Source organism: Cavia porcellus, unplaced genomic scaffold, assembly GCF_034190915.1.
Source record: "Cavia porcellus strain 051 isolate PalLab524CR breed Dunkin Hartley unplaced genomic scaffold, mCavPor4.1 scaffold_20, whole genome shotgun sequence".
NCBI classification, from domain to species: Eukaryota; Metazoa; Chordata; class Mammalia; order Rodentia; family Caviidae; genus Cavia; species Cavia porcellus.
This window is the reverse complement of record NW_026947503.1, coordinates 29,152,117-29,264,623: the sequence shown is the minus strand read 5'-3', so window position 1 is coordinate 29,264,623 and position 112,507 is coordinate 29,152,117. Positions and strand designations below refer to the sequence as shown.

Below are 112,507 nucleotides of genomic sequence, written 5' to 3'. Positions count from 1 at the left end.
TAGAAGGAGATTCATTTGTGGGGCACCATACTTACCAGTGGATTAATCCACTGATGAGTATGTTCCTGAACCTGCCACTAGGCAGTGGGGCCTGGTCAGAGAAGAAAAGTCACTGGGGTCTGAAAGCATATAGTCTTGTCTCTGGCTTCTTGCTCTGTTATCTGGCTGCCATCAAGTGAGCCACTGTCCTCATACAGGTCCTTCTGCCATGTCATTTCTTCCTTGGAACATGTCAACTATGGGCTAATTCCTCTGAAAATCATTAGCCAAAAATAAACATCTCCTCCTTTAAGTTACAAGTGTCAGGGATTATGCCCCAGTGATGGAAAAGTGACTAATACAGAAAATAGGTACTTTAAGAGTAGAATCATTTCTGTCACTGTACCTGATCACGTGGTTTGGAAGCCTTTTAAACTAGTTTTGAAGAAGAGTTTGGAAAGCTTTGGAGATTCAGGGTAGTGAAGTCCTAGAATGCTTTAAGCAAAGCTTGATGGGTGGCTATGAGACCAGAATAATCATAGGAATATGGACACTAAAGGCCAGGCTCAAAAGGTTTTAGATGGACATGAGCGTTCTGTTGGAAACTGAACTAGAGGAATTTGTCTATGTTTTGCTTGTGTTCTGGAAATTTTTTTATTTTAAAAACAAAACAAGAAAAGGCAAAATATGATACAGAATTTTTAAAAATAGTAGGAAATTAACAGTTCTTAATATATTGCATATTGTTATCTTAGAAGTAGTCATTCAGATTACAACATTTAGGCATGACAAAATGATCAAACAATCAAATAATGAAAGCACAGACTTCTTTTTGATGAATTAACAAAGATTAGTAGAATAGTTATCTATCACATACATATATATACATACACACAGACATATAATCTTTTCCTTTCTTTTGCCCTTCCTCCTACTCCAGTTCTTTCACTTTCATTTTCACAATACCTATTATACATTTTCAACCTTATTACTCTTTCAGGTTTCTTACACTAGGGAGACAATACACTATTTACACATGCAAGTTTGATTTGTTTCATTTATCCGTATGGTCTCAAGTTGCACCCACTTACCTCTAAAAGCCTAAAGTTTATCCTTCTTTATATCTGAGTAGTACTCCATTGTGTAAATATACCACATCTTTTTTATTCATTCATGGATTGATGGGCTTTTGGGTTGTTTCCAAGATTTAGCTATTACAACTTGTGTAGCTATCAACATGGATGCACATATATCACTGTGGCATGATGTTTTCAATTCTTCCAGGAAAATACCCAGAAGGGAAACAGCTGCATGAACTGGAACCTCCAATCCTAGTCTTCTGAGGAGTCTCCACACTGATTTCTACAGTGGGTGTACCACTCTACACTCCCACCAACAGTGGAGAAGTTTTCCTTCTCCCCACAGCCCTTGACCCCCTCCACTGGAACAAATTAAAGATGAAGATACAACTACAAAGACACTCAACCACCTTGTCTTTGACAAAGGGGCCAAATATATTTACTGGAAGAAAGATAGCCTCCTTAATACATAATGCCAGAAAACTTGCTTTCCACACACCAAAGACTAAAACTAGTCTATCACCATGCACTAAACTAAAGACAAAATGGGTCAAAGATCTAACTATTAAAACAGAAACACTAAATCTATTAGAAGAGAAAGTAGATAGAAATCTTAAAGATGTAGGGGTTGGCATCGAGTTCATGAATAAAAATGCAAACGGCATGAAGTACTTCAAAGAATCAACAAATGGCATCTCATCTTATTAAAATATTTTTTGAACCTCAAAAGAAACCACCAACATAGTAAAAAGAAAACTCATGAATTGGGAAAAAAATTTTAGTTAATTATCCCTCAGACAAAGGACTTCTATATGGAACATATCTTCATACGAAAAAATCAGGACCTCCAAATTCAAAGACTCAATCCACTAATGGGCATGTAAGATGAATATATACTTCTCAGATAAAGAAATACAAATGGCAAATAAATATATGCAAAAATGTTCCACATTATTAGTCATTCTAGAAATGCAAATTAAAACAACACTGAGATTCCATCTCATCCCATGGCTACCATCAAAAATTATCCAGTAACAAACATGCTGGTGAGGCTGTGGGGAAAAAGAAATCTTTATTCACTCTTGGTGGGAGTATAGGCTGGTACAACCACTATGGAAATCAGTGTGGAGAATTCTGAAAAAACTAAGGTTGCAGGTCCCATTCGACCCAATTATTCCCCTTCTGGGTATTTTCCCAGAAGAACTGAAAACCTTGTAGCATGGCAATATATGTGCATCCGTGTTTAAACCCAAGAATGGATACAAAAGATGTGTTATTTTTATACAATGGAGTACTATTCAGCTATAAAGAAAGATAGACACAAGGCTTTTGTAAGTAAATGGGTGCTAATAGAGATCATATTCATAAGGGAAATAAATCAGACTTGCATGTGTAAATATCATATTGTTTCCCTAGGGTAAGAAACTGAAACAGTAAATAAGGCCCAAAAGAAACAATAGATAGTGTAAAAGGAAAGAAAGTACTCAAAAGGAAAGAACTGGAATGTGGGAAAGGAGAAAAGAAGGAAAATAAATGCCCATCAGTTAAGGTTTGACTAAAATCAGATGTATATCGGAATATTAGATAGACATTAAAATTATTGATCAGTAAGTATATTTTATTGACATGAAAACATTGAGAATTTAGTAAACAATTAGGTAACAAAATAGGATTTTCCATACAGTATTAATTTTGTAAAAGTCCATACATGTAATTGTGTATACATATGAGGTATGATTGAGCACAGTGAACTTCTCAGTTTATCATAGCAAAAGATACATTGTCATTGTCCTCAGAATAATCCCCTCACTTCAAACACACTGATCCCATCATTCCTTCCAGCTTCTGAAGCAGCTCTGAAGGTCCTCTTTCATGACTCTCTGTACTTACACTGTCATAACTTCCTCCATGTCCAAAACCAATGCGAACCATTTGCTTCTCATGGTTATTTTGATGGTAGAGAAGAGGCAGAAATCACGCAGTGCCAGACCCAATAAATAAGGCAGATAAGGACACGCTGTAGTAATTTCATGAGCCCTCCTGCTCCATGGTATGGCACTTAGCAGCAGTATTTACCATATTTTTTGTCACACTTTGCGAACACATTCACCAAAAAAAAAAAAAAAAAAGACTGCCAAAACTAGAATTAGCAAGAATGACAGAATAAACATATTCAAAACAAAAGGAAGTATTCTGAAGGGGATTAATGCTGATGTCTCTTCTAATGTAATGAATTTTTTAACTTTAAAATTCAGCCTATTTTTGATCATCCCTTGTGCATTTCATACTCTCATATGGTTGGCTTCATTTACAAATGATTAAAACTATCTCCCAACTGCCACAGTTTTACTCCTCCCGGTAGATGAAAGAAAGATGTCTTTATTAAAAGAAGATCCTTGAACTAGATATGACAATGAGGCTACATTTTCCCAGGACTCATGGTCTATAAGTCTACCTTATCCTTACCTATCCCTCATAACTCTATCACGTCACCACCCCCATTCCAACACTAGTATATTTTGCTTAATAAAAATCTGTTGAAATATCTGTTGAAAGGTAAATCTATATTCATGCAATGTTTGAAAAACTGTTTTTGGTAGGATGATATGGAAAGAACACAAAGGTAGGAAAAGAATATATAAGACAGGGGGCTGGGTATTTAGCTCAGCGACATAAGCACCTGCCTTGCAAGCAGGCAGTCATGAGTTCGATCCCTGTACCGCTAAAAATGAAAAAAAGACCAAAAAAAAAAAAAAAGAATATATAAGACAGAATACTAAGCAGTCATAAAAGTCACTAATGGATATGTATGTTTTATTTATACAAAGCGATATGAAACATTATTAAGGTTTTTTAAAAAACTAGACATCCCAACCCCAGATAGAGAACATAGAAAAAAAAATTACCATTCATAGGAAACAGCCAAGGTACAAAAGTTAAACTATACCTTCCTCTCTAGTTTTCATGGATCAAACCTGTCTGGATCCTTCCTTCAAGATTACAGTTTGATTTTTCTCAAACAGATATTTTCAACAAGCACATCATGTACTTCAACCTGTTTTTTGGCTAAAAATAAACTGAAATTGAGACTAACAATTACAAGCTAATGTAATAATTTTAGATTGGCTGGTAGAGAAGCTTAGATACATCATTAGACAGCTTCTTCTTATTACTCCAGCCTGTGGCAAGAGGATCTAATCTTTGGACAATTGGGATTGATGACCCTGAGTTATTGGATAATTCCAATGGTTCTAAGTCCTTCAATGCAAAAGAAATAACAGCCAACACTCTTTGGCAGTTCAAAACGTGAACCTGAAAAATTGTTTCATGTTCACTCTTCGTTAGAACCCTCTGGAGAAAGAACCTGTCTTACCCAGAGAAGAAATGTATTTATTCTTCTAAACAAGTTCCCTGGGGACAAGCATCTGTCAATACAACTAATCCCTAACCCACCCCAAATGGAGCAAAAATCAATAACTTTGCTTCCTATCGCCTTCAAAAGAGTGCTTAGAGCATTAAAACATCCTATAAAAGATTAGAGATCAACTGTTTTATTACGTGTCAGTTGTTTGAGAGACATTTCATAATTATTTTGATCACACTTCCAAGAGTCACATAAAAAGGTCCCTAAATGTACCACATTATAAAGGTGTCTAAGGGATCAGTCGGCTTTTAAAACAGAATAGGAAAAAAAATGCCCAAGACTCAGACACCTGTCTCAACAATTCCCCTTCCCTTCTGGGTTTTAGGCTAAAACACTTATTTTCATTATCTATATAGGCATCCTCGCCCAAGTAAAAAGGGACTGACGTTCCAGTGGAGCATATTTAGTTCACTTTCGAAATGTTCGATTAGACATGGCTATAAATTCTTAAAATTATTTTTTTAAAACTCGAGTAATATAAATATTCACAGAAATATTTATATATCCAAGCATCAGTTATTTCCCAACAAGGAAGACAAAGTCTGTTTGTTGGGTAATTCCAAGAATTACTAACAAGACACCCTGAAGAATTTTTGTTTCCTTCATAAGAAATCTGGTACTTCTAGCCATTGCTTATGCCAGCTCAATTATCTTCAAAGATTTACTGCATGATACGTTATCTTCTTCTGTAATCTGCCCATTCAAAATTTTTTGCCACCAACTCTACTTTGAAACCCAATAAGATATCAGGGATGGATTTTTTTCAAAGAGAAGCTCTACTTAGTGCTGCAGGTGGGAGAGGGAGGTCTTCAATAATTTGCAGTGAAAGCACCTGGTGTCCAAATTCTCTTTAATAAAAGATCCATTTTCAGCCCTAATTCTAATCAGAAAGCTACTTTTCCTGTCAACAGTGAACATGAACATGAAGCTTACATTGTGGAAAATACAAAAGATGTCAAAGCCTTGAGAAGAGTAGAGGAGAAAAAAGCTACAGGAACAAACAGCTAGCCTCCTTGAGTTAATAATAATAAACAACAGACACCTTTCAGAGCCTGCCAGAAATGCAGACTTCATTAGAAATACAATGGATGAATGGTGTATATAAAAAATATTTGCCTTTTCGTAGACACAAAAATTGGTATTTTCTACCAACTATGGCCTTGATAAAAGCAACTAAAATCTCTAAATACAAGAGTATAAGGGTAGTATTAGCAATTCTTCAGAGCATAACTATCCTTCACATAATGAAATAAGAGATGTTCAGACCAGAGAAGAACAGAATCATTTTTCTCTACTCACAACCATAATTTTCTTTGGAAAACTTAGAAGTTTCTACTAGAACCCTGCTCTATCACCTTTGATAGAGCGAAAACATGCGTGGCTTTCATATCAAAGCATGAGTTTAATGATTATGTACTCATATACCTTCGCAAATTTCTGAATTGAAGACTATCTCCAGATGGCTTGGGAGGGAGAAATCTGAGTATGGTGGACTCAATTGACTGCAGTGGTCAGAATCCTGCTGCTTAGGGAGGAAGGCACCAACTGGGTGAAGAATATTACTGTAGAATGGCATCCAACTAATATGCTACCTGGGCAAGATTTTTTCTGTTTGAGAGGATTTTTCATTTAGTTCAGTACTTCCATGACAAAAATGTGATTCTGATTCTTCCTTCTAAGCAAAGCCTAGAAAAGATGTTCTATTTTTTTTTTAAACCTTACCTGCCTATGCAATCAAGCAAATTTCCAGCAGGGCTGAGTTCTTTGTATTGACTGAAGATTGACTCAGCTCTCAAACAGTACCACCACTGAGGTAGACAGACTGAGATGGAACTAAATGGTCTAAGCTTTTCAATACAGCAGCCAAAGTTTTCCTCCTGCTCCTTCCCCTGTCCACCTCTCCCTCATCACCTTCCTGTTTCCTCCTCCTCTTTCTCTTCATCTTCCTCCTCCTCTTATTTTGTTTTAGTTCTTCTGTGCTTCACAGCTATTAATGTTCAAATACAGACACAATTTCTCAGCCAAATACTAATGCATGCTATCTGATACTGTAGAAAACCATGCTACTGCTGCATTGTGGAAAAGAGATACCAACCTATATTTCCCCAACTTTTTGTAGCTCCTTTGCTCAGACATCCAATTCCTTCTCCCTTCTAAAGACATCAGACCTTAGCAGAGCAGATTCCTAAGTCATCCAACAAGTGTGTGTGAAGTAGTATTATTGCTAGACACTGGGCATATGAAAAAGACAAAAACACTTCCTATCCCACAGTAATGTAAGCACCATAACAGAGAAATGAACAAAGACCATGAGACTAGAGGAGTCAGTGTCTTGAGCAGCTGTTCCAATGTGGTTTATTATAGATAATATTTTGAGGACTGAGAAATATTTTGTGCTATTGTTCAAGTTTTATAGGCGTGTATTCACTGTCTCTACCATGGCATTACTAGCAGAGGATTTTGTAGGTTCAAATCAAGGATAATACCATCATTACTATTCATCAGGTTAAAGGTTCATTTCTCCTGAATTCATCTTTAGGCATCTCCTTTGTTAATTCAATCTCTGTGAAGTCTCTGATTTCATAGGTACCTGAAGCAATAGAATGATAGGGGTTGGCAGATAAATAAGAAGAAATGATTTTGTAAACATAGAATAATTAGAATAAAGTGGGAGAAAGAAATGAGGTGAGTGATTAAGAGCTCTTTAAAAAAACTTACTAATAATTTGCCCAAAACTACTATCTATGCAATCATGTCTCAATTTATGTATTATATGCCATCTTCCAAGTTAGATTGTGAGTCAAATTCTATTGCAAATTTACCCCAAGGCAATTTAAAGGAACAATGTAGAAAATTCCTTGCAGTAAACAAAAGACTCTTTTGTAATGTGAATAATCACTTTCTCCTTTATGGCTTGTAAGTTGGAATTTTATCAGGTTTGCTTAATGAAAGTAAAACTGTACCTTGTATTTTATGATTTAGTCATTAGGTTCATGAAATCACTCTTCTAGTTTTGGATACCTTGCACCAGGAACACCAGGATCCAGGAAATAACCAAACTAGACAAACCCTAGTTTGAAGAATACCTGCATCACTTCAGTCAACACTTTTCAGACTTTAATGGACACTTAACTGGATTTTGCTAAAATGCAGACTCTGACTCAGAAGACTAAGGATGAGGCACAAAATTCTGAGCTCCCAGGTAGTGACGCCCAAGCTGCTGGTCAACTGGGACCACACATTGCACAACAAGGATCTCAGATAAGTCACAAAAATAGATGTTTAGAATCATGCACTGTAGTTTGTAGTTCGCAATTTATATGTCCAGGCAAAATATCTTTGAGGTCACCAAATCTTAACAGTGTGAGTAATTGGAAAAAACAGACCTCGCTGAGGCCATATTTCTTATTCTTCCTCTTTTCTCGTATCACATTCCCATCCCCATCTTCATTTCACAGCCAGGGCTCTGTTTGGAGCAGAGAACCGGCTACCACACCATTTTCAGCAGCCTTCATATTTCATAACATCAACGAAAAAGCAGAGCATACAGGAAACAGTCCAAGGGTTTAGCTTTGATCTCATGCAATATCACTGCACTGAGCCTCCCTGTACTCGCTCTTCCAATGAAATTAATGCAGTGTCTTTTACTCTGGCCCTGCTCCTTTCTTGAGATGTCTCTGAAACAATACTGTGGTGCTGGATATGCAAGATTTTTCCTTTGAACTAGAGCAGAAGGAGTACATAAACCCCAGAATACCCTTGAGCTCTAAGCACTGTATCAACTTTGAAACTAACTAAGAGACTATACATATACAGATCTACATTTTTGGAAACATGTATTTACTGGAAAATTATAGCTATACCATGGCACTAACTTTCCTTAAAACCCCGGCCAAATAGAGGCACATAAAGAACTTCCTGTTATCTGAGCCTCAGGATAATTTGTGTATTTTGGTTTATTCAGTAGTTAATGAGAGAGCTGTAATAAGTTGTACCTCACATTGCATTATAAGGCCTCTATTTCCACATGGTTTAAAGAGCTCCTTAAGCCACAAATCAGCCCTCACATTCACCACAATTTATCTTCCAATCAATAGAAATCAGTCAACAAAAGTGATGCTCAAAAAATCAAAATATTGCCATTCAGAAATTGCAGATAGCTCTTCTCCAACCTAGAAAATAATGCTGAAGTGGAAAAAGAAATCAGTGTATCAGAATTGTTGTTTCAAAGACTCATCAGCAAAGGTAGGATATGAAAGCAAATATTATTGCAGATTAAACCTAGATTTAGTTCTTCTTAAAATCTCCTTTATTCTGATATGCATTTTATGCTTTAAAATCTAGGGTATATAAAACCATATCTACATTAAATACCTTTGCTAAACTCATAAAACCATATTTAAGGGAAAATACAAGTAAAACCACCACAAGAATATATATTTGCTTAGAATAGTTATCAATAGTATATTAACTAATATAATCTAGGTTCTTTTAAATACTGACATTCACAAAGATCTAGGAACATAATTTTTAGGTTAAATTTTTGCAACAGTCTACATAAAAGTAGTCTGTGTAAATTTCATCAGATGTGATATGCCTGCCCTCTGCTGGAAGGATGGATTTAGCTTTTCAAGCTTACTATTCTGGTTCCTGCGACAGAACTGTGCCTGCAACTACAGAGCCATCTTTACTGAACTAGGAGAAATGTAAAATTCCATCCTGATTCAAGGTTACGTTTATTCTAGTGGAAAGACACATCTCTGTATATCTTTCAGGCTTCTTGAGCAGGTTCTGCAGAGATAAGGGACCTGAGAGACCAAAGGAAAAAGAAAACTCTGGTAAGAGCTCCTTCTGCAAGAAGCAATTTGGCCTATATTCTGGGACCCACGGCCATGTCCTAAATTCACTGGGAGGGATTATTTTAGGTACTGCATGTACCTTTCTTTCAGACTGTCAGCCTTACCAAGTTGCTGTGGTCTTAGGTGAGGCTCTTGTGAAGCTAAAAGCTGCGTATAAAAGCTGGAAATTTTATTTTCAATGTTATTTTGGGAACAAAATCAATCCTGCAACAAGTAAGTGTAACATACAGCTGGAGAAAGGATGACCCAACACTTCTTTTGTCGAGATAGCATAGCACAGGCACAGCAAGGGAGCCAGGCACCAGGTTTCCTCATCAGTCTCCGTGTTTTAGTACAGTGCGGGGTCTTTCAGAGTCAGAACAACAAATTTTAGGGCCCCACGCCAAATCCTGGTACCGAGAACAAGTCAGCCAGCAGAAGCCTGAGTGCAACAAGGTGCTTGGCAGGGTCCCACATCACCAGAGTCCTAGGCTGAGTATGTGAGGATCATTGTCAAAGGGGAGGACAGTGGGGCCACCTTACAGGAGCTGATGAGAAACCACTCATGAGCAACGTGAAGATTCTCTCTAAAGACCTCTACTGTAACTGACTTTGGAAATCTTGAAATTGTAGAATAGGTAAAAGCCAGAAGACTACACTTTATATTGTTTTTGTAAACAAATGGATATAGCCTGATAAAGGAAATAACTTCAGTCTTGTGCATAATCTGGAACCTGCTTCTGACTCACCAATACTCAACATAAATATTCTTTTTAATAAAATAGCAATGGTACTGATGAATGAACATAGATCAGAGACAAGGGAAACAGAAAGAGGCTGGGAAAAGAAAAATAGCTTTGCTTAAGACCATACAACTCAGGGTATTTAGAGCATACACCAGAGATCTTCAGTGGTGTAAACCTCAAACATACAAGGGCCCTGTGAGCACATTCACAGTACTAAATTACTCCAACCAAGGGAAGTCACACTTTGTGAGTACACTTTAAGTGGGCCTTTTACTCATGGATCTGATTGGTCCCTTCTCTAAAACCCTTGCATCATTTACCTGAAACTTATATCACAAATTTTTACCTGTGAATTTTCCCTTGACACTTTCCAAAGGCTGTTTCCTCCCTGTTCCCTGAAACAGAGCAGGAGTCAATAGATTTTAAATAAATGTATTTTTATGAGTAAAATATTTTCCCAAGCAACATTTTTTGTCTTTGCAATAATTGAAATTGAATTTAGGAATGCTCTACCACCAAGATATATCCTCAGCCCTTTCATTTATTTTAAGATAGGGTTTCAGTAAGTCACCCAGGCTGAACTCACACCTATGACCCTCCTATATCAGCGTTTGATGTATCTAGTGTTGGAAGTTTGAACCAACGTGCAACTCATTTTAAAAATTCACATAGACATCAGTCTTCACTCCTTTTGTTTTTTATAGCTATTCTTGAAAACTTAATAGGACACCATAAAGTTCCCCAAGAATTAGACACATCAAAATCATCAGGTGCTAATATTTGCATCCATAATTCCTACCTTATTCAAGTTTTCTAAAATACTCATGCATTACTTTTTAAATGAAAATTTTTAAAATTCATCCTCCCAGCTTAATTATCCTCTCCCACACCATTTTCCACCTACAGTTTTATTCTCTGTTGACAGCAAGACAAAGATTTTCAGTAGAAAATCTTTATCTTTCTTCTGGGCCTAAACCAAGCTACCACTCTTCAGAGACTCTCTCTGTGAACCTTTACCACATAACAATTACTTTCTATTCTGAATCTAGAACACTTACTGTCCATATTAATACACTTCTGACAGTGTTTTAAGTGGAACCCTATATCCCAGTGTGGGACAATCTTAATTTATATCTAGTGTCTTGGTTACTTTACTCTTGTTGCTGAGACAAAATACCTGATACCCAAAACTGGAGAAGGAAAAGTTTATTTAGCTTACAGTTTTTGGAGGTCTCAGTCCATACTCAGCTGGCTCCAAGGCAGGGTGTTGTGTCTAAGGGGCAGCCATTCATGGCAGCCACAAGGACAAGAGCGAAAAGACCAGAGGGAAAAAAGCACACCTCCTTCCCTCCCTTACACTGTACGCCATCTACCTGCCCATGGGTGAGTGCAACACTCACACTACCAATCCCAGTGCTGGGCAATGAACCAATGCTAGACTCAGCCAGCCCCAAGACTGCATGAGGCTTTGGGGGGACATTTAAACCACAACATCTGGATTCCTGAAATAAAGTACTGAATAGCAGCTTCTTTAACACTCAAAAATTCTCTCTTTGAATGATAAAATATCATTACTCTGCTGTCTAACTTGCCTCTGAAAAAAACTTCAACTCCCCAGCTGAAGAGTAGACGGCTCAGTGATGAGACCATATTTCATTCCTCCAAAACTCTTTTCTGCACATTGCTCTGTGCTTTGCCCATGGGAACAGCTCAAGTTGCACTTGAAAATTAACTGGTGTTACTATCCTCAACAATAGAGAATGCTAATTGTGCCAATAAGCAGATAATCCTATGGAGAACTGCTTAGTCACCCTGACACACGCACACACATCTGGCCACAGAGAGAGAGCATCTCACCCTTTCCACAGACCCCATCTTATTTGCTCCTCACTCTACCTGGGCAAGGGTCTGATGTGGGCTTCATTTGTCCCATGCAGTGTAAGAACTATAATTCTAGATTCTGAGTGTCTTTAAGTAGAATTGACCTGAAGTATAACTATAACGAATAATTTGTCATCAATGATGATTTCCTCTTTCAGCATGTCCACTACCTCCTTCATTCACAGTACAGTTAATCACCTGCTGAGGGCTGAACATGAGGCAAGGTGTTGTGGATTTAAAAAACTAATCAGTCTGTCTTAGAGCTTAGAATTTGGTGGCAAGGATAGAAACTCAAGCAAACAGTGTATACAACTGTTGAGAGATGGACCATGTGCTAGGAGAACACAGAGGAGAAAGTACATAATTTTTATCTCTCTTCTTGGATGAGTTGGGGGAGATTTCAGAGAAGTGACATTGAGCTAACTGATCAAATGGAGAATTAGGAAGAAAAGATACACCAAACAAAAGTGCAAGAAAAATGTCTAGAAACATCAACCAATTCCCTTGGAATGCAAAATGTCAGTCATGGGAGCTGGATGCTGGGGGAAAACAGACAGTAAATATAGTTAGCAAGAAATAGTGCCAAAGTCTTGGCTAACATGCAGAGGGTTTGGGCTTCATTGTACAGGCAAAGAAAAAGAAAAAACAGTAAAGGTAGTCCAAGTTAAGGGGTGGTGTGCCAAGATTTTTGCTTTCAATTGCTTTCCCTTAGATGTACAAATGGTGAAAGACTGCTTTCCTGTAATGAGAGGTTAGAAGAGGAAGCTGTGTTTGCAGGCAAAGTGCACCATTATACTCAGAGTGTATTATTATAACATGGGGTGGCTGGGTAGGAGTGGTGATTTGATGGAGTTATTGAAGAAGCCAAAGCTCTCTCAGCTAAATAATTACCCATTTTACTCATTTTGGTACCTATCAGGTTTGTGGTGCTTCTGTTGGATGTTGAGGGAGAAGGAAGCAGTGTCAATGGTGCAAAAAGGCACAGGACTGAAGGAAAGGTAAAGAGGCTTCTCACTTATGCTACAGAATGGATGACACCACTGACAAAGCTGGAGAAGAGGGCCAGTGATTTCACTCAGCAGCATAAGCACCTGCCTGGCAAGCATGACGTCATAAGTTCAATCCGTGGTACCAAAAAAAACCTGGAGAAGACTGGAGACCCAGATTTGGGGGTGCCTGATGAAAATCCTGGGTCTGCACATGCTAAATTAGAAGCTTTTTTAGGAATTCAGATGAAGAAATTCAATTGATAATGGCACTATTAGTGTTCAGAGGAAGTGTTAGTCCTAGAAATAAAGATGAGAGTGTTTTCAGTTCCTGAGTACTAATTAGAACTGAGGGAAGGGATAATGTCATTGGGGACAGACTAACTATCATAATGAAATGAAATCAAGAGCTGAAAGAGAGGTGCAATTAAGGGAGGCTGCAAATGAGGTATCATCCATCCTGAAGTGTCTGCCTTGGGCCCCCAAGCAAGATGCCAAAACAACATCCCATTGCCAGGATGATTTCACAGAGTGCACAAGCAGTCAGGGAGCGGGAGCCTGGGAGCAGTGACACTGCGGACTAGGAGGCCAGACCAAAAAAATGAGAAGCAAAAGAGTAACCAGCACACACATGACAAAGTGTGTGCCGCAGGAGTGAGCACTTCAGAGAGATCATGGAGAATTACAGGCTGGGAAGACGATGCTGGAATGGGGACGTCTGTGTTTAATTGAGCTCTCAGTGATGCCAGAGAGAGTGCTGAGGGGATAAAGCAGTAAAGGTGAAGAGTTGAGGTGATTCAATGAGGGAAGTAGATATCCTCAAGAAATCCCCAGCGTGTGTCCAAAGACCATGCTGTGATGTTGGCCCAGGCATCTCAGGTGAATTCCTCACCTTAGACTACCATGTTAGTATGTCCTGTACTTTTATCATTCTCTTTCACATTCTTTATACCATGGCCACCAGGCCTAAAACTCATCTTTGATAACATAAAGAAAGAAATTTGAAAGACAAAAGGATGACAGGGCATAATGCATACAAAAGGATACATCTACTTCCTCAAATCAAGGGCTCTTCTAGTAAAAGAAACGGATGGGGGCAATTAAACAGAAGTGAAATGACTGCAGGTATCTGCCCATTCTGGGATGAATCTTTGAAAAGATAGTGGGAGGGGGCAACCTTCTAGGTTCAAATAGAAAAGTGAATAGTATTGTATTTGAAAACAGCACTACCTAAACTTCAAATTAGAGCTGCCTTTGATTGCAAATGTTTAAACTTATATTAAAGGAAAATGGCCATCAAGAGAATTGCTTCTGAGGCCAGGCTCAGCATGAGGTAATAGGATGGTTCCCTCATTAGAGTGAAATAGGGACTGAGCTGTGATTGAAATCAAACAATCCAAGGCCCAAGCACTGGTCATTTTTTGCACGACACTGACCCCTAGAGGTTCTCTCTTTCCTTTACAACGTGCTGGGCTCTTGGCTCACAGAGAAACAAACTGATTAACTAAACAAGAAACAGTATTGCCTCACTTTCCTACAATCAAAAGGGATATAAAGAATTGGGAAAATCAGGAAAATGCAATCTCACCGCCAAGTGCAATCAATTAAAACCAACTTAATAGCAGCAAACTTTGTGAATTTCTCATGCCTCAAGTGCTAGCAGTAAAACTTGCTGCAGTAAGAGATTGGAAACCAGCTCTTGCATTTTAAATGCGCATCTTTGACTTCCTGCCCCGTGTAAAAGCTGAGACCCTAAGCCAGCAGCCAATGTATCCAGCACGCCCCACCCCACCACAGTATACAGAAGGATATGGGAAGTCTTGGTCCTGTCTGGAACCTCAGTGGCCTGGATTGCCTTGTCACCTGTCACTTTGCTGATTTCTCACCTGAAAAAAGATAGTCCTCAGTGTTCTCATGAGTCACATTAAGTTGAAACATGACACTACGTGAACAAGCAAGCTGCATCATTTCTAGACTGGAGGAGAAAATGTCTGTCTTGTTAAGTACTCATAAGAATTTTAATGACACATTTCTGACAATGAAATGCTTGATTTTTAATTCATGGGCCACCCAGGGATCTACCCACAGAGAAAAAAGGAGAAAATAAGCATGTGGAAGAGTAGGGGAACTGAGATTCCCAGTCTGCAAGTGTGACGTAGGGACAATTTTGAGAGTATATGTCTCAGAGTTGCAATAAAGAATTCACCTTCTTAAGGCAGACAGTCCAGAGCAATAAAAGGATCTGATGTGTGTTCTAAAATTCAAGTGATGTATATTTGTTTCCAGAGAACAGTGTCACCAATAGACGTGAAGGGGAAATGTAAAGGCTTTGGAAGCAAAGCTCTGTCACTTTCTCGACATAATGTATAGAGTATTTTAACCCTGAGCGGCCCAAGTTACTGCAAGAAGTCCTGCTTTTCCAAAACAGTATGTCTAGTTTACAGTGGCTTTGGACCTGGCCACATCAGGGCTCAGAGATACCCAACTAAACCTAGCAGGAGGATGTTCTTCGAAGGGAGGCCAGGAGCCATAAAGAAATCACTGGAGTCAGTGGGAGAAGCCACCTGGTATATGGGTCCCTCGTTTCCTAGATTATTTGTGCCTGAACATGCAAGAACTTTAATGAGATTCCTAATCAATTTTCCTCTGGGTAGAAATAGTCTCACACACAAGACTAGGACTCTAAAGCCCCTTTCCTCAGCAGTGGCAATCATTAACATCTCAAACAAAGCCAGCCTCTCCAGAGCATGCACTGAGGCAGAGGTTCACTTTAATGAACACTGATGTGCCTGAGAAATATAAAAATAATCTTAGGTAAATCTCTTTATCCCTGTGAACTCTGAAAGAAGCATTTTTAAACCTCTATTCACGAGGGGAAATATTCTTATTTTTAAATGAATAACTACAAGAAAAAGGACTTATATCTAATCTAGACATTTGATTTGACACCAAAAATAAAACATGGAATGTAATTAAGCATGCCCTGTAGCTAAGCCAGTTGTCTGCTTTATGAAAATTACAGTGGTGCCTTCAACACTGTTTTAAGCACTATCTATCTGAAATTTCAGGCCATTTTTACTACTGATCATCTAGTCAGTGATTGGACAGTGGTCTGTTTTAATGAGTGAGTTCGCTGAAATAATTGGATTGACAATTTTCAAAGAAGAGAGTCCACTCATACACCATCTTTTGTCCATGAGGATGTCATGCATTACTTCAATAAATTCAAAGATTGTCATAATTATTCACAAAATATTCTAATTTCCAACTGTGACTGTCACTCAGAAAGTATGCCAAGAAGCTAAGCAGAAGAAATTCATAAATATGTAAGCCCTTACCAAATGATCAACCTCACTGTTGGCAACCTTCGCTCTGAGTGCCCCCATTTTCATTTACTTAAGAAATTCTGATACAATCCCATGGCATATACAACACTCATGCCTCACAATAAAAATTTTCCCACACATAAAAAATATCAGGACAAATTCTGGTTGCAAAAGTATAAAGTTCCATGGTTATATCTGTAATTTATGGAAAACTACTAGAATACAAATTTACAGAAATATGCTTACTTCTTACTTTCCTTTCTGTGCACCCTTTGCCCAAAGGAATAAAGAATTTCTTGCTCTCCTTGGAGATGTAAGATACACGGAAGTAGTGAGAAGGCAGCCCAGGATGGACCTAAAACTAGCGAGGACTGGCTAGCCCTACCTCTACCCGAGTTGAAGGCAAATGGACCTTCTCTTTTAATTTAGTCTTTTCATCTGGAAATGGTTCTATTTAAAGAAACCCCATGATAAGACTGTAGTCATCCTTTGGTATCAAAGTGAGATTGGTACCCGAGTATACCAAAATCCAAAGATGACTGCTTTATATAAAATGGTGTCACCATACATGCATATGACATTTGCAAATTCATAGTTGGTCAAATCCAAAATGCAGAACCACAGTTAGTGTCAATCATCCTTCTAAAGCTGAGCCAATGTTAAAATTGTATTGCGAAGCCATTTGATATACCATGGCTATGACATGGAAAACCTGATGAAGCTTTGAAAATTGTTATTTGTATTATTACAGTGATTGCTGACTGTTATTTAATTTGTGAGCAATTATCATGGTCCGTACTTTGATTTGATTTAGAAAAGCATGGTATAGAAGCACACAAAATTCTTGACCAAATGGCACTAGAGAGCACTAACCCTGATGACAAAAGTGACACGCGTCACTGCAAAACCTTTTACTTCGATTTCAAATTGTTTCTCAATGTAAGTTTTGGGTAAAGGTGTAAGTTACATCAGCAACTGAAAAGATCATTTGTTCTGTGGATTCAAATGGCACTTGGAATTCTCGTGAACAGGATGCAAAAAGAGTGTCTTCACAGGGTGGGTTAGCATTCTTAAGCCAGACTACCTAGATATAAATCCTGCCTCCACCATTTGCTAGCTCTTATTTGTTCTTTGTTTGTTGGTTTGATGTTTGCTGTAATAGGGTCTCACTGTGTAGTCCAGGCTGGCCTTGAACTCACTGTGTAACCCAGGCTGACCTCAAGCTTGAAGTTTCTGCCTCAGTTTCCCAAGTGCTGAAATTACAGGCATGCTTCATCACTCCAGGCATAATTTTCTAACTCTTTGACCAAAATTATGGAACTTCTATGTTCTTCAATTTCTTCACCTGTAAAACTTTTTTCCTTCATGGTGTCTCTGTAAGGAGCAAATGACTTTATATCTGTGAAGCACTGAAAATAATGCCTGGGTGGAGCCAGAGATACAGCTCAGCAGAACAGCACCTGCCTGACAAGCACAAGGTCCTGAGTTTGACTCCTAGTACCAAAAAAAAAAGAAAAAAAAACAGTGCCTGGTGCTCTGGAAGAGCCATGCAATGCTGTCTGTATGTATGTTGGACTCAGACAAACATTACAGTGTTTACTCAGAATTTATGGGAAAAGAATTGTGAGACACACAACAAAAGCTTTTGTATCAAATGCCTTAGGCTTGGCAGTTATAGAGAAAAGAAATTTATTTAGCTCATAAATGTACACACTGGAAGTCCAAAAGGCATGGGACTGGCTCTCAGAGAGTCCTTGGCTGCACTGCATCACATTTTCTGGCAAGGAGAGAGCACAAGCAAGGGGGTGAGAGGGGACCTTGAGTGTGAGTGTAGCCTGGTCTCGCCCTCTTCTTACAAAGCCACCAGTATCCAGTCACGGAAGCTGCATCCAGGCGACCTGACCTAAGTTTAATCACTTCCCAAAGGTCCCGTCTCTAACCACGCTCTGACTGGGTCCTCTCCCTCATAATTTCTCAAAATGATGAATCAATGCCACTGATTCTCAAAGGGAATGAACCACCCTAATGTATTAGCAATCAGCCATTAGATCTTGACTTTTTGTGTGTGTACTGAAACCCTTTAAGAACCACATGAAAAAGTGCACACCAATAGAACACAGTACATTTGGGCATAAAATTCAGCATGTTGTGGTGCCCATATAAATTATCAGCATTGAAGATGAGGTGTCAAGTATTTAAGACATTAAGAGCTAAATTGTGGTTCCCAAAAGTTCCTATGTTGAAGTTCTAACTGAAGCACCTCAGAAAGTGCCCACTCAGAGATAAGACTTGTAAAGGAGTAGTTAAGTAGAAATGAGGTCATTATGGTGGCTCTAATCTGACTGATGTCCTTGGACGGGGAGGGGCTTGGGACAAGACCAGCAGAGAGAGATGACCATATGAAAGCGCAAAGAGACAAGGCCATTTGTGAACCAAGGAGAGAGCCTCAGAAAAATACAGCCCTGCCAACCTCTTAATCTTGGGCTTCCAGCCTCCAGAATTGTGAGGTGATAAATCTCTGTCATTCAAGCCACACTGCCATGCTTTCTTATGGCACCTTAGCAAACTAATACCCAGGGTGACAGAAATGATGGGAACCATGGAGTACTCTGTGCCAAAGGGTACAAGAAGGTAGCAAGCGTGGCAAGAGAGATCACTGCTTGTTCCTTGACATGTTTATATACTGATATGGAAGAAAACAGATTTGAAGGAAAGCAGTGAATTCTAATTGCTTTTACAAAATGCTTTTGTGAATTGTACTATGATCTCATTTTGAAGTCCTTTGAAATTCCTAAAATACTACAATGTAATACTCACAAGAGTGTCCCAATGAGCCAGCAATAAATACAAAGCTTCGCATAGCCAGATAAATGCAACTGCATGGTAAGGCAGAAAGATTACACAGGCAAGTACTCACAGTATGAATGATGTGAATGTAGGTACAGTACTCATATCTGGGTGAGGGGAAATTGTGCTTGTCCTTTGTCAAAAATACTAGTTGTGCTTGGCCAGGAAGCAGAGACTGTATTTCCTGGTGTAATGTTTATGCTATCACCATACGTAATTGAGGATAATGATGGGGATGCAGCTTCATGCAGAAACAACCTGAATGTTAACGATCTGTATTGGTTCAAAGAAAATAATAGCACAGTTTGTGAGCCAACTGTGATTGTTTCTCTGCACACTGTGGTGCAGACTGAGAGAAAAGGGGAGAGGAAGAAGGAGAAGAAGAGAAGAGTAGAAATCTTATCATAGAACTGGTGCCTTTCGCTCCAGCCTGGGCAATGTTCCCATAGCAGCTCTGGAAAGGAATTAGGACAAGATGTCAAAAAGAGTGTGGAAAATTCAAATAGATCCTCACAAAGTTAGTTTAGAATCTCAGCCCTGACTTTTTACATTCGCTTCACGGAGCACATTTCATTTTTAAGTATTTTGTGGACATTGATAAATGAGCTTGCAGCTCTCGTCTTAAATTTCCTTGAATAAAAACAATCCAGAAACCACCTTGCATACATTTTTATATTATTTTTAGAAAGAATGTAACATTCGGGAAAGATATTAAATTGATAACTTATTCTCAGGAGAAGGGTTCCCATTTAGCCTGCCTGGGTCATTACCTCAGCTTGGCCCATCGGAACCAGCGCTATCCAGACAGCTAGTAAAAAATGAAGGTAATGAGGCTGCCTTTCCAACCAAAGGCTAGAAAAAGTGAAGCATTCAAAACATAAAGCAGGGCATTTAGTGGAGGTGCAAAATGCTAAAGAAGCAAACCTTTCTAAATTATCTAAGTTTGGCTTCTCTCACCATGGGACTATCGTTCCTATGAAACCTTGACACAGCCTTTTTGTTTACCATTTGTTTTAAAGAATCACTTTTTTAAAAAAAAATCTCAGGGTAAGTGGTGGCAGGAGCAAGCAGCTGTTGCACCAGGAAGTCAGTGAATCAAAGGTCATAATTCCACCCCACACCCCCACCAACCTGCCACCGCCATTCCCCCTCCACTCTGCCCCCGTTTAGCAACTAGAAGGTGTTGAGGACAGCCAGAGTTGATAGCAACTAAGGCACATAAAAGCAACTAAATGCTTGTATGGTTGGGTTGATTATGCTGACCCCAGGCGGAGGTCTGAGCATCTCTTTGGAAGATGACAGTATGCAGTGTAGCAAATCAGGGGATCTCCTATCTTCTCTTTGAAGGCCAATGTTGTTTTCACTGTTTTGCTTTGTTCTGATCAATTGTCTTGCTCTATTCAATACACTGTTTCGATAGGTTTTATAATGTTCTGTTTTTGGTTTGACTTTGCTATACCTGATTGAATGGATAACTATTGTGAAGATAACAAGATATACTATGGAACCTATTACTGTTATCCTAGTATCCTGCCCTTAAATTTTGTACCAATTTGAGTGTACTAACCTGACCCATGCACAAAGAACTGACAAGAGGTGGGTCCTGCATGCCCCTGGCACCGTGCTGCCTGGGTTCAAGCCTCTGCTGTGTTGTCCACTCCCAGCTGAGTGGATCTATCAAGTGTGCCCTCAGAGTCCCTATCTTCTTCTATAAAAATGGGGACAGCAGTTTCTCCCTTCCAGTTATTGTGAGTCTAAATTGAGCTCATGTATGCATCTGACACTGCTGTCATATGAACCAGCCTCGGGAAGTTTTCCATCTCAGAAAGAACCAGTGAGGCTGTCATGGAAATAAACTTGGAGCAGGAACTGGAGCAGGAAAGAGGAAATAGCAATGTCTACTCTAAGCGTGCTTAGTCTGTGACACGTCCCAGGCAGGAAGACCCCTGTCACTCCAGGAATCACCCACCTTCTCCAATGTGGCACCTTAATGTAATCAAAGGGACTCTGTAGGCTCTTATCTTTCTTCTCATTTGTCCCTTCATACAAAGTTTTAAAATTAGTTGTATCTTTAAAAAAAAAAAAAAAAACCAGCCCTGTGTCAAGCTGGGAGTTCTTTTCCGTTTACTAGTCCAGCTTGCCAACTTTCCATTATGTAGAATCATCATAGAGAATGCAAGCAAATTTCAACACTCTTGTCTTTAGGAATTAACCAAAAACTGTCCCATAAAACCATCCAGCAAAACAAGCCAGTCTGCCATCAAGAAAGCAAAGAAATTTAAACTGAAATTCATGTAGTAAGAAGATGCACTTATGACTTATAAATTCCATGTTTGACTACCATGAGCAAGACAGCCACAGAGTTTACTGCAAGCCACACATTAGAAATGAGAAAGGTTACTCATCATGCCCTTTGTGCCTATCCACCCTTCTCTGCCATGCCCACTGATCCAAGAGGCTGCCTCTACAGAGTTTATCACTTGCCCTCTGACTTCCTTGTGTGGCTGATGTCTGGACATTGGTTAAAATACTATCCATACTTCTGCAAATAGTCTCCTCATTGAGTCCCTTCACTGAGCAACTTTTAGCCAATCCCATTAAGAGTGATAACAATTTCCTGTGGGGTCCTGCATGCTGGGATGCAAATCACATTAGGAATGTTTTGTACCTTTATGATTATATCCAGCACAATCCTGAGCACATACAAATTAAGGTAAATAAATATAATTCTCTAAAGCAAAAGATAAAATAGCTAACTTCCTTATTTGTGTATAAGGCTTATACTCAATTTGCAAATTCAGGACCAAGGATGGACCTTAGCAACATAGCACCTTCCTGACAAGCATGAGGCCGAGTTCAATTCCCAGTACCAAAAACTACCAATAATAATAATAATAATAATAATAATAATAATAATAATAACAATAAATTTTTTGGAAACTATGTACAAAATATGAAGGGCTGGGAATATATTTCAGTAACATAAGTGCCTGCCTAGCAAGCGCAAGGTCCTGAGTTTGATTCCCAGTGCAAAAAAAAGAGAGATGAGATTAGTCTTCTTGACTCTTGTAGCAATGAGTAAATCTTTTAAGATGCGTTAAGGTTATTGAATTTTGATAGTAAAACATGAGCAGATAACAATGGATAAAGAAGTATTCATAGCAATAAAAGAATGAATTTTGATACATGAATTATTATTAGATGCAAAATGAAAGAAGCTAAACACATTGCTTGCTTCAATTTATATGACATTTGTGAAAATGTAAAATTATAGGGACAAAAAAAGCAGGTCAGTGTTTGATAATAGATCAGACTAGGGAAGGACTTGATGACAAGGGAGGAGCACGAAGGAATTTTGGATGGAAATAGGACTGTTCTTCACAGTTATGGTGGTGAATATATAACGGTTCCACTTGTCAACACCCAGAACTGCACATTAAAAAAAAAACTAAATGACAGTGTATAGAATGTAAAATGCAAATATACACTGTTTTTCTTAAATGCCAAAATGGTTGGTTGTCTTGCAAGAATGCCACAGCACATTAGAATGCTCTACCCTCTTAACCATCTCTAGAGACTGACATTTATAAACACAAAATAAAACAGACACAAAAAATGCTTAGCTATGTCTACAGAGTCTTTGTCTCTTGCTCTCACTCTTGCTCTTCTCTCTGTAGGACAGGGTTTTAGCAATGCTTATATTTGTGAAGTTTGTCCCATGTGTTGTAGGATTTTCAGCAGCATCTTGGCCTCTATCCATTTGATGTCTCCAACTGTGACTACCAAAACTATTTCAATATTGCCATATGTCCCAGTCACGCTAGTGGGTGGGTAGGAGGGCATTGCCCTAAATTAAGAATCACTATGCTAATTATTAGAGTTACTTTATAAAATTTTAAACATAACTACACAGAAACTTTTTGGGATTATAGAGTTATATAAGCCTAGTTTGCGTACTTTATTGAAGGCTTAGAGAGTTTTCTAGGATAATGTTGACCACACAGGAAGAAACAATAAGGGTGATTTTTATTCCCTATTATGCTGACTTTGGAACCTCAAGACTCCCCAGAAATAATGACTTCACTGTAAAAATGACACATTTTAAAACTTGTTCTCATGTTCTACAGCCACTGAGTTTGTTTATCCTCTTCATGATTTTAGATAAGAACCAAAATAAGATCTAATACAATATAGGAAAAGGATGGATTTTTTAAAAGATTTAGAAATATTAAAGATAGGAAAGACCTATGCCTTTGTAATTGCGTCAATAATTAAGTATTATTACTGAAGTTTAATGGAAATTGTTGCTTTTTTATACCAGGAGATAAAGTGTTTGCAAGATTATTCAAATTATGTCTTTCTTATTTATTCCTAAACCACTTATTTACTCCAGATTAAGAAAAATGGCAATTGTGTCTTAATTGTCTTGTGTAACTTATTTTCTGCTTTTATGTGACTGCAAGGAAGTATTCCTCCATAGTAACAGCAGAGTAGAAAAATAAAGCTTTAAAGTAATAGCATTAAATGTTAACTACTCGAAGTATGATTATTCTAGAATATCTACATATTAATTTGATTATCACTGGAATTTTTCCAAATGGCCTAGTAATAGCCACATCAGTATCTGCCACCAAAAAACTTATCACAGAGTTCATATTAAAGAATTTGGCATTGCCCAAGGAGAAGACTGGCCTTTCTTTGTCCCTTGGCTTCTAGGAAGCATCCTAGCTCATATCCAGTAACAGTATTGTTTGTTAGGGTTGGAATCGGTCATAATGAATTTTAAAGTGGAGCCAACCACACCTGACAATAATTGGGTGGTGGATGGTGATTTATGGTGAGTTTTGAGTCACATGATGTCAGTCAACCTGAAGCCATGAGTTCAATTACCTGGGCGATCAATCAGTCAACCATGCTTCCCTATTGAAGCACTAGTTTTATTTTTTAAAAATACCCTCTAGACATCAAAGCTCAGCTGGGCTTTGCTGGTTCACAATAACCTGTACATTTCACACACACGATAGGGAGGGCTGTGCATTCCTACTCAACAGAGAGAGGAGAGTAGAGGTTTCTGGAACTCTCCCACAATCTCCCCTGACATCTATCTTGTGGGTGTTAATTTGCATTCTTTTCTTTATAGTAAGTATAACTATCAATATTATAGTGTCTAGTGAATACTTTGAATCTTTATAAAAATTTATCAAATCCGAGGGTGGTTTTTGAAATTCCCTAAACCTGCAATTGGTGTCAAAGCAAAGGTGGTCACATGTGAAAATGTGCCCTTAAACTTTGCAGATGGCTAATGGCAGGCACTGTACTTACTGTAATTGGTGAACTTGTCCCCAGATTTACTCCTTTTCAAAGTCATTGTTCATGTCCCCCAGGAACGTGTAAACCAGTTAAGATGAGAAACATTCGAGAAACAGGCATATACAAATATGTCAAACAGAGTCATGCAACTAACAAAGGACAGATGGGAGGAAAAAACACAGTTGACAAGACTTTAAGAAATAGATGGGGGGAGTCCAGAAGAACATGGCAGATAGATAGCAGCAGCCTCGGAGGCTCTCTGAGAAACTGCACTTGAAATCCAGGAATCGTGCCAGGCAGGAGTCCTAGGCAAGGGGGGGATATTCTTTGCCCACCCAGGAACAAACTAAATTAAGAGAAACCAACTAGAAACGCAATCCCAGTGATACAGCAGGAACAGATAAGGTCTCAGCACGGAAACCAGACCTCAAGCCACTGGAAACTGCGATCTGAATTTCCTGCAGCTGCTGTTACGTATGTCGGCACAACAGGGAGAGAAGCGTGAAAGCTCAGAGAGTGGGAAGCGTTGAATGGAGCTGGGAGTGGGGCTGGCCTGGTGCCCTGCATCGACCAGCAGTGAGTGAGCAGATCGGGACCCTTCCATAGAGAAGGAGGATTAAGCGGAGGACATACTCGGACAGGGCAGACTTCCCGGAACGAGATGCTGCAGTGACTTCAGTCACATATCCCCCTCTCAAGCAGGATTAGTGGGGAGTGCCTGGCCTATGAGACGCCACTAGCTGAGACCCAGTAGGCTAGCCCAACTAAGGTCCCAGCGCCTGGAGGTGCACCCTAGCCGTGAAGCCTTCAGTAGGTTGACCTGGAGGGGCGGGCCTGGCATAGACTGCCCCAGTCTGTGTCTCCCTGGTGTGCTGCTGTGGGCAGGAACACCTAGCCGGCACAATTCAAACAGACTGTGGCCAACAGGGAAGGAAGCTGGGCCTCCTATATACACTTATATATAAGGAACAAAGAATATGGGAAAAGGGAGCAACAAGAAAGGGTCCTCAGCCCCCAATCCTGAGAAACATGCAATATCAGACAATGGCACCAATAGACATAAAGTGCTATCTCCAGAGCCTCATAGACGAGTTCAGGAATGATGTTATTAATGACCTGAAGCAAGACATAAGCAGAATAGTTAGAGAAATGCTAAGCACCGCCCAAGAAAAAACAGATGGTGAAATGGAAGAACAGGAAAAAAAGGGGAGAATTGTTTGATGGAGAAAATAGAGAAAGCATAGAATACGTGAAGCAGGTTCAAAGAGATTTCCAGGAAACTAAAAACTCTATCGAAAACTGGCATAACAGCTTGAAAGAAACTAAGGATAAATTATCTGAACTGGAGGGCAGATTTGTAATATGGGAGCATGAAATGAAAAACTTCTTAAAAATAACAAAAAAAGAACAGCAACAATACAAAAGCTAGAAGATGATAAGAGGATCTATAATTTAAGAATTAAGAACATAGGAGAAGAAGTAGGGACACAAACAAATGGACTACAGAAGCTATTCACAGAAATAATCCAAGAGAATTTCCCTAATTTAGCAAATCAGATACTCAGATATATGAGGCATACAGGACTCTAGCCACCTACAACCCAAACAGAGCAACACCCAGGCATATAATAATCAAAATTCCAGAAATCCAATATAAGAACAGAATATTAAAAGCTGTCAGAGACAAGAAACAGATCACTTACAAGGGAACACCCATCAGAATTATAGCAGACTTCTTGGCACAAACCATCAAATCACGAAGAGCATGGAAGGAAATAATTCAAGCTTTGAAAGATAATAACCTCCAGGCAAGAATGATATATCCTGCACAACTGTCCCTACAAATTGATGGAAAAACAAGGTGCTTCCAGGATAAAGAAGAACTAGGGGAATTTGCAACCACTAATTCAACTCTACAAAGAATACTGCAGGATAGTCTAAAAAAGGAAAATACCAAGATTCCAGAAATAGTGGCAGAGAGGCCACAATGAATGGAGCAGAAAAGGAAATGAAGAAGACAAACTGACAACAAACGACAGAAAAAGAGCTCAACAGAAATGAGGCAGAGAAAATAGGAAGGTAGGAACAACTGTTTTGGAGAGGACAGGACATCATAGTAGCTAGTGCTGATTTGGTATCATCTTGTTGTGAAGTCCCATCAAACTTATAATCTTCTGTCTTCATCAGTCTTAAAAGGTTGTATCTTATTGGATTTTATTATATATGATAATATAAGCAAAAACTTTTATAGACAAGGAGTTTATATGGAGTCCATTGTTTGTTTTCTGTTAATTGGTCCTAAATACCCTGTAATAATGTCATTCTCTTAAATGGTTTTATAGTGTCTTGGTGTATTTGGTGCTACAGTGTACGAAGTTGTACTTAGGGATTTCAGGGAAAGAGACACTACGGTAACTATTTTTATATCAGGATATCTTGTGGTGAAACACTATTTTGCTCAGGTGGTTGTGATTTGACCTGCGCTGTTCTGTTGTTATGCCCTCTTTTATCTCAATCCCCTTTTTTTGAATTATTTACTTTTTTCTCTTAATTTTTTTAATTAAGGGAAAAATAAATAAAAAATAGCAGGATATATTATAGTAACCTACTTTGATTCCCTGCTAACTTGATTTGAAATCCTGTATTGCCCTTACCATCTTGTTTTGACTGATTTTCCTCTATTCCGCTTTGCTTGATAGTACGAAGTTTGAAAGTATAGGCATAACTGTGAAGACAATAAGAATCATTATGATGCCCATTCTGGTTGACTATTATTTTCTTTTAAAATCCTGTAATGTCTCCAATGCTTTGGTTTTATTCTTTACTGTTTAGTTCAATTTTATTATAACTGCCAATTCTTCTTAAAATAGCAAAAGAGGCAGTATGATAACCATTGTTGATCACCTTGTATTTTGTTTTTACATTATCTATTATGTCCATCCTTTTGATTTGACTGACTCTGTTCTGATATGTTGCATTTGGTTTTACTCTCTTCAAAAAAAGTAATAAAAACTGTGGGAATAATAAAACCCAAAATGTGTAATTGTCATTGTACAAAAGAAAAGAAAGTGCTCTAAAGGTTATAGCTGCATATATGTTTGGGTATATAAGATAAATAACCATATTACTGAGTGTTTTTTGGATCATTGAACAAAACTGTTTGCACTCTCACTGTTTGAAAGTCCACTTTATATGCTTCAATAATGTAACTTGAACAACTATTTCTAAGATGAAAATATGTAATCTATTAACTAGTGATTTCTTACTGTTTATTTTTTAAATTTTGTATTACTTGTACCCTTTTTCTGTTTTTTTTTTTTTTCCTTTTTCTCCTTAAATTAAAACAAAAAAAAGAAATAGATTGGGGCCTGGTGATTTAGCTCAGCAGCATAAGCGCCTGCCTTGCTAGTGTGCGGTCCTGAGTTCAATCCCTGGTACCAATAAAAACAAAAAAGAGAAACAAAAAGAAATAGATAGGATGCTTTTTGTCTTAAAAAAAACAAGATTTGGACTGAAAGTGAAGATGAAAACTTAGTCTATAAAGAAATAATGAAAAGTGAAAGCACAAAGATAAGGGAATGTACGGCACAAAACTGTTCAAGTTGGAAAACTGAAGCAAGCGTCTGTGGTTAACGCCCCAACTGCCACATCACTCCCAAGATTAATCTAAGTTGTCAGGGGTAAGTCCAACTCCCTTTCTCGGAGACTTGTTTAGGAATGAGCATATCACCCAGATCTGCCCAGTGAGGTAAGAAGGAAAGTATTTGGAGGCAGGTGCAGCGCACGGACCAAAGGTCAAAATGTCATTTAAGAGATTCAAGATGGCTACACGGGGATAAAAGCCCACTGCAAATGTGACCCAGAGTACCACAGGACCTAAAGGGCATGTGAAAAAGATCTGGTAGCAATATACAAAATGGAATATAAAAGGAGAGGATGCTTGAGGGAGAAAAATAGATAAAAATTATTATAGTAATCTGGGAAGAGGGTTAACAGAAACCTGCTTATGAACAGTAACATAAAACCATGACAATGAGAAAAATTTTAATAAGGATTCCACACACCAGTGAGAATTAGGGTTCAAAGCTAAGTTTAAAGTTTGAGTACGTGTCAGTTAGAGTTAGTTTTAAAAAAGAATTAATGGGGCATGCACCCATGAGTGTAGAACAGAAGGGTAGTATTATTAGGGCTGGTAAGAATGGAAGACTGTTATTGAGAAGCGGAGCTCTTGCTGGCCTTCCCTCTACCAGCCTTGTAATGTCGGCTTCTCATCCTCATGTCTCCTCCTTGAGGACACACAATGGTTGCTGGAAATCCAAACTTGAGGCTTAATTGGGAGGATAAAGGTGACATAATAGCGAATGGCTGTTGGGCTAACCCACCTTAAATGTCTGCCACACACCAGCTGCTTAAATAAATATATGAAAAGTTTTTATTTTTATTTGAGAATATGAGCTAAGTTTAGTTTTGAACACTTGATTTAACAAGAAAGTACTAAGTAGGCAAGTTCCTGAATATAAATACATTCATTGCTAATTTATTTCTACCTCAAATCTTCCTTGAGGTACTAAATCAAGGAGAAATCTTCCTGAGTAATTTGAATTATCTTCCTGCTCTATCTCTTGCCTCGATTTCTTCTTGCCTCTCTAAGCATCTTTAGGAAGACAGCAATAGACTATACAGAATTTAGTTTTCAAAATTTCAGGAAAATAAAGATAATGACTGCTACAGTTGAGAAAAGTGACTCCCAAAGGCCATGTATTAAAAGATTGGTTCCCAGCGTGGCTGACCTGGGAGGCTGTAGAACTTTTAAAAGCTGAGTCCTAGCAGGATATTAGATAACAGTGGTGTATGTGCCCTTGAAGGGACTACTGGGGCCCTGGTCCACTTCCTTGCTTTGTCTTTGCTTCCCACTGCCATGGGCTTCCTCTGCCATACATGCCCATGGTGATGCAGTGACTTACCACAGGCCCAAAAAACAAAAGATCTGCCAACAATGGACTGAAACCACCAAAACTGTGAGCCAAAATAAACCTTTCTTCCTTATAAATGCATTACCTTAGGTATTTTATCATAGTGACAGAAAACTCATCAATTCCCTGAATGAATTTAAAGCTCCAGGAAAGTTGAGTTTGTTTTTAATCAAATAATAATGTGCCCACGCTGATGCCGTGTTAGGTGCCTGCATGTGTTAGATGACTAATTCCTCCCGTTCCCACAGCAGCTTCTGATAAGTCTGTTTTCCTCCACAAGCTGTTTTTAAAAAGAACAGTCATAGCTGCAAGGTTGTGGTTTTCTCATTTATGACATTATAGTAAGTAACTCTCTGTGTTTGGGGAGACAGAGGGAAGAGTTTTAATCATAACCCTGTTTATGATGAAGGGTTTGCATTATAAACTGCATTCTACAGTACTGCTATTTTTAGCCTTCCCGTCAAATTTCTACACTTCTATTTTAATATAACTAGCTTTTGTGGAGTCTAAAGCCTTTGAATAAATCATGCTGTGTGCAACAAGGCTTCTTACAGCTTCCTATCAACCTCCCTAACACAGACAAACTCTTTACTTTGGTTCTCTCACTCCAAAAGAATCAAACCAGTCAGCAAAATGCAAAGTAATTCCCACAGAGTATATTCCAATCCCTAAAAAAATCACCAGGATTTTCTGCTTTGTTTTCTGCTTGCTTTTTAGTTTTTGAGGGGAAAAAAAAAGTTCTATTTATGAAACACATAACCACTGGGGGAGACAAGCACTATATTGGGTACTTTATTAGCATAAATTCATTAAACCAAAATGGAAAATCAGGGTACAGATGATCTTAATTTGTGTCAGCCTTAAACCAGTACAAGCTTTAGTGGAATGAAATCACTGGCCCATGCCGTGGTGACTCGTTTTTGCTCAATTAAATTCCTGCAGGGAATTTGATAGAAGCTATGACTACAACTCCAGAGAAAGGGCACATAATTATACAACTTTGTATGTAATGGCAAGACATTGGCAGGCCCCTTGATTCTAGGGGTACAGGGACCCCTGTACATGCAAGGGAATAATGGTCTCAAACTCTTTTAGTAATATTTTTTAAGACTATATCCCAAACCTATGGATATTTATTTAAAATCTTTATCAGGTAATACTCCACAAATATGTACATAATAAAACACTTAAAATTAAAATAGCAGAAGCATGAGAAGGAAACATATATTAGGCCAAATATTTTCCACCCAATGAATGGTTTGATATAGGTCCTTCCCGTGCATAACCTACTTTGAATATTCTTCCTCAGGGGCTGTATATAGCTATACAGTCCCAGATAGCTGCCAGAATTCTGAGAGTCAGGTTCAGGAAGCAAGAATCTGCAAGCGCTACAGAGGAGAGAATAGCAAACCCCAAATGAAAAAAAAACGCCCAACATTCTGTGACTTAACAAGCTATGTGTTTCCTGTCTCTTACATAGAAGATATAATCCTTGTAAAGGATTTCTCCACAGATTTTGTTGGCAAAGAGCTGAACATTCACACAGAAAATGACCTATTTCCTTTAAGGAATCACTCCTCCCTCTATTAAGCTTTTAGGCTACACCCATACTGTACCTGAACAACTCAACTATGTTCCTGTCATTGAAAAGCAACTTTGCAGTCTGTGTGGGGCAGTTTTGAAGGTCATAGTATCCTAGAAAGAGAAGACCTCTGTGTTCAAACCCCTCTCTCTACATCTTACTAGTTTGGATAACTCATTTCATTTGTCCGAGTTTTTAGTTTTTGTAATTCTTGAATGAGGATAATGAAAAGGATATGTACCTCTTGCGTGGTTAACCTTTAAAGATGACATTAATGATAGTGAATGTATTCTGTAAATTATAAAATGCTATGTAAAGGAGAATAAAAATTTTTATGCTCTTCTCATAAAAGCAAAGCTAAATAATTGAAAGAGTAACTATTGCCAAAAACTGTCATTATAATCAATGTGCAAATTTAAATTTTATATTCTACTCAAGATCCTATGATATGTAAATTGACTAAATCGCCCATAATTTCAAGCCCCAATCCAACAGTTACTCCCAGTTAACCCTAATGGAACCAATGTTCCTTGCCCTACATGGGGACTTGGTAGAGGCAAGTGGAGTATTTTTCTTGCATAGAGGTCCCATATACATTCCAGAAAACAAGCAAGAAGATTAAGCTAGGGCAGCCCCATGGAGGCTTCGAGGCAGGGTGGGCCCCATCCCCCTTCTCCCAATCCCACTCTGCAGTACACCCTTGAAGTCCATCGTGTCCTAAGCATGTCAGCAGAATGAGTAACTATTTCACCACAGATGAAAGAATGTCGACAGAAGTGCTTTGAGAGCTTTGGGGCCCTGAATGCCAGACTAAAGTCCCTTGTGTCCAGGAAACACAGGCCAGAGACGTTCTTCATGGATTAAGTCATTGAAGATGACTTACACAAACATTTTTAAAGCTTCAAAATTTATTGCTGTACATTTTCGCATAGCATTTACTATGGAAATATAATAGTGCAAATATTTGGACTTTATAGCATTTGAGAGATCACAAAGCCTTTGATATCTTTTGCAATAATTTACGAAGATCTGTATTACCCAAGTTATATTATTTTTAAACTTAAACAAGTAAACTTGAATTCAAAGAGATTACATAATACTCTCTAGATTTCTTCTCTAGAGCAAAAAAAACAAGAACAAAAAAGCCAAAACCCTCTGAAAGCCACCAGGGCACTCCTTTTCTTGAAAATACATACATCCAACAGTTTTCCAACTGCATGATTCTTTGTTAGATCACAAATTCATTCGTCACTTATTGACAGGCTCATATGTGCCAGGCACTGTGCAAGGCCCTAGGGAAATTAGAACGAAAACACGCAATTTCTGCTTTCATGGTGCTTACAGTGTAATAGTAGAAACAGACATCCGAAAAAATGTACAATACAATACAATAAAGTGCTTCCACAGAGGTATTTACAAAGTGTAGTGGGAACTTGGAAGGAGGAAAAGAACATCTGCCTGGAGAAACAGTGCATCACAGAGGAGGTAGCGCTAAGCTGAGACTTGACCAACGACCAGAAGTTACCATGTAGTCAGGCAGGCAAAGGAAGCAACAGGTGCAAAGACACGAAGGCTCAAGGGGATAAAAGGAGCAAGTAATGCAGATTTTCTGGAGACAAAAATACAAGGGGACAGAAATATAATGAGGCTAGACAGTGAGGCAGTTACGAGATCATGAGGGGCCTTTCAACCATTCTATTTATTCTGCAAACATTTATGGAGTGCTCACTGTGCGCCGGAAACTAAGCCACGTGCTGAGGCTGAACCAGGGAACAAGACAGACACATCCTTGCTCTCGTGGAGCTTACAGTCTAGTAAGAGATAGACCCAAAAAATCAGCAAATAAATAAAATACAGATTCAGAAATTTTCTACAAAGAAAATGAACAGAGTACTGAAAATATAGTATTAGGGTAGAGATAGTTAGGGTTATCAAAAGTGTCTCTTGGAAGTGACATAAAAATAACAGCAGGGGAAAACAGTGGCATTCTGTGTATACACGTTACACACTAGGCACTGTGCTAAACACTTTATAGACTATCTCACTGAATCCCCACAATAACTCTATGAGGTAGGTATTATTCTTATTTCACTGAGGAGGAACAGGATCAAAGATTCCGTAACCTGATAAGTCACACAATGGCAAAACCAGGGTTCAGACACAGGTTCTAATCTCAGAGTGATTGCTCTTAAAAATAGCTCTAAACTACTCTATTCCTACTAGTGAGGAGTTTTGAGCAGGGAAGGGACGCAACCACACTGCCCTGTTTTGAGAATCATTCTGATGACTACATGGAGGGGACAAAAGAGAAAAGAAAGGGACAGTGAACATGTGAAATAAAGGAAGCCAATGAGAGTATGGAGGAGAGGGAAGGTTCGTAGCAAGATGTGATGGACAAGCGATGGCGTGTACATGTGAGAGGTGCAGTTAATACAGTAGTTCTAACAGGACTGACAAATGTCACAAGCAAGGAAAACAAAAGGGACGTGCGGGATCTCTGGGGGGCCGCTTCTGCTTTGCTTTTACTGAAATTGGGAAATGCAAGATGGCAGTTAAGTCTGTGGGGATGAGATAGTATCACTTAATTTGGACATGTCCTGTCAGTATATTGGAAACATCCTGGACTTATACAATGGTCTCCAGTAGGATACCATGTAATAGTTTTCAGATTTCGTTCTCTACCTGAGAAAAGTATACAAGAAAAAAGTTTAAGAGTGTGTACAGTGACTTCACTTTTACCAATCTGTTTAGAAAAGCACAGATAGATTGGTTTGAGTGCATTGTAAAATTATGATCATCAAGGTGAAAATACTCCAGGTTTATTGCAAATAATGCTCATGGATTGCAGGGAGGAGGAAAAAAACCTTTGGCTATCCTTCTAATTAGGCATACTAGCTCTTAAAAAGAAACTGATATTAATTCCCCACCCACCCCACTTGGGACATGGATGGACCCAAAGCAGAGGGACCATCTGTCAACAGCCCTCCTGGAGACTACAAGTCTCCCTGCTCATCCTCTAGCAGAGCTGTTTCCAAAGAAGTTTGTGACCTGAGGCCTGAGGATCAAAGCTGAATATAAAACAGGAATTCCACAGAGTAGTTATAGTTTGACAATAAAGGTCCAGAAACACAACAGCTAGTCATATTGCTAATCTCCTCCTCCTCTTTTTCCTTTGGGAGTTAAAAGAAGCTGGAGGTAATGATAACAAAATGTACAGAGTTAGTTTCCTTCACCACATCACTCAGGGCTCCTATTTTATTATTTATTTACTTAATTTATTGTGGTGCTGCGGACTGAACCCACAGCTATGCTAATAAGACAGTAAGAGCTCTATCAGGTCTAATTTAAAATGAAAGCATAAGAAGTACATAACCTGTTCCTACAGAACAACATCATTTTTTGCTCCATTTCTCGAAATTTGTTTATAGCCACTCCCCCTTCCTCGGATTATGTTTTAACTTTAGTAACATAATGATATAGTAATGCCAGCTTAAGTAATTGGGTATCATGAAATTTAACCGAAAGAAAGGATTTAAAGTGGTAATAAAGTTAGGCGTATGAGTTTCAACACAAAAAATATGTTAACACTTTGGATGCTGGATACTGATTAGTGAAGAATCACAATCTGGTTCACTAAGCAGCTCTGTCTAGAAGCTGCCTCTCTCTGTGGTGCGAGTCTGACCTGCACCTGTGAACTCAGTAAGCTACTGGATGTCAGAAAGTGAAAACTGTTTTAGCAAAAGCAACATGAACTTCAAGTAGCACCTAAAAGGTACTTGTGTGCCTAACTCATGCTGAAAGAAAGAAAAAGCCTTTTTTTTTTTTTTTTTTTAAGATAGAACTGTCACAAGTACTAATCACAGGCAAGGAAAAAAATACACTGCAGATAAAAATGAAAACTTCTGGTGAAAGCACAATTTTCAACATATCTGGAGGCATACCACAAATGCATAAATTATTTTCCACCACCTCCATTTCAAACCTAAGGCCCAAGGATCAAAATTGAAGTGTATCAGGAATGTTAATGAGGGGCTACTTATTGTGTGTGCTCTTTAACAGAAAAAGTTCCAATCAGTCTGTGAATATAATCATTTATTTTTCTTTACAGTGATGATGGAAGAATCTACAGGTGTCCCCTTTCAATAAAGTATAAAAATCTGTTTATATACAGTGAAGTCACAATAATCTTTCATTGGGAAATTTATTTGGTACTCTTGGCTTGTTTATATTAAAACTGTGGGGGAAACAAATATTTCACGTAAGTGCTACATTTCCAGTAGATTGCACCTTGCATGAAAAGCTCAGCTTCTTACGGTCCTTCTTGATATTACAAAACACTAATTTTAGGTCCTAGGACTCAAAATAAACATCATTTTTAATAATAGATATATACATCAAAAATACATCTAAAAAGGCATTGGTTAGTGCTATTATTAAAAAGCTCTATGGGCTCGGGTACATTTTTTTCTTACAGGCAAAACCCAGTGGAAACATTTTTATTCAATTTCTAGTAATTTGCTCTTGGGGAAAGTCAGTCCAAAGTTACCTGCAAAAAAAGCAAAGAAATAAGTAATTCAATGTTTTCTCAGTGAAAGGTCAGCAACACTCAAAAAAAAAAAAATAATAATAATAGTAAGAAAGTTAAATTTCACCTAGAACCTGCTTTAATTCTTCATTGTGCATTTACTGTATTTTGCAAATGAAAAGTACTCAAAATATTCCCCCAATGTTTCAAATGTTCTATTTTGGTAATCTTTAATATATTTAATTTTCAAGGAAGGGACATGTATCCCTTCGTATGGTTCTATAAATGTTTTCTATCCACCATTAACTAAATTAGCACAATAAGGAAATTCAAAGGGCATACAAATGAAAAAGCATAACCACCAAACCCAAACATATAGTATTTTGAAAAAATTTCTACTTACAATGATTTTACTTCATAATGATTGACTTTACTCTAGATCATTTATAGAGATGTACTTAGTTTCATTTATTCTGAGTGAAATGGTTCTGTATAATTGAAAACTCAACTAGTTATATCTTTAGTATAACTCATTCACAGTCAAATATTTTAACATCTTTTTTAACAGTTATATTTTTGCAATCATTCTTAAAACATTTCCTGTATGATTTAAGTGATACAGTAAATTTGTTTATTTAAATAAACAAATGTAGACCTGCCTTGCTACTAAGGAACATTACCAGGAGCTGAGGCCTGAAGAAACCGACAGACCTGAAGTGAACCATATGCTGCAAGACTCAGGGTCCATCTCTTACAAGCTTTGTGATAAGCTGGCCACATCCCACTCTTTGCCAACCTAAATCAGTCCTGTTTCACACTGTGAACATCTAATTAAGCCATACTCCCCTTTCTTAAGCATTTTATGTATATTTTGGGCTAGGTAAGTAATGCAGGTAACTAAAGAGTACTTGCAAATCCTCTACAGTCTAAAAGTCTTATGACCCATTCTAATGCCATTCTCAAGTTTACAATATGACAAACATAACAGGAATCCTTCTTTCCCTAACACATCAAAACAGTGGCCATCTTTAAGGACTAAAACTCTTAACTACTCGACAATAACAAGTCTGTAATTACTACTAACCACATTTGGACAAGGCAATGGCCAGTTGCCAGCTTCTATACATGTAAAGTGCCTAACACACACGCTTGCTTAGTTGGTGATTTGAGTGCTGCCTTGCTATCAATCTGCAAAGTCATCTGCAAAGGAAACACAGGTCTACATAAGCCTTAACTATATGATGGCCCTTGAGTATCCCAAACTGACGTCACAAGAGAAGTCTGAGGGCCCAGTTTGTAATAGTTAAATTTTGGAAACAGCCCAAATGCCCATCAACTGATGAATGGATAAAGATGAGGTTTTCACAAATGATGGGGTACCACTCTGCTATAAAGAAGGATAAACTTAAGACATTTCTAGGCAAATGAATGCAACTTGAGACCATACTTTTAAGCAAAATAAACCAAACACATGTTTAAATATTTCATTGTTTCTCTGCTGTGAGAAACCGAAAGGGTACATAAGGACCAAAACGGACGACAGATACTGAAAAGTACAAAGACAATGTTCAAATGGGAAGGGGAACAAAGAAAAGGAGGAGAGGAAAGGAAGGAAGGGAAAACTAAAAAAATGGAAACAACACTTGTGTTAATAAGGAGGGGAAGAAGGTTTGAAGGGAAAGGAGAATCATGGGAAAAAAGAATCACGATACACTGATATATGATCATGCACAGATATACTCATTTTGAGTGTGATCATTATATATATATATAAAGTGTATCAAAATTTTGAAAAACAACAAAAATGGTGGAAAAGTGAAGTTTTTTTTAAAAAAAAAAAGCCTCTGAGAAAGACTTGAAACTAAACTAAAATGCTCCAACAGAAGGGGAAGGCCTTCTAAGCATCCTGACACAGTGGTACAGATGCTGGCATAACTGCAGATTCCCTCACTGCCCTCCAGGATGGCACAGCTGGGCCTCAGACAAAAGAAACACCTGTCAGACTTCTCCCCGTCAGAGTTCACTTGTCGTGAAGATGCTTCCTGAAGCCCATTATAACACGTCTGTGCTATTTTGGAAAATAAAATCCAGAATTTTGATATAGTTTCTTCCTATCCTTAGTAAGATTAAAACTTTTTAAAAATGATTAAAAATTAAAACAAAGCTAGACTGGATTTAAACAGTTTTATGAGACCAGAAAAATACTGCTGCCATTGCCAGACATGTAAGTGCTAGGACGTTCTACCACATTGTTTGGAAAGGAAGAGGTGATCAACAGTAAAACTCACCTCCTTGCACTCCCTACTCTTAGCAGAACTCCTTCCCTCTTCCAAGGGTTCAAGTATGAAACATGATTCATCCTTGCTACTCTTTTAAGCTCCCTTTCAATCATCTAGTCAAGACAATTCTGTCCCCAAAAGTATCTCAACAAACCTCCTCCTTTTCTCCCCACAAACTGTCAACACTTTGGAAACCCACCAACGTTTCTTGCCGGACTACCACAATATCACCTCAACTGGGCTCCTTGCTGCTAAGCTTTGCCTGCTCCAAAACTTTTCAGCAGCAGCTGAAAGTACCTTGTAAGTCATTAAATGTGACCACATTCCTGATCCTCACCAGATTCCCACTGGTTTTAACACTTTACACTCAAAATCTTTAACCATAAAGCACAAGCTTTGTCTGATTAAGTATGCGGCCAATACATTCCCCCTCCATGCATTCAAACCACACTGATCTTTTCTTTGCATCTTAAAGAAACCAAGTTTCTCTTTGCTGTCCCTTCAAGGTGTTCACTTTTACCTGAACTTCTCTTTATTTGTTCCTAAGCATTTTCAGGCTCAAGGCAAATATCACTTCCTCATCGTTTGTTGACCCTTCACATCATGTTAGCTATTCCCTCTTACTCCCTCTCCACTGTGACTTCAAAGGGAACAAATAAGGAGGTTACAAGTGGCAGAAAGCAAGACAGGCCAGCCAATGCAGGACAGAAGTTGGAGAAGCCATACTGAAGCTACATCCATTTGCAGCTTAAGATTCTACTGGAATCATCTACAGAGAACAGACACAGAGTGAATGAAACAGAGCTCAGGAACCTCGTATGTGAATTTAGGGTAAAGTCAAAATTTGTATTTTTAAAGAAAATTATGTGTTATACTCGATGATACCTTTCTTAGTCTCTCTGCATCAAGTCTCCAGTATAGAGAACCCCACAAGAGGGAAAGATCTCGCCTATCACCCCACCATAATCCTGAAGAGGGAACAATATACCCCAGAAAGCAGCTACCTTACTTTCCTGGAGTAACTTCGTATCCCACAGAGCCCTTCTGCTTTTCTTGAATGGCACCTAGAGATTTTCTATGGTTTGAATAAAGAAGGGCTAACGGATTCCTTGGAGGTGGATAAATGGATGCAGTAACTTCCGTGGCCCTTAAACACATGGAGGAGCCAAACAATAGCACATGCCTAACCTCTGTAGAAGAGTGGATTCTAAATCACTAAAGAAGAGGGCAGAAAGTAAAACCAGCAGAAGCATAAACAGCTTATGTTCTAAGTGTCTCTGAGTCTGCTATCAGTTTACCTATCATATTCTTAGGCTTCATCTCCACTGTCCATTTCAATATCCATCTCTTCTGTATCAGCAGCCCGGGACAGGATGTCCGCCATCAGTGCTTCTTCCAATTTCTTACGTACTTGTTGTACTCGCTCTTCCTGTTTCCTTTTCAAAAACAGAAGAAAAAGGCACTGAAAATTTGGCAAGTAATGAAAATATGAAGCCGCCTCAAAAGTTCACCCTTACTTCACAGTCATTAAATTCCTGAGAAAATACACTTTACTCCTCTTAAACTTTGCAAAATTGCTTCTACATTTGCAAACCAAATATGGTGCCTAGCCCTGGGCAAAACAGAGACATTAACAAGCAGTTATCCCTGTTGCACACAGAATTCTGGAAGGAATGGATTTATTTCAATGACCTCACTCTCAATTTCAAGAACCTCAAGCTATGTGGCCAAGTACTACGGCACACGCCTGTAACCCTAGCTACTTGGGAGGCCAAGGCAGGAGGATTTCAACTTTGAGTCCAGTTTGGGTGACTCAGCAGGACCTTTAGCAAGTCTCAAAATAAAATATAAATTAGTTAATTAAAATGAATTAGAATTTTTAAAAATGCTACAGCACTTTCCTAGCAGGTAGGGGGCCCTGGAGCCCAATACCACCAAAACATAAATAAAAAATAATTTCAAGTATATGGAGATTTAGGTTTATGTCTATAAAGGAAAAATAGAACTAACTTAGAAGCAGGGATACAAGAGGCAGGCACTATGGAAGGGGAAGGAAATGTGACTTTTTGATGAAGCACTAAGAAAGACACCAAGCAGAAGCACAACAGACTGGGATTTGCTCTAGAGCTCTGTGGCTATGTTAAGGGACAGCCCTCCTGATCTGCAGCTCCCTGATCTGTAGGCAACAGTTCAGCAGGAAAGTCCCAGGATCACAAGAGTGTAGAGACCAAAGCACTCCTCTTTAACTGAGATGAGCTGAGGAGATCAAGGACATGCATGAGTTTCTCCACGTCTTAGTAAGGGCACTTCAAAAATGGAAGTTAGTAAAACTCCATGTTATAAATAAGGCTCTGAACGTTAGATGGAAACAAAATCTAGGAGAAAAGTTGCTCGATACATTTTATCTTTAGAAAGCCAAGAAAGCTGAGATTCGTTCCCTGAGAGGGCAAATTTACATCCGAAACCAGGCAGGGAGGCAAAAGTTGAAGACACACTGGAGAAAGGGAAGACTGGTAAGTAAAGGTCCTTGTGAAAATAATAAACGAAGAGGCAAAGGTAGAGGTGGGAGAGGCAAGCTCACATAGAGGACAGGGTAAGCCCTCCCCAGAGAGCAAGATGGCCAGAATGGACACAGAGCAGCTGACAGAGCAGTACAGTGACAAGGAAGAACTCAGGAAAACTGAGGAGAAAAGTGATTTATTTCACCAATAACTGAGCGAGACAGATGCAGCGCTGCCCAAATCTAGCACAGCAGAAAAGCAGAGGAGCCATGTCACGGAGGGTCCATCATGAGTCACTGGTGCTCACTTCCTGAGACAGCCATACGGAAGTGACACCGCTGTGCCCCTGACCACAGCTGTCTGTATCATAGAAGGCTGTGTACAAGGCAGTAAAGACAAATTACACTCTACAGACACAGACTTCAGTAAGCTTCAGTAAATTTTTATTAAACTCCAAACGCAGCACAAAGAGTTAAAAGACACAGACTTCTACTTTTTAAATGGATTTTTAAAAAATGGGTCAAAGACAGGGAGGGGGCTACTGCATCAGTCTGTGCTTTGTAGCCTCTGTCAGATTAAAAGAAAATGGAATTGAACAGATTTTCACATAATGGAACAGGGTAAAAAAGAACACATCTATTTCTTATACAGTCTCCCTCCAGTCCTGTGACTCCAAGTTTATCAAATGGCACATCATCCTCACTGGCAGTATCTCACTCCCAACACCAGTACGAGACTATGTACAGCTCCCCTGGAGTAATCACATGAGGAAATACAGCAGCTGACACTTTGGAATGACAAAAAGTACATCTTAAATTCTTAAAATTTGCCATTGATTTTTTTTTAATGATGAAAGAAGTTTGTTATTCTATCTTTATTTTGTTTTAAAAACACCAAGTACATTTATAAGAAAAGAATAAAGTTATGAAATAGCCTCACATCTTTGAGAAATTAAAATTAAAACAGAAAAAAGCAAAAACAAACATAAGAAAATAATAAAGATTTAAAAAGCATATTCCCATTGATTTTCCTTATCCTGAGCTGAAATTCAAGTATTTCCCCATTGCAGTAGGCAAAATTCCAAGAAGTTACCAAGGGTCTTCTCCCATACAGACTCTGTATACACATCCTACCCTTATAGGTGGGTGGGATTAGTGGACAAGGCAGGATATCACTTCATGATTACATGACTAATCAATCGGCCCTGAACAATCAAGAGAAAGATTAGTTACTGTAGGCCTGAACTAATAGGAATAACCTTTAATAGGGCTTGGCCCTTCCTGAAAGGATTATTTCAGGGTACATGGAGGAGACCACGTGGCAAGGAACCACAGGCAGCCTTCAGAAGTTGAGAGTGACATCTGTCCCGTAGCCAGCCAAAAACACAGGTCTTAAACCTACAACCACAAAGAATAAATTCCGCAACAATCATGAGCTAGAAAAAGAATTCCAGGCTCCAGAAGGGAGTGCAGTCCAGCCAACTCTGACAGGAGGCTTACGAGATCCGAGCAGAAAACTCAAATGCTGAACCGCTGAACTGTGAGCTACTAATGAGTCTTACTTTAAACTGCAAAATTGTGTAATTTGTTACAAGGTATTACAAAACAAAAATACCAGTGAGTGAAATTTTATCAAATATTCTTGAAAAGGTATACAATTACTATTTGAGCTCTCTAATTGGAAGTTTAATGTAAACAGAATATTGTCTGTACAATTCAAGAAAGGGTAATAATTTTATTTATGGTCATTCGTTTTGAACATGTATTAATTTGACAAGGAACGTCTGCTTAAGAATTTATGTTAGGACAATTAAATCAAATGAGCAATCTGACAAATTTACCCAAAAAGGAAACTATCCAGAGGTCTGGCTTTGAGATATTTTCTTTTACTATCAAATGATCTGGTGCTGAAGCCATCAGTATCCCCAGGATAACACTTGGAAAACTGCAGTCAGTATCCATAATGATCTGGTGGAATCCCAACTACTTTCACACTCATTTCAAAACAGAAAAAAATTTGTCTCCAAAGTCATTTTTTCCCTCAAGGGTAAGAACAATCTAAAGAGCACGCTAATATCTTGCCTTGATTTTACACTTTGTTATTTTAATTTCTTCAAAAATAAAGTTGATCAACAATCCCATGTAATCAAGGCATATAACCATAATTTTGTTTTATACTGTTGCAAAAAGAACTACTTTAAAGCCAACAATGGGCCTTCCCTTATAAATCTAACTAGATTCACACCCTGAGAAATATTTTATGTCAAATTTCATAGATTTAGAAAAAATAGAAATATATTTTTAAATTATATGGTTCTTAAGTGCCATCTGCTGGTTTTGACTGGGAATAATTCTGCCATAAATTTTGGACCTATATTCAGAAGAACAGTGAAATAAATATATACACTGTCATATTTTTAAAGAGAACATAATATGCTCAGTATCATTATCATCATTATAAAGTAATGACCTTGAAGTTCATAGATCCTAGATAAAAATTTCTTTGGGTTTTTATTATACAGAATAGGTCTGCTCCGCCTGAGTAATGCTTTGCTTATACCTTTTGGGTTATTATCAAACTGAGTTTGGATGCTTTCCTTTTACAATGTGCTGCGAAAAACCTAATTGATGACTCAGCCTTAGAATAAAAAGATGCAGCTTATGTTGTCTCTCACTCCTGTTTTATTGCTTTAGTCTTTGCTCATGCTTTCCTCACTTGCTTTAGTGTGTGTGCGTGTCAAGGAATGTGTGTGTGTGTGTGTGTGTGTGTGTGTGTGTGTGTATCCTCCTGAAGTCTTTACCTGAAACAAAGTGAAACAGGTAATAAATCTCTAAATTGAGCTGAAATGAAGAAAACGTAGTCAATGTAACTAAATTAAACTCTGAAAACAAAACTGAGCTTAAAGCAGCACGGCTATCATCTGTTATAAAAGGAAAGTTGGTTTACACACAAACCAATGACGGAAGCAATCATAAAAAGCCTGACTGAGTGGAAGAGGGTCCTCACAGCAGAAATTAAGAAACTCAAATTGCAAAACACACTGCAGAATGATGCGTGTACACCTGATCTGATACCTGTCCTTTGGACATGCTCATGATCCCATTACTTTTTTTTAAATGTACGTTATATTGAGTTGATTATCACACCCCAACACATTGGTTTCAGAAAACCTCTGTGACAAAAAAAAAAAAGATAAAAATAATTTTCTGGTAGAGTCATCACAGATGAGGAAACTTTATCTAAACCACTTAGGACAAGAAGAATTTTGTATTCTTTCAGATTTTGGAACATTTGCATAGTTACAACGTGCTATCGTGGGTACGGGACTTATGCTTGAATGTAAAACTCATTTATATAAGTCATACCATAGCCTGAAGGTAATTGTATATGCTATTTTTAATATTTTTGTGCAAGAAAGAGTTCCATGATATGGGATTGTTCACTTGTACCATCATGTCAGAGTGCAGAAGGTTTCAGATTGTAAAGCACTTGCAATTTCAGACTCTTTAGATTAAGGATGCTCATCTTGTACTAGATTTGACACTGAACTTCATGGGTAGTATAAAATTTACCCACAGGCAAAAATCAAGCTTTTTAAAGTCATGTTAAACTGCTTACCTAATGTCTTCATCTGTGACAATGAAAGCTTTGCAGAGGGGCTGAGATGTGTTAAGCCACACAGCGGGGTTCTTTTCCACAGCAGCAGAGACTTGTCCTGTGATCGGTGCAGAGCTTGTGTGCAAAGCACTGGCAACAGCAGATAAAAGGGTCTCGTCGTTACTACCTGGACCGACTCCTGCAGTCAAAAAGATGCACTACTTAAAGGAAAATGCTGAATGTGCTGAGCAAGCGCATGGCTTACAACAACCAGTATTTTTGTGTTCAATTGGCATATGTTTAAAATTGAGCCAAGTCAAAGCATAAAGGACAATGCGATATCCACTTACTAGATATTATACAGTAGAGAATTAACAAAAAAGAGATTATCGCAAAAAGCTAAGCATTTTAATAAAACTTTAAAATACATTTTCACAAGCTTAAACTGTTGAAAAATTGCCTACATGTCCTTAAGTAAGTTCAATTATCTTAATAGTATAAGTCCTTTATAAAGGTAGTACACTCATGCATCCCTATTAATAGCTTCTCTTTATGACTTTTAAAATATATATCCAGCAATATTCAATGTTTTATCTTCTTTGCTTCTCTTTGGAATAGCTTCTCTTTGTGACTTTTAAAATTATGTCTAGCAGTATCCCAAAGCTTATCTTCTTTGTTTCAGGAATATGCTGTACCTGCAGCTGTAACAGCTTTTTCAAAGAACTAATAAAATATCCAGGTTCACAGAATAACTGCACACCTTGACTATTTGCAGGAGACACCACAGCAAAATTTAAGTGAAATGTTTAAAGTCCTAAACTTGTTTAGGTAAAGTAGTAACTTTCAAGAATATAAAAGGATAAGAATTTAACTCTAAATTATGAGATTTTTTGAATCATCTACAATATATCACAATTTAGAAGCTGAAGTTCTAATACTTGAAAAAATGGTTTTCTACAACTTGGCTTTACCATATGATTTGACAGGTAGACTGGTACTGAGTTTTCCACCCCAGATCCTACCAGCGGCTATCGCTAAGCCAAAGTACATGTTTCTGCTACTATTGAAGACACCAGTTTGTGGATGGATGGGTATAAGGAAAGCAGTTAGTTGCTTTTTCCACAAGAAGAAAAGAGAAAGAAAAAAGTTGGGGCCAGATGCCCACAGTAAGCCAGAAGCTTAAGAAATCCTGTTGATTATCTGCATTCAGTGTTGAAAGCAGCACATGGGTTAAATTGGATGACAAACCTAATCTAGAGCCAAAATTTTTAGACAGAAAATAAAAATCTCAGGTAATATATATCACATGGAAGAATCCCTTCAACATACACGTTTTCCTTATTTATTTCCCCTGAGTTTACTACCACACAAAAGGAATGCCAATTTCCCCAAGGCAAAGACCTGGTATCAATTCTGAATCCACAGCATCTAACATAGTGCCAGGCATCATTATAAAGCCACCCAAGGCACTTGATAGATATCTGCTCAACTAAACTTAGTGAATACCTTGAAGACCTTTAGGTAGTTCCATGGTTTTTATAATTTGTTCTGTTACATCTGATGCACTAAGTCCTTGTAGCCTCTTCTCCCAGAAAAGCTGTAAGGCAAAATATCACTGTTAATAGATACATTCTTGAGACAAGAAAGTAGCGCATCGATGCTGTTGAATAATGAAATTTAAATCATTTCAATTGCTTCCTATAATTTTCTCATTTTCTTCCTTACAACAAGCTAAATGATACTCCAAACATGAATTATTTCAACACATCATAACTCTTTCCAGTGACATTATTCAAAACTGTTTTGTCATTTTATGCAACACTACTCAATTGTAGTGTTATAAATTGTTATATGCTACAAACTATATAAAGTTCTTTATAAGATATCTTGTAAAGAAAAAAAAAGAATATAATTTGACTTTTAAAGAATTCAACAGTAATGAAATTTTAATGTTGAAATTTATCAGCGAAAAAGAAAAAACATATTTATTAACCATTATCCAGAATCAACAGAGAAAGAGCTACTCCACATGAGTTTTTTAAAGGCACTGATTTTAGCCCTTTGGCATGCTTTAAAGGGAAAAAGCCCTATGTTTTCTAAAACAGCTTAGTACTACCTTACTTTTCAAATTGGATGTCACGGTAATAAGGGATTTGCTCCCTGCGGCACAGGGCACCACAGTCACTTAGCTGCCCTGGATCATTTCGCACAACTAAAGGATCCTAATGACTTTAGGGGACTACTGAGGGATGCGAGTGCTTATTCAAACACTAAGTGCCCCAATCATTATGCTTTTCTATTGTAATCCTTTTTTATTACTTTAGTCTTTCTCCTAGTTAGCTTTTACTCCTCATTAATTTCACTCATCCATTCATCATACATGTGTTGAGCTCCTGTTATGTGCTGCGCCTGTCTTGTAGGTGCAGGAGCCAATAAGACAGTGTCCTGTACTCAAGCCTTATTTCTTTTTTTAAACTGCTTCATATTCATGTCTACTGCAGACAAAGATTTTAAGGACAAAAGGACTATACAGGACATTATGTCTTTAATCCTAAATACCAGGGTCACTCACACAGTCGTTAGAACTGAAAATGGGAGCAACTTGACTCAGCATGAGGATGTGACACAGACATTTCAAACTGTACTGAAAGCCCAAATTGACACCCACACAATGTATGACCCTAAACTTCTTCAGAAGCTTCGATTTCCTCTTCTATAAACTTGAGAATAATGGCTTTAAGATTATTGTGCAGATTAAATAAGGCAACATATGTAAAGCACTTATCAAACAGTAGGCAAAAAGTCTGTTGAATTTACTTTTAGCAAATTTTAACTACTTTGGGCTTTTGGGGTTTATGTTCTGACTTCTGGATATACGTAAGGTGTCATAAAATTGTCTTCCAGACAAATGAGAAGGTATGTAATATAACTTTATTTATGATAGAATAGTAATATTAATAATGCCAGTATTAACACCAAGAGGATCTATGACAGAATGCTTAACTCTCTTCCAAAGATCTTAATAGATGGAAACATCCCCTCTGTCTCCCTACAAATTCTATCCCCAAATACCAGTAGAATATGTGGCAAATATGAATTGGTCAACAAGATGATCTGAGTATATAAATCATTGTGTATATGAAGATATTGGATGAGGGTAATAACTAATGAATATGATAAACATCCCATAAAATGCTGTCGGCTTTCTATTTACACTTAGGTAGAAAAGTATCTGTTTTGACCATAACCTAGAAAACAAAATGATTACATTTCTGATCAATGAATGCAAAGCCCATGAATATGTAACTGTGCATATATGCATACATACATAAGTGCATATATACAGTCATCCCTTTGAATCTGTGGATTCACACATATAACTCATTCACGTACAACTGATTGAACCAACTACAGTGGAAAAGCTTTATTCTTTGTCATTATTTCCTAAACAACACAGTATAACAGAAACTTGAATAGCACTTACATTGTCCTAAGTATTATAAATAACCTGTATGTCACTTACAGTAGAGAGGATGTGCATAGATTATATAATAATATTAAATCATTTTATATTAGAAATTTGAACATCTGTGCATCTGTGGATTTTGTTACCAGCAGAGGGTATTAGAACCAGTTCCCTGAGGATACCAAGGGATGACTGAATACATAATTTAATTTGCAAAGATAAACCCATACTGCCAAAAAAATAAATAAAACAGCTGGGTTTAATGGTGCACAGCTGTAACCCCAGCATTTGAGAGGCTGAGGCAGGAGAATCACCACAAGTCAAAGCCAGCTTTATAGTGAACTCAAGATCAGAAAAAAACAAAAAACAAACAAATGAAAAATATATATATGGAAATTGTGGGCATGACTGCTAATATTTAATAGGTAAAATCCCAATTTCAGCTAAGATAGTTTTGAGCCTATCATTTTTAATTCTTAACTGTTAAATTTATGATATTAAAAAGAAAAATTATGCAAAAGGGAAAATTTTGCGAAATTAATCTTGGACCGAAACATGGGTGTATGACTCTAGATTGTATCAAGTATCCCCTACATGTCACCCAACAACCCCTCAACTATTGCTGAAGTCAGAATCTGATAAGCACAGATGGATTCTGCACATGTTCCTTCAATGCTAAAAGCACTGTCATCAGAGTTCAGAAGCAGAAAAGACGTAATGCTCATGCCAAAAAAGGTTGTTGTGTGTGTGTCTCTCCAGAAGAGCCAGGCAGAGATTGGAAGTGGGAGGGAGTTACTGAAGGGCAAGAGGTTAGCTAGAGAGATGAAAAAATTAAAAGGTCGGTGTAATCTCCCCCATCCTTCCTATCGGGGCTCAAAGCAAATAAGCTCACCTCATTTCACTCAGAACTGCAGGTCCTGCATTAGATAAACCTGTTTATATCTCAGCATGTTCCTAACTCACCTCAGATTCTTCCTTGTTTTATTGTTTTGAGTGTGTTTGTGTTTGCATTTTTGTTTGTTTGTTTGTTTTCTATCGGTACCAGGGATCAAACTCAGGACTGCCTGCTTGCAAGGCAGGCGCTTATGCCACTGAGCTAAATCCCCAGGCCTGTGTTTGCATTTTTAAAAACATTTTAAATGTATATAGAGTGGCCATCGTACTGCAAGCAGACAATCTTTTTTCCATGTTATGTGACTGAACTAATACTATATTCTGGAAAGACAAAGTTATGGGGATGGCTGCCAGAGGTGACAACAAAGATCATTACAAGACACTTGTCGGGAGTGTTGGAATTCTACTAGTCTGGACTCTGGAACTGAATTAAATGGTAGAGGAGTATGGGGAGGACAAAGGCCATTTTTAGTAAACACACACTTTATCCAATTGATACAATAACCATCTGTCCTGCCCCAGCCTGTTCCTCAAGAGAGATGGGTCCACCATCTCTCTTCCCCCAACCTCATTCACTCAATCAACTCATCCTCTTTTCCAATTTTCACTAAATTTACTCTAAAAGACAGTTCTCTCCTCCTGCCAAATTCTATGAGTTTTTTCACTTTCAGTCACTTTCTGTCCCCCACTGATTTGAAGGCAGCCGGGGAGAAAGGGGGTCTTCTACTGCCTAAATTTAAGGTTTCCCAACTACTAATTTATTCCATTAATTTTACTGCATGACTATGTTTACCTGGGATTCTTCCCAACCATCTCAAGTCCAATAACAGTAATAGTCAAAAGATTAGCCTTTCCAAATTTGAAAGGAGTCCTCTTTATAATAGCTTCCTAGTCTCTCTCAAGTTAAACACCTCCACCATCAGTCCTAAACCACCTACTGAAAGTCTGATTTTTACCTGCTAATCCAATGACTTTCTTGGCTTACTCTTGCTGCCTGCTGTGATAATAAGTAATCAATAAATATAATACTTAAAAAGACCAATAATCTAATGTACAGGAGCACTAGGATAGCTCTCCTTAAAACAAGAGCATTTGGCTCCATTTTGGCTAAACCTGGCCATATTTCCACATATGGACATGTACAGAGCTAGTTAGCATATTTCTTTATCCTCTCCATTGGCTTTAAGCAATGCAAACAGATCTAGCCAAGGAGCCGATGTGTAGTCTTTAAAGCAATGTGACAGGTCAGTGATGCTCTGCCTACAGCTCCCAACTAGTATGCATGAGCTAGTGCTGTCCTGAGACTGAGACTCAAGAAAGAATCTATGATGGCTCAGAGCAAGAAGGCTATACACCAAAGCTGAAGTACTGACCTAAAACATAAGATATACCCTCAAATTGTGTTAGGAAGATTACTCTTTCTGCATTATCTCTTTCTGTGCACATTGCAGAGTGTTATCTAGCCTCCTACCTAACCTACACACAATTCACAGCATTCACATACTTGATGCCATTCACACAGCCACTCATCTCCAAGTCACTCCCCTCTTCACGAATTAATAAAACCTGGGTTCAGCCCTGCATCGAGGCCTTTGTTCCAGTTAACCATTGTTCTGACTAGACTTAGGAACCCCTTGGCTGCCCGCAACTGCAAATAGGCCTTAGTTCATTTATTCTCACTGCACTGGAAATGGTAGACAGGAATTATTTATTGGAATACCATTAACTTTTACCTGGGATTACGAATGTGGACTCCTTCAGATCTCAAAGAGATCTAGAAGGGCTTCCTATCATATCTGGAGAAACTCTCAAAATATGTTATTGTCCTTAGTTATTACATGCCTTCTCTAATTCCTACTAACTAGACTAAGTGCTTCTAATATCTGCTTTGTCACCCTTCAGCTTATTAAAAACTTGGATAGTTTCCACTTCACCTTCTCCTGCCAATGGTTTAGCCATGGGCTATCTAGTAAACCAGCTGACTGAAGAAGAAACATATGATGGGACTGAATGTTATCTAAAACCACAAAAATGCCACCCTAAGGCATCCCTGATAGGGAACTCATCTTAGGAGAACATACCTTACTAATCACTTCTACAACGCATCACTGCACCTTTTCTCATTACAGTTCTCTTAGTGATGGCCTGCAGGGCATCAGAGGAAACACAGATGCATGTACTTTATCTACCTTAGTCTTCCAGAGAACAAACATGGTGATGTATCACAAAAGCTGCTTCTTCGGTCAGATGAGCAAACAAATATGTTTACTGAAAGAAAAACTAACCCAGCATATAACTGTAGCATTTTTATCTTTTAATTGCTGTAGATTCAACTTAGGTTTTGGGGATTTGTTCACTTGCCTTATGAAGAATATTCAAGAAGATGAGGAAAAAAACTTAGATTCTCTCTCTCTCTCTCTCCCACACACACACACACACACACACACACACACACACTCTCACACCAACCTCCTCACAACCATTTGTAAACACATATCCCTATTATGCTGCTCTAAGCTGAGGCTGATAATATTTATTATTATCCTCCACCTCTCTAATAATAATAATAATAAACTTTAATAACATTTACTCCAACCTCATTTATCGTCTTTTGGGAGGTCAGAAGAAAATGGTTTACACTGAAAAAGTAATTAGAGGATCAATCCAAATTCAATAAATATTCTTTGAGAGCCTACTACACACAAAGTATTTTGCTGGGCACTGGAGATGGTTGTTAGTATAACAGACAACTACTGTCTGCAAGGAGCTTTGTTTGGCAAAAAGAACTCCACAAGGCAGGTTGCAATAATGAAGATGTAAAACTAACCTTAATTTGGGAGATTTAGCAAGGTTTTTAGAAAGAAACAACTCTTGTCTATGTCCATACCACCCTGAAAGCACTCAATCTCGTCTGATCTCAGAAGCTAAGCAGGGTCAGGTCTGTTAGTACTTGGATGGGAGAAAGAAACAACTCTTGAAATATATGTAAAAATATGCCATAAGCATACAGAAGACAAAATACTACCTCTAGCCAAGAAAGTAGCTTAAGCAAAGGCCAGTGTTTCTAAATTATTTCATACAGAAAAATAAACAAAGTGGGTTATTTTAAATGTAGATTCTGAAGCTTTGTTCTCAGAAATTCTGTTCCCTAGGTCAAGCATTAAGCAACTAGCTTAATTTTCTTTGTAAGTACCTTAGGTTACTCTGATGCAGGTATAAGTACCTTATTTGTTTTGGGGTAAGGGATGGGCAGTGGATACAAAGAACCACTAAACAGTAATCACTAGCCTTCAACTTTTAATTCTAATTACGCCTGATGATTAAAAATATGTATTATTTGATCTTTTCCTTGAAGAAAACTGGAGGACGGTAACAGGATGCCTTCCTATTATTTCACTGCTGAAGGACACATATTGAAGTTTATTTAAAAGTCTACTTAATTGTTCAGGTGCAGAGAAAGGACTTACTCCAAGTTCTGTTTTGCCAGACTACCCCCAAGCTATCCTGATGACATGGGAGGAAGACAGGAAGCCGGAACTATTACTTAGCTGTACCCTTTTTTTTGCTCCGTAGGCCTATTACTGTGCTAAGGGTTTTAGGTACAGGAATTCAGTTACTTTTTCCTACAACAGTTTGGAAAAGATACTATTACTCTTATTCCAGGCAAAGAAACTGAAGCCCGGAGAGGTCAAGTAACTTCACAAAGGTTACACATCTAGTTGGTGAAGCAGCCAGATGATTAAACACTTCTGCTGGTAACAGCAAAAACTGCAAAAGTGTTTACATGTTTGGTTCTATATCTTTGAGTACAGGCCTCAGATCTTGCTATTCATATCAAAGGTTAATGACAGGTAAACACATATTAAGAAACTATCAAGTTATTCTTATTCCACTTCAGCATAAGTACTCAAACCTTAACTTTGTCACTAAGTAATAACAAATACTGTGTAAGTTAGCAATCCTAGCAACCTTTATCTGATGCCTGCCTTCTCCTGTTGCAGAGTTAAGAGGCCAGGCTGCTATTATATTTAGCTAAAAGTAGTACAGAGTTTTGAGGAGATACCAAATTGTACTTTGTGGTAATTCATATGATAAAAAATCCCCCAAATGGTATTACATATATTTTCTACAAGTTATGTTTCTTAGCCCTTAATAAAATGTTCATCACATTGCATGCCAAAATTTCATTCAGTGGATGAAAATTAAAGATTGAGATCTCTCCTCTAAGGAAATACTTCCAGACAAGTGAACACAACAATATGTACGAAAAAGTGCTTCATAAAAGGAGAGGCTGGAATGATTGATTTACTAAGCCGATCTTACTGAAGGCTTTTGCGTACTGTTGTAGATTAATTACAGTAATGTTACTTGTCATTACTACATTGCAAAGCATCTGTGTCAAATACACCAGCACTACTTTCATCTACCACTACACTTCAATTGAAAAGTACTGATATATCTGTTTAGTCTTTTTAAAAAATCACCAGCCAAAAAGATGTCAACCTTGCATATTTAATCAGGACCTCAACTTAACAGTCAACACTAAGGACAGGAATTTCTAACTTGTGAGTGAACGAGTAAATGGGATCGGGCCTTAAATTCAAACCTACCGATGTAAGGGTATTGGCCAGAGGTATGTATCAGATGGATATACAGAGGTAAGGAACTTTTATAGCCACACCCCTAAACTTTCCCAGAGATTTAAAGATCTAAAGAGAGCCTAATGGGCCACCAGTCATAGTAGAACCAAAATGCACTGCCTTAAGCAGGAACTCTGGCCTCTGTCCTCCCCGTACTCCTCTACCATTTAATTCAGTTCCAGAGCAGACATTTAACAGACCATCCTCATGGTCCTCTGTTCTTCCCATCACTAACAGGTCCCTGCCCTTTCTTTTTTCTTTGATTCTTAATTCCTGTTCATTTAGGCTTCAGTTGTGGCTGCTGAGTCCCGCCCACTCTGAGGAGTCCTGTTAATGGCAGTCCCGCCAGGCCCTCCTGGAGCAAGGACTGGACACTGACTCCCAGTTAATCTTCCGTGCTTTTGCGCCATGCCATGGTCGCAAACTGAGAGAAACCAACATTCAAATTACTTTTATTACTAGCTTTATAAATCTTGGACAGCTAGCTTAAACTCTATATAGTTTCCTAGTCTACAGAATTGGAAAATAAAATAATGTCAAAGCACTATGGAACTCAATTAAAGAGGATTCATATACACTTGAATATACCCAATATAGAAAAATCCGTTTCTCCTTTTCTTAACCTAGATGCTGTAGCACACTATGTGTCATGCAATAGCACAAATAAATAAGCAGTCATTTTAGTAAAATTAGTAAATACAAACAAAGCAACAACTCTGAAAAACACTAGCAACTGAAGAGTCAGAGTATGTGCATGTGAATCTGCTCTTCTTTCTCAGCTGGAGATTTCTTGCTACAATATTTTGGGAAAGATAACAAAATATTCTTAACCAACCCTGAGAGGCAGTGTGCTTAAAAGAAGAGGAAGAGAGTTAAGATAGTTTCAATAGTAACCTACTGGCAAGGCCAGTAGAAAAACAAAAACAAAAACTGTGAGATTCCTTGTTCAAACTGTATTAAGAATTTCAAGAGACAACAGCAAAGTTTAAACCAAGCATGGGAACTTTCTAATTGAGGAGTTTTTCAAAGAACCAGGCCTACTGCAACTGCACAGTTCACATAAGTGCCTGCAAGGGTGCTGATGGCATAGGGCAAAGATAAAAGAAAAAAATAGAGAAAGGAGGCCCCTGCACTGAGAAGCAGAGTTTAGGAAAATGCCGTAATATAATCTCATCATGTGGATTTCCAAACAAGTAGGGCAACAGAAAATAGTTCTGATTGGAACAAAGGGAACCCTCTCCTAATTGCTCATTAAAATAACCCAAAGGATGCAGAGCCTGCCTGGCAAGCACAAGATCCTGAATTTGATTTCTAGTAGCAAATAAATAAACAAACAAATAAAATAAAGTAACCCAAGGAATTTTCCTCCCTGTCATTCCTCACTGGAAAACAGTGAAGAGCCTCAAGGCTCTGCACAGCTGAGCAATAAGCAGAAAGGAGGGAAGCCCTGGTTACAGAAAAACCCTCTCTGGAACAATGGATTGAAGCCTACAGAAGATCAGAAGTTTGATCTAGCTCAAGTCCAGTGGATGAAATGGGCGGCTTTTAATTAAGATTTCTGAACTATAATTTTCTTGTTATTTTTAGTTTATCTGTTAAAGCTCAAAAAAACCTCAAAAGTGCTCTAAGCTTGTTTCAAGAATAGAATATGGTAACTGATCAGTGACTACATTCTGCACTTCTGTGCTGCCACGAATCAAGAAGGAAAAAAAACGATCTCCTAACCACTTCCAATGCTTTCTCATTCCTGGGCAATACTGGCATCTAGAGTCAAAATTTAGCAGTATCTTTGATCTACACTCATTAAATGCCAATAGCATCTTCCAGTGGCAACAACCCAAAGTGTCTCTGGACATTGCCAAATATCCATGGATGTCAGGAAGTGAGAAAAAACTGGTTCTGGTCAAGAACTGCTGGTCCAGAGAAAGAGAAAGACCTGGAAAGATGGGACATTTATAATAGGAAGGACAGCCCTCCGGGGCATACACCAACACTACAGAGCGTCATTCTCTGCTTTGGAGAGACCCTATCCCGACTCCTCATTTCTGGGGTTTGGGAGAATAGCCCATGATTGGTACCTCTTTTTTCAATTCCAGACAACTATGGAGTTTGGGATTGTGGTGGGAAGCAATGTATTTTCTTATAGACATATAATTATAAACAGTAAGAACTGTTAATTCAGACACTCTTTAGATTAAAAGGTCTTTTAGGGGCTGACCTGCTAGAACTATTATAATATTGTTCCTATTGGAAGATGCAGAGTTCCAAATATCTGAAACTTTGATTTTTATATCACACCCATTATGTTAGAAAGTGTGTTTGTAGAAGAGGCAGCCTGGCAGGGAGGGTCAGGCAGGGAGGGTCTAGAAAGTGTTCATTTGTACAGATTTTAGAAGGAGCTCTCTGTATTTACCACAGAATCAGAGAACATACCTAATGTGATGAGCTGTCTCTAATGAGAAAGGCACAACTCCAATTAGAATGACTCTCGATGTTCATGTGTAAGCACAGTCATAAAGTACAACAGGCAGATTGGTCTTTAAGATGTGAAATTCTACCAATTCTTAGTATGTAGCTATCAGCAAGCCTGCTTACTTCTAACCTAAAGAGCAGAAAAAAAATCTTTCCAAATTGAGCCACATAGAAAATAATTTAGCCCTCATAAATTATCTTAAAATGAATTTCTCATTTGAAAACATAATCTCCATTAGAACAAAACTAATTGACCATATAGAAACATGTTGAAGCTCAGTAGCAAACTAAATAAAATTCATTTAAACCTTTCATGTGACCACTTCCTCGCCTGTGAGTATAGCTCAGTTGTAGAGTACTTGTCTAGCACACACAAGGCTGTGGGTTCCACCACCAGCACTACAAAACAAAACAATTTCTTTTTGCTTATCTTAAATAGCACAAGCTGAATATTATCTGTTTACTCACTGAGCCTATAATAGTTGACTCCATGGCAGATTAGAAGCCCCAGTAGAGGTCCTATAAATGTCCTCCCTCCACCAGGTTGTCCCCATTGCCTGCTCTTAATCCTGGCCTCCTCCTGAGCTTGCCTTACCATTTGCCCAACTTTTCTCACATTTCTCATCTTCCCACTTCCTCTCTTGGGCTTCTTCCTTTGAAAGGACAAACACGCTGGAAACTTGTCCACCTCCTCACTCCCCACTCATTCCCTTCTTTCTAACTCAGGCTGTGACCTTGCTCAGGGTTACAGCAATGGTCCCACCACCATACTCCACACTGACCCAAGCCTCCTCTGCCTTACTTCACCATCATATTCAGCTGCTGAAGCAGGCTTAGGAAAGTCTGCCTTTTACGGTGGTTCTTTGGATATTTAGCATTCTCTACTTCTGTTAAGCAATAAATTAGAACACCTAATAATAACTAGCAAAGAAAGCTGACTATAAGCATTTTTTGAACCAAAATATTTATAATCAAAAGATATAATCCACCTTTTAAAGTATGTAACAAAAAATGTATTAATGTTCTGTAAAATTAAAAAAAATGAAGTTACTCTAAAAATACTATTGAGTGTTAATCTGCACACTTTTCATGTCTGTCAAGAATATGAGGCTAACAGTTGCCAATCCAGCAACTAACAATATTTCATAGACATTTCTTTTAGCATAGATATTAAGTTATAGCTGGTATTCAAATATTTGCAGGATGCATTTGTGGCTCAACAGAGGAAATACATACAGGATGATGAAGCACACACTTAACAGCTAAATGCTCTAGTCCTGGCTCAACCATTTAAATAGATTTGTTGTCTTAGGCAAATTATAGAATCTCTTTGGATATATTTTCACTATACACTAGAAATACTAATAACTGTCATAGCTATCACAGATTATCAAAGCACTAATAAAATATAAGAAACTTCTTTGAAAATACAAATTTTTATCAAGTTGCTCAGAATTTCTTTTTGTTAGGATTACATAAATTTAAAGAATATCTTATTTACATTTATAATACATTTACTAAATCTAATCAAGAAGTAAAGGATGAGGGCTGGGAATATAGCTCACTGGTAGAGAGCTTGCCCAGGAAGGCCCTGCATTCAATCCCCAGCTTTAATTATTTAATTAATTAGTAACCGTATCTTATCACATACTTGTAGACTCAAGCAAAACCCACAAAAAGTAATTTATTTTACCTGACTTAAAAAGTTAAATCTCCCAGAAAATAAGCTAAGGCTATCCAGATGAATGATGTTTCTGACCAAAAGGAATTCACTATCTAGATTAGAAACTCCTCTATTTCAAATAAATCCAATATAATATTTAAGTTGTCTAGTCACGGTGAGAACATATGCCTTAGGACCACGGCCTACAAATATCAAAAGTCAACTATAAAAAACCCTTTATTTTGTCATGGGGTCCTAGAAAGAAAGGGATAGATAATCACGAGAAAATTATGATGCAAACCAAAGCAAAGACTGATTCATGTGGCTGCGCAACCTACACTGCAATCTCTCTTTGAAGTAAAAAATAATGATTTGGGTTAAAGAGGGTAGAGGAATGGAGAAGAAAACAAAAGTTAGGGTTGTGGAAGATAAAGGAGCAGCAAACCTTTGCTGTGGTTGTCTCAATTTTGCCATGAATGCTTTCTAACTTACTCATTTCAAATCCCTGAAAAGTATAATTATCTTTAGATGATCATGGAATCATTCACGCTGCCTAAATGTTCCATGTGCTATTCCCATAGAAAGGTTATAGCTACAGTAGTTTTTATCAGTACATAAGCTCATACAGGGACATAAGCATGTTCATTCTTTTCACATATTTATCACTTGTCAGAATTCTTGGAATCATCTGTTTAGTACTTGTCTTCCTTATTAGAAAGTTCTGTGAGGACAGTATGCAGGTCTCACTTCCCTGGTTATGTAATATTTATAACATAACTAATAATACTAATGGGGTAATCAAAATACGTGAATATTTAAATTTTTTAAATGTATTAGAATAAAAGACACATTACTACAAATCCCCTTCAAAATACTCCCACCTATTTTGGACATACTAATCCCATCATTATTGCCACTTTCTGAAGCAGTTCTGCAAGTCCTCTTTGATGAGGATTCTTACAACGAATGATCAAAAATATGGTGAATGCAGCTAAGCACAAGGAAACCAATGACTTGTAAAAAACATTGTGGTGTGTTCTCCATATGCACCATGCAACTTCTGGCTCTTCCAAAAGACAAAATGACTATGACAGATAAATGTTTTGAACAGATTATGGAAATAAAGGCAGGCACAACCATACAACTAAAAGGACAAAAAAGAGCTCTGATACTGCTTCAGGAAGGGGTAAGAATGATGGAATAAATGTGTCCAAAGTAAGGGGGAGTACTTTGAGGGAAATTAATAGTAATGTGTCTTTTACACTAATAATGTAAAACATTTAACATTTGACCATATGTCTTATGTTACCAATTTAATTATTTCAAAATCACATTCAACTCTGATCTTTAATATATGAAGATTTTTGTTGTTGTTTATCAAAAGAGATTCCCTTAAGAAAAGTGGCCTGAAAGTGAACACAGCAGCTAAATCTTGGAAGCTAGTCTCATATTTGTCCATCAACAGATGAATAAAGAAAATGTAGTACTTACACACAATGTAGCACTACTCTGCCATAAAAAATAAACTTCATTCATATGTAAGAAAGGGATGCGCCCTGAGATCATAATGTTGTTAAATAAATCAAATAACCTTGAATATCACATAATTTCTCTTATATGAGAAACACAAAATATAAATAAAGAGAAAAACAAAAGACAGGTAATAGAAGTAGGGAGACAGATCCTTTCAAATGGGGAGAGGAACAACAGAGGGAGGAGTGGGGAAAGGGTGAAAAAAAGTGAGACTTGTTATGAATGTGTACCCCTCCCACAGGCAATGTAAGCACATACTGCAAACACGGCTAATAAAAACAAGAAAAAAGCTAATTTCAGTAGTGTGAATTCATTCATAACTTTTTATAGTGAGAGACTAATAGACACTAATTCTTTTATAATGCCAATAAATAAGAAATGGAGATACTTATGTACTATTTAAAATATGCCATTAAGCAAAGACTGGAATTTTTGAAACAAGGTTATAATTCTCAAAAATTAGCAGGAGTATGATTTAAACAGACAATAGACCACAAACAAAAGTTGGAATAACAATAAAATAGTTTTTAAAAGCATATAAAGACAGTGGTAGAATTAAGACTAAATATATCTAAAATAGCAAAGCTACATACAAATATATAAGTGGTAAACTTGCCAATAAAATAAAAAAATCCTTAGATCAGATTAAAGAAACCTCAATTATAAGGTTTAGGCATATGAGAAACACCTAAAACTGAAACTCAGAAAACTGAAAATAAAAATAGCAAGGAAACAGCACGTAAATACAGACAAAAAGCAAAGTTCCCAAGATTACTTCAAGGCAACAAATGTCAAGATAAAATATAACCTATTATAACATTCTAAAAAATAGTTTCTAATAAGTTCGTAGAATTAGAATTTGAGTTGTTGTGTGAGAAGTACACATACAGACTACGTTCAAAACTTGTTAAAGATCCCCTTATAACTTACTCCACCTTTCAATGTCAGAAAAAGAAGAGAACGGATGCCACAAATAGTAAAAATATTACCAGAAGGTGAGGACATAGTTCAGGGAGGGACATCTGCCTATCATATACAAGGCCCTGAGCTTAATTCTCAGTACACGTGGAAAAAAGAAAAACTAGAAAATATATCAGCATCTGAGTCATCTGTCTCAGGGAGGCTCTGTATTCTGCTCTTATATATCCACCATCTTTACCGGAAGCCACCAACTAGAAAATATATAAGCAACTTTATACCACTAAACCTGAAAATTATGAAATGTACAAACTTCAAGAACACATTAAAAGACTGTTACAGAAAGAAATATGAAACGTTAATATCTATCAATATACTTATTAACTACATTGAATCTGTAACTTAAAATTTTCTCATAAAAATTGGATAATATGACTGCACAATTATTTCAAACATTTTAAAAAATACAAATTTTACATAAACTCTTATAGATAGTAAGAATGAAAGATCATCACCCAGCTCATTTCACAAAGCCAGCAAAACGTTAATACTAAATGATAAGAAAATAAAAATGCAATTCAATTTCTCTGATGAATATAAATGCAAAAACTTCTGAACCAAATGATAGCAAGCCCAAAAAGGTATAAAAGTAATAATATATCCTGGGCATGCTGGGCTTAAACCAGGAATTCAAAGTCCATTTTACCTTCAAAAAAATCAAGCAATGAAATTTATCACATAAACCAATTACTGTAATTCATTATATAATAGAATAAAAATTGTTTGATCATCTAACTAGACAGAGAAAATATTTTGATAAAATTTAATAGATATGCATGAAAAATACTCGTATACTTGATGTAGAACTTAATTTCCTTAAACTGTCAAAGTATACTTACAAAAAAACCTGTAGCAAACTCACTTAATGGAATAAAAAACCCTTAACAATATTTTTCGGTATCATGAATGAGACTAAAGTATCTGTTATCATCAATTCTATGCAAGATCATATTAGAAATCTTTACCAGTGAAACAGGACAAAGAAATAATACCAAAAGTTTGTGAATTGATAAGGAAACAATAAAATTTTCATTGGTAGATGACATATCTGTTCATGCACTATGTTCAACAGGATCACAGATGATTTAATTAATGAATTTAGGGTGATTAACCCAAAACAGAATCAATACACAAAATCAACTCATCTATAACAACAGATAATTAGAAATTTAAAATTTTTGTAAATGTTACCATTTACAGAGGCACCAAAAAAAATTCAAGTAATCAATTAAGGACGTATAACTTGACTAGGTTGAAAATTATAAAACTTTACAAAATTTGTTGATTATATTAATATTATGAAAATAGTAACACTCTCTAATTAATTTATAAATTTAAATCCTAGGAGATTTTGTAGAAAAATGAATAAACTAAATCTAAAATTTATGCTGTAATTATAAATTAATCAGATAATTCTGAACAAAATTAATCAGATAATTCTGAACCAGACTAGAAAAGCTTCATAACCTATACTACTACATATCATACTACTGTATATCATACTACTATTATATAAAGCTACAGTAATAAGACAATGCAGTATTAGGAAAGAATATATACAGCAACAGAAGAGATTAGAAAGCCCAAAAATACATGTATAAACAGATCAAAAAATAAAATAGGAAGCCCAAAAATCTACTTTCAGGTAAATATGCAATTCATCTCTGACAAAAGTGACAATGTGTGGAAAAAGAGTAGTCCTTTCCAATAAAAGGTGCTATGTCTGTTAGATATCTACAAGGCAGTGGGGAAAGGGGGATCCACCTCACATCAAGCACAAAAGTCAGTTCCAGATGAATTACAAGGCTAGGTACAAAAGACACTTTCAGGTTATATGGAAGAATATATTAATTACTCTGGAGTAAGAAACCATTTCTTAAAACAGGCTGCAGAAATTCAAAAAGAAGTACATTCTTTCTTTTTTTGCAAATCCTCACTGACATACTACCTGCAGAAGAGTATAAAAAACTTAAGCATATAGCTCATTTAAGATTCTCAAACACATTTGTGCAAGTACCACCACGCTTAAAATACAGAATGATCACCAGGACCTCAGACATTTCACCAGTCTCTGTTCTACCTCTTGCTTTAAATTAGTTTATATTTATCAAAAGACAACATGAAGAGAGTAAAAAGATAATACATATACTGGATGCAAATGTTATGAATTAATCTCAAACTATAAAGAACTCTCACAATCAATGAGAAAAAGAACAATGTAAAATAACAACACATAAAAGACACAGGTACTTAATAAAAAGGACATCTATATGGCCATAAACAGTTATTAGTACTGTATTATTAATTGCAAAGGAAATGCAAGGTGAAGCCATAAAATAGTATTCCTAAATGAATTTGAATATTCAAATTTTAAAACTGACCATAATTAGCATTGATAAGAATCTGAAGCAGCTGTACACTGGTAGTAGGAAGTATAACTTTGAATAACCATTTGTTAAATGATTTGGTAGTATGTAACACTGCTGAGTATATGTACTATATATTCCACGATCCAGAAATTCTACTCCCAAGTATAAACCCATAGCTAGAAACATGAACTACCGCATTCACTGAAGTAATACAACAATATCCAACAACAACTCTATAATATAACCTGTTAGTCAGACATGGTAGTACATGCCTATAATCCCAGCGGAGGCATGAGGCATGAAAGCTGAGGCGTGAGGATCCCCTCCAAATTCGAGTCCAGCCTGGGATACATAGTTCATGACTCGTCTGAGCTATGTAGAAGACTTTGTTTCAAAAAACAAAAAGCAAGCAAACAAAAACAAGACATAACTCAAAAAAACAATCAATGGAGGGAGAAGGGGAAAAAACTAACATGAACAAATAAAAACATTCCTATAAAAGTTAAGTATATAACTAATTAAGTATATTACGATATAACTAATATATTAGTGTATAATTAATATACTAAGAGAATAAACAGATTGCATCCATGAAACAAGAACAGTGTAACTTTTATGTTAAGACCAAGACTGAGTCACTGAGAATTAAAAACATGGTCACCAAAATTCAAAATATGGACTAGAAATTAAAAGTTAAGACAATATCCTAGACAATAAAACAATACTAACCAGATGGAAAATATGAAAACAGAGACAAGCAAATTAATTATAAGACGTCAAACTTACACAAAGGAAGAATGGAAAGTCAGGGGATTCAGGAGAGAAGGAAAAGAAAAAAAAGACACAAGGAAATTTCCTAAACAAAGGACAGACCTAATCCTTATCACCTAAGTGCCTAAACAGAATCAGAAGGGACTATAAAACACTATTAGCAGATTTTTAAAATCATAAATATACTAACAGTTTCACAGCAGAGGAAACAGACCATAAAAAAGAGGTTATTGAGTGCGGCCCTGGACTTCCTACCAGCAACCCGGAGACGGAGGACACGGAAGCAAGCCTAGAGAACCCCGGGAAAACCGTTTTCAATCCAGACTCCAAACTCCAGACACACTGGGCGGTGGGCAGGTGAAATCAAGTCTTTTCTAATTAGCAAGTTCTCAAAACCTTTACCTCCCGTTATACTGTATTAGAAGCTACTGGAGACTTGTTATTCATGGAGGGAGTATGCTGAGAGAAAGGAAGACAGGAATCCAGAAACTAAACTCCAACAGAAGCAGACGAAAACAAAGTCCACAGCTACAGCTGCACAAGACCAGAAACTAACCTAGAGGAGGAGCAGAGATGACTCCATCAGAAACACAAGGAAAAAACTCACAGATTTCAGCACTTAGAAAATATTACTGGGGTTTGGGGATTTAGCTCAGCGGCATAAAGCGCCTGCCTTGAAAGCAGGCAGTCGTGAGTTCGATCCCTGGTACCGATAAAAACAAAAAAAGCCAAAAAAAAAAAAAAAAAAAAGAAAATATTACTGATAGGACTATGGCAGAAATTTTAGAGCATCAGCAAAGATTAACTGTAAAAGTATACAAAGCACATAGTATACAATTACTAAGATTAAAACAACAACAAAAACATGAGTGAAAGGCATGATGATGGTATCACTTGTCTTATCCATGAATATTTTCAATCCTAAGAATGTAATTCCTGAGTATTTAACTTATCTACCTCAAACTGGGATACAACTAAGTTAGCAGCATGAAAGCAAGGAAAAAAAAAAAAAAAAAATATATATATATATATATATATATATATATTCATTTACCATTGAAACAATAAAAAAATGATGCCTAAAAGTAACAAAATTATAGGCTAATAAATGTATTATTTAGAAATGTGAAAGAAATTATAAAGGAAAATGGTAAGAATAAATGCTTCTGAAAATGGGACTAAAAGACATAAAAAAGCTTGAGTATTAAACTATCACTATGAAAATGTTTTTTAAAATGTTTTTTTTTTCATATGTAGTCCTGTTACTTTGAGAAATATAAAACTTTACAAAAAACATTATGGGTCTCCACATGATAGCTGTCATATTTTAAAATGGACCAAAAAATACATCATAATTAGAGGTATCAATGAAAAAACTACGCATAATTTTTTTTAATTTCACATACAATATTTCAGCTACAACTCTTTTATAAAAAATGGTAAGTTGGGGCTGGCTCAAGCGCTTGCCTGGTACGCACGAGGTCATGAGTTTGAACCCAAGTACAAAAAAAAAATGTAAATTGGCATCTCAAAATTGGTTTTCACTTTTAGGCTCCAACTCACCATCTTTCACTACTTGTATACCCAACAGGGCTGGGAATATAGCTCAGTGGCACACAGTGCTTGCCTGGCATGCACACGGCCCTGAATTCAACCCCCAGTACCACAAAAATGTATAAATAATTAATTAATTTTCTAATGCTGAAATTCATATTTTATTATTTTTTAAATACTGAGAAACCCTTCAGTATCCTCATATTTCTGTGAGTAACACTCTTTCAAGGAGTTTTTAATTCTAAGACTCTTCATACAGACATAGCTGATCAATAAATTTTGTCAATTATTTTATGACTAGCATAAAACAAGCCTATCATTTATGTTCCAACCTCCTATAACTGTTCCTTTAATGAACTTCTAGCCCTAAGCTCTCTTAAAATGTGCTCTGCATATTTCTCTACTTTTGAAGATCACGTATTCTCAGTCCTCTATGTTAGAACATGACACACTATATATGTATTTGAAAGTGCTCTCTACATCACATTACGTGGTAAGTTCCAAGAGAGTGTACACTTTATTTTGCTCACTGCATCCCTACCAAAAGTGCCTGGCACAAATTGAAAGTTCCCTAAATGATATTTGAATGCAGGAATAAACTAATTCAATTTAATTAATACAAGAGATACATGAACACTGACACAATGAAAAGACTAGATAAAGCAAAGAGTAACTGTGAAACACTCATAATCAGAAGAGGACAAAGAAAAACACTGAGAAGAGTTGAAATCCTGACTTGAAGAATCTGGTTTTCTAAACAGGGATAATAGCCATCAGCCAGTTAAAGGTGGGAAAGAGGACAGCACGAAATATGGTCAAGGCATGTGAAAGGAAGGGGGAGGGGATGAAGGGTTTGTTCAGAAAGCTAAGGAAAATCCCATATGATTCAGATATACAGACCTGGGAATCATTAACACACACAGGTGATAAATGAGGCCATGGGAAAGAATGAAATCCATGGAAAGGCTACAAAGAGAAAAGGATGCATAGCATATCCTGAGAAACTTCAAATATTTAAAAGCTACAGAACAATGAACAAAGAGAGGCTAAGAAAAATCAAGGATCAAAGAAAACAAGAAAGTACTGTCTCATCCCCAAAAAGATGAAATACTTAAGTAAATCATATGCTACCACACTATACAACTGTTGGCACAATATGCAATATAATTAACTTAAAAATTATAGACACAAATTACATAACTGTGAAATTTTTTAAAATATATACATGATCATATTTTTAAAAATTCATTAAAACAAGAATATATTAAAATCATAAAAGATATTATGATTATATTAGAAAAAAAGTTGTTTTTTCTTTTGACCATCTCAAATTTCTTTATTAAGAAAAAAGCAAAAGATAATATTTTTAAAACTTGCAAAGACTGGCATTTAAGGAAACCTGAACAACATGAACTACTGCTAGCTACCATTGCTTCCCATAAATATCTTATTTTCAACCAACCTGTCTCCCCATTCTTACTTGATCCCAAGTAAAAGCTTTGCAAAAGCTACTATCCCGAATTGGAATGTTGTCTTCCTCTTATTTGCTTTCCTAAACCTCAGCTAATCCTTAAAGTCCAACATATTTCTCATTTTGTAAAGCTTACCCCAACCCTCCTCCCCACAGTAAGCTTTCACCATGTGAGCATCTATAGCACTTGTCTGTAGTGTTTACTTGGCACTTAGGGAAACGTTGGCAAGATGCCTTGCACAGAGTAATGCTTTAGAGTGCTATGGGACACATTGTCTATGTACTCTATCCATACAGGCAATGTTCTGCCTAAAGAAAAGGAGTATCATAACTGCAATGGCACTCTATGCTTGTGCAGATATATTTCTCAATCGTAAAAATATGATGATCAGACTATAGAAGATACAACTGTCAGAATTCAGAAAGAAGTAAATGTTGCTAGAATCCCTGAAACGAATCTTCTGTATTATACCAACTTAATACTGAAATATTTTTTAAAACTTTTCACACAGAGTATCTTTAAAGTGCACCCAACTTGAAATTTATCTTTTATCTGGAAAGTGTCTTCTGATATATTTTAAAGTATTCATTCTAAAAGAAAAGGCTGACTTCAGGGAGGCAGTAAAAGAAAATTTAATGTCCTTTGGAAGAAGGATTAACAAAACAACAAAAAGGAAAAAATCTAAGATCAAGCAGAAGATTCACATGTGGTCTTACACTGGCTTTAAATTTTTACTTCTATTAAAAAAAAGTGAACATTTTGTAAGAAAAGGAATATCCATAAGTTATCAAAAACCCTGAAAGCCTATCGTCATCCTATAATTTAATAATTAAAATGAAAATGTTAATAACTTAAAGATGAAATTTCTTCAATGTGAGGATAAAAGAGACAAACAAGAGACCAGACGGTATCAAAGATGACAGTATTAAAGAAATAAGAATTAGAAATGTGAGTTAATAACATATTGAAAGACGTAACTAAGAAGGACTCCCTTGCCAACAAAATCACAAATCATTTGGGATAGATTTTATATGTCTAGCTAAATAAGGACATTTCAGTGATGTTACTGTTTGCCATGATAAGTTGCCCTTCACCTCATTCCAAGTTTTTCAATCTAATGAAGACAATATCAAATATGCTGGCACTACATATAAAAACAGCTAGCTGCTTCACCATCTTAACCAGGCTTCACACACCCTTTCTACTTTACAATTTTAATTACAGGCAGAAATCACTACTGAGTGCTGTACTGAGTTCTGTTTAATGTACTTTCTTCTATATACACTAATTTATAGTTTTAAAACTAAGATATTTTTAAACTCAGTACACTAGAAATTCATGCCTCATATATTTTACAGAATTTCCATTAGTCTGCCATATAATTACCTGGGCATAGAACATCTGTGTTATAAAACAGAACTACTAATTTTTATGATAGGTTTTCATCTAAATTAATCACTTCAAATCTACTGAAGGTGAGATCTGGAAACATAACCCCAGTTCTAGGCTTCAAAACTCACCATTCTTAAAGAAATTATCACTAACTTGACTATCTTACTATAATAGTGTAATATGGGTAAAGTAAAAAATAATGTTAAATATATGAATTCCAAAAAAAGAATCCCTTGGCCGGAGATTTAGCTCAAGGGCTCAAGTACTTGTCTGGTAAGCATGAGATTGTGAATGCAAACCCCGTTATAAAAACAAAAAATAACTTACTGTCTAATTCATTATTACTGAACAAAATATAACTCTACCAACCTGAATAATATGTAGTTTATGTTATCATTATAAGTAATTAACCTAAGGGATATCAGAATTAGAAGGAGCATATTTGCCTCTATATTCTGTCAACTCTCTCCTACTCAGTAGTGGTAGAACAGAAGTCATCTGGCTAGTATATGTGAAAGCATACTTAAGAACACCACCTTTGGGGCTGGGGATTTAGCTCAGCGGCATAAGCGCCTGCCTTGCAAGCAGGCAGTTGTGAGTTTGATCCCTGGTACCGATAAAAAGGAAAAAGACAAAAAAAATTAAAAAAAAAAAAAGAACACCACCTTTCCTTTGCTAACAAACCTAAATTTAAATTTGAATAGTCAAGGTTACAGACAATGATTTTCAAAATAATAATTTTAAAACCATCTTTGTAACTTTGTACTACTTTTCTGTATTTGACAAATTAAGTCCTGTATTTTGGAATTCTACTGATAACACAATAGTTAAATATCACCTCAACTCTCATGGTAAAAACAATGAAAGGGGAAAGAGCACTAAAATGTCTGAATATATTCAAAAATATCAAGTAAATACTGGCAAATAAAGTGAAAAACAACCCATGCTTTTGGAGAAGTAAAGTACTATGCAATTTTAACACTTCTGATCTATGCAAGCTAAAAGGAAGAATAAACTCTCAAAAGAACTGGGTTAAAATGACATTAAGTTTTTTGGTGAGAGAGGGAAGGGAAAGGACTTAATCTTTGTGACATGTAATTTTCACTTCAGAATAATCTATAAATCATAACAGAAGAAGGAAAACTCAAAACTGTTCAACGCACCAAAGAAAGAACAAGCAGCACCTAGTCTGGTAACTTCGGCTTTTAATTCCCAGGTTACCAATATCTCTACAGACAGCTACTCAATCAATAAACATATATAGTTACTATAGTTTTGTTTTATTTAGTTTTGTTTAATCTAAGCTTAGGTACAAAAAACAAGTTATTAAAATAATCAGAAATGTTCTAAGCAATTGGTCTTTAAACAAAACACTTGGGTGTACAAACTGCATTGATAGTGATGATCTAGCAAAGAAAAGATGAGGATAAACTATTAAGTACTATCTCCTCATAAGACAACTCAAATTCCCAATGTGGAACGGTGTTGTTAAAGATTATATTCTACCTTTATCTTCTGGGATTTTTGAAGCAAATTGTTTTACCCAATTACATACATCCAAAAATTTCAATTAATAAAAATCTTCATGAGAAAATGATTTTTAAATCACAAAAGGCCAAAGGACAAGAAATTGAAGACTTCAGACAGTAGCTAAGAAAGAATACAACGTGGGGATGGCTTTATCAAGGTGGGTGAAGCTGAGGATGGCAGAATCCCTTCCCTGCTGTAACGGCTATATGAAAACCACCAGCAGTCTGTGACTGGCCTGGGCGCACAGTAAACAGAAGGGAAAGCCTCACATAGAAAGCTGAATGGCCCAAAGAAACCCTAAGTGGTGGTAAGAGCCTAAAGGCACATGCAGGTATGCATCTTTTATATTGGATGTGATACACTTACATGGCCCCTGTTGAATCTCTTGGGGACCAACAGTAAAGCAAGTTTAGAACTTCAAATCTTGAGACATCTATAGCAAGATGCTGATCCAATGTGGCTCCAAATATCTTCTGTTTTCCTGGCTCACCTGAAGAGGAAAAAACACTACAGAGGATGTGGGAACTGAATTTCTTTACGTAGTTTCTTCTAGAGCAACTGTCTGAAAGTTTTGGCCCACTCCTTCATGAAGTCTGGAGATGAAACACTTGAAGGACTAGTAAAAACCAATTCAAATGAAAGGGTGGAGTGAGACATCTAAAAGGGAACAGGAGAGCGAGCTGAGGGCAAAGGGCTTCTAATCCTTTCTGGGAGAGGCAGAGAAAGGAGAGGGGAAAAAATGCACAGATGTTTCTCCCTCACTCCCTCACCCCAACAGTTACTGAAACTTCATGAAGCACCTAAGCTTTTGATCACAACTAGGGAGTGAATCAGCAATATTACATGGAAGGCTTAGCGTTTTGTCAAGTCTCCCTCCCCTGGCTCTACGGCATTATTAAGCAGCAGGGAGGCCTTTCAGATAATACTTTTTCCTAAGAAAAGATTACGGTGGAATTCAGCTTGAAACAATAAAGGAAGAGAAAAATAAATTGCATGTATACAAAAATAAAAGTCACATGACAATATACCATTTTGACAATGTTTATCTAATATTGTTTTCTAAAAGGGGTGGGACAGATTTCATAAAATAAATCAGAACCAAAAAAAAAAAAAAAGCTTCCAAATAGAAAATATTTTTTAACTAAGCAACAAACTGCATGTTTTATCCTTCTATATTACCCCTAAGAAGATAGTTTCTAAGAAAGTATGATTAATAGGAGCAAGTGTGATGTATACTATAACACAAAAAGTATGAAATTATAATTCATTTTAACTATTTTTAATTTTTAAATTTTTTTCAAACATTTTATCTAAATTTTATATCACTATAATTATTCTCCAGCATTCATGTAAGTCTAAGACATAAAACAATTTTCTTCCCAAATACATTTCACTTTAACCAGAAAACACTTAAACTCTGTCTGGTAAAAATAATAATAATAATAATACTGTACCAGAAATATTTTGAAAAATGCAGTTGGAAAATGAATTAGATCCTTACCTGACGTGGCTGTTCATTCATTCGTTGTGGGTCTGATTTCACTTTATTACTAGGATGGTTTGTGACTTTGGTTACTGGTTGTTTGAAAATTGATGCTGTTTGTCTAATTGGCAATGTTGTATTCAAGTCTGGTTTACCCTGTGAATATAAGTATTTTCATTAGTATTATATGTAAACACAATTAGATGAAATTTTTAATTCAATATAAATTGGATTACTCAAAATTCTCAATCCATCACATTTTAGAAGTACATTTTAAGCACTTCATGAGATAAGACATGCAGAATTTTTGCTTATAACAAATGTGTACTTTTAAGCATAAGAAAATTCTCTGCATAAAATTTGTAATTAATTTGATCAGCAAAGTACTAAAGACTCTTGTATGACTAAATGTGTTAGAAAAAGAGAATTTTAAGTACAACAATCAAGACAGCAGTAATTTCTACACTCTGAAAGTACAGAAAATATTGAGATTAAATATTTACGAGCATTAACCAGATCACCAGTTGAGGCCAGGGTTACATAAAATCACTAAATTAATTTCCTTTCATCACACAAAATGTTATATAAATCAATAGCTAACTCTAGCAAATATAACTTAGTTTAGAAAACTTGGATAAAATAAGGAGGTAGATTCAATGTGCCTAATATGAAAATTCAAAAATTTCTGAGTACCGGCACAACTAATTCCACAGCTGGTCTTAAGTGACAGGTTCACCAAAAATACTGTATAAAATTATCTTCAGCATAATTAAAAAAGGTGTATATGAAACATGAACATTATGGGTAGTCTTCAGTCCCAAATGAATATATTATATATATTCAGACATTCTAAAAAATAATAGTAAATCCAAAATGCTCCTGGTCACAAGCATTTTGAACAAAGAATAATTAACTTGTATTTGATATTTCATTATATAGCACATATAATGTTTTTACAGAAATTTTATAGAAATTGTGCATTCAGGATTCAGGTACAGTTTTATAGAAATTTTAAATTGAAGCTTCAGTAAGCCAGGTAACACATGTATCAAGTTTTAATCAACCAGCAAATAAAGTGTAAGATATGTCTTAGCAAGGGTAAAATGTGGCATAGAATTGCTTTTAAATGCATTTGCAATACCTCAACCACCAAAAAAAGGAAAAAAAAAAAAAAAAAACCAACTCAATCACTGTGTACCTAGATTCTGGCCAGGAAAAAAAAGTCAAGTTTATCTGAACATAGAACTGGCACTTTTGATATAGGAAAAATATTTGATATATTTGAAACATCTGACATTTTTAATCTCCAGGTAAAAATTATAATGACAACTTCCATACACCTAAACAATGGTTCTCAACTCCAAGCATGTATCAGAATCACACTAGGACTTGGTAAAGCATTGCACTGGATCTCACCTCCAGAGACTCTATTTAGGTGGAGTCCAGGAAACTGCCTCTTTGAAGGTTTCCCATGATGTTAATGCTGATGTAGAGACCACATTTTGAGACCTATAGCTCTACAGAGTGCTGATCGGTGGCAAGTGGGACCAAGCCTAACCAACAGATGTTGTTCACTTTTTAGTAATTAAGCCAACATCTAAAAGAGTTCACATAATGCTAGCTGCTGTCAAATACTGAAAAATGCAGACACTGCAGTTGCTTCAGCAATGGCTGCCCACTGGAAGAGCCAGGCTCTCCTGCAGCATTCCATAGCAACACAGGCTTGCATTACCCATCTGGGCCCTGTGGGCATGGAGCTAATAAACTTGCTTCAACAGTATTAGCATGTCTCGAAAGGTAAGCATTGTATTATTTTGGCAATTACTATAATTACAGTACTACTTGAATCCACTATTAAGTCTACCCTCACTCTACCCCTCTGCCCACTTTTTTAAAAATCTTCGGTAAAGGGGGCTGGGGATTTAGCTCAGTGGCATAAGTACCTGCCTTGCAAGTGTGTGGACCCAAGTTTGATCCCTGGTACCGATTTAAAAAAAAAAAAAAAAAAAAATCTTCGGTATGTACTGAGAATTGTGACTAACAGTACTATTTCCCTGACTGGTACTTTTATGGTTTTTCAAAAAACAATCCATAAATGTACAAATTTAAGTGACAGACTTCCATGTAACTATCTAAGAATGCCATCTCTAAAAAATGGAAGTCCCAACAGTGTGCATTTTAAAAAGCTTGCTTGGTAATTCTGTGCTGCACAGGTTTAGACATCTCTGATTTGTGATATATAGAACATTCTGAGTCCTTAAACAATATCACCCAAACTATAGTCAATACAGAACTGTAGAAACACACATAAATGCTTAAGGAAAGACGCTGCTCATTAGATACAATCACATGTCACTAAAAAATAACATGTTTCATATATATAGCTGGGGCTTGAATCCAAGGCCATCACACTTACCTATCTATCACCTTTTGTTTTGAAACAAAGCCTCATCAAGTGGCTAAATTGCCCAGTATGGTCTCAAACTCATGATCCTCCTGCCTTTGCTTCCCCAAGTGCTAGAATTATAAGCATGCACCACCACAACCGGCCACTTTTAATTTTTTTTAATTTTTATTACTCTTCTTACTAGAACAAAGGTGCTATCAGTAGACGCAGAAGTGTATTATATCTATTTGCACAAGCAAATTTATTCAAGCCCAAAATAATCACTGTTGCAAAGACAACTGAAGACAGCAGGGTTATTCTAAAAAGAATCCTGAATGCACAAAGTATAGAACAGTAGAAATACAATGGGTGAGCCTAAAGTTTTTTAACTTCTAAGTTGAGTGCAATAAAGAAAAATCAGGAGGAAAAGTTCCCTCAACTATTTAAGATACACAGGTTGTTGTCTAATGGTAGTTCATTCCCCACTGGCAGAGTAAAAGAGACATGAATTCCAAGAGTGTGCTGTATTGTTTCTTATTCAAATTTCAGTATTTTTTGCTTTTAAACAGCCTACAAGTATGAGAAATAATTTTTTACTGATTAATTTTGGATTCCAAAACAGTATAATTCAAAGTTGAGTAAGCTGTAAAGCTGGACTAACTGGTTTTCCCAGAAGCTGTCATAAAAACGGTAAATTATCACTGTCTTCTGAGGACTGCCAGTCACTGTTAATTCATGCCCAGTTGCATGCCTGAGTTTTTAAAACTATCAATCTGCCACAAACTTAGGAGTTGAAAAGTCATTCACGTATTTGAAGTTTATTTCAATGTAAAAAAAAAAATGAAGTTTTTTATATTACAAAATTAAACTGCCAAATACTCACTATGGTATTAGAAATGTTTGAAACTTTTGACAAATCTTGGCAGTACACAGGCTGGACCGTCAGTCAGAATTTAATGAATTTTATAAAAGGTATGGTAGGCTTAAAGTATTTAATTTTGAGGGTCTTCAATCTAGTTGAGGAGAGTATAAATTTTATTTTTAAAGTTTTTTTCTTCCCATCTCAGGATGTAGCTCAGTGGCAATCCGCTAGCATGTACAAAGCCTTGGGTTTAATCCCAGCATGAGGGGAAAATAATCTGCTCTATTTGATAAATATGTAAGATGGCTCTTTATATATGTACAAAGGACAGATGTAAAATTAAAAATTATTTTTTAAAAACAAAATCAAAAAAAGAGAAATGTCTTTTTGAAGAGTAATCTTAATACCAAAGCTAATCATTACATGTAAATGTAAGTGCCAGGGCCCTAGATCAGGAGAACATTAACTACATAGCCATCCTAAGAAAGGAGGGAGCAATTGGGGGACAACTCAATAAAAATCTGAAAGGGACTAAGCCAATGGAATCTCATCATTGAACAATCAATCATCAGCCTAATTTGATGCAGAGTAACTAAAGAGGAGGTTGAAGAACATGTATGACAATCCAGTGGTTATCAAGTATTTCTTATATTCCCACCAAGAGAATCTTACAAATATACACCACTTACCTGAATTTGAAAGCTGGCATCAAGACTTCATATTTTATTTAATGTCATTATAAAGGCTGCACGTATCAGAAGTGCTTAAATATTGATACTTTCATTATTACCTTAAAATGCATCTAACAGAATCTAAATATTTTCTCTATCACTCATATGAGCAAACGCTTCAGTAGTAATAATTTTATTTCACTACTTTTTCTTTGAATTTCATTCCCACATAGCAATGTTCCCTATTTTACACTTGAAAATCTGTGGTACACTAAAAATGTTTAAAATTTCAGTGATCACAAGGCTTACAGATAAAAAATTCATTCCTTCTGGTTTCTTGTAATTATTGATATATAAGCCACTAAAGAACATTTCAAATTTTCATTGACTATAAGTGAATATTTGCATATGTGTATATAACTTTTTTTAAAGTCTTTTGTTGGTTTTGGTGATTTTCTGAGGTTTGATGGAGGGTTGTTTTTATTTTTGTAACATGTTCTCCTTATATTGCCTTGGATTGTCTTGAAATCTGGTCTCAAGGAATCCTACAACTTTAGCCATCCAAGCTGGAACCCTACAAATATGTCACTATGTCCAGCTTAAAATTTTTCAAAGTAACTTTGTATATTAGATAGCATTTCAAATCACTTGAATGGCACAAGAATTAGCACCAATTCTATTTCACTCTGCATTTTTATAGATGTAGTTGTGAAAAGCCTTATTCACATTAAAGAGCAGAATGAGTTTTGTCACTCAAATCTCTGAACTAATTTTTAGTTAAAAATTTCAGTAACACACCAGAAATTTTTAATAATCAGTTGACATCTACATATTCTAAATTTTTGAAAGCAGAGTTGTACTTAACAGTTGCGAAGTTATCATTTTCTCAATCCAATATTCCAAACAGAACCTTTATTAGAAATCAAACATTTTGTACCATGGCAATACTGCAGATAAGTGAAAAATGTGTTTGTGTGCTAAATGAGGACTTTATGATTATGACAAGAGAAAAATAACACGTACCTCTATCACTGGTACACAGGATATGTGTACTATATATGGATCTTAAATGGCATTTTAGAATAAATTCTTTAAAATCATCCATGTCAAATTTTCACCCAGCTGTTTGAATATGCATTTTAACATATATTCTAAGTACCGCTTTTTTAAGCCTTGTTTTGAAAAAAAGCAGTGTGACAACTCCACATTGTATATATTTTATGACCCAATCCCAGAGGACCCATTCAAAGTTCACACTTTAAAAATTAGCCTTTTTATTGTCATTGTTTTGGAACCGGCGATCAAACTCATGACCCTGTGCCTGCTAGGCAGGCATCTGTGCCACTGAGCTAAATCCCCAGCCCAAATCAGACCTATTTTAAGGTAAAAATATTGCTCAACCTACCAGGAGTGTTGATGTCATTTAATTCTACGGTTTTGCATACACAAAATACCCCTAAGACACATTCATGCCCCAGCTTGAGAAACAAAGTGACTTATCTTTGGCCAGTAGTTACGATGATACATAAATTCTGGGTAAATACTAACTACCTTTCACATTAACATATTGAATGTTACTGAAATTTAATCTATTTGCCATATGTTAACCTATTTATATACCATAACATTTGCTATTTAAAAATGTAAAATTTAGCCATTTTCAGTATATTCGGAGTTGTGCAGCTTTCATAGTTTGCAAAGTAAAACATATCTATCAAGTATGATTTTGTACAGAAAAAGTTTAATAACCTAAGAAAGATTTTAAGATCAATGGCACCATATTAAAAAGTTATTAATTGGTTAGGCTACACATTGAGTTTATTTATAAAAAGTTATACTTGTGAATAGAACAGCAGTTAAAATTCATTGAAAACTTGCAGTCTTCTGCTTGAAAACCTAATTTCTAGATCTGCTTAATTACGAGGTTCTTAAAGGACATATAACAAAGATGCCAAAATTACAAGATTATATAGACCATCCCATCTCAAAGTAGCTACTGTATGGAATTATCTCCTGTACAGCTAATTTGACATTATGTACACATGCCTAGGAGAACTGTGGAACAATCACAAAAGTGATTTTCAGTAGGGCTTAACTTCTTCCCAGATTTGGAACCTCTGAAGTGATAGTAGCTCTTCAGGACTTTTAAAAAAAATTGTTGGCATGTGGAAATGCCTTCTCCTCATTCCTTGTGGAGCAGGAATATATCCATGACATGCTACATTAAAAAAAGGAGTTGTCAGGGCTGCCAACCTTACAGTAGAGGTTGAGTGGTAGTATATTTCTCCTACATTAAAGAAGAAAAAAAAAATTGTAGAAGACCTCGAACATTAACAGAAACCCGAATGTCCATAGTAAATCTTGTTCAAGCCGTAACAGAAAACCAAGTCCCAAAATCTACCTTTATTCCTTACCAATGGCAGCCAAGCACAGTCCCTCTCAAATGGTTCTCATATTTGGATACATCTGAACCACTAATACTGTAATAAAGCTGGTATCATACTCAAATTATTCTCATCAGCAAACCTACTTGCTAACATAGCTAAAGGTCTTCTATTTACTTTTTAGTTTCTAGCACTTTATCCAATCATTAGCTTTTACATTACCCAAATTAGGCAAAAGATGGAACATCATTATTAAATAATTTAAAGCTCAGCAGTCTGACAATACAAAATTAGGACAACAAAACTAGATTTGTTCACTGGCTGTCCTCATGCCTGGAGACCCCAATACTCATACAGATAACTCGTTGTTGTCTTAGTCACTTTCTCGTCCTGGGACAAACACCCAACATCCACGACTTAAAGGACATATTTATTTTGGCTTGTGTTTAGTCCACAGTTGGCCAGTTCCAACCCAGGGAGGCATGGTAGAAGGGTCTGGTAGAGGAAAGCTGTTCACCTCACAGCATCCAGAAAGCCACCAAGTCACACCTTCCCGAGCTGCCTCTTCTGACCAGCTCCTCTCTTTAACAGCTAATCAGCTCCAAATTCCCTATAATGCATGTATCAGTTGTTTTTTCCAAACCAAAATTCCAGAAGTTCCACCTCTGAGCACATGAAACTTTGGGGGAACATCCAGATACAAACCATAATTCACCAACATCTTAAGTCTTTTGACCTAATCCTTTTCCCAATCTCACTTAGCTACAGCCAGAAGCTTGTCAATACTAGTAACTACATCATCTCCAGTATGGCAGTGAAACATCTAACTCTCAAATTTCCAGTTCTTTCCTGAAGCTCACATTCCCACACTGCCATGTCCATCTCCTATCCATTGACCTTCCTATTTTCTCACTGTGCAAACACATAGCTTTCTTGACCTCCGTTTCCCAGTTGTGCTATATGCAACTCTAGTTGCAATCCTTGAAACAGAAGATTTAACCAAAGTGGCATTTTTATATACCACCTAGTGATTCTCTACACTACTCAAAAAAATTTAAAGAATTGTTCACAACGACCAGTTTTCTCTCTCCATTTTGAACTGAATCAAATCTGGCTCCTGTTCCCACTAAAACTGCTGTTGAGATTATTTTAAAATTTCTGTTGCCATATTCAAAGTTCAGTTTTCTCTAACACACCACTCTTTTTTGAAATCTCTATTCCACATCTCTCTTGCCTTACTAGCCATTTTTCTCAATCTACTGTTGACTCTTACTTTAACCAATTTCACATCAACTGATTTTTCTAAGGACTTGTTTCTCAATTCTTTCCGGTATCTGGGTACTCTTCTCCATCCGAACCTTCCCTGCTGCTCAATCTCAGTAGCAAAGCTCACCTTTGAGTCCTCTCTTCCTGTCATACAGCACACCTAATTCCTTAGCAAATCCTAATTTAATTTTCAAAGATCTATAATCAGTCTACTTCTACTCCAGCCCACGTCTAGCCCCATTATTCCTCACTGGGTAAAACTACCTTTCTCTTTCCACTTTTGTTGATCCCATGTCAAAATAACAAACCTGTATTCAATGCCGGCTCACACTGAAACAATGCTAGATTTATCACCCTTTTTCCACCTCCAACAGTACCTGCAGAAGACGAGTGACACCACAGTGACGAGAAGACACTCAATTCAGAAAGGTCTGAGTACAATGACAATGAGGGCAGCAGTATCTCTGGGAAAGATTTCAGTTACTTTCTGGATAGACTAAGAATACTGGTGGAAGAACTGAGGTATTTTTCTGTTTTGCTTTTGTTCTGGTTTTGTTTTGTTTTTGTTTTTGTTTTTGGTACTGGGGATCGAACTCGCAACCACACACTTACAAGGCAGGCCCTTATGCCACTGAACTACATCTCCAGCAGAAATGAGATATTTTTACTCCAATCTGGAAAGACTCCTCAGAAGGTAGAAGCCAAGAAGCAGTTCTTACCACAAGATGCCTAATAGAATTTTCGTATGTCAAAGCTCTTTAGTGCGAGTGAACTGCCCATGGTATCCAGACAGATACAAGCCATCCCACTAGGGTGCTAATTCAATAATCCAAAAATTGATAGTCCAAGGCAAAACTCGAGCAGAAGCAAATGGCCTGGAACTTAACCTACTCGCTCACATTCACTGTGAATCTTACTACTTCTTGCTTCAAAAACACTGATTATCAAGTTTTCCAACCCAGAGAATTTGATGAAGATAAACTTTTAGAAAAATACACACAAAAAAATACTACACAGAATTCAAAGAAGGGTTCCTAGGTTACAAAAACCTCTGCTGGTTTTTTTCTAAGTTGGTCTTTCATGCCTCTAAGGGAAAAATAACAAAAATATTGTTTCCTCTGAATATTATCTTCTCTCCCACCACTTGTTCAAGGTTTCTAAGAATAGTCTATTGTTTTCATGGAAGAGGGGTAAAAAAGTGCAAATGTATGTTTCTAATTACACAGCTCTAATATACCAAACAAAAAACATCATTTTCCAACAGTTTCTTCTACAGAACAAGACAGGAGCTAAGAGCATTCAGACAGAGATATTTTTCATAGAATAGCCTTTTTATTATTTGCCTACATTACCTCATTAAATACTAAATCAAAATTTTAAAGACTTCTACAAGACCTGGCATATTTCATTTCTATTCTCATTTCCCAGAAAACGACTTTTAAAGTATGATTTCCAATCCTTACCATTCTTTTCCAAACTGGTTATATAAAGGTTACCATACATCTTCTAATGTCAATTTGAATTTTTTTTTTTTAGTGCCAGGGTTCCAACTCAGAATCTTGCACTTGCCTGGTAGGCACTGTGCTGGTGATCTATATCCCCAGCCCTCTGTTCTAATTTCAAAACCCCACAGATACACAGTCTATAGCATTTAATAAAAATCATTTAATGCTTATTTAGTATTTCATTGATTTCTCAGGCCTAAAGCTAGTCTCCAATCCCTATTTAGCGGATAACAATACATAATACGTTAGGACCTCGTTCTGAAGGTTGTAGCCATTACTAATTCCCTATTATCTCGCTTTAAATTCCTGTATCATTTTCATTGTCTTTATTTTTTTGTCACGTTTGATTTTATTATATCTGATAGCACAGGTAGCTATTTCAAACATAACTATATTACGGTAGCTATTTTGGATTTACTACTATCATGTTTTGAAGTCCTGTATTGTGTTCATTACTGCGTCTTTATTGGTTGTAATCTATTCTGCCGTTTGATTTATCTGTGTCTGGTGGTATAGGCAGCTATTTTGAAAATGACAACAAGAGGCACTAGGGTGGCCATTGTTGATCTCCTATTATCATATTTTAAAACTCTATGTCATACTGCTTTGTTTTGATTCACTTTATTGTTTTATTTTGCTTGGTTTTATTCTCTTTACCATAAAAAATATTAAAAAGTCTTTCCTAAGTTTCTATAATACTACTTTCTCTTGATTTTCCTGTCACCTATCTGAAGGTCATTCTCATTCTCTGTAATATTCATTCTGTTCATCTGCATGCTTACAGTGTAACAGAATATTTTTCTTCTGTTAGTCCCTACAGTGGATAATCGCAATGATAAATCATTAGCACAAGAATTCTAAATCCTTGGAGATACACAAGAGCCTTGTAAGGAAGTCTAAGAAAGCAGAATTATTTTAATTGAATAGTCCTCTCTCCATCTCCTTCTTTGTACTTCCCTTTCCCCTATCTGAGCCCAATCTTCCAAGGGACTGCTTAAGTCAGTTTCCTGAACAAAATACTGCAGTAAGTTAAAAGTCTGTATTAACCCAAGCTATTTGAAATTCTCTAAAAACATTTTACATCCAGAACCACTGTACTATTCTTTGTCTAATCTCCAATTAAATTTTTTTTTGTCTTTTTCCTTTTTATCAGTACCAGGAATCGAACTCACAACTGCCTGCTTGCAAGGCAGGGTCTTATGCCGCTGAGCTAAATCCCCAGCCCCTCCAATTAAATTTTCTTAGAAACAATTATTATCTTGCCACTACTATTTCTTTAACATGTTGTCATAACCTTAAAACTTTCAAGCATCTCTTCTTTGAAAAGTCAAAGCTTACCTAAAAGTCTAATCAATATTTAGCTTTTGAAGCATAGGTTTCTACTTATTTATAGAGAGGGAACCTCTATAACTGTGCTGTGTCTGATATGATAGCCACTAGGTACATGATATGGCTATTTATATTAAAGAAAACTAAAAATTGAGAAATTATCACATTAACTATGATTCAAGTTCTAAAGAGTACTGGAGTTGTGGCTTAAAGATATTTATCACACAACAATCCATTGGATCTGCTGAACTATAACTTCTGTGAGACAGTATCTTGTGACTTCTAAATATCAAGAGTTAATGACTTCAAATCTCTGTAATTTTTCGTTAAGCAAACATAAGTTTCAATAACTTACTTACTATTCCAAGTCAAAAAGATAGAAATTCAAATAATTATACCAGTGGGAATAAATTAAATAAAACATAAAAAAATGCAATCAAAAATAAAATCAACTTTCAGGTTAAGTGTGAGACAAGCAGAATTTTATACTAAAAAACTGTAGTAAATATTAATCAAAAGGCCCACAGCACCCTATCCACTCAATCATTAAATCCACTTTGTAAAGATCTTTAAAAACTATCTTTCCAATCATATCTTAAAATAATCACCAGTAAATAAGCCTTTGAGATGGAAGATACATTAAGATCACAACTCATAATCAGTCAATACAAACCACAATTTAGCCTATTTCAAAGTTTATTTTGTGGATTCCAACTGTAATTGTTTTAAGAGATATTAAGAGAAGAAAACAAAACAAACCCTCAAAAACACCAGTTAATAATGTGTTAGCTATGCTTACAACTACCTAAGAAAACACTTCTCAGATTTCTAGTAATTACTTTAAATATCCCAGTTTCCTTTATACTGTATTAACATAAAAAATAATTATTATATAAGTATATTTTGTTTCATAGCAATATTTAAGGTTAGTGTAACTCCACAGAGCTTATTTTAAAATATTTTAAAAACTCTATCCTGTGATTATTTTACTATATTAAAATTATAAAAAATAAGACCATGCCCCCACAAAATTGACATAGAAAGTTTGAGGAAAAAATGAAAAAGCCATTTCCAAAAGAATGTTAATTTATTTAATATTAATTTATTTAATAAACATTTATTATCACTAAGAACTTTAAAGAATGAGACTGATATTAAATAAATAAACATCAAAAAACATTTATTAAGTACCTACCGTGTGGCTAGGCTTTGGACTACATATACAAAAACAAAAAAGGCAAGGTCCCTGCCCTCACGGAGCTCACAGTCTAACTAAAGCAAGCAGCCACAAATACAACAGCAAAGCATCAGGGAAGCAAGAAGGAACTGGTTCTGCCTGGAGAATGCAGGGCAGGATTTCCAGGGATGAAGACAACGGAGCTGGGCCGTGGAGGAGGAGGAGTTCACCAAACGGAAGGGAAGGGGGAAGCGCATTCCAAGCAGAGCAAACAGCATATGAGCAAGCAGAATCTTGGAAGTGCATGCTTTCGTGCAGGATGATGAGTGGTCCAGCGCAGCTAAAGCAGAAAGATGCACACAAACTAAAGAGACGAATTAGTATTTGATTTTTAATAAAACTGTCAGGAAGTAAATCTCATATTATACTAGATAATTTTAACAACACTGTGATTCTATTTACAATAGAGTAATTTCAAAGAATTCATTTCATAAATATCGTAGCCACTTCTATAGGTACTTGAGCACTATGGATAGTTTTGGTTTTTGTTTTAAAGTTTTAGAAAAAGCATCAATTTTCCTCTACACACTTAAGCAAAACAATCGTAGCATAAGTTTCCTTAAGGTGAAATCACCTACACATACAGGATCCTAACTTTTGCTAACTTGAAATCCCTCCACTCTTAGCTTTCCTACCTTTTTCATATTAGCCCAAACTAATTTCATAGTTAAACAGTGCAAATCTGCTTTCCCTTTCTACTTGGCCTTTCAGAGCAAGGTATCTGAGAATGCCCCAGTGGAAATTAATATACGATACAATATTATGATGTGAGAGGATAGTGCTTTCTGATCTCCACACCAATCTTCAGAAATTAATTTTGTAAAACACACTAGTAAGGTGGATAAAAGCAAGCACGAACCAAAGACTCTATACCAGTGGTAGCAAACCTATGGCACGCACGCTGCAGCAGGCCATTTGTTACCACTGAAAGCTCTGAAAGGCTCAGCATCACTGCCCCACATCCTTTAGAAAAAGCAAAAGGACAAGAAGGAAGATAGCTCAGGTCAGAAATTTCCCTACAAGAGTCTGTATGCAACACTGTTTACTAGTGCTCAGGTACATGGCAGCTTAAAGCAGGGGAAAGGAATAGAACACAAATCAAATGCTTTGCTAGGTATAAATCTTCATTTATTCTTCACAATAGTGTTAATAGAAAAAGATGTATTACCTTAATTTTACAAATAAAAAGATCTAAAATTCCTATGACTGGGCCAGGGATATAGTTCAATGGCATAAGCGCCTGTTTGGCAAGCACAAGGACCTGAGTTTGATTCCCTGTACCAAAAAAATAAATCAATTACTGTATCAGCTAACAAGCAGCAAAGCCAGTTCGCTAAACCATGCCTGTGAGAGTCCAAAGCCCTTCCTATTGTACTAAACTGCTTCCGGGTTCCTAAAATGAATACAGCACTTCCAAAGGTCATGCTGAGTTACAGCAAGGAGGGAAGTCGTATCTCAAGGGGGGAAAAAAAAGTCTCTACTTTCCCATTTTTTATTTTCATAGCATTAGTGTGAGACAATGGTTGCTGCAACACAGACACACACAGGTTTCTAAAATTTAAATAGTTGACTCAGATACCTGCAGTGATGACTTCAACCTCAACTCCTAGCTCCATACAGATGGAAATACTCTCCTTAGCAATCTTGGAAGGACTGTGCAAGTCAATGAGTCACTTGTGGATTACAGAAGCTTAGCTGTCCTTAGAGGAAAAGAAGTGTGCTTTGTAAAGACACTGGCTATTTTAATGCAATTAAATGATTATCATAATTCAAATGAGAATTGTTTAAAATGATATATGATAAATTACCAACCAAACAGCCCAATAACATCAGAAGCTAATAGAAGCTGGGCGTGGTGGCACATGCCTGTAACCACAGCACTCTACGAGGCTAAGCAGGAGGTTAAATTGCCTGGCAGTGTTAACAACTAAGCATTACAATATCTCAGAATTAAAAAAGAACTGGAGATTAAGTCCCCCGGTATGTGGGGAGAGGAGAGTACTGGTGAAAAAGTCTCTTATTACACTATTAGGATGAGAATATTATGAGTCTGTACCTTCAACAATATCAAAAATCAAAATAAAAAACTGCTCTTGCTCAACTTCTAAACATGCAAATTACTATAGGTAAGTCTAAACTACCGGTAAAGATTCCTGCTACATTAAAATTTTGCCTCTTTTTAGGTAACAGGAACTATTTTTTTTTAAGTGAACAATTAATACTAACAAATCTTCTGTAAAATGATACAATGGGTCAAAAAGTATGATGTATACTGGCCTAAAGAGATACTGAAATGTTTTCTAATGTACAAAATTATTTATGGCTCTCTGTGCAAGTACTGCCAAATATGAGAAAACAGATTTGTAAGCCACAAAGTGTTGCTCGGGAAGGAGGGCATCTGTACAGACAAAATTTCAGTAACAAAGTTAAACATGAGATAGTTTTTGGAGAGTTTCTGAAACAGCTTATATATGGTATATATGTAGCATAGGTATATATGTATACATGTAAGTAAATTAACCAACCTTATTTTGATTGAGAGAATCATTGCGAAGTCTCTGTTTGTTCTTCTGCAATTTACTAGGCATCATCTTTCCAGTTCTGAAGTCAAAACTGCTGAGGTCAACAGTATTTCCCAGGTACCTTGCCAACTGAGGTTTGCTTCTGAACTTCTTACCACTTGGACTACAAGAAAGATGAAGTTAATTGTGTAAAAGGCAGCAGTAATACCTTAAATCTATATATAAATCTGTTCTCTTCGTGATTTCCTCTATTCCTCCATTACTTTATAATTTTTTTTTTTTTTTTTGGTCTTTTTCCTTTTTATCAGTACCGGGGATCAAACTCATGACCGCCTGCTTGCAGGGCAGGCGCTTATGCCGCTGAGCTAAATCCCCAGCCCCTATAATTTTATATTTTTTTAAGACATGTTAAAAGTTTTAAGAGAACTTCACAGATCCTCTGTAATAAAGATATAACACTGTCATCTAGTAAAACACCACTGTGGGTACACTCCTGGCGCCCCTAATGAATGCTGCTATAGATTATCCTACTAGTCACTCAGTAACTGCTAAAGAAGTCAAACGCAAACTGCATGCATAGCACAGCATGCTCACTGCAAGCATCTTCAAATCTTACAAACATTCCTTCCAAATTGACTTTTGAAAATGCTGGGATTTTTACCACCTATATTACATATGTAAAATGCCAACGGTAATCAGAAAGAATCTCAAATTCTGAGGTCAATAATTATTATGAGAAACATGCAAATATAAACACTTGTAATTTATATATTGTAATTTGGGCTGATAACACTTATAATGGAAGGGCCAGGGATTTAGCTCAGTAGCACAAGTACCTGCCCAGCAAACACAAGGTCCTGAGTTCAATCCTCAGTACAAAAAAAAAGAAAAAAAATCATTCGTAATAGATGTTGACAACATTTAAATGCTCCCTACTATACCTACCGAAATATAAAAAGAAAAACCAAGGCAAACATTTCCAAACCTGTTTACTCAATGCTAATATATTTTATTACAAAAATATAAAATAATTTACTTCTTTATTGTCAAAGGTGAAAAATTATGAAAGTGTCAGAATTATATAGAGTACTATTCTTCTCTAACACGTACTGTCTATGTAGCATTACTTCATAAGAAAAATTTTGTAAGAATGTCTCTAAGGTCTTGTAAATTTTCTACGTGTGTTAAAACTGCCAACACCAGTGTGGTATGTTACCAGAATTAAAACTGGGAGAATTTTACAAAACTCAAGGAGATTAGCAGGTCATATGATCACAATAAGTGAAAAATAATCCAACAGAAGACTAAAGGAATAATTCTGAGAAACCAACAATAAAATATTTCTTGGCAACAATAAAACAACTTCTCTGGATTCAGTTTCATCCAACAAATTCCACTTGTCACATTCTACGGTATTCTGCCATTAAAAATTTTAAGACAAATGAAGATCTTAATAACGTCTTTTTCTACAATCATTATTTTTGCATTCCTAAAAGAGAATTCAAGATATACAGAATTCAGCCAACAGATTAAGATAACAAGGTGTAACAACCATAATCTAACAAAATGAAACAAAGCAGATAGACAATAACCAAAACACCAAGCAAAACAATACAGGCTCACACACAGTAAAGTTCAACTCCAATTTTAACCTCAATTTCCAAAGATGCTCAACAGCACAAAATAGTCAAACCACTTTCAATCATGCCCAAAACTTGAGTCATCTGCCTACCTTATACTTCCACCTCCAAAGCTCACCTTTGTTAATGGCATCACTACCTACCTAATACCTAATCCTCCATGCTAAATGACCACTTCAGTCTTTCAGTGCTATGTATTAGCCATATACATAAGTACCAAGTTCAAATCCTAAATGTTTTAAGAGGATAAGCCAGAGATGAAGGCACATGCCTGTCAGTATCAGCTACACAAGAAGATGGCAAGTTTAAGGCCAATCTGGACAACTTAGCAAAATCTTGTCTCAAAAAGAAAAATATGGGTAAAAGGAGAAAAGAAGGTAAAGAAAAGGAAAAAAATATATGTACCATATATATGTGTGTGTATAATGTGTGTGTATATGTATACACACATACACACACATATATATATATATATATATATATATATATACACACACACAAAACACACACACACAGTATCTCAGACAATTGTATTACTAATTCTATTAGTTCCAGGAAAGAAATAATGCTTATACTGCTTGATACATTTTGCATGCCTGTATCTGGTAATCTGAGTAATTCTTTTGAAGACAACAAGATGCTAATGTAACAACCACTGTAAATTCCTATCTCTTGTCTTGAAATCCTGTATGGCTATTGGTGGTGGGTTTTTTGTTTTTTTCTCTCTTTAAAATAAAACAATTAAAAATGAAAATACAAATGGCAGGGAATGTAGTTCAGTGGTAGAACCTGCTAGGTTCAGTCCTCAGTACTGTTAACAAAAGAGAAAGGAAGGAGCAAAAGTTGTTTAGACTCTCCAGGCTGATAGACAGCTTTACCTCCTTAATAAGACACCAAAAACTAAATTTACACATATTTTCCTGACGTTTCCCACCAGTTTTGGTACCCTGCATTCCAAATTCAGTCACCAAACTATGCCACATACCTATGACTTTTCCACCTATGACTTTTCCAGACAAAAAGATGAATACAAGCAATACTCGCCAGTGAAAGGGCCATTAAAACGTACAAGCCCAGCTAAAACGTCACCTCCCCTACGCAGTTTCCTATTATTCTCCAACCTACTTTAAAATATCTAAACGAGACCTGGTAGAATGCCTTAACCCTAACGCTCAAGAAGCCAAAGTGTAAAGGATCTTGAGTTCAAGGACAGTCTGTGTTATACAGTGAGTTTAAGGATAGCCTGGACTGCACAGAAATACCATCTCAAAAAAACAAAATAAAAAACCTACTATATCTTGCAATTCTGTTTCACTGCAATTCCTATACATTTCCCTGATGAATTCAATAACCAGAATGCCACTTTCTGAAACCCCTATCAGTACTAAAAAGGTAATTTTCCGATAACAAAGAAGCATTTGACTAAGTAAGGATGAAGTTTTCATTTGAACATAATGGAATGGTAAGTCCTATACTTACTTTAAAACTATATACATGGAATTTAAAAACCAAACTGAAAATAATTTTCATGGTTAGTCTGCTAACCCACTTAAGAAGTGAACTGTTACTAAGTGAACCAAACTAATGTGAAAAGTCTATATAAAATATTCTGTCATTTAATCACAATTTGAATTAAGCTAAAATATCTTATTAACTCACTCAGGTTAGCAATGAACTTTCGGACAAACTATTTGAGACAAAAATCTCAAGAATGAAAAGTCTCTCCACAAAACGACAATTCTTAGACTTCCCTTCCTTCCCTTTAGTTCAATAAAAAGCTGAGCTTTTTTTTTTAACTGACTACAATTTTCCAGAAGATGAAAATATTCAGGCAGCAACTTTCATTGCAAAGATAAGAAACAATACTCAGTATGTGGCTTAAAAACAAATACAAAGTTGTTTTAGGGGGGAGTCATTTGGCAGACTTCACAAATCAAACCTGTAATCAGCAGGCCCTCATGTAGCAGTTGAAATGTCAGTTACCCACTGTATCTGAAAACCTCACTGTAACATTTTCTACAGAATGAAACTTATTAGAGACCAATGTATTTTTGATATCCCTCCCTCAATCCAAGAAATTTAAATACCCAGGACCTCAATTAAAAGCCTACGCTTGGCTGACGGCTGAGCTCAGTGAAGGCGTGCATGCTTAGCACATACAAGGCCCTGGGTTTGGTCTCCAGCACAAGGAAAAAAATAAAAGGCTATCCTGACAAAATGTGACTGTGTAAGTTTATGATCTAGATTTGCAGCTTAACATGGCTTAAAATCATTCTTATATTTATTAATTTTAAAAAACAAATGTATTCATTATTAAATAGGTCTTACATACTCTTCTAATAATCTAAATTAGCAATGAAGGAAAAAAGGAAGAAGCCAGGTTTTAACTATGACCACACCATGTGAAGAAAGCTGAAGTGTCTTCTGGTAATTACTAACTTCTTATTCCCTCTGAATCTGCACTTCCTGTCATAAAAATGGAATTCTAATGAAGCATCTGTGCTGAATGCAGGCAGCATCTGTCACACACACTGCTGTACCGGCACTGCTGCACATAAACAGCAGACCAGGCCATTATTTCTTCAGTAACTACATTTGTGTGCAGTGCTGTAAGAAAATTCAAACTAGGTGCCCCAGGAGATTTTAAGGCCAGGGATTTTGTTCTACAAAAGATGAAGGCTAGCAATAGGAGCACAAGCCCCAGAGGAATTGTTTAAGAAGTCCACCCATGAGGTGGCAAACTGAGGACACAGCACTGCTATTAATCAGAGCGTGTAAATTACCATCTGTCTCTAAAATGGCTCCTGAAGGTTCTGGTTTCAGAAACACCAGGATTTAGAAAGTTACCAAGTTTCCATTTTAAAAATATCGATTCATAACTCAGGGAAATCATTTTAACTCTCGCAGACTGATAAAGGATGAAGCATACTAGTCATTTTGTTTTCTCTGACAGATTATTTCTAATCCCAGCATTGAAATACTATTTTCATTTTCAACCACAAAAAAAATTCCGTCAACTGCCCCGAGGACATGCCATTCCTGAACAAACCTGTGATTGCACCTTCAATATTTCCTGTTTACCCTGAAGAAAAGAACTAATTAAAAATCCTTTATATTAGTTGTATTACAGTTCACATAAGAACATTTCACTACTTCAACTTCTGCTGTCTGTCTGTCTGTCTCTCTCTCTCTCTCTCTCTCTCTCTCTCTCTCTCTTTCTCTCTCTCTCAGCCAAGATCTCCTTATGTAGTTCAGGCTGACCTTGAACTTACTGTGTATCCCAGACTAGCCTTGAACTCTTAGTGATCCTCCTGCCTCAGCCTCCTGAGTGCTGGTATTACAGACATGCATCACCACACCTGGCTACATTTTTGCTTCCTTTCATTTTGATTCAACTTTAAAGAAAGTCTTAAACCTAACTCTTAGAAATTTTCAAGTATAAAAAATCAAAATAAAGAAATTTTATCTGGCATTGGACTTTCAAGTCTGGAAAAAAAGGCATTGGAATCCTTAAATTACCAAAAATGTATTCACATTTTCGTCAAATTGTTAGTTTAGTTGTGATCATTATTGCCTGAGCTAGACAATTAGAGCACCGCCTACCAAGCAATGACATAAAAACTGTTACCAGCAGATCCACTATGTGCCTATGAAACTCCCTGCTGAAGTCTAGCTCTAACACACATACTATTTTCATGTTGCTTTGGATTACATGGCTAATCAGGATGTCTATCAAACCATTACAAAGAGCAAACACAAGTTTGCTCAAACCCATTTCCTAAGACAATGACTGATCTGTGAGTGACCATCGCTAGAGTGAAGGAAGATGAAGTAGCCTATGAATGACAAGGGACACCACAGATAGGGAATGGCTGGCTATATGCCAAAAGAGCATGTGCAGAGCGCCATCATGCCCCATCAGTATCAGGAAGTAATCTTCAGGGAATAAAAATCTTCACACTAACAATTCTACAAGCAACAGCATTGGAAAAGTTTGAGACCAAAAAGGGGAAGAAAAACAAAAACAAACAAACAAAAAAACATATGCACACTTTATTTCTATGTCTTCACATTAAACCTTATTCATTACTCTCAAGTATAAATCTTCAAAGATTTTCTATTTAATATACAACTACCATCACTAGAAATGAAGGCCAGGACTAGATTAAGATCAGACAGTCAGGGGCTGGGGATTTAGCTCAGTGGCATAAGCGCCTGCCTTGCAAGCTGACAGTCGTGAGTTCAATCCCTGGTACTGATAAAAATGAAAAAGACCAAAAAAAAAAAAAAAAAATCCAATGTAAATTTAATTTTACCATAAATTTAATGTATTATATTATATTTAATCTGTTTTTATGGTAAAACAAGCACTGAAAATTAAACTGTTAAACAACCCAATAAATACGTACAATTCATTTTAACACATACATTAAAAATAAATTAAAATTAAAAATAAAAGTGAAAGTATTTAAGGGACATTACCCTATTGGCAAAAAGGAGCTAAACATTTTAGCCCTTTTTTCATTTGGCATGTGAAATTCTTTTTTCATTTGACTTTTTTAACCTTTCAACCCTACTTTCCATTTCTCTTACCAGCAACCTTTTGCTTTTATTTTCTTTACTGTATTCTGAACAGACTATTGGCTGGTAAGAGCCTCCATCTTACAAAATCTATCTCAAAAATACTCACTGCTCTAATACTCTACATCTATACCATAGCCTAAAGCTCCCACCGAACCCAGTAATAGAAATAGCTCCTTCCTCTGAACCCACAGAGCAATTCATGATTGCTATCTACTTAAGTACAAGCCTATAATCAAAAAACCTCCAAACTAATAAAAGAATATATATCATGGCTCCAAAACACACACACACACACACACACACACACACACACACACACACACACACACAAGCACACACGCAAAATTCAGCTCCCCACACACCTTTCCAGTTCCTTGCAGAAAATAATCATGAAATGCTGACTGGGTTCTCTGCTAGTTTTATAACATCAAGCTCTGTATGACTGTAAGAGTCCCACAAGTTTATATCTCATCTTCAGAAATGTGTTACTGAAGTACTTATGAATGAAATTATATGTCATATTTGCTTCAAATAATGAAGGCCTTCCATAAAATTTTTTTTAAAAATTAAAAATAATGAAGAGCTAGTCAGAGGCTGATTAGTTTTTTATACAACTCTACTTGTTTATGCATGTTTAAAAATTTTCTACAACAAAATGTTTAAAATAAAAGCACATGAGTTTGATTCCTAGTACCTCCCTCTCAAAAAAAAAAAAAAAAAATATATATATATATATATAAATACACACACTCAGTGTTTCCCCTGAAAACAGAAAAGCAGCTTGGTTTCACTGAGACAAGGTTTTACTATGTAGTACAGGCTAGCCTTGAACTCACTCATGTAACCGAAGTTTTCCTCCAGTTCATGGTGATCCTCCCACCTCAGCCTCCAGAATGCTGGGATTATAGCCAAGTGCATTAAAAAGCAGTTTTTAACAATATTAAAACTTGTAGGCCATGAAAAAAGCATTCCTGTCCTCCCAGCTATTTCAAAGGCTGAGGCAGGAGGATTACAAGTGCAAAGTCCTCCTAGGCTATTGAGCAAATTTTGCAAGACCTTGTCTCAAAATAAAAATTAAAAAGGTGCTGGAGATGGAACTCAGCGGTACAGCATCCCCAGATTTGATCCCCATTACAAAAAAACCTGACCATTAAAGGGGTGGGAGTAGAAAAGTATTTTAAAATAATAAAAATATATACTATTTGGCTGCTTTAAAAGATGTAACTCTATCTTCCATCTCCTTCAACATGAATGTTTAAGGAATCAACACACAATTTTACATGGTACAGAAGACACACAAACCTGGCCACGACAGCACACACCAGTAAACACAGAACTGTGAGAGGCTAAAGCAGGAGGATCATTAAGTTTGAGACCATCAAGACGACTAAAAACACTGTTTCAAAAACAAAAAGGGTTGTGTATCTAGCTCAGTATGAAGGCCCTAGGTTAAATCTCCAGTATCACCAAAAAAAGAGAAAGACAGAGAATGGGGGTAGGGGAGTGTTATTGTTCAATTTCACTGAATTAGGGACTAGACATAGCTATAGAATGTCAAGAAGGAAATATATCTGGAAATTATTTCAAAATACAACTGAGAGAAGGGAGCTGTGGGTAAAACAAGATTGACCAGGAACTGGTAACTGTTAAAAACAGAAGATAAGTAGAGAGTAATTCATTATTTTTTATCCACTTGCAAGTTTAGACTTCTCCATAATAAAAACTATATGGAAGCATATATACTCACCCATACACATTCCACATACAAGACTGAGTATTAGATCAAAATATTAAGTGATTCATTTGAAGGCCAGAATAATAATTATTTTTTCCTTTCCTAAATTCTTTTATATTTTCTCAATTTTCCACATTGAGCATGGGTTACTTTTATAGCCAAGAAAAAAGTGTATCTTAAAAACTCTGATGAACTATTATTTACAGTAATAACACAAAAGATGTGCCCTAATAACTTTCAAAGTATAAGCAAATACTGTAAATCTTCATATAATTATGAAGCACATTCTCTTTATATTGGTAAATCAAGAGAAAGGAACTAACGCACACAAGTTTAAAGATAAATAACATTTACTTCAGCTACTCAGTATCATCTAACTGATTTAATAACAAGGTCTGATGCAGGGCATCATCGACCAAGACACATCAGGCGTATGCTATCTATGGCCAGTATGAATCAGGAGTCTTTCAGATTTAGTAGAGAAGGAAATTTCACTCAGCAAGGATTTATTATGAATCTTTCATGTATGAGAAAGACTGAAATGGATAGTGAATATTCAAAAACAAATTTCAGTCCCTGATCTTGAGGAAGTCCAGAATTTGGTAAACAACAAAACCTTGCTACTTACTAAAGCAAATGTAAAGAACTGTAACAGAATTGTATTGAAAATGCCATATAACTGGACTATTTCTACCAGAGGGTCTGAGAAAAACCTTTTTTTGGAGATGAACACCTGTTAAACACTTAAGAACATTCTTTCAGGCTTTGGTGAAGTAGTCATCCAATGTAAAGATAAAAGAATCCCAGAAATCTTTAAAAAGAGGGATGTTCTCACATTTGTAAATAACTCATAATACTTCTTGACAAATACTAAGTATTCAATTCTAAAATCTAATCTTAGATGTTATTTATTATTTGTATTCACATAAAGCTTATATATGTCAACTTTCAAAAAAATGACCTGGAATCTATATTATAGCAAAAAAAGAAAAAAACCCATAAACTCAAAGACACTACTAAAATTTCATTTTATGCTATACTTGCATTGTCCTTTGGGAAGCTACCGACTTAGACGTTCTGATAAAATCAAGTGAAATTTCAGTTCACAATTTTTTTTAAAAGGAAAGGTCTTACTATATATCCCAGGCTGACCTAAAACTCACAGCAAACTTCCTGCCTCAGCCTCCAGAGTGCTGGGATCCGAGGTGTGTGTCACCACGTCATGATCATTTTACAATTTTTCTAGTCAATTCTTAGTGAAAATTGGCTAAGGACAATAAAGCATCAATAAACAGGAGCTGCAAATGGCATTAATTTGAAGCCAAACCATAATTTCATGAAATAAAAAAGTTGAGTTTTATTTCTAATTGGTCATGAAGCATAACCTTCCCTTTGCAAATCACCTGCTTCTGTTCCAATACTTAAAACTAAATTAATGAAATATTTTTAAATGATTTGAAAAAATCATTTACTGATTTTTGTTGGAGATTATTTTTAGACTGCATATGCATGAGTTCCTTTTGAGTTACATATTTCCTTATTAGGGGTACTGTGGGTAGAGTGGCAGGTGAGATTTTGCATGTCAGATTCTAAAAATCAGAGGGATGACAGATGACAATTACATCTTAATTCTTCTGGCATATCACAAAAAAATATGATGGTGCACATGAGGAAGCACAATTTTCCACCATACTATTATGTCTTTCATCTCTGGATACAGACTTCAGGCATACAGTATCAAGAGATAAGAATAAAAGCAAACCAAACTTTGTATTATAAAATAAGCTGTTAATAAATATTCAATTTCTTTCCTTTCTCCAACTAAAAGGCTTTATTAAAAAAAGGTCTTTAGAAAAGAAAAAAAATGGTCTTTAGGGTACATTTCAACTTTATCTCAACTCTGAAAGTAAATGAGCTTCTATGAGAAAGTATTTCATAGGCTATAGTTAGCCTCCAAATGACAACTCAACTTCTTCTAATTTAAGTGAAAGCTTTCAAAATGAAGATCTATAGATTGCTCCTTAGGGAATGTGTTGCCTATCTTAAAAGATCTAAGAAATAACAGTGTCAATTCTAGGCTGAACATAGATACATAACTGAATGCTTCTATTACCAAGAATAATATTGCTTTAATTATGTTAATTTACCATAATTTTTTTTCCTCTCTAGTATTATATAAAGCTGGAAGATCATCCTTGGGTACAAAGGTTTCACCACCAGATAGCACTGAAAATTCACACTTTGACAACTTCAGGATACAAGTATAGTAGTAAATAATGACATTATTTTAGTGGTACAACAACCTCAATGAAGTACATCAGACATGAAGTGTTGCAATACTTGAGGATATAACAGGGAATATATGTGCCATGCCAAGCAGCAATGCAAAGTGGTTAAGTGTTTCTGGTTAAGCTTGACAAGGCAGCACGCACCTCCAATTCCAGCTACTCAAGAGGCTGAGGGAGAGGAATTAAAAGTTTGAGGCCAACTCAGCAAGATGGTCTCAAAAAAATATTTAAAGGTCTGGATGCATGCAGTGGTAGAGTACTCCTATAGCATCCACAACAGCCCGCATTCAATACCCCGGGGCCAGGCAGCCTGAGTTAAATCATCTGCTTCAGGATTCTTCACTGTTTATCTATCAGTACAACCTCTAGCACATTAACTCCCCTGTACAAACTTCTCATTTACAAAATGAAAGAAATTATACCTATTCCTCATAAGGCTATGAAAATCACATATAATATGTTCATGATAAATTAATAAATCATCAAAATTCAAAGACTTGTGATACATAGTACACACAAAACTAAGAGACAGAAGACTGTAATATATCCCATAAAATAACTGATATAATTGGAATATTGATTTCTTGTGTCTGCACTACATGTACCCTGTTAACCATTCTCACTGACACTGAAAATCCCAGAAAACAGCTTTGTGTCTTAAGTACCATCCCTACTCATGACGCAAATTAGAAACACAAAACTGTTTAACCACAATAAAATATCTCAAACCCTTTCACCCAATACAACACAAGTAATATCTAAAACAAAAGCTAGAAAATCACACAAGGCTTGTTTCACAAAATTCTAAATACAGTATTAATAATTATATGCCTGTTTGGCATCTGTGTGTGAAGCATTAAGATAGCTTATGTGAGAAACACAGAAGTTCTAACAAAAATACGTGAGTAATCTAGTAGATACCAACTTTAACTGAATAGGAATAACCAAAAAGAAAATACAGCTAAGTATTCCTTATTCAAAATGCTGGAGATCAGAAGTGTTTCTGATTTTGGATTTTTTTCAGATTTTATAGTATCTTCCCAAACATAGTGAGGTATCTGGAAATGAAATCCAAGTCTAAATGTGAAATTCATAAACACTATACACATGGCTGAAGCAAATTTTACACAATAGCTTTAGTGCACCTGTGTGTGGATTGTGACCTGCTACATGAGGTTATATACAGAATTTTCTGTTTCTAGTGCCTTGTCAACACAGAAAAGCTTCAGATTTTTGGATTAGAGATCCTCAATCTACAGTAAGTGTGAAGACTTTTTACTGAACATTAAGATAATTTTAATGTGTACATGTAAGAACTATACAAAGGTAACATTCCCTCCTCTGGTCCACTCAGCCAGTTATCCCCAAATACTACTCGGGAAAGGTTGCTCTGGGGTTTTTTGCTTGGTTGGTTGTTTGGTTGGTTGGTTGATTTTTGTTTGGTGGAGTTCTGACCAAAGGGGGAAAAAGAGGGTAGATGGTTGGTTAAACTTTGACATCCTTAATGATTTAAAATTCATGCATCCACATCATACTACTGCTTTTAGTAACAAATAGCATACACTTACATGATTTATAAATCTATAAATTCAGCCCATACAACTGGAATTAGCTATTAAACTGCTTTTCTTACTCACACACACACACATATACATATATACACACACATACATATACGTCTTCAAAAACTCTACATATTTATTTTAGGGCTCTAGAACTTGGAACTGAATTCTTCTAATAAACAGTAGGAGGGTTCAAATGATGGCAAACACAAGGAGGTACAGGTAACAATCGCTCCTGGTTTACAAATGAAAACATAGCAGAGAAGTTAAACAACACGCTCAAGGCTGCACCCACTGTTTAGTGCAGATTTGGAATACCTCCTAATCCTTACGCTGTCTTCCTTAGAGGTGCCTACTTTAATTAGTATCACTCATGATTTTATAGACCTCAATTAAAACTGAATCCTCTTCTTTCAAGATCAAAAAGTGAAATCATTTTAGTTTTTCTTCAGATGCCTAGTCTCTGTAATTACTTTAATTCTGTTCTACTGTACCTTTTTTTCAGAGAAGTGATCTAGTGTAAATGCATCATAATTTTGACAAGTTAAAACTGTTCATTATGGTTCCAGTACCCAATCAGATACTTTATGGCAGCATCTGTAATAGTTTTACCACGACTCCCAGGTCTTTAACTCGTTATGATCAAGAGCTTAGAATTCTACAAGTTTTACTTAATTGGGGGGAGGGGGAGGCAAATAAGAACTCCTAAAGGATTCCATGAAGAGGAAAATATTTCAAAAATATCGATCAGCAGCTGGGGATTTAGCTCAGTGGCTAAGTGCCTGGCTTGCAAGCAAGGACATGAATTCAATCCCCAGTACCAAAAAAAAAAAAAAAAATCAATCAGCAAACAATACCATGGATTCAACTTTATCAAACCACACCTGTTTAAAAAAAAAAAAAAACCAATTTGAATGACAATATATGAACTACCACAACATTATCAGTAATCCTGACAGAAGGCATAATTATATTGCTTCACTGGCCACCAGCAGTACATCTTCCTATTAGAACTTGGCAGTTTCAGAAAGCAAACAAAAATATTCTACCAAAATCTGAAGCTTTTTTGATGAGCTTAATTTCAGTGCAATTAATAAGTGTCACCACACCCTACATTAACAGGCACAGATTAAATTAATCTCCCCAGGGGCAGGGTAATTTGGGGGTTAACACTTTTAGAATCTGTGTGAACAACTGGGTGCAGGTGTTCACAAAACCAACTGGGGAGTTCAGTCTTCACCCACCTACTAACAAATATGGCAAGGCCTTTGTGAGCTACTTTTTTTTTTTTTAAAGCAATGTGTGTACGGGACACTGATATGTAAAGCAGTTAATACTGTAGGTTGAAAAATAATTTGTCCTCTACTATAAGTAGGTACCAACATCATTCAAAACAGAAAGCTAGTCACAAGTCAAAGAAACTACTATATTGCAAGTCTAATATCACGCTACATACATCCTACTCTTTCAGAACGTCATCTTAGAAAAAAAAAACCAAAAAAATGGATGTTAACAATCCTGCATAGTAACTCACACTCTAGAGGTGGTCAATAAACTAGATAGCACTTTTTTTTAGCTGTGCATTAAACACAAGCAGCACAAATCTGCTCAGTGTTTTTCCATTTTGCATGAATAAGTAGAAGTCAAACTATGCTGTTATATCTCATAAAATGACATCCAACAAGTAATTATCACTACACTAGTTTGTGAAATGTCTTACAATCAATTTGTTTAGAAAATTTTTTATATTGTTCAGACTTTACAACCATAAAATATATAACGAGTCCATATGAAGAATTAAACATTTTTGATTTACAACACGCAAGAAGGTGTGATCACAAATTGAAACGCTCACTATAGCCATCTTTTTTTTAGCACTTTTTGTGTGTGTGTGTGGTACTGGGACACAAACTTCTTAATATCTCAAGTATGTTAGGCAAACGGTCTACACTGAGTTATAGCCCTAAACCAAAATTCTAGTTTTGGTTTTTTTAGGCACAGGGTCTCAGCCCAGACTAGCTTCGAACTAGGCACAAGTAATCTTTGGCCTCAGTCTTCATAGAAGCCAGGACTACAGGCATGTACCACCTGACTTGACTTTTTAAAATAGCTTTCTAGCTGCCATAAGGGCAAGAGAAAAAAAGCTTAGTAATAACCAAAAGTTAATCTGAAAAAGTATGTCATCCCAAAACCAAAAAAACCATATCTCAGGAGAATTGGACAGGGAATGAAATTCAAAGTCTAAAATGGTCAACTGAGAATAGACCATTCCTCAAGGAGTTCAATCCCAGACATACAATATTCTTGTCAACTGTAATTGCCTACAAGCCATTAGCATGTAGTTCATGGAAGGCTGTGCCTACTTACAAAGAAAACAAAATGCGCTATAAATGAAAGACTACACAAAATAAACAATTGTGATTACCACTAAGTGCAACAAATGATCTTAGGAAAAGTAACTGTTTTTTAACCAGAATAACTTTCATAGCATTACATTTAATACTGAAACAAAAATACAAAACTTTATTTTAAATAAAAAAGTTTTCCGTTTTATCATTAGAGACTTGAATTTACTAAAACTATTCATCCACATATTTGAGTGACCATTAAACACATGTTCAGAGGCTGTGAACATAGTTCAGGAGTAGTGTGCTTGCCCAAAGATGCCCACAGCCCAGTTGGCTTTGTACCCAACAGGGCTCCCAGCCCCAGGCAAGAGAGATTCCATGTTTGCATGCTACATCAGCAGTAATCACATATTAAATACTTGTATATTTACACATACAAATATTTTACAAGTGGAATGACAGAAGAAATTCTTCTTAAATTACTCCAATGGCTGGCAACTGCTCCTTCAACACTCAAATACATTCCCTAAAAAATGCTTCAACCCTCTACAAAGCCCTGCAAACCACTGACTATAACATCTTTATACTCTTTTCTATAAATGGAATGGTTTATAAAGAATTCAGTAAATTTGTTTGTAATTCCACTGAGATCAATAGCCAGTTTTCTGAGATTAGTGTCTTATACAAACTAAAAACACAGTTTGATCACAGAATTGCAATATTATATACAGTGAAAAACCTTAAGGCATTTAAAACCAGGTTTATCAGTCCTAGCCCTGGTGACGTTTAACACCAGATGATTCTTTATTGCCAGTGTGTCCTGTGTCACAAAACAGGACCATCTGTGACCTCTAACCACTAGATGCCACCTCCCAGGTGTGAGAACCAAAAAAATCTCCAGGCATTGCCACATGCTCCCCGTGGGGCCAGTGGTGGTCTAGAAGTCTAACTTAGCACAATGTTTCCGTTGTCAAAAGACAGTATGTTCTGCAACACCAAGGAGTTCCAAAAAACTTTGGGCATTCCAAATGCCTACTTCATATGAAACTTTCCAGGATCACACACAGTAATTGAAACCTTGTTCCTGTAGATAGCTGATTCTTCCACATATCCATGATTAAACTCTCCTTGCTGATGATGAATCTGGGACAGGTAGGGACAGGAGCCAACGATGACTAGTTTTATAGTGTCAATGAATTACACCTATTTTAACCCTTCAGTGGACGAATCACTCGTGCATGAACAATCTTTCCTTCGCAAACCATTTTCTCCGACGCCCTTGACTAAGATGCTCTTACGTTTCAGACTCAAAGCTTCTCCTAACACTGGGGTCAACTTTCACCTTAGGGTTGCAGGCACATCCCACTACCCAGACGAGCCTACCCTTGCCACATTCCCTCGGGGCCCCGGCTCTGATTTTGGAATTCCCTATGCAGGTCAGCTCTTGACCCCTGAACCCCACCTGACCCCACCGCCGCGCCCCCACCCCAATACCTGAAATAGTAGACATCGCTCTTGCCGGCACTGAGCCCAGATTTTCGGATCACTTCCTCCTTCTTCCATCCGGGGGGGAGGGCCGGGCAGTCCATCCTCTTCCCGCTCTCCGTGGCCCGGGGTCCCCTGGGCCCCGGCCCCGCGCTCCCCGACGGGAAAGGGACCGGCTCCCGCCGGGGGGCGCCGCCGCCACCGCTGCCGACGCCGCTACCGCCGCCGTCGCCGCCAAGGCCGCCGCCACTCGGGGGACGGCCGCGGCCCCGGCCCCGTCCCCGGCCCCGTCCCCGGCCACGGCCCCGGCCACGGCCACGGCCACAGACGCCGCCGCCCCGGCCCGCCTGCTTCCACCGCCCCCGGCCACGGCCGCCGCCCCGAGCGCCTTCCCTGCGCACGCCGCTCACCGGGGACGGGGCGAGCGCGCTGCCCTGGCCCCCCTGCTCTATGGCGGAGTCGCCGAGCGCGCCGCTGCCGCCCGCCGCGCTCTCCCCCTCCTCCTGCTCCGGGCAGCAGCGGCCTCCCCCCGGGTGCGCGCGCATCCAGCCCCCTCCCCAGCCGGCGCTGCGCTTCTTCCGTAACCGAGCCCTTGGAATCCCGGAGACCCGCCCCGCCCGCAGCGCGGCGCGCGGGGGACGCGCGCAAGCATCATAGAGCGGACGCGCACAGAGCGGCCCTCCCGCCCGGGGCGTGGCCCCAGCCACCGCCTCTTAGGTCCTCCAAGGGCTCGTGGCGGCCATGTTGGCTCCGCCTCCCGAGGGCACGCCCCCGTCCCACCCGTTCAGCCTTCTGCCGCGCCCTTCCGGCCTCCGGGCGCCACCGAGCGCCCAGAGCCCGGAAGCAGCTCGGCCGGAGACCGCAGGGGCCAAAGGTCAGAGGGAGTGCAGTTATTTTGTCTCATATGGGGTTATCCTCCGGTGTCTCATTTGACCTGCTTTTGTTGCCCAATTAATTAACAACAAGCAAAGTAGAGCTCATTTTGCGTTTACAAACTCATCTGTTCACTTAATGGGGTGAAAGATGACTCCCTTTCCTGCTTCTCCAAGTTTTCTCAAGAGCCCCAGATTGAAAGGAATGAAACAAAATGTTCCATTACAGGAAATTCAGTGTCCTTCAAAGGCTGACTTCAGTCCTTGATATATTCTAAGATTTTGTAACGCTCTGATACTGAAATATTCTGTACAGTCATAGAGGTTTACTTCTAGATTCTCCTTAGAAGTAGTGAATTCGTGGGATACGGCCAGATAGTTAAATCACTATCACAACCCGTAAGAATCTGTGGGATTATCTGGATCTGCCCACTTATTATTAAGAAGTAATTTTTTAAATAATGGCAAGGATCCGGGTGTGGTGGTGCACCCGTGTAATTGTAGCATTTGGGAGGCTGAAGCAGGAGGATTGCTGTGAGTTGGAAGCCAGCCTGGAATACACAGTGAATTCAGGGCCAGCCCAAAGTACCCAGAAACCCTGCCTCAAAAAACAACTGAAATTAAGGATGATATGAAATATTTGAAAGATTGAAAGAGGATAAATGCATTTTATCAGATTGTTGATGAAATGCGCCAGTTTGCCATGCCATGTCACACCATGTTGCTGCTCTGCTGAAAACACAGATTCCAGTGATCGTAAACCTGGAGCTAGTAAAGAACTTTTAAAAAGGCAAAGTTCAGTGTTTCAAAAGACGACTTATTTAGAGAGAAAAGATGGAAAAGAAAAAGGATAGGCAGCCACCATAATGCAGTAGGGGCCCGGGGTATAACTCAACTGCACAACACCTACCTGGCAAGCGTGAGTGGGTATCAAAAAAAGGGAGGAAAAAAAAGGAGGTAGGGGCTTCAGAGCTAAAAGCCCACAGAGCTCTTACCTCTGGCTCCTTTTATTGGGAACTAGTGTCTTTCCTGTCCTCCAAGTGGGCATTTGTCAATATCTAATCTGTTGTTTTGACTGTCTGATCTTTTTTTTTTTTTTTTTTGTCTTTTTCCTTTTTATCGGTACCAGGGATCGAACTCATGACTGCCAGCTTGCAAAGCAGGCGCTTATGCCACTGAGCTAAATCCCCAGCCCCTGACTATCTGATCTTAATCTAGTCCTGGCCTTTTGGTTTTTTTCTGTTCCTTTGTAATGAGTAAGTGATGGGAGAGGGCATATTAGGAAGGCAGCTTCTTTAATGATTAAGTAAGGGAACATATGTACATGTGTGGAAAATTATACTGATGTTAAGGTGAGAACGTGTGCATATGTGCGTGTGTGTGTGTGTGTGTGTTAAATATTAAACGAGTTCTTAGATACCTGTCTCTTATTACCCTCGAATTGTCAGGTGGGTGAGGGGAGCTGGTTTTCCAGATATTTGTGTTACCCCGTTGCTGTCCCAGGTCTAGGTAGCTTTTCCCTCTTTTGTCTTTGTAATTTCCCTAATTTTAGAGTCTAGCCCTGAGAGCAGAAACTGCTTTTAGTGCATTTCCCCTTTGATTTAATAAAGCTCAGTCAGGTCCTTATCCTTCCTTTTCCCAGTGTTATCTGTTCCTCTAGGGTTCCTGTATACAACGGACCTAAGAGCTGAAGGCTAAATTTAACACATAGTTAATAGAAGAATCAAAAATTTAAAATGTATGTGATTTGCCTCAATGTGCAGACATTAACTCCTACCCAAAGTCGTCTGCATTCGAGCTCCACTATCGACTTGTTTTAATGTCTTTGATTGGAGAGATACTAAGTTATAATTTCCAACAGGAAATCTGTTTAGAAGTATGGGCGGCAAAGACTTGAATGCTCAAGTTGAGTTCTCAGGAGAGAGGCCAAAACAGCAAACTTGCATTTAGGAGCCATTCTTGAAAGCCACAACTGCAGGAGACCCTTTGAGTAAATAAGAAATTGCATGGTTATATGAAAAGAAATGAAAAAGGATTCAGAACTGACTTTTAAGAAATACCAAGAGAAGGAATGAAACTCACACATACACACACAAAAAAATGATAGCAAAGTTTGGTTGGTGCTATATGGCAGCTACCCTAATTTCCACACTTAATTAAAACTATAGGAAGAGCACAAGCAAAATTTCGGTAAAAACAGCATTTCAGACAATAGAGGAGGAAAAGACCATGCTTTTGGAAAAATTTGCCTTTCTTTGTTGTATTTAATAAGGTTACAGAAAAAAATATATAAGGGATATAAAAGCATATTTCAAGGACTTAATCACATGAATTCAAGGTCATTATTTTGACTCCTATCAAATTCCATTCGTTAAATCTTAGTGGATGTAGTTTAATATTCCCTTTTTTAAGAACACTCTCAAGCATTTCAAAAGCCTTCTGCTCACACTTGGCTTTTTCTACTACAATAGCATAAAACAGAGTACAAGGGAAAAGAGGCTTTTAGTCTTTCATAAAAGAAGAAAACATTGCAATTAAGAAAACAATAAATTCCCTTTGGGACTGGATTGAGGCCCTTAGAAGTATTGAGAATATATGCTAAGTACCTCAGGACAGACTCCTTTATTTTGCTTAAAATATTGGAAAATAACGTTCTATAATTTCAGGTAAATGCATTTTATATCACACCTCAAAGATGCATAACAACATTGTAAAGTTGTACAATTTTTAATTTTGTCTCTCGTGGAAAAGTTCTTTTTACGTTATGTTATGGAAAAAGTGAATGACAAAAACAAGACAGGATTAAGTATGAAATCTGGTCCATTTAAGGAACAATAGAGATTTAATCACCTTGAATTGCTGTCTCCCAAGTGTAAAGACAGGTAGCAGGTGGTAAAACACCACCTGTCACCCCTAGAAAACTATCCATTCTTTCCAGTATTTTCCCTTTATTTACTATATAAAGCTGAGATTAAATTATTGCAGAAAATGTCAGGTTTTAAGAAAGGTAAATGTTAATATAGATTTTTATTAAGAAAAGCAGAACAATTAAGAGAATGAAACTTTAAAAAAACAATTCTGAGGAAATGGTTTTTGAGATCTGTATATTTTATTGATAAATATAAAAGCTGCATTTGACTCTTTTGAGTGATAAGATACTTAGTAAAAGAAGGATTTAAATATCAGAAAAATTTTACTTGTTTCCAATGAACATATGTGTATCAAGTAAGAACAGGGGCATTGGTTTCCCTCTCTTACTGAATCCAAACAATCGGATCAAGGTTAGAATTTATCAAAACATTAATAGGCGTGAGCCCTAACCAAAAAACACTTTCCAGCTCTAATTAGCAGGTTTTATGATTCAAGGAATTGGCCAACAACCATTCACCCAATTCTCAACTACCATGAATTACTGCCTATGGGTCAAATGACACTTTCAAGTACATTCAGTATAAACATTTTTATAGCCTTTCTACTTGGAATGACTGCAGAAGAAACTTAAATGACATTATTATAGACAGCTAAATTAGGTAGAAACAGTATAAGCTGTCAAACTGGGTGAGGCCCTGAAAGGAGCCAGTGCAGAAGATGGGATACATGGGAGAGCTTAAGACAAAAGATGAAATAAATGCACCCACATATTTACTCTAAGGTTAAACAATAGTGATTGATATTCTAAATAGGTATGGATCACTTTGGGAAAGCCAGGAAGAGCCACTGACCTGTTTCATGTCAGCTTGCTATGTGACTTGCTTTCATATTTGACCTCCATTTAAACAATATTGCCTGAGTAATTATGTTCATGGTCTTATTGATTGACCATACTGTTTTTCCACCTCAGACCCACCTTGTGATTTCCCATTTTCTGCCACCTTGGACCTGCCTTACCTCACACTCTATAAAAATCCCTTTAAAAGGCAGAGTCTTTAGCAACCCACACAGGACCTCTTGTGTCTCTCTCTTAGAGAGATGCTTTCTTTCCCTAATAAATATATTCTGCTCTTAACCTCCTTTGTTCCTAGAATTCATACTTCAATTTGAGAGAATATAAATTCATACTGAACATCTAGCAGGTTGGGAGTTTCTTTGCCCTATATTGGCATAATTCAAACTGAAAAGAGAAGAATTAATTATCAGGAAAATAAGAGATAGGTTTTGAACCTAAAGTATCATACTTCAAACTTTTTTGCAACATTAGTCATAAGTACATGTTTAATGGACATAGTAAGTGGTATCTCAGGGCTTTAACTCTGTCCTCCCTTTTTTCTGCTGGCGACACTGTAATTTTTACTTTTAGGGTGTTGATCATTTCTCTGCCCTTTAATCCTAAACAGTGGTTTTGAACTGTAATCCTGGCTGCAAACCCCCAGACTACCAGGCCTCATGATCCATCAGAACAAGAGCTGGCCGTGGTTGCTGCACACAATCTAGAGGAATAGTAACAGAAAATACATTTTTACCAAGAGAGATTTTGTGCCTGGGGTTGCTTGCCCATTGTCCTACAAGTGGTAGAACTAGGACTAGAACCCAGTTTCTGACTCCAAACTCAGTTTTGTTTCTTGGAACGGCCCTATCTCCCCCTAGTTTCTTTATCCTCACATTTATTGCCACCTAAGAGAAGAGGAAGCTTGTCTGCTTCCACCACTCCTGTCACACAACAGGTTTTCTTTCTTTTTCTTTCTTTTTTTTTTTTTTTTTTTTTTATCTTTTCTGTGATGCTTTTCTGTGTAACACAGGCTAGCCTTGAACACACAATCCTTCATCATGCAGTCTAGTGCTGGCATAATAGGCATGCACCACTAAATCCAGCCCTTTGGGCACATTTCCCTGGGTGAATCCTACTTAACCTTTCCACCTCACCTTCATCCAAGGAATGTTTCCTAACCTCCCAGTCACCAGTATCTGTACCAACACTCCAGAAATGTGTGCCACGTTACCATTAGGTATTTCCCCATCCGTTTACTGTGCTTTATCATAGTCAGTGCTCTATCGGAGTTAGTTATCTTTTGTCTCCTTTTAGCCCACAGGGCCAGGCTTTCATTGTCACCATTGCCTTCCTAGCACCTGTTGCAAGACTCGTGTGGCACAGGGAAAGATGCTCAATGAATAAGCTGAAATAGCACTTCTCGCAAAAATAACGTACTCTCAGAATGATGAGCTATGTATTTTATTCTCACTGTAACATGAGTTATATAAAATAAATGTCTTAGTTACCTTTCTCCTTGCTGAAACATAATACCTGACATCCAAATTAGAAAAGTTGGATAGTTCCCATCCCGCAAGAGACATTTAACAGCACATTTCACCTGACATTAATTAAAAATGAGCCTTAAATTCAGTTTACAAATGTTTATTTCTTTAATCTCTTGTACATCTACTTTAACTTAACCTGTCCAAAAAAAAAAAATGTGTCCATCAGTCTCTTTAAAAATATATATATAAAACAGTCATAAAATGAAATGCTAAACAACCATTCTTGAATTTAAATATCTGCATCTATTTCTATTCACTTAACTTTAACTAATTTGAGTGTTTATACTATTCTCTAAAAGTATATACAAATATATTTTATTGTCGTTTTGTTATTTTAGAATTCCTTAAAAATTTCTTCTCAGAGTATTTTCTTTTTGGCTTGGCTAACTTCTAATTTACCCTTAACTTGTACTTTTTAAAAAGTAATAGCCTAATGATCCTATTCAGAAATATTTTTAGTCTTCATATTGTTTTCTATGCCTTTGCCCTAAACCAAGCCCCGCCCCATCTCCCAGTTGTGCATTTATACAGTTATCTCCAGGCATCTGTTATTGTTATTGTCACATATTCTTAAGCACAGCTTGGAAGTTTGTCCTCTCGGATGAATCAGCAGCTTTCTCTGGCATCATCTGTGGTAGACTCACATCTTGGCATAACCCAGTCCCTGCTATCAACCTCATTTTCCCTTGCCCACCTCCACTATAAAGACTAAGAAATAGGAATGCTGTCACATGCCACCTTGCGAAAGAACAGGGCAGATGTGGAAATGTGGGAATGTGAAAGCATCGACTTTTTCATTAAATTAAATAACAAAAAGAAAAAAAAAAACAGTACATTCTTTCCTTTGCTCCAGATGGAACGTGGACATGATTTCTGAAAGCTGTGACGTTCATCTTGCAACTTTTAAACAAACAACACAAAGATAAAAGGCCAGCACCCTAAAAAGACCAGATCCAAAAGATGCAGTTCCTTTTTTTTTCTTTTTGTGTAGTCTACCACAGAGCTACCTCCCCAGTTCTTGTTCTATTTTGAGATTCCCAACTACTACTACTGCTGCTGCTGCTGCTGCTGCTGCTGCTGCTGCTGCTGCTGCTGCTGCTGCTGCTTCTTCTTCTTCTTCTTCTTCTTCTTCTTCTTCTTCTTCTTCTTCTTCTTCTTCTTCTTCTTCTTCTTCTTGTTTTTTGGTTTTGGTTTTGGTTTTGGTTTTCAGGTTGGCCTCAAACTTGTAGCAATCCTCCTGCCCCAACCTCCCCAGCACTAGTGTGCCACTGTCCAGATTTTTTTTTTTTTAATTTGAGATAAGATCTTGCTAAATTGGGGCTGGAGATTTAGCTCAGCGGCATAAGCGCCTGCCTTGCAAGCAGGCAGTCGTGAGTTTGATCCCTGGTACCGATAAAAAGGAAAAAGACAAAAAAAAAGATCTTGCTAAATTGCACAAGCTGGCCTTAAATTTGCTATCCTTCTGTCTCAGCCTCCAGAGTAGCTGGATTATAGGTGTGTACCATCATGCATTACTCTCATCCCTAGACTTCTTGTTATTCAAGAAAATAGGCAGCGGGGGTTAAGTTACTGTAGGGTTAAATATTTTGAGAACAAAAATGTACTTTTTTAGCAAGATACAATTCCCTTATTGAACTTCTGTAGATCTTGCAAGAATTCAGGTCGTTTTCTAATTTGAAAATCATATGCAAATAAAGGAGGGAATCAGAGAGAAATGGAAAGGGAAAGTGGTGCTGATGGAAGGAAAAGCATCCTGCTTGGGCTCTAATGCTCTTTCCTTGGCACACTGAAGATTCACCTCCAGAGAGCAGGATCTAATAAATGATCTCTGAACATGATCACTTGACCGTAACTGTTCTCTTCTCTGAGTAAAAGGTATGGGGAAGAAGAACCTTGATCATTGTACAACTGAAATATATAGATGTGATCAGTTTGCTAATATGCTACCAAAAATTTTAGCATGAAATTATCATTTCAGTAATAGTGTTACTTTTCTAACAAGCCCCAAATAGCACATCAGGGATGGCCTGTGTAACCATCTGGTGTTTGAGTCATGCCACCTTTTAACATTGCCCAAGTTTGAGCCAGTCAGCAACAAGCTGTGCTCCTGTGAATGATATTAACGAATGCCAAAGGGGCAGAATATATATGTGAGTAATAAAGCTGGGCCATGTGAGGAATCAAATAACTTTAGGGCATTTTGAACAAAAATTTTGCAGTTGCTCAGTCAGTGAAAGGTAGTGGGAAAACTTAGTCTCTTAGAGGATACAGTGGAATTTATAGAGTAAAATCCAAACTATTCTGACTACTGGCAGTTTTTATTAATTGTTTTCATTTTAGGATCAATAGCTTGATTTCTGAGATGGGGATCTCTATTATAGAAAACTGATTTAATATGGTAACTATTTGCTCGATATTTTAGTTGTTATTATAAAGTTGCTCACCCTTCATGATTAAGTCATAAACAGTAAAGTTAGAACTATTTTTATGCTTTTACAAACTTAAGTAACATCCGGATAATTGACTTCAGCACTGGGGCAGGAGGAGCTCTCAGTTTTCTTACAAAAGGAATATATATCTTTCTCAGATTTAAGGAACAGTGCCCTAATTTGCACTTTCACAATCAAGTCTTTTCTCCATATGCTATGAGTGTTCTGAAGAATTAAAATTTGTTTTGATGACCCTTAAATTTTGAATTTTCTCCTACCCTGACTAGTCAGATATTGTAGTCTTCTGATTATTCTTTTTCCTCCATTGCAGGTGTCGTTGGTATTTCTTCTCTCTGGGATAGTTCATTAGATGATTGTGTTCTTCCATGCTCTGTCTTCAAGGGCCTCTAATGTAGATTACCATAAAGCAGTTCTCAGCAGAATTTAAAATTAAACAATTGGCTTTCTATGTTTACTTGTGAGTCTGTCCCAGGCCTAAACCCCTTGTCTGAAGATGGGCAGCAGATCTGTAGTAAGTGAACATCTATGCATCCCTGGTCCTGGCTGAGGCCTGTGATGCCAGTGACTTCTCAAAGGACAAGATAAGGCCACAGCTGAGGACACCTGACTTCAACCCCAAATAACTAACTAGAGACTGTAGCTGCACGCATCTCACTCCAGCTGTCTCAGCTCTGCCATGAATGTCAACCTGGATGTGATAGTTCTCCTAAATCACCAACATTTACCACTTGGAGAAGTCTTTAAACAGATCCCCCACCCACCCAAGGTCCTGCTCAGTTCCTATGTTTTCCTCAGCATCCCTGCTTTGTTTAAAAAACAAATAAATATGAGCCACCTAAAGACTTTTTTCATCTCAGCCCCCAAAATCGCGAATTCTGCTAGAGGATTTTGATCTTCCTGCAGCCCTAAAATCATATCACTTGTCTCATTTATTTAAGGCTTCACTGTCCACTCATTTGGAGATTGTGGGCCTGATTAGTCCATGTTAAGCCTCATCTTTTCTTTCCTCGTGCTCTTCCTTAGCAAAATCACCTTCTTTCCAGATCTAGCAACTGGCTCCTGTCTTCCATTGACAATGCAGTTTAAACAGCACAAGCAAAATCATTGTACTAGATAAAAAAGCAATTCTCCAGATAAAAAAGATCATACTCATTGGCCACTGATGAAGTCGTCATGGGTTCCAAAGACCCTTCTATCCCTCCCAAGTAGTGAATCTAGTTAAGAAATAAGGAAAGGAATAAGAAAAGTGACATGTAACATAGTGTGAGAGTTGAATGGGTGGTCATTGAATGGCAAAATTTCATGGCTAACCTGCTTGGTCCAGACAAGACTGTCTACAGGGTCTTCTTCTATTTCTGGTGTCAAGAACAATAAAAAAAAAAAAAAAATGTTGTTGGCAAGGAGGAAAATGCCAGAAGGGAAGAAAAATGATAAAGGAACTGAGGTACAAAAATTCTTCTTTTCCAAATTCACCATTCACTCATGTCTTCAGGATTGGGACAAGGGCTAGACATGTGAAGAAGAAAAAAATAACTGTCTTTTTTGAAAGCAAAAGAAATTTTTTTCTTTAACACTATTATCATGTACGGTGTCTGAAAACTGTTCCTTTGAATACTATGTTACAAAATCATATGTTAAAGAGCATATTTTGATGAGAAGTTTGGAAAATATTCAGATAAATTAAAACTTAATTTGCAATAACCAGATGGTCCCATAAAATAGAAGGACAAGATATTGCCATACTATTTCAATAAAGTAAAGCAAATTTTGATATATTATTGCAGGTTTTGGGGGAAAATAACAGTTGGTAATGTGATTTAAAAGACATAATTTTATTTAGGTGTAGTTTTTTCCTAACTGCTTTATCATGAAACAGTTGGGGAAAAGGCATAATTTCTAAACATAATTGAAATGTGAGGCTCTTGGGATCATCAAAATGTGGAAATTTTCTTTGCCAAACAAATGTTATTTTACAATATATGCCATTTAATCGTACAACATCTGAAAGCTCTAAGATGGGCAACAGGCTCAAAGAGCAAAAGTGACAACCTCAGAAGACAGGGAAAAACAATCTCTAGGGAAAAACAATCAAGAAACAGGACTAGTTATCCATTATGATGACTGTGCAGAAAATTGTATTAAAATAGTCTTGGAGGGAATGGAGAGAAAACAATGATAATTACATAGAACACTAAAAAATAAATTTTAAAAAGGTCATGATTTACTTCAGGGAAAAAGGACAGAAACTATAGTCATGATCATAATATTGTGATATTTTGTAATATGTAGTAACATTTGAGTAATTTAACCAAAAATTGAGAAGATGGACCCATATTAGAGGAAGTAGCTGAAAAAGCAGAAATATGAGCTGGGCATAGAGCGGCATGATCCCAGACCTCAGGAGCCTGAAGCTAGAAGACCACAAGTTTGAGTCCATCCTGGCCATATGGAGCTGCACTGTGTGAGACCCTGACTCAGATTACAAAAAAAAAGCATAAATTGATTTCCTCTAGGGAATGGAACTGAGAAATAGAGACAGATGGCCTAATACTGAATTTTTTAAAAACTTGTTATTTAATTTTTAAAACCATATTCATGTCTTTTTTAAAAGAGAATAAAACAGAGTAAAACCATTCAAAGCAAACCAGTATAAGAGATACAGGACTTGAAAACATTACAAAATCAACCATAGTTACCATAATGCCTTTTGATATCCCCAAAATAACTGCAGTTAACTTCAGATACAGTAAAAAAACAAACAGAACAGAATAGAATAAAAACAAAACAATGAATGCAATAAAGGACTTCAAAACAAACCAATAAAAAATACAAAGTTGCTGCTATAATATATCTTGTTATCTTTGAAATAGATACTCCTGCCACCAAAGCACTATAAGCATCCAATTGCCTTTCACCTCAATAGCTATCATCACAGCCTGTGTTCCTCTGGATAAGCCAGCCACTTAACGGGGGGCGGGGGGAGACTTGGTACGCCTCGTTTGCCATAGTGCTGGGAAGGGCTGGGATCTGTGTGATCCAGGCCTGTGGCAGCCCATGCATGGTGCTGGTCCCCAGAGTGGGCTTGCTTGCTGGCATGGCCTTGTTCTCTCTATCCTCAGTCTGTATATGGCACTGAATCACTGGGAGGGGCTGGAGTCTGGCTGTTCCAGTCCAGTGGCAGCCTGTGCATAGCATTGATTCCCAGACTTTGTGTCTTATTTTAATTAAAAATTTAACATTTAAAAATTATAATGTGACACACACCTGTAATTGAAACTATTCATGAGACTTAGGCAGGAGGATCATGAGCTCGGGATCAGTCTGGGTAATTTAATAAAAGAATAAAAAAGATTGAGGATGTAGCTTGGGGGTAGTCTCTTGGCAAGCATGCATGAGGCCCTGGGTTTGATTTGCAATACTAAAAAAAATGTAATGTTTCTTTTAGAAACTTCACTCAAACCTCATGATATTAAGGAAAATTATCATTTTTCTCCTAAATGCTGATTACAACCAGCCCTTCTATTGGACACTTTCCATGCATTATATCTAATTATTATAACACTATACAAAGTTGATATTATTGTCAGTTTATAGATAAGAATGGGAAGATATTGAGACGGTTAAAGGACCCCCTCAGAATTTACCACACTGGTAAATAATAAATCTGGAATCCATCTGGATTTAAAACCTCAGGTTTTCTGATTATATACTGTAGTGAAACACAGCTTTACCTTTATGTATATGTAATTTTAATTTTTGTCCAGACTAGCCAATTATTCCATGTGGGTCAGCACTGTCTCTTGAATTGTCATTTTTTTTTTTTTTAATTTAAGGAGAAAAAGGAAAAAAAAGCAGAAAAGGGGTACAAGTTACACAGAATTTCAGAAAAAAATAAACAGTAGGAAATCACTATTTGATAGATTACATATTGTCATCTTAGAAATAGTTGTTCAAGTTACAAAATTAAAGCATATAAAGTGGACTTTCAAACAGTGAGACTGCAAACAGTTCTGTTCAAAGATCCAACAAAACTCAGTA

At 36.9% G+C, this 112,507-nt stretch overlaps 1 protein-coding gene, 2 long non-coding RNA genes and 1 other non-coding gene across 6 annotated transcripts; 2 read left to right on the top strand and 2 right to left on the bottom strand.

The window, feature by feature from the left end:
* Window positions 1–35,048: 35,048 nt before the first annotated feature.
* Mbd2 (methyl-CpG binding domain protein 2) lies at window positions 35,049–100,602 on the bottom strand. 3 transcript variants are annotated; one of them, XM_005008574.3, is made up of 7 exons: window positions 99,904–100,553; window positions 84,256–84,415; window positions 70,109–70,246; window positions 45,380–45,470; window positions 43,895–44,072; window positions 39,074–39,211; window positions 35,049–35,517 (listed from the first exon to the last, which is right to left on the bottom strand). In XM_005008574.3, the coding sequence occupies exons 1-6, from the start codon at window positions 100,437–100,439 to the stop codon at window positions 39,085–39,087; spliced, it is 1,230 nt and encodes a 409-aa protein (XP_005008631.2). In that variant the 5' UTR covers window positions 100,440–100,553; the 3' UTR covers window positions 35,049–35,517; window positions 39,074–39,084. The 3 variants fall into 3 exon arrangements, 1 of the variants encoding a protein (XP_005008631.2); XR_010041411.1 differs by lacking the exons at window positions 35,049–35,517; window positions 39,074–39,211; window positions 43,895–44,072 and adding an exon at window positions 68,974–69,114 and having other exon boundaries at window positions 45,407–45,470; window positions 99,904–100,602; XR_010041410.1 differs by lacking the exons at window positions 35,049–35,517; window positions 39,074–39,211; window positions 43,895–44,072 and adding an exon at window positions 68,974–69,097 and having other exon boundaries at window positions 45,407–45,470; window positions 99,904–100,602.
* On the top strand, window positions 76,169–76,304 carry LOC111758067 (small nucleolar RNA U109). The gene has a single exon (XR_002792302.1). It is a non-coding gene; the product is annotated as a small nucleolar RNA U109 (small nucleolar RNA).
* Window positions 81,562–84,249, bottom strand: LOC134471778 (uncharacterized). The gene is made up of 2 exons (XR_010041412.1): window positions 83,310–84,249; window positions 81,562–82,034 (listed from the first exon to the last, which is right to left on the bottom strand). It is a non-coding gene; the product is annotated as an uncharacterized LOC134471778 (long non-coding RNA).
* A 104-nt stretch (window positions 100,603–100,706) lies between the features above and the next one.
* On the top strand, window positions 100,707–109,309 carry LOC134471777 (uncharacterized). The gene is made up of 2 exons (XR_010041409.1): window positions 100,707–100,768; window positions 108,780–109,309. It is a non-coding gene; the product is annotated as an uncharacterized LOC134471777 (long non-coding RNA).
* The last annotated feature ends 3,198 nt before the right edge of the window (window positions 109,310–112,507 follow it).

What these genes read in the sequence shown, in the direction of transcription:
- Mbd2 (XM_005008574.3), bottom strand. Translation starts at nt 100,439, where the DNA reads ATGCGCGCGCACCCGGGGGGAGGCCGCTGCTGCCCGGAGCAGGAGGAG. An exon ending in ACTACCTAAAGGTCTTCAAG is followed by an intron (nt 44,073 to 45,379) that starts GTATTCACTAAG and finishes TTTTGACTGCAG; the next exon opens with GAGTCGGTCCAGGTAGTAAC. An exon ending in GTCACAGATGAAGACATTAG is followed by an intron (nt 39,212 to 43,894) that starts GTAAGCAGTTTA and finishes GTTTTTGAAAAG; the next exon opens with GAAACAGGAAGAGCGAGTAC.